Here is a 144,179-nt window from a genome sequence, read left to right as displayed (position 1 = left end):
GAAGAGCAGCTTATGATCCTGCTCCATTCGCCTCCCCTCAGCTACCAGAGAGGCCTGGGCTCGGTGCACCACACAGGGCTGCTTCCCCTGAAGGGCTGTGCTGGGCAAGGCAGCCAATCCGAGTCCACACATGGCATGGGGTTTTGTTGAAATGCATATGTTTCTAGTCCTCCTGGTTGTGAAGAACACCTGGAAAACCTGACTTCCAAAACATCAAACACAAGAAGTCAAATAAAAGCAAACAAAATGCATAATTTAACTCAACAATTCATGATTTTTTTTTTAATCTTGGGATTTTGGTGGGGGGTGGGGCTCATGATTTTTGGATACTTTGGGTTAGCAGTGGAATTGCTAAACAGAGCTGAGAGGACTTTGGAGCTGAGCTGTCGATATAAAGAATCAGGGGGTAGGAATACAGAGTTTGGGTATTTTTCCCAATTTTATTCAGAAGAAACTTTTTTAAAAAAAAATGGAAAACAAGTAGCATTTGTCTTAGGAATATTCCAGTGTCCTACAGCACTTTGGGTCACTGTGCATGGTCTAGCTGTGACCCTAGAGAAGGTCTCCCATTTTCTTACTGCATGGTCCCTACAGTTGCAACTGGAGCATTAATGACACCTGCCCCACTGCAGAGTGATTGCTGCAGATGTCAGTGTCTCTCTCCCTGGGACGGTGGATGCTTTAAGATAAAAGACAGTAATGTTACTTTTCTGCTAAGCCATCTTAAAACCAGAGAAATGAAGCCAGAAAATGTCCATCTGACAGCACTGCTGTACATACATCAGGAGCAGTTTTAATGGGCATCTGGGCAGGGAAACACCATCGGCCTCACTTCCTATATTAACCTATCTGAGGCATGCAGTTCAGATTCCTTGTCTCTAGCCTTGGTCTGGTCCTTTTTTGGCTCCCCAGTTAGAAAGAGAGAGCTTTTGGGCAGAGTGCTGGCTGGAAAGAGACTTGGAGCTGGGATCAAAGAAAGTGCCTCCTGTTGCATTCAGGGAAACACGACTTTGTAGATGTTATGTAAATAAATGGGGTTATATCTATGATCATACCTTTCTCTGTCCTCACTTTCACCTCTCAATTTTTCTATGCACAAGACCTAACTTATTGGCTAACTGCTTGGGTCAAAGGAGAACCAATATGTATAATATTGAGAGGGTTAAAACAGCTTCGGAATTCAAGAGTCTCAAAAATCTTTGTAAGTAGTGCCCTGTCCTAGAGTTAATTACTAAAAGTTCTAAGGGATAAATCAGCATTTGTTAGCATAGAATCATAGAAGACTAGGGTTGGAAGAGACCTCAGGAGGTCATCCAGTCCAACCACCTGCTCAAAGTAGGCACAATCCCCAACTAAATCATCCCAGCCAGGGTTTTGTCAAGCTGGGCCTTAAAAACCTCAAAGGCTGGAGATTCCACCATCTCCCTAGGAAACTCATTCCAGTGCTTCACCATCCTCCTAGTGGAATAGTATTTCCTAATATCCAACCTAAACCTCCCTGACTGCAACTTGAGACCATTGCTCCTTGTTCTGTCACCTGTCACCACTGAGAACAGCCAAGCTCCATCCTCTTTGGAACCCCCGTTGAGGTAGCTGAAGGCTGCTATCAAATCCCCCCTCACTCTTCTCTTCTGCAGCCTAAATAACCCCAGTTCCCTCAGCCTCTCCTCATAAGTCATGGGCCCCAGCCCCCTAATCAGTTTTGTTGCCCTCTGCTGTACTCTCTTCAATTTGTCCCCATCCTTTCTGTAATGGGGGACAGGGTGGTGAAAACTGGACGTAATACTCCAGATGTGACCTTATCAGTGCCAAATAGAGGGGAATAATCACTTCCCTTGATCTGCTGGCAATGCTACTACTAATGAAGCCCAATATGCCGTTAGCCTTCTTGGTAACAAAAACACACTGCTGACTCATATCTAGCTTCTCATCCTTTTCTGCAGAACTGCGGCTTAGCCAGCTGGTCCCCAGTCTGTTGCAGTGCATAGGATTCTTCTGTCCTAAGTGCAGGACTCTGCTCTTGTCCTTGTTGAACCTCATCAAACTCCTTTTGGCCCAATCCTCCAATTTGTCTTGGTCCCTCTGGACCCTATCCCTACCCTCCAGCGTATCTCTCCCCACAACTTAGTGCCATGCACAAACTTGCTGAGGGTGCAATCCATCCCATCATCCAGATCATTAGTGCATAAGAACAGCCAAAGTAATTTTAGGAAAATCTCTGGAAAATGAATGAAACTCCCTCTCTCTGAGATCACTGGAGTTGTTTGCCCCAAACTTTCAGGAGAAGATCTACATCTTGTGCATAGTAAGATTGAGAGGTGAAAATAAGGACAGAGACAGGTATGTTCATAGATATAACCCCATTTATTTACATAACATCTACAAAGTCGTGTTTCCCTGAATGCAACAGGAGGCACTTTCTTTGATCCCAGCTCCAAGTCTCTTTCCAGCCAGCACTCTGCCCAAAAGCTCTCTCTTTCTAACTGGGGAGCCAAAAAAGGACCAGACCAAGGCTAGAGACAAGGCATCTGAACTGCATGCCTCAGATAGGTTAATATAGGAAGTGAGGCCGATGGTGTTTCCCTGCCCACCTTGTCGTTAATAAAAGTTGAGACTCACCCTGGTGCTTTCCACCCATTTCACGGAGGCATCTGGGGAGAGAATGATAGTTACACATGGTCACTTGGGTGTAAATGCCCTTAAGGGAAGGCATCTCACTGAGCACATACTATAACCCCCCAGCTCCTACCTCTCCCCCAGGCAGGGCAGGGCTCCCCCATGGGTAGCACTGAGCACAATGGAGCCTGAGCAGGGTCGCTAGGGGATACAGGAACAGAAGGATTTAATGCAGCTCTTGAAGATGTTCAATGGAAACTGTCTGGGTTTCCACAGAGCTATTTTGTCACAAACAGAGGTGGCTTTCGGCAGAAAATTTCAACATTTTGTTCAAAAAATGAGTACCACCAAATTGAAATATTTTGGCCAAAAGCAGAAATATTCTGGTTCAAATACCACCTGGGTGACGCATGGGACTCGTAGTTCCGTTGTCTCATGCTGATATTCTCCTCTATAGGTTGAGCTGGCTGGACGGACCTCATCTCCCATGATACACTGCAACCAGGGACTCCCATGATGTACTACATCCCTTCTCCAAGAGGAGGGAAAATGGTGCATCATGGGAGAGCCAGAGAGCCCAGCTCAAAGAGACCAGGAGCATGAGGCATCTGAACTACAGCTCCCATGAGGCACACTAGCACCTGGCTCCCAGGGAAGGGGGTGGAACACTTTCCAATAGGATCTTTCTCTGGAATGTGCCCTTTCCATGAAGGACGGTAAGTGGTGGCACTTTGGCTCAGTCCCCTCAGTCATGGCAATGCAGGACTGGGGATTACAGGCAAAGGGTGGGACAAAGGAGCCTAAGGGACTCAGAGGCATGAACCCTGGGGCCCTAAGAACTCTTTATCCTCAATCCACAAGCAGATTGTTGTTGTAACTCTCGGCCAGACAGTCTGATCTGGGATCTGTCCAGCCCCCATCCCCCCAACACATTTACCACCAACCCCCACCTTTCTCCCTCATGTGCACGTGACCCCGGTAACCCCAATATTCTACAAAAGCTCTTACATTCAATATGATCTTCAGGAGTGTTGCTGGTGTCATGCTGGACTCGTTCCCTGTGGAGAGTAATAAGGACAAGGGGGTATCAGTGATGCCGTGTGCTCTCTCTCTGTCACCTTGGTGACACTGAGTCTGCTTTCAGATGTCCAGCTGTGAGGCGATTTCTTCCTATAGCTCATTCGTATACTAGGACCTTATATCTCCATTCAGCTCACACTCAGGGGAAGGGCAGCAGGCCCTACTTCTGGGTAATCAGGAAACACGGTCGCTTCACCCTTTATGCAGGGAAAGTCTAATAAAGATGAGACTTGAGCATCCTGTTCTACTTCAGCAAAATGGCCGAGAAACTAACTAACCAAAACCCCACTAGGTCAGCTTGGGGGGGGAACCGAAAATCCCTGACATCTCAGGACAGAAGCTGAAGAGAACTCCATCGTTTTCACAAAGTTAGAATTGGTTGTCATTTTTCAACAGAATTTTTTTCCATGAATAATAGTTCAACCAAAATCAAATGTTGGCCAAAACCATCTTATTTAATGAAATTTTCAATAAAAGGACAAACAAAATGCTCATTTCATTTTCTTTTGAATGGACATTTTGTTTTGTTTTGTTTCATTTTCAATTATTTTGTCAGAAAAAACAACATTTTTGGTGAAAATGTTTGAACAAAATTGTTTATTTGAAATCTTTTCATTCAAATAAAACTGGAATTTTGGCCAGGTCTGCTCACAATGTAGAAAGACGGAATGTTTATTGTTAAGGCTCAACTCTGCACAGTGTGGAAATGCAGCTTCAGATCCCCACTTCTGGCCCAGTCGGCTAACCAGCTCCCACATACCAGGAGGGTGGAGGGAGGGAATATTTGGGGAGAGGCAGCTAAGGAGCCCTATAGATGGGGGGCAGGAGGCAGGCAGAGAACATACACTGCTGGGAGTCAGGGGAGACGACTCCTGGTGCTGAGGGTCTGTGTGTCGTGTTCCCCCTACCCCCCACCAGTTTTCTTGGCAGAGTCACTGCCCTGGGGACCCCAGGCGGGACCGGACACTGGCAGAATCTGGAAAATGCCTCTAGTCTCCCCATTCACCTTTCCCGTGGACTCCCTGGTCTCCCACCTGGCTCTCTCTGCCCCACCCCCAGGGCTGGCTTCTCCCCCTATCATATGTGGCTGGGCCAGGACCATATAAGGTCCTGGAGTCCCTCTCAGGGCCATGTGCAGCAGATGAATCAGCTCCGAGCTCTGGGCTGTGAGGCCGGCATGGGCCAGGCAGAGCTCAGAACAAGTGTATGGGCTCCGTGGCCCTCAGAAGGGCAGTAGTGGGCCCGGTGGGCTGCAGAAGGTCACTGGGAAGTCAGAGGGGGAGGGGAGCAGGAATCTGGGGGAGCTCTGAGTGGCAGGTTCTGGCTGCTGAGCAATCGGGAATGACCCTTAGACACTCTGCAGGGTCCCTGCAGAGTCTGTGTGTGGTGAGTGGGGGAGGGAGCCCTCAAACCCCCCTGACAGGGTGGTGGGCAGACAGCGAGCCAGCAGCACTTAGCAGCTCCAAGGAACTGGGGGCAGCCTGGGGTCCAATGAGCTGGTCCCCCTGGGCCGTGCTGCAGAGGCGATTGGCTGAGAGTCCCTTCTGCACAGTGTGTTGTTCACATGTATGGTGAGCTCTGAATCCCCATGGGCATCCCTGCTGCCCGGCTCTCCCCAGCAGGTGGGGGAGCGCTACAGCTGCCCCATGCACAGACCTGCACCGAAATCACAGCTGCTGTAAGGTAACCCACTGTGGCTGTTTTGGGGCGAGTCCGTGTGTGGACGCGCCGAGCCTGGCACTAAACCAGATGCAGCCAGTGGAGCAAACATTGGGTATTACTCACTGCAGCTGGATGGACTGGAGACCCTTGGTTCCCAGCCAGGCCTGGCCACTCCCAGCCCTGCCCCAGAAGAACAGACCCGGTTATAGGGAACTGGCTGCGTCAGTCGATGTTGCTTAGTGGCCGACCAGCCCCGACACCCCCTGAGTGTGAAGCAGGGTCACTTTCATTCTTTCAAACATCTCGGGGATGATTTTCAAACACGTTCACTCTGCTGCAGGTGAATTTGATGCGAACACATCGCTTTGGTAAACCCTTTCCTTAAAGTGTCTCCTCCTAATCCCCAGATCCCATCCCGACCAGGGAATCCATCCTTCCCTGGCCTTTTCAAAAATTCCTCCAGAACAGACTGACACCTCCTCCATCAGGAGAGCTGAGTTACTCAGCTGCCGGCCCTTCTGTGAGGCAGAGAGAAGGGACCCAGACAGAAAATGAGATAGGAGAGGAAATCTCCTCCTACCTTTGTTCCCTTGGTAGAGATGCAACTGGAAGCAGTGAGACAATGTGATCAGAGATGAGGACACGTTTTCTCGTGGGCAGAGAGAGAGAGAGAGAGAGAGAGAGAGAGATGGAAACTGAGCGACACGGCCCAAATTCATCATCATATTGATGCAGAGCCTGTTGCCGCTGTCTGATTCCTAGATTGTGACCATCTAGGGGGCAGGGGCTGTCCCTTTCATTACTGATCTGTGCAGCGCCTGGCACAGTGTAGGCCTGATTCCTGATTGGGGCTCCAGGGCATTACAGTGACATACCTAATAAATAATGTACAGCACCTAGCACAGTAGGGCTCTGATCCCTGACTGGGGCTCCAGGGTGCTACTGCAATAGAAATAATTAATCACAATGATAATCCCTTTCATCATCTCTTTGATCTTTCTTTCCAGCCAGCCTCCCAAAACCACAATTTTCACTGTTTCTTTGATCATCTCTCTTCCCCCATCTCAGCAGACACACTGGGTACAGGGGATCTAAGGGGTTGTCTCTGCCACGTCTGTCTGTACATTTACTAACAATTCTTGGCCTCACTCTCATACCCACCTTTCTTTCCAAGCAGATAAAGCACCACAGCCAGAACCACGACAGCAGGGATTGTAATTCCCAATAGCAGGTTTAGATCCAGCCCTAGGAAAAAAAATATCACTGTGAATGGCCTCTCCAAGCAGCCACCGGCAAGTCCCCAGTGGCTGGAGCTGGCTGAGTCCTGTGGTAAGTGACCCCTCATGTCCTCATGAACATACCCAGGGAACTCACCCCGCAGTTATCTGCAGGGTGACTTTATTCACTGTTCTTTTGTGAGTAAAGCTTGTTGAAGTTTTTCCACATTTTGTTTGCTAAACTTTTTTTTTTTAATCCAAACACAGTTTAACCGAAATCAAAATCTTTCTCACAAACAGTTCACGTGCATGGGCCTTCTTAGTCTTTCCACAAAAATAATTTTGAAATGAAAGAAAAGATTTTGTTTTATTTTGAATTGACAGTTTTGTTTCATATTGGTTTTCAAAATCTAGAAATGGAAGGAAAATGTCCATTATCTTTGAAAGTGAACAAAGCAAAGCTATTTGTGTTTCTGACATTTTTGTCACACTTTGGTCCTGAAAACCCCAAACAAATGAAAAAGTCTAGTTGAAACGAGGCCAATTGAATTTTTTTTGTTGTTTCATGAATATTTTTTCATGAAAACATTGAAATTTTCCATAACAAGTTTTGAATGAAATAGTTTTGTTCACAATTGTTTGTGGCAATAGCCCTGGTTTAGCAGAGGGGATCTGTGAGCTCCAGATGAAACTCTTTCCCATCAGATCCGTTTGGGATTCCCCCTTTGAAAGGGCCATTTTCCTGCCCTGTAAAGATGTTTCCAGACTCAGCAATACTGGTGAAAGCCTGGAAGAGCTTCAGGGAGAATGCGCCACATTGGACGAGCCTGTCACCCTCTTGTGTTGTTGTGTTTCCTCTACATCCATCGTCATGGCGATCACACTCAGACTGGGGGTTCCCCAGCCCAGAACCCACTTTTCCCTAAATACAGTTCCTAGAATAAAGAAACACTTCAGACGCATTTACCTTGTGGGGAGGAACCCCCGACACCATCGCTGCTGGAGTCGTCACCTAGGCAATAAATACACAAGAGATCAGCGCAGAGCATGGCCCCACTCCAGACCCATACACTGCCCTAGCACAACTGCACCATGGGCAGTAACTGGCTGGTGGCCGTGCTGCTGAAAGGGGCCTGGGGTTCGAGTGGGTCACACACTGAATCTGAGTCAGCAGTGCGAGGTAGTTGTGAAAAGGGCTAACGCTGTATGTAAGACACGGGAGGTCATTGTCCCGCTCTGCTCGGCACTGGTGAGGCCTCAGCTGGAGCAGTTCTGGGGGTGACACTTTAGGAAAGTTGTGTAGAAATTGGAGACTCCAGAGGAGAGCAACAAAAATGATCAAAGGTTTAGAAAACCTGACCTAGGAGGAAAGGCTAAAAACACTGGGTATGTTTTGTCTTGCGAAAAGAAGCCTGAGGTGGAACCTGATAACAGTCTCCAAATATGCTCATTTCAGTTATAAAGAGGATGGAGATCAATGGTTCTCAGTGCCCACTGAAGATAAGACAAGAAGCAATGGGCTTAATCTGCAGCAAGGGAGGATTAGGTCAGATAGTAGGAAAAGCTTTCTACCTACAGGTTGTGGAATTTCCATCATTGGAGATTTTTAAGAGCAGTTTGGACAAACACCTGTCAGGGATGGTCTAGATAATGCTTAGTCCTGCCTTGAGTGCAGGGCACTGGACCAGATGACCTCTTGAGGTCCCTTCCAGTCCTACGATTCTATGATTCTATAGGGCTAGTGAAGCTCTGGAATAGGCTTCCAAGGGAAGTGTGGAATCCATGTCATTGGAGGCTTTTCCTATCAGGGATGGTGCAGGTTTACTTGGTCCTGCATCAGTGCAGGGGGCTGGACTTCATGACATCTTGCGGTCTCTTCCAGCCCGACATTTCTATGATGTTCCCGTTCCCCAGCTGTCTGGCTTAGGCCGTCTGAGCTGAGATGGGTGAAAATCATGGGAGTTACTTGTGAAAAAATTTGAATAAAGATGTTTTGTTAGAAATTTTTCATTTCAGATTTTGATGAATTGCAGGATTTGGATTTTCAGGGGGTTGTTATTTAATTGTTCTCAGTCTGCCATTCATCCAACTGTTTGGTCTGATGCTGAGTTACTGGGCTGGGCTGAGCTGGAATATGGACACACGCACACACACACTTACCGGTGACTCTTAGGCGCTGGGCAGGGCTGAGCTGGGATCTTTTCACCCAGTTCTTACTGTCCTTGATCTCGTACCCACAGGAGTAATTCCCAGAGCTTCCCCCGGATACCACATGGCTATAGTCGTAGATGGCCTTCTGCTCCAAGCCCCTCTGGGACAAAACCTCTTCCCCGTCTTTGCAGAAGATGACGCCAGTGACCAAGAACTGGGACAACACAGAGCACTGGAGCTGCACGGAATCCCCTGGCCGGGCAGACGTCTGGCTCAGGTAGAGGGTGGGGGCAGGGAGAGCGCCTGGGAAGGGGAATGGGTCAGAGCTGTCAGTGGGACGTTGGTGGCGACCAGCCTGTTGATCGGGCAGGAGATAAATGGCGCATGGTCTGTGCCACGTCTCAAATGTAGGCTCTGATTCCAGTGCAGCTGGGCAGACGGGGGAAGAGCTCTGTCTGGTGAACAGAAGCCTTATTCCCTGGGATCATTTGGGTTATGGAAGAGCCTGGAGACTCAGCTGGGCTGGGTGCCCATTGTCTGGCGCTGCACACTCTCCTAGTATAAGGAGTCCCGATGCAGGCACTCAGCTGCCCCAGCTGGGGCAGTATGGCCAGGAGAGAGGCGACCCCTCAGAGAGGCTGGCCCTGGCCACTGGGGCTGTCTAGGGCATGGCCAAAACCTTGGCCTGTCCCCTCAGCCAGGGCAATGGGATCCAGTTGTGAACTCACAGGGGAATTGTTGCTGCCACTGGGCAGGTCTATATCTGCCCAACACCTTCCCTGCCCCAGCAGTACCCCTTGCTGCTCTCTTGCCCATGCAGCCAGCAAAGAAATGGCTCTGCCACCCCCTGATGGGTGTGGCTCCCTTCCCTGGGTCATACGGGTGCTCAGCCTGGGTTATATAATGGTCCCTTCTGGCTGTACCCTCTCGAGCGCCGCCTGCCCACCCAGGGCGGACTATTAATAGTGCTGCTGACATTTAAGGACGAGGTGCAGGCTGACTCTATATGGGGGGTGAGCTATAGGGGAGAGACCTGTGCCCGGAAGGGGAGCCAGTGCATAGGAAGGTAAATTCCATGAGGTCAGAGCTGTGGTGTTCTCTGCTTCTCAGGGCCAGTGCCCCGGGGGTGAGACGGGCTGTGAATGTGACTCTCTCACCCGTATGTCACAGTGGCAGGGCCGGCGCTTCCATTTAGGCGACCTAGGCGGTCGCCTAGGGCACCAGGATTTGGGGGGGCGGCATTTTGCCACCCTCGGCAGCAATTCTGCAGTGGGGGGTCCTTCCACGCTACAGGTCTTCAGCGGCAATTCTGCGGCAGGTCCTTCACTCACTCAGGGACCCACCGCCGAAGTGCCCTGAAGACCAGGAGCGTGGAAGGACCGCCCCGCCGCAGAATTGCCGCCAATGACCGGGAGCGCTGAAGGACCCCCGCCTAGGGTGCCAAAAACCCTGGTGCTGCTCCTGCACAGTGGCCCCGGGTCAGAGCAGAGCTTAGAGGTAGCAGGACAGGGAGGGGTTGATCAGGAGATCCACTCACCCTGGTCAGATCCCACAAAGCCCCATCTGCCTTCCTGAGCGATTTCCGCTGACACCACAGTGAGCAGCCCAATGGGTGGTGGCTGGACACTTGGACAGGGAGAGGTAAATGCAATGGGCAGATTGGGGACAGACAGACAGACGGACTCACCAGGAGCTGAGCAGATCTCCTGGCTGCTGGGACTCAGCGCTGGGAACAGAAAGGTGCCGTGTGGTTAGTGCTGGAGATAAAACCTTCCTCTTTTCTGAGGTCCCTCTGCAGGGACAAAAACTGCCTTTAATAGAAGAAAAATGTTGATTTCTGTTTTGGTGAAGAAGCAAACCAGGCAGGATGTTAGATCTGGGGCACGGCAGGTTCCTCACACACACAGACCTTGGCTGAGCTGGGGCCGCCTTTCTCTTTAGCTCTCTAGAGGGCCAGATCCTCAGCTGGCATAAACCAGCATTGACTCCAATGGAGCAACACTGATTTACACCAACTGGGGATCTGGCCCAGTAGCTCTCACACTCAGTGTTTACACTGGTTCCCATTTCTCTCCCACTAAATAGGATTTGCCAACAGTCTGGGCCAGGGGCTGCTCTCAGTTCTGTTTCCCACCAATCAGCTATGAATTAGAACTGGATTCCTGCATACTCACCAGGAAGCAAAAGGCACAGAGACAGGATCATCAGGGCAGTGGTGGAAATGGATCAGGATGGAAACAGCCCAGCAGCTTCTGCTTCTGATGGGGTCGGGAGGAGACAGTCCATAGTCACTCCCTGCTCCCACCTGCCCCCTCTGCCCTGTCTGATTTCAGCAGAAGGGAAGCTCCAGTCTCTCTCTCTGCTCTGATCTGCCCCCGTCTGCTCCCCAGGGTTGGATGGTCCAGCCAGCACCTCTCCCTACTCCCAGGCCTCTAGGGTCTGCAGGGCTCAGACAGCAGAGACACTGCAGCTTCTCTGACCTACTCTTTCTCCTTCTTGGGTCTGATATTCATCATCGCTCCCCGTTTTCTGCCCCACGGCCACAGCGTCTCTATTTAGGGCTGCAAATCTGAGAACCGAAGGGGCCTGGTTTGCTTATTTGAGTATAAACATATCAGTGAGGAAACGCCTCCCATCCCATCTCACTGTGTGGAGACTGAGACAGCCCCCTGGCTAAAGGCACAGCTGGGCCGGGCTGAAAGGTCACTGGGTGATTGGTGGTTGGGGGAGCTGGGATGTTGGATGAGCCTGGATCTTTTGCTTCTACCCTCCAGTCCCTGGTGAGAAGGACTCAGCTCCCCCAGGGACAAATTCATCCTCTGGGTTTAAGGGACCATAAATGGGGTCTGGGTCTTGGGCGGGATCCTCTGCACAGGGGTGAATTTCATCCCCAGAGAACACTGAACGTGGGATTGCACTGGCTTCCCCACCTGCTTCCTCTCCACCTACCTCGTCCTACCAGCTCCAGCCACTTCTGCACGTCCTACCCTGACTGCCCCGGCTCCTCATTTTGGGCTGCTGAGGAGTCTGCTGTCCCTGCTGAGAGACCGGCACTAGGTCCCATCCCCCTATCCTGGTTCCCTCTCGAGTCACACCACACTGCGGGGGCGGGGCAGGGGCGGAGGAGGGAGGAGAGAACATAAGGCAGTTGAGAAAGAGCATCCAGAAGGGAGCTGTGAGCAGGTGAGGAGCTGGAATCAGTGTAACTAAGGAAGGGGAGGACCAGGGAAAAAGCCAAAGAAACGTGTGGGATAGAAATGTAAGGGGACTGTTGGCTCCTTACTAAAACTTAGTGTGGGTTTTTGGTTGGGTAGCTCCCAGTACCAAGGGGAAGGGTCAATCGAAAATGAGGACTCTGAGATTGACAGTCCCCAGGAGCAAATGGAGAGCAGCCAATGCTCCAGGTCAGCCTGATTGACAGGGCAGGCAGGCATATGAGGGAGTCAGGAGGCCAGGAGGGGTCTTGTCCTCCATGTGAGCTGGAATTGCCCTGGGTCAGAGTGGGGCAGAGCTAAGGAGAGAGCAGGAGCCCGAGCTGAGCTGGGAGTGGAGCCTCACCAACTGGAGCCAGAGAGAAGCAGCTGAGGGGCAGACCTGTGCTGAGAGGACAACTGCAGCAACCAGAGCCAGAAAGGCCAGAGGAGGTAGAGGAGCAGCAGTGCTGGAGATAGACTTGGGGCTGGGGCAGTCCGTAGCCGGGTGTGGTGAGCAGCTGGGGAGTGTGACGGGGACCCTTGGGCCCAGTGCAGGGAGATGCCACCAGTCAAGAGGCCTTGAAGGCCAGACTTGGGGGGGAATCATATAACCCTGACAGGAGTGCTGACACTGGGGAGAAGAGTCCTGCCACCTAGAGCCTGAGGGAGTGAGGCCACCTCCAGAGCAAATGTCCTATCCATGCCATCCCTGCAGAATAGCCAGGGCCTGGGCAGGAGCTACCCAGGAATCCTGGGCCCAGCCTTGTCGGGTAATGGAAGTGGGAGCAAGGACTCAGATCCTTTCGGTAGCCAATTCCATTGGGGTAGTGAATAATTCAGGAAATTTCCCCACAATAGTGGGACCATTCCCCCACCTACATAAAGAAAGTCTTGTAAACAGACGTTAACACCTCTGCGGGAAGCCAAGTAGCAGAGGGCCTTCAAGGGAAATCTGTCAGCAGCACAAGGCAGAGCAGTTTTGCAGATCAACTTTTCACAGTAATTGATGCAGAAACAGATTGTCGTGGGGTGGTGGCTGGGCACATTTCACCACTGGGATGGAATCAGCTCTGCAGAGCAGCTGCACAGGGATGTGTGTGGGGAGCTCAGGTGCTCAGGAGATGGTCAGTGCTGCTCAAGTGAGGGTCAGAGGAGCAGAGTTTGATGCTACCTGTCATAAGCAGTGCCCAGAAAACGCCAGTGTGAAAAGGGTAAATATTTGTGGCAAGTTTTTTAAAATGATTGTTTCAATACCTTTTGTGAAAAATGTTTTTTTCCATCTCTTGGTGGCAAAATGGTAAAAATGGAGGGAGGGGAAACCAAACCTGAAAAAGTTTTAAAAGTTCCCTGAAGAAGTGTGTTATTTAAATGTAATTTTTTATTTTTTTCTTTGAATTTTCCAGTTTTGTTTTTACAACCCTCCCAAAAAGTTTTAACTTTGTCTTTGAAAAAAATAGAAACTTTGGAAAAAATGAAAATATTTGATAAAATCTGCCATTTTCAAAAATCTGTCATTTTCAGATCACAGTATTGTGGTGGCTCTGCTCAGAGTGATCCCTGGGGCTGTGGGTCAGGCTGAGCTGCTGGCACTGTTGGGTGGTAGCTGGGCCCTGCTTGTAGCTCAGACAATGCTGCCCAGAAAGGGTCTGATCCAAAGCCCCTTGGTGTCAATGGAAAGACAGCACTGATTTTACTGGTCTGGGGATCAGGTCCCTGTGTAAGAGGGTCAGTTCTATTGTGACAGAGTGTGATGAAGTAGGAATGTTCATTATGTTTTCTCTGAATATTACGTGGCTGCCTCAGTTTCCTCTATGCAGTTCTTAAGTATCTAGGTGCTAGGAGAAGGGGGTGTGATTGTTGCAGAGCCCTAGAGGGCAGATGTGATACTGTCTGGACAGAGAATGGCCGACACGCTGTCTCCTGGCAACTAATGGCCTGGGCCCCTCCTCTACAAAGGTACCAGCTGAAGGTGTTGGAGACAAAGAGATCAGGTGACCTCCTATCTCGGGGGGAAAGGGAGAAAGGGAGAGGAGGGGCTGGAGAGTTTCAGTTTGGAGCTGGCTGGGGACGTTGTGGGAGACGCAGAGATAGTCTGGCCTCCATGCCCCCCAAGATGGACCTAACTGAGAGGGTCCTGTTGTCTGTACCTGCAAGATGTGTCTTGGACTGTGCTCTTGTCGCCTAAATAAACCTTCTGTTTTACTGGCTGGCTGAAAGTCATGGTGAATCGCAGGAAGCCGGGGGTGCAGGGCCTTGTCTCCCCAAAATGCTGTGACACAGAGAAATGGTTCTTCTTGAGCTTTCACTTGGAGTGACCCCAGCCCAGAGCATTTGCAGGAAGAAGAATAGGGGAAGTCTCCACCATGGGAGGGTGAAGGGGAAGTTGATGACGGGATCATGAACAGTGCAAAATGGGATGTGAAGAAGGGGAACACACCCCTCCCACCCAGACAGAGCTGCAAATGCAGTTAATAAATAAAGCAAGAGCATCCTCAGAGTGAGTTCCTGCTGCACAGACCCTGCAGCTGCCTCACTGCACAGACCCTGGAAGGAGAAGAGATACGGGTTCTCCTCTCTATGCTTGTGTTTTAACAGACACTTGAAAGGAATCAGCTGCACAGATCCTGCAATAGAGAGAGAGTTTGATAGAGAGATTGATGGATAGAGAGACAGAGGATGTATATGGGGATAGATACAATATTATTGTTAAATACCGTGCTTGGTTTATCTCATCGTTAAGCACAGAGACCAAGACTTTCAAAAACAATTTGGGGGCCCCATTTAAGATACCTTAAAGGGGCTGATTTCCAGCAGGTGGGGGCTCAGTACAGTCTGTCACCCCATAAGCTATCGCACTTTGGACTCCTGAAATCTGGCCATTTTGGAAGGTTTGGCCAGAAGTGCTTGTGCCAATTATGCATGTGCTGAATCTGTATATGAGACCAGCTGTAGGGGTATGAGGGGCTGTGTCTCCAAGGCCCATTCTATCCTAGGCCCTCAGGCAGACTGCAGTCAAGGGTGATCAGTGCCAGTTGTGACGGGGATTTTGTGATAAAGCTCCTCTGGCACAAGCACACTTTGTGGATGCTGAGCGGCCAGTCAAGTTCTCAGCTACCCCAGCATTCCCGGCAGGGTGAACATTGATCATTTTCTGCTGAGGCAAGAGCGGCAGCTGTGTGAAAGCTGTGGGCACCCTGACATGTTCCCAAAGCACTTGGCTTGACCCAGTATCTGCCAATGAAATGCAACCCCTTCCACTATAGCAGGGGTTCTCAAATTGGGGGTTGGGAGCCCTCAGGGAGTCACGAGGTTATTACATGGAGAGTTGCCAGCTGTCGGCCTCCACCCAAAACCCAGCTTTGCATCCAGCATTTATAATGGTGTTAAATACATTACAAGGTGTTTTTAATTTATAAGGGGGGGGCACACTCATAGGCTTGTGAAAGGGTCACCAGTACAAAAGTTTGAGAACCACTGCGCTATAGTATTTCATGGGAAGTTATCTGGTATCAGCTAACCAGTCCCTGTGCACATCTGGGTTCTGGTCTAAGAGAGCCTTTTTCTGATTTATCTTATCTTGTTTTGAAAGCAATATTAACAATAAGCCAAACATTTTTAGGTACCAGAGATGGTGATCCAGAGTCTGACCAAGAAAGGGAAGAAGATGCTCAATCTGGGATGGTTGAACCACTGTCGGAGAAAAACTCAGTTCTCGCTTTTTCTTTGGGTGCAGCAAAATCAAATACTTTATTATTTCTCCAGTAATTAGAGTGGAGGGAGAGAGTGTCCTAGGACACAGGGTCGCCCCAGTCCCGGACAGGTCTCTCAACTGGTAAACAATTACAGCAAGCATTTATACCTTTGTTACAAACAATAACTAGCAATAATACAGACAATAATGAGCAACAACTGCATTTTGTTTATACATAAGCTATCCTGCTATCTTATTTTTCTCACTCCTAGAAGACACCAGTCTGCATATTTGGTTACAAGTTGCAAGGTCGTAATAACTTTTTACACAGTTCTTTGCCTCTCGCCTCACACCATCCTCGCTTCTGCAAGTCTCAGGTCATTAGGGTTACAGTGTGGCCTGACTCTTGCTAACTGACTGACATGCATTAAGATCCCCTTCAAATCCTTGTTAATTCTTTCCCTGCTTCCACACCACCTAACAGTGAATGGGAAGAGGGATGAGGTGGAGCTGTTAATCTTGGCAGATATTTCAGGAAGCTCAGTGGAACATGCAGATCCAGTGTGTGCTGAAGGCCCGACACTGACAGACTGACTGGGAAGTTAGGCCAGGCCACAGATTCATAGATTCTAGGACTGGAAGGGCCCTCGAGAGGTCATCGAGTCCAGTCCCCTGGCCTCATGGCAAGACCAAATATGTCTAGACCATCCCTGATAGACATTTATCTAACCTACTCTTAAATATCTCCAGAAATGGAGATTCCACAACCTCCCTAGGCAATTTATTCCAGTGTTTAACCACCCTGACAGTTAGGAACTTTTTCCTAATGTCCAACCTAAACCTCCCTTGCTGCAGTTTAAGCCCATTGCTTCTTGTTCTATCCTTAGAGGCTAAGATGAACAAGTGTTCTCCCTCCTCCTGCTGACTCCCTTTTAGATACCTGAAAACTGCTATCATGTCCCCTCTCAGTCTTCTCTTTTCCAAACCAAACAAACCCAGTTCTTTCAGCCTTCCTTCATAGGTCATGTTCTCTAGACCTTTAATCATTCTTGTTGCTCTTCTCTGGACCCTCTCCAGTTTCTCCGCATACACAATACCCCAGTTGAGGCCTAACCAGAGCAGAGTAGAGTGGAAGAATGACTTCTCGTGTCTTGCTCACAACACACCTGTTAATGCATCCCAGAATCACGTTTGCTTTTTTTGCAACAGCATCACACTGTTGACTCATATTTAGCTTGTGGTCCACTATAACCCCTAGATCCCTTTCTGCTGTACTCCTTCCTAGACAGTCTCTTCCTATTCTGTATGTGTGAAACTGATAGTTCGTTCCTAAGTGGAGCACTTTGCATTTGTCTTTGTTAAACTTCATCCTGTTTACCTCAGACCATTTCTCCAATTTGTCCAGATCATTTTGAATTATGACCCTATCCTCAAAAGCAGTTGCAATCCCTCTCAGTTTGGTATCATCTGCAAACTTAATAAGCGTACTTTCTATGCCAATATCTAAGTCGTTGATGAAGATATTGAACAGAGCCGGTCCCAAAACAGAGACCTGCAGAACCCCACTCGTTATACCTTTCCTGCAGGATTGGGAACCATTAATAACTACTCTGTGAGGGTACATCATCTAGACGCGATATATCGAACTCCGAACGTGCTCCCGTCGACTCCGGAACTCCACCGGAGCGAGTGGCGGTAGCGGAGTTGACGGGGGAGCCGCGGACGTCGATCCCGTGCCGTGAGGACAGGTAAGTAATTCGAGCTAAGGTACTTCGACTTCAGCTACGCTATTCACGTAGCTGAAGTTGTGTACCTTAGATCGACCCTCCCCCAGTGTAGACCAGGCCTAAGTATGGTTATCCAGCCACCCACCTTGTAGTAGTCCCATCTAAATTGTATTTGCCTAGTTTATCGATAAGAATATCATGCGAGACCGTATCAAATGCCTTACTAAAGTCTAGGTATAGCTCATTCACCGCTTCTCCCTTATCCACAAGACTCGTTATCCTATCAAAGAAAGCTATCAGATTGGTTTGACATGATTTGTTCTTTCCAAATCCATGCTGGCTATTCCCTATCACCTTACCACCTTCCAAGTGTTTGCAGATAATTTCCTTAATTACTTGCTCCATTATCTTCCCTGGCACAGAAGTTAAACTAACTGGTCTGTAGTTTCCTGGGTTGTTTTTATTTCCCTTTTTATAGATGGGCATTATATTTGCCCTTTTCCAGTCTTCTGGAATCTCTCCCATCTCCCATGATTTTCCAAAGATAATAGCTAGAGCAGGGGTTGGCAACCTTTCAGAAGTGGTGTGCCGAGTCTTCATTAATTCACTCTAATTTAAGGTTTTGCATGCCGATAATACATTTTAACGTTTTTTTAGAAGGTCTCTTTCTGTAAGTCTATATTATATAACTAAACTATTGTATATAAAGTAAACAAAGTTTTCCAAATGTTTAAGAAGCGTCATTTAAAATTAAATTAAAATGCTGATCTTACGTCGCCAGCCTGCTCAGCTCGCTGCCAGCCTGGGGTTCTTTTCGCCTAGGCCAGCAGCGGGCTGAGCAGAGCCTGCAGCCTGGACCGCAGACCTGGGGGGGGGATGGGTTTCAGGGTTCAGGGCAGAGGGCTGAGGGAGGGGGTTCAGGGCAGAAGGCTGGGGTGGGGGGCATTCAGGGATCAGGACAGAGGGCTGGGGTGTGTGGGGAGCGTAGTGCAGAAAGCTGCATGTGTGGGGGGGTCAAGAGTCAGGGCAGAGGGATGGGACTGTGGGGGTGCAGGGCAGAAGGCTGGGTGTGTGTTCGGGTGGGAGGGTTCAGGGCAGAGGGCTGGAGGGTGTGGGGGTGCAGGGCAGAAGGCTGTGTGCGGGGGCGGTTCAAGGGTCATGGCAGAGGACTGGGGGTATGAGGGGTGCAGGGCAGAAGGCTGAGTGTGTGGGCGGGGTCAGGGCAGAGGGATGGGGCTGTTGGGGGTCAGGGCAGAGGGATGGGGGTATGGGGGCTGCAGGGCAGAAAGCTGAGTGTGTGGGGGGTCAGGGCAGAGGGCTGGGGGTTTGGGAGGTGCAGGGCAGAGGAATGGGGCTGTGGGGGGTGCAGGTCAGAAAGCTGAGTGTATGGGGGGGTGCAGGGCAGAGGGCTCGGGTGCTCGGGTCGTAGGGGTGCTCCCAGCCCCCTGCCCTGAGCGGCTCATGGCAGGGGGCTGGAAGGGATGTGCCCTGTTCCACCCCCTTCCCCCAGGCTCCGTCCCTACCTCTCTCTGCGTCCTCTACCAGGCTGCGTACACGCTGCCGCTCTTCCCACACACCCTCGCTAGGGCCATCAACTGGTTGACGCAGGGACGGAGAGGGGGCAGGGTAGGAAAGCACCACACTGGGGGAAGAAGTGGGGGAGGGGGAAGCTTGGCTGCCGCAGAACCAAGTTTCTGCCCCCTGCCCCCACAGGGGAGAGCGGTGGGTGGGGAGGCTGAGTGGGCCTGGGGGCCGGAACTGCGGCAGAAAGCTGCGTGCCGCACAAAATTGGCTCGTGTGGTATGTTTGGCACACATGCCGCAGGGTGCCCACTCCTGAGCTAGGGGCTCAGATATCTCCTCTATTAGCTCCTTGAGTATTCTAGGATGCGTTTCATCAGGCCTTGGTGACTTGCAGGCATCTAACTTTTCTAAGTGATTTTTAACTTGTTCTTTTTTTATTTTGTCTTCTAAACCTACCCCCTTCCCATTAGCACTCACTGTGTTAGGCATTCCTACAGACTTCTTGGTGAAGACCGAAACAAAGAAGTCATTAAGCATCTCTGCCATTTCCAAGTTTCCTGTTACTGTTTCTCCCTCCTCACTGAGCAGTGGGCCTACCCTGTCCTTGGTCTTCCTCTTGCTTCTAATGTATTGATAAAAAGTCTTGTTTCCCTTTATTCCCATAGCTAGTTTGAGCTCATTTTGTGCCTTTTCCTTTCTAATCTTGCCCCTGCATTCCTGTGTTGTTTGCCTATATTCATCCTTTGTAATCTGTCCTAGTTTCCATTTTTTATATGACTCCTTTTTATTTTTTAGATCATGCAAGATCTCGTGGTTAAGCCAAGGTGGTCTTTTGCCACATTTTCTATCTTTCCTACCCAGTGGAATAGCTTGCTTATGAGCCCTTAATAGTGTCCCTTTGAACAACTGCCAACTCTCCTCAGTTGTTTTTCCACTCAGTTTTGATTTCCAGAGGACCTTACCTATCAGCTCTCTGAGCTTACCAAAATCCACCTTCCTGAAATCCATTGTCTCTATTTTGCTGTACTCCCTTCTACCCTTCCTTAGAATTGCAAACTCTATGATTTCACGATCACTTTCACCTAAACTGCCTTCTACTTTCAAATTCTCAATGAGTTCCTCCCTATTTGTTAAAATCAAGTCTGGAACAGCTTCCCCCCTAGTAGCTTTTTCAACCTTCTGAAATAAAAAGTTGTCTGCAATGCAGTCCAAGAACTTATTGGATAGTCTGTGCCCCATGGTGTTATTTTCCCATCATATATCTGGATAGTTGAAGTCCCCCATCACCACCAAATCTTGGGTTTTGGATGATTATGCCCAGGATAGACTGTAACAAAGGATATTAGGAAGTTTAACTCTGCAGAGTACAAGCCATGGCACATTTTCAGGGCAGGGCCCATGCTATATGATACCTAACTGTACAGGATCAGCACACCAATGGCACTGAGAAAAGACAACATTCAGTGACGACTGCACCAGGCCCAGCTGAGAATTTTGCATCAAGATTTTTTTTTTATAGAAAACTAGATTTTGACTAAATTATTTGTTTTATTTTGCTTTTTTATTTGTGGAATTCTCTCCTCTCTTTGAACATTTTTTATTTTTGTTGGAAAACCAAAAGCTCAATATATTTTGGAAGTAGCAAAAACCTATTCCCTGCCCTTCACAGAATAGTAACACACTGGGTATTGGCTAACCAAGTAAGATCATTCCTGACCTGAGAGGATGGTACAGAGACACACAAATTTTAAAGTAATTCCATAATTACAGGCTTAAGCAGTGGTACAGGAACACACCTACCATCCTTAAAGATAAAGAGGGATGAAAAGATAAAGGATAAGGATGTTTGAACTTGTAGGAACAAGGATAAGGGTGATGATAACGGTAGTAACTGACAGGATCTAAAGTGGAATACATGACTTCTTTATATCAGTGTATAAAAGGAGAAGTCGTAGGAGAGGCATCTTTGTACTAGTCTAGACACAGCTCTCTGGTGTGCTGATTGAACTGGTACCTTGTCGCAGACATACATGTGTTAGTGGATCTGTAGTTCTTATACAGCCACTAAGACTGTGCTTTGTCGACAGCAAACCTAGCCGAGCACCTTCGCCACTGAACCGAGCCTGTGCTCGTTCTTCCAACATCAAAGATGAATCAACAGACTGCACCATCGGCTAATGCTGCTGATGTTGGAGCTGTGAGAACAACATTAGTAACATTACCATTGCTGCAGCACCAGCAGCACTAAGCAACATGAACAACAATTGTTAATTGTACAAACATAGACATGTCAGGCTGGAAAGGACCTTAAGATGTCATCAAATCGATCCCTCTTCATTGAGGCAGGATCAAGTAAACCTAGACCATCCCTGACAGGGGGTTTCTCCAACCTGTTCTTAATAACCTCCAACAATGGGGATTCCACAACCTGCCTTGAAAGCCTGTTCCTGAGCTTAACTTCCCTGATCATTAGAAAGTTTTTCCTACTATCAAATCTAAACCGCCATTGCAGCAGATTTAGCCATTTACTTCCTGTACTACCTGCAGTGGGCACTGAGAGCAATTGATTACTGTCCTCTTTATGACAGCATTACACTGGTATCATGTCTCCCCCCAGTCTTCTTTTCTCAAGACTAAACATGCCCAGTATTTTCAGCCTTTCCTCCTAGGTCAGGTTTTCTAAACCTTTCATCATTTTTGTTTCTCTCCTCTGGATTCTCTCTAATTTGCCCACATCTTTGATAGGATACCCAGAATTGCATATAGTCCTCTAGCTCACACCTCACCAATTCCCAGAAGAATGGGACAATGACCTCCCATATGTCACATATGACACTCATGTTAATACTTCCCAGAATGACATTAGCCTTTTTTGTGACCGCGTCTAATTGTTGACTCACATTCAGTTTTTGATCCTCTGTGATGCTCTTGGCACCCTTTGAACCGAGACATGAAGAGCACAAGAGATTGGCAATCCAGCACCTTACCGGTCATTTTATCAGCCAAACAGCCCCTTCCCCACCAGCTGTTCCTTGGTTAGCCAAGACCATGCACCCAAGCCAGGGTAGAGCAGACATAGCAGGGGAGGCCTGCAAGCAGACCAGTGGTGTAGAGACTTCATGCTTGATTCTCATTATTGTAAGCAAAGTTTGAGTCCTACCTGGTGTAGGAAGTGTTGCGGCACCCAATTTGTGGGGAGCTTTTAGTGTTCTTTTGGTGACCATACGGCTTAGCTGGGTGAAGAGATGCAGAAGAGCAACCCAGCAGTTGCCTCCACAAAATGAAGAAGTGACAGCCCACAACCAACGGGGACAGTAGGGCACAACAGATTAGTAGCCTAGGGCCTTAACCACTCAGCCATCCTGCATGATGTAGCTATGGGCTTGGTATGCCTGCAGGCTAGATTATGTTTCCTTCTCTACATTCACTTGTGTGTGTGATCCCATTGAATGAAATAACAGCTCATGTGAAAGAGGTCCCACTGGGTAAAATGGTGGCTGAGGAGTTAAGGCTGATCCTTTGTATTTGTCATTGGTGGGTTTGAATCCCACCTATGCTGATAGGCAGCCTTTCCTTTGGCTGTGGTGGACACTGGCTCTCGCTTCTTGAGGTCCTCGCTACCCCAGCATGTCTTACCATAAAAATAAAAATGGTTGTAGCCATGTTTATCCCAAGATAACAGAGCTGTGTAACTCAAAAGCATCTTTCTCACCAGGAGAAGTTGGTCCGATAGAAGGTTTGAGCTCACCCGTCTTGTATGGCTAATAAAAACCAAACGCATCCAACAAAATGGGGCCCCCAGCAGGCCCTGGGCCAGCTGGACTCCAGGCCGACTCTCCAGCACTGGCACCTCAGCAGACAGAGCCCGTGTCTTCCCCACGCTCGCTCGGGCGTCTGGCCGTGGCTGAGCAATGCCGGCGTAACCCCCGTGTTTGCATTTCAGGGTGCGGTGATGTCACTAGGGGAGCAAACAGTCCTGGCACCACCTGGAACACGCTGAATCATTAAGGTAGGTCCCTCCCCGATGTTACCCGCTTTCCTTCACTCTCATGGGTGCTCACACTCCTGCCCCCTGGAGCACGTCCCCCCTGCCATGGCCTGTTCCTGTAAATGGAAGATGCCTCCCTGGTTGTTATTATTTTTGTATTACAGTGGCACCTAGAGGCCCCAGCTGAGATCTGGGCCCCCCATTGTGCCAGATGCTTCACAGACCATGATTGAGATGAGCGTCCCATTGTGCCAGGTGCTGCACGTACAAACATTGGGAGACCGTCCCTGCCCCAAAGAGCTCTGTCTGGCAAGAGCTTTGTCAGTGTGCTGGGCTCAGACCTTTTCAAGTTTTGTCTCCATGGGACATTATGTTGTGTTAGAACATGTGTTAATCCAGCACAGGACACTGAACACACAGGCCTGGTCAATGCTGGAGGTATGTGTGGTGTTAGATAACGTATTAACTGTCAGACCTAGTAGTTCATGAAGCCCTCAGCTCACACTCGGCCAACAATGGCAGCCTTGATTATCGACCTGTCCCCTCGAGTACCTCCGCACTTTCTCCCACGCTGCCGTCATGCAAGGGAACAGCTCTCTGCCAATGTTCCCAAAGCCACCACCTTGCCCTCCTTGAAATCCCTCCTTGGAGCTACCTCTGCCATGGGGCCTATTGAGCGCTGCCACCTGGCGCTGGCTAGGCTAGCGGCCAGCTGGGACTCTGTTTCCCTGCTACACTCCCTCTTCTGTCTTGTTATCTCATCCTCCCAGCCCCTCACCACCGAGGGGTTTGTCTGTTTCACCCACTGGCTGTGTCCTGACATTTAGAATCAGATGGTGAGTACTCCGGGGCAGGGACTGTCATTGTTACATGTCTATACAGCACTGGGCACAGCGGGGCCCTGACCCAGCTGGGGTTCCTTCTCAATACCGTAATGCAAATCATAGACAACAGTGTAATGATACCTCCCATAAGGCTTTATGGAAATATGCTTAGAATGTGTTTTATGCTACATATGCCTTGTAACATATCTCCGTAAAGGTTATGATTTACTGAATGCATTAATCCTATTTATATGCATGTATCTTTTTTGTATTCGAAGTTATGAATGTTATGAATGTTGGCTGTGTACTGGCTTGATTTCTAAATAACCTTAGTAGAGCATTTGGTAAGTTCCTGGAGAAAGGAATGTTGAAATTAAAGATCTAATCAAGAAACACTTAAAGGATAATGGATCTTAGAATCCTCCAATCCACATAGGAAGTCTACTTGAGGATGTTCAAGGTACCATGTAAACAATGGATGTTACCTGTAAAAACTGAGTCATGCATGGACATGTGACTTGCCCAGGTGACTCCTAAACTCTATCTTGGAGCTGGACTTTGCATAGGAGTGAGGAGGGGGTCTCCACCCACAAGAGAAAGTCTATTTAAACCCCTGGGAGACCCCTCCATTTTGTCTTCAGCTGGCTAAAGAGAGAGCCTCTCCACTTCCCAGGATACTTGAAAGAAACTGGAACAAAGGACAGTGTGCAAGGGGTGTGAGTGATTGCTGGACCCAGGCTAAAAGGATATTAGCCAGTAAAAGGGAGCAGTCTGGAACTGGTGAGGATCTTATCTGTATTCAGTTTGATTAGACATAGATTTGCGCATTTTATTTTATTTTGCTTGGTGACTTACTTTGTTCTGTCTGTTATTGCTTGGAACCACTTAAATCCGACTTTCTGTATTTAATAAAATCACTTTTTACTTATTAACTCAGAGTATGTATTAATACCTGGGGGAGCAAACAGCTGTGCATCTCTCTCTATCAGTGTTACAGAGAGTGAACAATTTATGAGTTTACCCTGCATAAGCTTTATACAGGGTATAACAGATTTATTTGGGTTTAGACCCCATTGGGAGTTGGGTATCTGAGTATTAAAAACAAGCACACTTCTGTGAGCTGTATTCAGGTAAACCTGCGGCTTTAGGGCAAGTTATTCAGACCCTGGGTCTTTGTTGGAGCAGACAGGAATGTCTGGCTCAGCAAGACAGAGTGCTGGGGCCCTGAGCTGGCAGGGAAGGCAGGGGTAAAAGTAGTCTTGGCACATTGGGTGGCAGCTCCCAGAGGGGGTTCTGTGATCCAACCCATCACAAACAGCAATAACTAGCCTGGTGTGATGAGCACTGTGCTGAACACAGTTTTTCTCTTGGTGTGGAAAAGGACGTCTGTGGTCAGCATTGTGTCAACTGGCCACGGTGACCCCTGGGAGTCACTCTAGTGTTATTATTGTGGTGGTACCTGGGGCCTAGTCCTGGAGCAAGGGACCCAGAGTGCTGGGTGCTGCACAGACACAGAACAGAGACAGTCTCTGCCCCAAAGAGCTCACAGCCTAGGGGAAAGACTCTAGGGTTATCCACAACCAACTGACACCATGTTACACACAATACGTCATGTCTACACTGAGGATGAAGTCTTGTCCCTGTAGAGGCCAATGGAACACGCCCATTGATTTCAGTATGGTCAGGGGTTTCACCCTGGGTGGTTAGTGCTGTTAACACACGCTCTAGCACCAGGCAATTGTCCTGTGCAGAGAGGTCACAAGGGCCCTGGCTGGGCTACACTCATCTGGGGAGAGCTGGATTTGCTGATCAGAAGCCAGGAAGCTCTGGGGGTTGCTGTGTGTTAGTTTCTATTCTGAGTCTGGAGCTCACAGACTGTTCATCTGCAGGAAGATTATGCTGGCTGGTGGGTAACATCTTCATAGCCACTCAAGTGATTTAGGAGCTTTGGGCTGGAGTCACAGCATTGCAGGGGCTGACTCCCAGGTGCCCTGTCACCTAGTGGACTTCACAGCCCCAAGTTGGCAAGCAAGTTCCCCGTACAATGTCTAGGCAGAGCTGGGCACCTACCAAAGGGCCCCTCAGAAGCCAGCACGCTGAAGAACATCCAGGTCACTGACAAAGGGAAATATGCCTGCCAGGTCGATGTCTCAGACTGGCATGGAGAAGCCTACATTGAACTGGACATTACAGGTCAGTGAAACAGCTTCTTGGTTTACACCAAGGTAATCATGAATCTTCTACTGTCTGGAAATTGGAGACTGAGAGACGCCAAATCCATCCCAGGGCCAACTCCAGTGAAGTCAGTAGGATTGTAACAGGGGTGATTTTGGAGCTGGGTGTCCCAGTGATTAAAGCAGCAGGGTTTTTTACTGAGTCAAATCCCCATAGGAAATGACTCAGTAAATGAGCCCAGACCTGCCACAGAACAAGAATAAATGTGTCACTCATTCCTGAGGGCCTGTTCTACAGCTGGGGCCTGGATCAAGTGAAATCTGGCAGGCGATTCCACCTCTCTCTTAAATGATTCCGTCTCTGAAAGAAACTCCCCACAGAGCCACCTTCTGGGGTGATGGTGTTTGTCCCGGCCCTCTATTTGAGTGGGCCCCCAAACTAAGTGGCATGCACACTTGTGCACAGGGTCGCAATGCCGCTCCCATTTGGCCCAGCCTCCCCTCCCTCATGATAGGGCGGGCGACTAGGCCAGTTGTGTTGTGACCTCGCACATGGGGTTGCTGCGCTGTTCACTCAGGTTTGGCCCAGCTGCCCCTCCATCATGAGGGATGACTGCACCAAACCAGACTGGCACTACTAGCCCGCACACCACTTCACACAGCCTGGAGTCAGGATCCAGCCTCAGCCCCACGGGACAGGAACCAGCAGTAATGGGGGGTGGAATCACTCTCCAAACCCCACCACCACTGCGGCCTCCCCTCAGGGTGTTTTTGCACCCTGGGTAATTTGTTTGGAATGGGGAGTGGTTCAAATTCATGTTTAGTTCCAGGCCCCAAAAAATCTCTGTGCAGCCCTGTCCCCTCCTTATGCCATCTACTACCTCCTGCTGTTCCTTGAGCCCTTGGGAATCAAGAACCTCCCTCTCACTCCCCTGCTGCCCTCTGGCTCCATGTATGGGTCGCCAGGTTGTGAGGATACTCTGCCACATTTCCTTCTGCCTCCCCATAAGCCCCTGCCAGCATCAGAAAGTTAATCAGTTCTCCACTGTGAGTCTGGGGATGCTCATCAGTGTCCCCGTTTAGGAATTGTGTATGTCGCTGCCTATTATGAGCCTTGTGGGGCTCTTTGAGAACATATCAAATTCACCCCCCTGTGAGCCTTGGTAGGAGCAATTCAGAGTCCCCCCATCTCACCCTCTTTAGCCTCCAGAGTGTTAAGAGACGCCTAAGAGTATGGAGAGAAAAGAGCACTGCATGCATTGAATGAATCCTGTGGGAAACACAGTATATAGTTGTTTAATTAATTATGCGTATGCACCAGGGGGCAGAGTTAGGGGTACACGGGCAACCTTAATTATTGTATTTCCTAACTTTTGCATGCTTGACTTTGTACCCTGAGCATTCTTTAAACATAGGTTGTTTTTTTCCCCACGTTTATGTATTTCTAGCTTAATATAGAATTTTCTACAGTGCAGAGTCGGAAGTGTACCCCTAGGGGCATTTTATAGGCAACTATCTGACACACAGAATATGTGTATTGCTCTCTCCTGACAGCTCCCTATAGAATCCTTCCTAGCAAGCCTGTTATTGGAGTCATTGGAGCAGGTTATCCTTCCATGCCAGCTCTCAGTCACTAAGTTACCTGGAAGCTTCAAAGTGTAGTGGAAGCTGTTTAGACCATCAGTATTAATCCATGAGATCTCCTATAATGGAGGGATCCAGACAGAAACTCAAGGCGATAGACATCAGGGTCGAACGGAGCTGTCCATCACTGAAATGACTCAGGGAAACTTGTCACTGAAACTGAAGCATGTCTAGGTCTCTGACAAAGCAGAATATGTCTGCAGCCTGGATTCTGGGAGCTGGTATGATGAGACGGTAATTGAACTGGATGTGATCGGGTAGTGAACCTGCTTCTTGGTTTATGACAAATAAATGCTAAATTTTCTAATGCCTGCTAGATATGTCAATGTCTGGAAAAAGCCCTGAAACTTCTAGGAAGAAAGGATTCTTTTTCCATTTTTTTTCTGAGACCCAGTATGGGAAAACTGGAAATCTCTGGCGGAAATGAAAAGAAACTGTTATAGGAAATATTTTCTCTCCAAATGAACAGTGAAAGAGAAAGGAAAAAAGGAAAAACTTGAGCTACGCTACCATTTCCAAGTATATATTAGTAACTAAGTTATATTTTACTGGTTCATGTAGTTTTGTCTACAGTTATGACAGTTTCTGTATGTATGATGATAATGCACTATTGGTATTACTCTGAAGTTTGGATACATAGACAAATTTACTGCTGGGTATTAAAAATTGTGCTCTCATTACATAAGAACAATATTCATTTTCTAAGCTTTTTCTCTAGAAACTTTTTCTGACGTACCTACATGGTAATGTCAGGTCAGGTCTATTTACATACCATATTTTAGACCAATGGAACAAACCTTCTGTTTGTTTACAAGAATATTGATTCTTTTTATTTGCAATATTTTATATTTTTTCTATTTGCCAAAAGGCAAAAAAAAAAAAAAAGACACAATAGAACCTTAGTATGGAATGGCAGCTCCATCCCTAATACTAGGTATATTTCACATTCTGATTTGTATCAAAGCTAAAGAATTTTTACTTATTTATTTCATACATATGTCACAAAATCATAGAAACATAGAATATCAGGGTTGGAAGGGACCTCAGGAGGTCATCTAGTCCAACCCCCTGCTCAAAGCAGGACCAGTTCCCAACTAAATCATCCCAGCCAGGGCTATGTCAAGACAGGCCTTGAAAACCTCTAAGGAAGGAGATTCCACCACCTCCCTAGGTAACCCATTCCAGTGCTTCACCACCATGCTAGTGAAATAGGGTTTCCTAATATCCAACCTAGTCATCCCCCACTGCAACTTGAGACCATTGCTTCTTGTTCTGTCATCTGCCACTACTGAAAATAGCTGAGCTCCATCCTCTTTGGAACCCCCTTTCAGGTAGCTGAAAGCAGCTATCAAATCCCCCCTCACTCTTCTCTTCTTCAGACTAAATAACCCCAGTCAGGGCCAGCTCTACTGTTTTTGCCACCCCAAGCAGCTTGCCAAATTGCCTCCACGGACAGTCGGGGCAGTCTGTGTGCCGTTAGGGCAACATGCATGTTTCCGCGACAGTGGCAATTCGGCGGTAGCTTCTGTCTTCAGCCGGAAGACAGAAGGCGCCAAATTGCCGCCACGGGCAGCTGAACATAGAAGCTGCCATTGAATTGCCATCGCCGCAGAAACGCGTGTGCCGCCCTAACTGCACATGGACTGTCCCCACCGTCTGCGGCAGCAATTCGGCACGCTGCTTGGAGCCGCAAAAACACAGAGACTGCTACCCCTTGCAGATTGCCACCCCAAGCACCTGCTTGGAATGCCCTGACCCCAGTTCCCTCAGCCTCTCCTCAGAAATCATGTGCCCCAGTACCCTAATCATTTTCATTGCCTTCCACTGGAGTCTCTCCAGTTTGTCCACATCCCTTCTGTAGTGGGGGGACCAAAACTGTACGAAGTACTTCAGGTGTGGCCTCACCAATGCCTAATGGAGGGGAATAATCACTTCCCTCGATCTGGTGGCAATGCCCCTATTAATACAGCCCAATATGTAATTAGCCTTCTTGACAACAAGGGCACACTGCTCACTCATATCCAACTTCTCATCCACTGTAATCCCCAGGTCCTTTTCTGCAGAACTGCTTCTCAGCCAGTCAGTCCCCAGCCTGTAGCAGCACATGGGATTCTTCCGTCCTAAGTGCAGGACTCTGCATTTGTCCTTGTTGAACCTCATCAAATTTCTTTTGGTCCAAACCTCCTATTTGTCTCTTGGTGTTTCTCTTTACCGTGTTTAACACACTAAGAGATGGAGGCAGTGGTGACAGGTCCAGAGGCCAAGTTACATGTCTGAAGTTGGGTCTAAGTGGTTCTGAGTGGGTCAAAGGACATCTAGCTGGTGTCACTGCCATGGCTAGAGTGGGGACGAGTGGTCAAAAATTTCCCATCAAAACTTTTGTTTCTGACAAACAATATCTGTGTAATAACAAGATTTTGTCAGAAAACAAAACAGTTTCATTTTTCAGGTGAAAATTGGAGGAGATTGGGGTTTTTTCTTTTTTTTTTCAATTAAACCTGAAATTTTCTGCTGAAAACCCCACCAAAACAGAACTATTTTCCAATCAGCTGTATGGATGGACCCTGAATGAGGATGTAAGTTACAGAGGGATCATTTTAAAGGTTCATTGTGCTATTAGACCAATTGTTCTTATTTGTATCACCATAGCGCTTACATGGGGATCACTGCAGCAGCCGGATGTATCTCTCGAACCTGAATTAACTTTGTAGCTGCATCCATGCTCTATTCATCTAAACTCCCTGGTGCATGTGGTCCAAGTGCTTGTCTCTGACATGGCCAGTTTCTTAGGCTTTTGGAACCTACGTTCAACCTTTCTGACCAAGGACAAGGAGGATTTTAAAGACATTTTTCTGATTTTGTGTTATTGAGTTTGTGCAAAGACCCGCACATCAGTGGTTCTGAGGAGCAGGTGCCTTTTGTTTGTCACACTGGCAGGTGGCCGGTTGATTTCATTCTTTCCCATTCCAGAGATGACGGCCCTGATTCTGTGCAAGCTGAATTTTCTAAGCTGAAAGCCAGCTGTGTCCCCTTCTGGAACACAAAGACCATCCTAGGGTGGTTATCTCATGGGTTTGATGGATTCCTGTTGCATCGCAGGCGTATATGAACAAAGCTCAACCATCTGTGTGATTGGCAGCAAAGTCATTTATTTCTCTCCAGCATGCTCTTATATACAATTAAGGTCAAGCAATCAAGCAATTGCTAATTGGTTAACAAGGTACAAACAAGCACAGCTGTGACTTCATAGGGTAATTGTCATCCCGTCCCACTTTCTAATTTATTATCCTGTTTACTGCCTACCAGCAGATAAGAACTAGCCTCATCCTAGAAACTTGCATGTCAGTTTCTCACACTCCCTAACGCCAAGTTAGCAACATATTCCCACACCTCCCCACTTCACTCATAATAATAAAAAAAAAAGGCACAGCAAAACATTCTCAGCTCATAGCATCACATTACTACAATCTATACAAAACAAAACTAAAAAGCAAATCTAAACACCAGCTGCCTAACTAAACCGTAACAAAATCTTCCGCAATGCCCTACTTTTACCTATACATCCCTCCTCCAGGTAACGCAAGTGGCCCAAGGGGCCAGGAGGGTTCTGCCTGCTGTCGCACCCGAGGACGCAGCCAAGGCCGGACCCACTTCGCCGGAATCCACCTGGGACCTTGAAAACAATCTCAGCTAGGCCACCTGGCATTCCCCTATTTTCTCATAACAACTTTATCTCATCCCTCTATTCTTGTAACCACGCTGCTGTAATTTTCCATCAAGGCAGCATAGGGAAGATGCAACCGAACATCTCCCCCCTATTCTTAAACACAAAAAAAAATTAAAAACATCCAAGAAACTACTCCAAACTGTATAGCAAAGGGCATGCAAAACAAACAAACAACAACAAAAAAAAATACATCAATAACAGGGCTCATCTGTAACCATGCAATTCATAACATACAACACCAACAACATCAAACAAAACAAACATAAATCAACAAAAATAAAACAAATAAATGGTGTAAATTCTGCAGGGTTCCCCCCTTCTCTATTGCTCACCAAATTGTGACAAATTTCTATTACCAATTCATCCCTCATGTGTCAGGTGATCAAACTGACACTGGGGGGGGGGGGGTTCACAGCAGAAAACACAACAATTCTGGCCAGAAAACACATATCACAAACAAACATAAAACATAAAACATAAATGTAAACTCTATAAATAAATGCATGGTACATTAAATACTATACAGCTAACATCAATTTTCTATAATAATCTAAAAAGCAAAAGCAAATCTACCCCTACTGGGCAAGCAATCATTACATACAATATACAAATACCCTTATTACTATCAGGCAAAAAAAAAGGAAAATTACATCATCAATTAAATCATTTACAATAATACAATTGCTTCCGAGCTTACTTCTAAAATCCAAAGCTAATCACAGCTTAAAAATTCTTACTATTAACTTCTACTTTTAAACACTAAAAAAAAAAAAAAGACATCACCACTTATATGCCCATAAAACCTAATACAATCTCAATTACATAGCACTATATACATTCTTCAGCTAATGCAACAAAATTATTTATGGCCAAACAATTGCAAACTAATTTCTTTGCCTAAATTTATTACAAACATTTAAAAACACCAAAAACTTTTCTTTTAGCATTTTACAAAATTCAGCTAATATTCCCTTCAGCAACCACAAAATTAACCTTTTACTCTGCCTTCAATTACTTGCTTGTACTTTAACAACAACCTTTCTCAACTTAAATCACCATTCCAAGTATCCCCCTGAATATTTGAAATTCCCAAGCTTTTGTCTGTAGCCTGGCCGCCTGGGCCCGATCCTTTTTCCTCTTCAGATTCTCTGTCTGTTGCCTACCTGCCTGGGCCCGATCCTTTTTTCCTCTTCAGATTCTCTGTCTGTTGCCTACCCGCCTGGGCCCGATCCTTTTTTCCTCTTCAGATTCTCTGTCTGTTGCCTACCCGCCTGGGCCCGATCCTTTTTTCCTCTTCAGATTCTCTGTCTGTTGCCTACCCGCCTGGGCCCGATCCTTTTTTCCTCTTCAGATTCTCTGTCTGTTGCCTACCCGCCTGGGCCCGATCCTTTTTTCCTCTTGCTAAACCATTCCTTACATAAACACTAACTTATCCCACTATCAATTTAGCTAGAAGGGTGTACTTCTTAACTAGCCCCCACCCTTCTAATCTCTACTGCAAGCAATTATCTGTACTTTCCCACCGTGGGGGCTACATTTTATGCATAAAACTTTAATTACAACATCTGCAATCAGCCTATCTATTTTAAATATAGGCTACATCTAGTATCAAGCAATCTACAACAACCAATAATCAGCACATAACACAAAATTAACAAAATCTAATAAGGCTAACAAAAGCACTTTACATAAAGGTACTTTGGGTCACATAAATTCAAAGCCATTCTCCCAAATTACCTAAATTCATGCCTAATAACACCATAAACTCCCCGCCCCTTGAGAATACTCAAGAAACCTTTTGGCTGAGTCTTCTCAAACTTTAGAAACAAAAAACAATTAAACTCTAAAAAACCGGGGTAGTAATGGGGGGGGGGTAATATCATTACAATCCAATTAGGGAGGGCAATATATGCTAAAAATTTTATCCAAAACACAGGGCGCAGCCTGTAGAATAAATCCCAAAATCCAATTAACATCACATTTCTCAGCAGGAGTCCCAAATTTCTTCCTGCCAGTGTACAATTCTTTATTTATTCACCAGGGTCAGTTCTCAATGTCTTTTTAGTCAGGAATTTCTGGTCTTTGGCAATATCAACAACGTGAGTGTTTTTTCTTCTTTTCCACCACCGTCGTGGTTCAGCTTCTACGGGGGAAATAATCAGGACGTGGGGGCTGCAGCGGACGAGGGAGAGATTAGCCAGCATGTTACCTTGTCCTTTTCTTTCCCTGCTTGGCTTCTTTTAAACTGTAAATCCTGTGTCAGAACACCCAGCTGTTGCTGCTCATACCGGAGAAGCATAACGGTATTCCCGGCACTGTCCCCGGCTCAGACCAGCCAGCGTGGGACGCCTTCTCCGGGCTCCTGCCAAAACAACTTGCTTGCTTGTAGGTCCGAACGACCTCTGGGGCCACGGCACGAGCCTCTGCCTGCGCCATGCACTCCAAAGTTTTCCCGTCCAGGGCTCGCTTGCAGCGGAGCACCTCCTCACGTGCCTCTGCCTGCTCACGAGCCTCTGCCTGTGCCATGCACTCCAAAACTTTCCCGTCCAGGGCTCGCTTCCAGCAGAGCACCTCCTCACGAGCCTCTGCCTGCTCCCCCTCTTTCCACAATGATCCAGCTGGAAGACCTTGCATTTGATTTAACTTATTATAAATGGCCTGCAGCTGTTGACCCTGGCGCTCCATTTTCTTATAAAAGACATTAAACTGGGTAAACTGAATAGGCATAGTCAAATTGGGATAGACTTGTGATGGCACGTGTCTCACCCGAGCCTCCTTTATTTCCCCGCATTCGTGACACCCCCAGGTCCCGTGGACACGGCATGGCTTGGGAGGGGGTGCATACGGCAAAGCTGTTTTCATAGGCTCGGGCGTATTGGAGAGTGGTGGAACCATAACAGGGGCAACATTATCCAGGTCGGAAGCCAAAGGTATGACCGTGTCCTTGCCACCGAAAAACTCCCTGGCTCCAACCGACAACACAGACGGCATTTCGGGCGTTGGGCGGAAAAGCTTAAAAAGGGCCGCCTGCACTCCTGCCTCGGCCACGAGAGTTTGTACTATCTTCTTTGTCTTATTCCATACTGGACTCAGGGAAAAGGCTTCCTTATCGCCCTGAGCCACCGACTTCCAAAGCTTGGAGCCTAGCCGCTCCCACACAGTTTTATTAAAAATTGTACTCGGCTTAACAAAAGGTTCCCTTCTCTGTCCCCACCGCAGCAGACGGGACAACATATCAGAGGGGAGCTTCTCTCCCTCTCTTCTTAATAAATGAATCAGTGCAGCAGGGGAAATCTTTTCCCCCTGTCGGTTCATAATGTGCAAATAAAGCTTCTGTGTTATCTTTTCTTCAGTTGATACAGCGGTACTCACATTAGCTGCTCTGCCCTTCTCCACCGCGGCTTATAGCCACCCTTCTCCTCCGCGGCTTATAGCCGCTCTCCTCAGGGCTCAGGTGCGCCTCTCTTTTCGGACGCCCGGGGGCTTCTCCAGCACTCCCCGCCACAGCTCCTCCGCTCGCCTCTGGGCTCAGGCTCCTGGCCGTTCGCCTCTGGGCTCAGGCTCCCGACACTATCATCATTCGATATGAGTCACGTCAGGGTCCGGGGGCTTCTCAAGCACTCCCCGCCGCGGCTCCCAGCTGCCCGCCTCTGGGCTCAGGCTCCTGGCCGTTCGCCTCTGGGCTCAGGCTCCCGACACTATCATCAGTCGATACGAGTCACGTCAGGGTCCGGGGGCTTCTCAAGCACTCCCCGCCGCGGCTCCCAGCTGCCCGCCTCTGGGCTCAGGCTCCTGGCCGTTCGCCTCTGGGCTCAGGCTCCCGACACTATCATCACTCGATACGAGTCACGTCGGATAAGCACTCCCCGCCTCTGGGCTCAGGCTCCTGGCCGTTCGCCTCTGGGCTCAGGCTTCTCCGCCTGGGTCAGGCCATCGACACTTTCATTCGATACGAATCATGTCGGGGTCACCATTTGTTGCATCGCAGGCGTATATGAACAAAGCTCAACCATCTGTGTGATTGGCAGCAAAGTCATTTATTTCTCTCCAGCATGCTCTTATATACAATTAAGGTCAAGCAATCAAGCAATTGCTAATTGGTTAACAAGGTACAAACAAGCACAGCTGTGACTTCATAGGGTAATTGTCATCCCGTCCCACTTTCTAATTTATTATCCTGTTTACTGCCTACCAGCAGATAAGAACTAGCCTCATCCTAGAAACTTGCATGTCAGTTTCTCACACTCTCTAACGCCAAGTTAGCAACATATTCCCACAGATTCCTTCTATTGAGTTTTGGTCTGGGGTTAATTTCCCCACCGAAGACCCAGTTTTGCATCTGCTACAGATTTGGGGCCGGATTTTTAAAGGTATTTAGTGGGATGTTCAAAAGCACTGGGGTGCCTAAAACCCACTGAAATTGGGTCCTTGGCTTAAGGCTGGGCTCAGTCACTATGGCCCAGATCCTGCCCTGCTGGGTTCCAGGCCAGCAGCACAGAGCTCCTCTAAAGCCAGCGGATCTGGCCACTGGAGGATTCCATCTCTCTAGTGGAACCTGCATGCAGGGGCAGCTCTAGACATTTTGCCACCCCAAGTAGGGCGGCATGCTGCGGGGTACGCTCTGCCGGTCGCCAGGAGGGCGGCAGGTGGCTCCGGTGGACCTCCCGCAGGCGTGCCTGCGGAGGGTCCACTGGTTCGGCGGCTTTGGTAGACCACCAGAGCTGCGGGACCAGCGGACCCTCCGCAGACATGCCTGTGGGAGGTCCACCGGAACCACGGGACCAATGGACCCTCCACAGGCATGACGCCAAAGGCAGCCTGCCTGCCGCCCTCCCGGCAGAGCGCCCCCCGCGGCATACCACCCTGCTTGGGATGGCAAAATGTCTAGAGCCGCCCCTGGCTGGGACATACTGGCCCACAGCTTTTATAGGCAAATGAGTTCAAACTGATGAACTGTTTCCTCTGCAGAATGAAATACAACAAAGAGTAATAGGCTAATCGGCATCTCGTTAGAACATCAGTGCTGTCTAATTAGGAATCTAATTAACCTAATCTCTGAACATAGGTTAAAAAATAACTAAACAATTCATATATTCAAAATAAGTGGGAAAACGTGTTTATAACATTTTTTTCTCTTGGGAACCTTTTTCATAGTGGAAGGATCAGTTGCATGATATTTTTTTCAAAAATAAAATGCATGTGCCAAACTCTACTAAGATTAACCCATGACTTGAGAGTGAATTCATTGGCTCATGGTCAGGGATTTTCCAACAATTTTTTTTTCCATCAGAAAATTCTGATTCATCCGACCCAAAACTTTTTACAGGAAAGGGCTGATTCGGGGGGGGGGGGAATCATTGGAATTTTTTTTCCAGGATATGTGTGTCCCAGTAACCACCTGGTCATGGCACTTGCCTGGGAAGAGAGCCAGGTCCAAAACCAGCAGAGCAAGGGCTTGAACCCACAACACTTTGACAGGTCTCAGATTCACCCCATTGTGGAACAAATTACAAAACCCCACCATTTTTTGTGGGTTGGAAATCTATTTTCCAGCCAGCTCTGCTCTTGGTGCACTGCTTGGGTATTTGTAGGCATGCAATATTCATTTTCAGATCATACCCAGATCACACACTAATAGGCCAATGGACGCACACATCATGTTTGTGGGAATGATTCCAATCTTCCCCTTATTTTTCTTTCCCTTTCATGTGTGGAATGAATTTTGTTATGTGCACTGATATCGAGGTAATGTGCGGATATGCACCACCAGTAGAAACAAAAAAACCTATATATAGTTTATATTATAAAAAGTTAACATCTGTGCCAGCTAGGACAGATTAGGCATTTTAGAACTCACTACTCAAATAATTAAATTTAAGCATAAGAGAGAAATAAAATGATGAAATGCACAGACCAGTCAAAAAACTAAAATAACAGCACCTTGAAAGAATAAAATTACAGAGAATATATGTGCATTGCAGGAAGTACCAAGAAGTAACAACAACAACACACGTATGTGTTGAGAGGTGAGTGTAAAAGAGACAGTGGGAGTGTGAAAGAGACAGAGTGAGAGACAGATTGTGTGTTTGTGTGTGTGTGTGCGTGTGAGAGACAGAGACAGACAGAGGCATTGTGTGAGACACAAAGACAGAGTGTGTGTGTGTGTGTGTGTGTGTGTGTGTGTGTGCTGGATGCAGGGGAACTGCATGAGAGACCCTGAGCTGTCTCTAAGCACAGTGGCACTCACCAGTCTGAAGGATCCTTCAGACCACAGCAGCTGCCAGCAGCTCCATATAACTCCAGAGCTCTGTCCCCCTCCCCTGCTCTACGGAGATGATGTGAGGGAGGCAGGGAGAGGGGACACCCTGACAATAGTGCCCCCTCCCCCCCGCCTGCTCTGCACAGCCAGCAGGAGGGTCCCAGGAGCAGCTGGCCAGGGGCAGGAGCATTGCGGCAGCAGAGCAGCAGGGCGAGAGGCACCTAAACACAAATTGAGTGTGCAGGACTTAATTGACTCTTGTGTGGCCATGCAGGCATGCAGCTTAGCGGGAACACTGATAATAACTCTGAAAATGAATAATAAAAACATCCATTTTAGCACAAACAGAGGCTGAGAGGAGTTAATGCAACACTGACCTTGAATTGTTTGTAGAAGTCATCATAGAATATCAGAGTTGGAAGGGACCTCAGGAGGTCATCTAGTCCAACCCCCTGCTCAAAGCAGGACCAATTCCCAACTAAAACATCCCAGACAGGGCTTTGTCAAGCCTGACCTTAAAAACCTCTAAGGAAGGAGATTCCACCACCTCCCTAGGTAACCCATTCCAGTGCTTCACCACCCTCCCAGTGAAAAAGTTTTTCCTTATATCCAACTTAAACCTCCCCCACTGCAACTTGAGACCATTACTCCTTGTTCCATCATCTGTTACAACTGAGAACAGTCTAGATCCATCCTTTTTGGAACCCCCTTTCAGGATAGTTGAAAGCAGCTATCAAATCCCCCCTCATTCTTCTCTTCTCTAGGACAACATCCTCCCACTGTTTGAACAAAGGTTAGACACGACGAAGCAGAGGCAGAGCAGTGCTGGGATGGAGCATTCCACCCAGCAGAGACAGGCACTGCGATTCTGTGACATTTTTTGTGAAAGTGATGAAGAGTTTAGGGATGAGGAAGATCATAATTAGCTCCAAGGCTGCAGCTGCTAACTCTGGCTTTCGAAGGAAAAAATCCACCCTGTGAATCTGGGAGCCAGCCCCATGTAGATGGGTTTAAGGCTAGAAAAAAAGAGGATAATCTGAGAGCAAATGGGGACAAATGCATAGAAAACCCTGGGAGTCTGTGATCAAATAACGGGGAAAAGTGAAGCCATCCCTAGTCCTGCTTTAAATTGGGCCACAGTTCCTAGTACACTCAGGCTGCTTCACACTACACCAGTGTCCCAAAGCAGCCGTAATTAACTAGCCAGTTAAGCTGGGTGCACAGCTGTTCGTCATCACAGAATGGTGCAAAGCAACTGAACAATACTGGTGAATCTGGCCCGTGGTGCTGCAGAAAAACATGACATGATGGTGGCTTTTCCCTAGTTTTGGGAGGTGTTTTATGGGAGCCCTTTACATTGCTGACCTGTATTTGGGCTCTTTTAGAAGTTAGTTTCTTTGTACCTTGCTTGTGAAAAGAAACAAGCCTACTACCTTAGAGTCAGTGATTTTGTATGAGGCACTAAGGGCTGGTCTACACTGGGAATTTACACTGGCAAAGCTGTGTCTCTCAAGGGGTGTGAAAATCCACACCCCCGGGAGACTATACTTGCTATACTGACCTAACCACCCTCAGTGTAGCCAGTGGTATGTCAATGGAAGATTCTTCCATCAACCTAGCTACCGCCTCTTGGGGAGGTGCATTATCTACTATGCCAATGGGTGAACCCCTCCTATCAGCAAGGTAGAGTCTACTCTGTAGCACTACAGTGGCGCTGCTCCAGCTCTGCAGATATATTGTTTCAAAATGTAGACATGCCCTAAAGATGTGAATTAAAAGTGGATTAGCTAAACTGCATTAAACCTCTGTGTGGACACTCTCGTTAAGGGTAGTTCAACATTTAAAACACTGAGGGCTTGGCTACACTTACAAATTTGCAGCGCTGCAGCAGGCTGTGAAAACACACCCTCTGCAGCACTGCAAATTGCGGCGCTACAAAGCGCCAGTGTGGTCAAAGCCCCAGCGCTGGGAGTCGCGCTCCCAGCGCTGTCCGTTATTCCCCACAGGGAGGTGGAGTACGGACAGCGCTGGGAGAGTTTTCTCCCAGCGCTGGCGCTTTGACTACACTTAGTGCTTTGAAGTTTAAGTGTAGCCATAGCCTGACAGGTGATAGCTATGTCAGTGGGACAAGCTCTCCCATCGACATAGCACTGTTTACAAATGGGGTGTTAAGGTCATTATAACTACATGGCTCCAGGGTATGGAATTTTCACACCTGAGCAACATAGTTGGACAGACCTAGGTCTGTTGTGTAGACCAGACCTCAGAATTAAATCAGTTTAGCTTAATTCACTTTGAGTGAATTCCCAGAAGAATTCTATCTTGGTGGGAAGTGTCAGGAAGATTGGATAACTTTATCCAGGAAGTGGGCGTGTAAAAATTGTGTCTATAGTGGAAATCTATCTTCAGTCTAAATTTTGTTCCAGCCACTGCAACTTCATAATACAGAATAATACCATCCCAAAATAAGGTTATTAGTGAGACATCCATGTTACATATCTTTTATTACAGAGGAAAATGCTGAAATTAGCAATGAGATTCTTGTTATTTTGCCTCCGAGGTGAAGCTGCCAATAAGGAAAGTGTTAGAGAGGATGGATGGTGTTTTCTTAACATCTGCATCAAATTCCCCAGAAACACTGTGCTAGTCAAATATTGTATTAGACAAAAGTGACAAGCAAAAAATAAATAAGAAATGAAAACATTTTATTGCAAAACATGTAATGAAGACAGCATGACAATGTACATTTAAAACAAACAGATTTTTTTACATCAAAATACATTCATGAAAACCTTGATTTCAGTTACATCAGTATAAAATCAGCATCAGTGTCATGTTATATTTATTCCTCTTTAACTGAACAAATTCTCATTGATGTTTCTTTGTGTGAATTTTTAAAGAATGGATAAATCTCTCCTGAGAATGAACATTCATTAAATGTGAACAACACAGACATGTCAGTTACATTGAAAAAAGTCACCTGCCCTTCTTGGTAACTAAGGTAAACTCCAATTTTCTTGGGCTTTTTCTGCACTATGACCCGGGTCCATGGGTCTGTTTTTGCCCAATAATCTCTCCCACTCAGACCCAGAGCCCAGAATCCCTCTTTATGAGACAAAGAAAGTTTTCCTTTTCTCTGTATTGACTTTCTGGCCACTCCCAGGTCCCAGTCAGTGCTGCTCACAACCTCCACCTCCCAGTAGTGCTTTCCAAAGGAGAATCCTTCAGAGCCCAACACACAGATGGTTGAATCGAATCTCTCTGGATTTGGTGGAACTTGTTGAGGTTGGGCTTCATGTTTAAAACTCTTCTCATCCCCAGAAATGGAGAGGTTGGGGTGGGCCGTGACTCCGTGGAGAGTGATATCATCTACAGGAAGAGAGTTTTCTTTTTGAGAATCACTCCTATAATGCCAGTATAAATTGGACTAGCAGGCAAATATACACTATGAGCCTTCTCCTGCCTCCTCTCCTCATGCAAAGCTCCCACTGATTTCAATGGGAGTTTTGGCTGAGTAAGGACTGCAGGACTTGACCAGTGCTGCACACTTGCCAATTCAATGTTGCACTGAACTCTGTCGGAAATGAGACTTGTGTGATATTTGCACAAAAATAAAAGTGATCCAGAATTGTTTATCACATGAGTACTCAAATTGGGCCAGATTCTGAGCTCAGTTATACAAGTGTGAATCCAGAGTAACTCCACTTCAACTAATGGCCAGCAAAGTGCACCATCACCATCAGAACTGAGAGCTGAATCAGGCCACTATGTGTCCAGCATTATGGGATGTTTTGTGTGGGACAAATGGCAAAAATATGTTTCCTATGTCAGCTAACTATGATGAGAAGTTCATCATGAAACACAGAATTGGATTATGGAGATATCAAACACTGGTCATGTCAACATACCTCTAGTACCACATTGTAAATAAATACAATGCACATAAGTAATAAAACATTATAATTATTCATTAAAATAAAGTTTTACCTAATAATTAGACCTGGAATCAGGAGCCCTAGGTTCTGTTACCAGCTTTGCTGCTGTGTGACATTGGTCAGGTTACATAAGCTCTCTGATAGTTGGTTTACTCCTCAGTAAGCTCAATATAGTGCCAACCTCATCAGGTATTTTATAATTGTTTGTAAAGAGCTCTGAGATGGTCAGCAGAAAAATACTATAAAAAGCAAATTATTATCTGCACTATCTTCACTGTCAGATCACCATCACCGTGTCCTTCCTCACCTCAGCACCATTTTAGTCTTCTCTCACTATAATTATTATAATCAGCAACATCACAGTCAGTCTCCGTTATCACCAGAGCCAATGATCCCACCACTGTCTTCATCATGGTGCCCTCATAAACCTCATCAACTCGCTCCTGACCATGCCTGTCACCACTGCAGTCCCCTTCGTGGTCCCACCACCACTGCATTATGATTCTCATCACAGTCCCCATTCCTGCCACTACATCATCTGTGCCTTCATTGTGGCCAAAATCCCAAAGTTCTTCCGTAGGCACTTTTTAAAATCCTGCTCCAAGTAAACACTGAGGCTCAGCTCCTCAAAGGTATTTAGGTGCCTAACTCCCATTTGGATCATTACCTTGGAGGAGCTGGGTCGAAGTGACTTGGGAACGCAGGTCTGTCAGAGGGTAGCTAGCCCTCTGAAGGGGTCAGTGGCCCAGCCTTCTGCTGACAGGCTCCACAAGGGGACAGGAGGAAGCTCAAGTTCACCTGGGAGTAGTTACCTCAGTGAGTAACTGGGGGAAGGGAATTAGGCGGGGAAGAACTGGGTATTGAGAAAAAGTTAAGGGCCTCACTGAGAGGGGGAGCTCGTGGGGAGAAAGGCAGTAGCCAGAGATGCAGAGGAATTGCAGAGAGAGGATCCCTCCAGCACACAAGGTACGTCTTCACTACCCGCCATATCGGCGGGTAGCGATCGATTTTTCGGGGATCGATATATCGCGTCTCATCTAGACGCGATATATCGATCCCCGAACGCGCTCCTGTCGACTCCGGAACTCCACCACCGCGAACGGCGGTGGCGGAGTCGACATGGGGAGCCCCAGACATTGATCCCGCGCCGTGAGGACGGGTAAGTGATTCGATATAAGATAATTCGACTTCAGCTACGTTATTCACATAGCTGAAGTTGCGTATCTTATATCGATTTTCCCCCTTAGTGTAGACCTAAGAAGCCAACATGCCAAAGAGAGAGAAGCAGAGCAAGAGGCCAGGGAAGCCTCCAGAGCAGGAGCAATAGGAGGCAGCTCAGGGAGCCGCAAGGGAGAGACAAGAACTGGTTCTGGCTGTTCCAAACAAAGACCCTGAGATGGAACCCAGTGGAGTGAATGGGCCCGGGTTCCCCTACCTACTCCAGCCAAGGAGTTTTTGAGAAGAAAACTCCAAAACATGGAGATCTAGGGCTCTCTACCCCAGTAGAGTCAAGGAATTTCCAATTCCCCATGATCCTGAAGGGGACTGAGTCTATTAAGGACCCAGCGAAAGGGCTAGAGAATGAACTTGACAAATACACAATTGAGGGTGGAGGCATAAGGGGAATAGAGTCAGGTGCTGAAACTCTCCATCCTGCCACAGTGGGGTGTTAACAGATATAGGACACATATACAAGGCCCCATTGAGTTGCAATGAGATTTGTGCTCTGCAATCACTTAGATTTTTTGAATATCGCACCATCAGTCATCACTCAGGAAAATCCGTCACTGGAGGCTGATTCTGAACTAATTCAGCAGTAACTCCATGCAGGTCAGTGGAGTTACAAAGGTGTAAAATTGATGTAAATAAAGTCAGAATTAGGCCTTGAAATTAGTTTAGGAGCTGGGAAGGACCTTTAGGAGCTGTCTCTCTGATAAGAACAGGTGGTGTTTCTTGTTTGATTATAGCATCAAACCTGCTGATTTCCTTAATAATGGAATAGATTCTAATGTATTGAGGTTCTCACGCAGCATCTATCACCATAGTATCAGCACCTCTATCCATGTGCTCTGTATTCTCTTACCTGAATTGTTCCGAGCCCTTCTCCATTCTGAAATGAAAGTAAGACAACAACAGACATTGAATTAAGAGAGGCATTGACTGAAAATTTCCTCCCTCCAGCAGCAGGGAAGTTCCAGACTGAGGGCAAGTGAGGATGCCAGACGCATTAGGGGGTGATTCCTTTTGCAAGAGTTAATATAGACAAAAATGGCACATGAATGGTCATTCTCTCTCTCTCTCTCTCTCTGTCACACACACGTGGGCTGTTCTGAGCTAAGATTAGAATCCAGGGCAGGGGTCAGGGGCAGCTCTAGGAATTCCGCCGCCTCAAGCAGGGCGGCGCGCCGCAGGTGGTGTGCTGCCGGTCGCCGGTCCCACGGCTCCGGGGGACCTCTTGCAGATGTGCTTGCGGAGGGTGCGCTGGTCCCGCGGCTCCGGTGGAGCATCCACAGGCAAGTCTGCGGGAGGTCCACCGGAGCCGTGGACCAGCGGACCCTCCACAGGCATGACTGCGGGAGGCCCGCCGGAGCCACCTGCTGCCCTGCGGGCAAAATGCCGCCCCAAGCGCGTGCTTGGCGCACTGGGGTCTGGAGCCAGCCCTGGCAGGGGTCATGCTCTGGCTAAGATCTGCTCTGTCAGTTCTGCACCTCCAGCCAGTGCGTCACCTCCCCATGTTACCTGATCTCTCTGGCTTTGATCTAACTCCCTCTTACAGTTCCCCTCTCACTTGAACAAAAAATGAATCTTCCCATTAACACACACAGTGTTTCCAAGCACCAGGGGCTGTATTCACAGCAACCCAGCTTCTACTAGGCAGGACATAGAAGGACAATTCCCTCCAATGTGTGTCTCCTTTGCAGCGGGGAGGTGTAATACCCAGCATGGGTAGACAAACACGTGCCAGCTCTGTTTGAGCTAGTGCACTAACAATAGCAGAGTGACCACACTGACTAGGGTTAGCTGCATGAGTTCAATCCACCTGACCCCTGGGTACATGTTCAGACAGCTAGTCTCTCTGCACTTACACTGCTATTTTTAGCATGCTAGCTCGAGGAGAGCTGGCAGGTGTCTGTCTGCTTGCACTGGGAATTACACACCCCAGCTGCTGTGCAGACATACTCTAAATCAGTGACACTCCAGCTGTGGCTACTGAGGTGTTTTACACCCCATATGTGGCTGTCAAGGAGACAGTGGGTCTGTCCCACTCCTCAGGCTGAGACAGACAACAGGGATCAGGCCACATCTCCCATGCTGCCTGGTAAGTGTGAGCAGTATGGGGAGCTTCAATGTGTCTGCCTGGAGCTGCTGTATTCCCTGCTATGGATGAGGAAGAACATGGACTGTCAGGATCCCCTTCTCCATCAGGAGCAGCCAGGGAGATGGAAGAGAGACACGAGAAATGGCCCCTCTCTCCAAATACCCAAGCAATGGGAGTGGGGACACCAGCAATAGTGCACCATAGGTCTTCACTCACCTAATTCCTTCTTCATTTCATCTGGAAAAAAAATTATTATAGCCTTTTAAACTCTTGTTCAGTGTTTCCCTTGGTACCATGCATCAAAGATTACCCAGTAAATGAATTAAATTGTTCAAAACCCATGATGACTTAAATTTAAAAAGAGCTAGAGAAATTTATAGCCAGACAGCTGGAAGAATTTACTGTGATGATGGTTTATGGTTTGGATGATTAATCTCACAGATATTTATGTCAAATGGGGAAAAAGTGTGGAGTTCAAGGGGTTTTGAGATTCAGGTAAGGGACTGCAGCTCTGCAGAGCTATCTGAGCCCTTCTTCCACATAGAAAGAGAGTAAACTCGGGTGCTCTGCAGAGGATATGGATGCCCCATTCTTTTTTATAGAATCATAGAATATCAGGGTTGGAAGGGACCTCAGGAGGTCATCTAGTCCAACCCCACACTCAAAGCAGGACCAATCCCCAACTAAATCATCCCAGCCAGGGCTTTGTCACGCCTGACCTTAAAAACCTCAAAGGAAGGAGAGTCCACCCCCTCCCTAGGTAACCCATTCCAGTGCTTCACCACCCTCCTAGTGAAAGAGTTTTTCCTAATATTCAACCTAAACCTCTCCCTATCCCTGTGCTGAAGATATTCTCTGTTTCATCACCAGTACCAAGGGTGTTGATGGCATCCACATTGGCCCCAATGCTGAAGAAGTTGAAGGGCCTGGAATAGCAGATGGTTTCGATAGTCCTGCTGATTCCTGAGATGTGCTGAGGTTGGCATGACAAACAAAACAAGTCCATTGCTGCCACACCTGTACCTGTAGGTACTGGATTTCACAGCCATCCCTAGATGGATCCAGAGTCAACAGTATTGTACAAGAAAACTCCTGTCCCAGTACAACCCTGGTTACCATCTGGACATCTCAAGGCTGTCTTTGAGGAGGAAGATGATGAATCCTTCCTTTCCCCAATCTGTCTTATGGGTTCTCTTTCAAGGCGGTTCTGGAGACATAGAGCAACTTCCCTCTTTGAGGGAGAATCAGAGTCCCAGGGTCTGTCCTCTGCCACTTCAGGGGTGGAAGGCAGCTGAGGGTGGTTAGACCCACAGGCAGTTGAGGGTATTGATACCAATACAGGCCTTATGGCTTGCTCCACCAACTGCTGCTCCAGATAAAGTTTCCTTGACATCTGTGTTCTCTATTTAAAAGAACAACAACTCTCTGAAATGTGACCCACCCCAGGGTGGAGCAAACAGCAAGTGTGTAAGTCACTGATGTAGACAGAGACCCCACATGACAGGCAATGCTGAAGCCCGGAGAATGCTGCATAACCCTTGTTGCTGGGCAACACAAAACATTAAAAATGACTAACCGTAAAAACTACACTAAATCTAATTAGACTTTAGGTTTTACCATGAACAACTATTTAAAACTATTTTGAAAGTGAAAAACTCAGCAAAACAGTATGATGTAGAGCGAAAAAAACAAAGAGAAAAATGTGCACGGGGAACTCCAACTATAGCCCCTGGCATCAAGAAGGAACTGAGGGGGGTCGGGGCGGTGCTGCCCTTGTATAGCCTCTGTTGGGACCAAAAGAAGGTGTTAAGCACATGCGCTGCCCTGATGGGTACTGCTAGGGGGAAAATCTCCAGCCCCAGTACACTGAGCACAAACTCACCTGAGTGGAATAAACGTCTCCAACCACTCCAAGTAGAACTAATAGTTATAAAACTAAAGATTTTGTGAACAGGATTGTGTTTTATGGAGATTCTCTCTTTTGGTGAAGGAGAAAAGGTGCATTATCCTCACACATATCCAGCCCAGTCCCCGGCTCACTCTTTCTCTACATAAAGTTCCATGGCTCTGAAGAAGGAGCTTTGAATACCAAGAAAAGGGGCAACAGAAGAGCAGAGTGTGTTGAACCCTCCTTCCATGTAGGGGGAGGGGGTCACAACTCTCCCCCCCACACACACACACTTTTGTTCTGGCACAGAAGCTCCTGTAAGACACTCTTAGGAGGGAGAAGGTCTGAAAATATTGCACAAAAGAAATTGCACCAGTTTCCATGCTATAGCGTCTGAGAGACCACCTGCCAGTGGAAAATACTCTACAACACTGAATCTCAACTTTAAAACTTACCCACCTTCCTCTCAATGCAAAAGCAGAAAGATCCTGATTAGTGCGGGTTGGAGAGCCCTGGAGCTGGATCCTGGGCTTCCCACAACCCAGTCCCACAAGCACTGAAGCTTTGAGCAGGGGGTTGGACTAGATGACCTCCTGAGATCTTTTCCAATCTTGATCTTTTATGATTCATGACAAGCACCTTTTGACTTCAGTGGGAGCAAGATTGAGTCCAGACTGTTTATTAAAAACACCCCTCTGGAGCTTATCATATTCAGACTGAAATATATGAACCATTGCTCTGATCTGTGTATTTCATCAGTTAAAAAAAGGGAAAACCAAACCAGCCAACCAAAACCAATAACCAAATAAGGCAAGGTGTCATAGCTAGGGAGAAAGACAAAGCAACTTTGATATGTTTACTATTAGAAATTGCAATGTGTTCAGAACCCATGGAGATGAGCACAGAATAAATAACAGAGAAATCAGAGTAGGTAGAAAAATGAACAAGTGTTGGACCAGATTTCATTCACAAGGCTTCGTAATGACAGTTCACTTAAAATTCATATTGATTTCAATGGAAATTTAGAGTTATGGAAACAGACATCACACACTGAGGTACAGATATAAAAAATGGTCCTATAAGAAAGAGGCTGAAAACATGGTTTAGTTAAAGCTGGGCAGAAACTAGAATTTCCATTTCATGGGAAATTCTATTATTGTAAAATTAGTTTTTTCTTCTAAAAAGAATGAAAACAAAGAATTTTGAAATTTCCTCCAAAATATTCAGGTCAACCAGAACATTCTGTTTTGATAAAATTGAAACATTTTGTTCCCTTTTTTAAATGAAAAAAAATATATAAAAAAATCCATTTCAATGCAGTCAAAAAGGAAAGTTTTTACCTTACTGAAATGTTTTGTTTTTATTTCCCCCAAACAATTTTCTTTTTTTGAAACACACACGTTTCGATGGAAAGTTTTTAACAGCTCTTGGTCCAGTAGTGAATACACTGGGTTGGAAGCCAGAATATCTGGGTTGTAATTCCTGCTCTAGCAAACATTCCTGTGAGAATGTGCAGGAGAATTTTCAAAAGTTTCCTCTGGGTGTTCTGCATAGGGCATGGGTTTCCAGCTGGGGGAAGCTATTTTGGAAAGACTATTCTCCTCCCAAACCAGCTTCCTGCTTTTGATGTACTTAACTTTTCTTTGTTTAGTTTTTAAACCTTCAGCTAGCTGCCCTTCAAAATATTTTTGGCCTGCTTAATTGTACTTTAACACTTGTCAGAGTTTATGCTCCTTTCTATGTTCCTGTCATAAATATAAAGGGAAGGGTAATAACCTTTATGTATGCAGTAACATAAATCCCTCCTGACCAGAAGGACCAATGGGGAAAGAAGATCCTTTGAAATACTGGGTGGGGGAAGGTTTTGTTTGTGCTCTCTTTAATGGTTCCCTCTCGGGACAGAGAGCGAGACCAAGCAGGTAAACCAGCTTCTGAAAAAGTATCTGAAATGATACATCTAAAGTTACAAAAAATGTAAGTAAAGGCAAGGAAATGCATTAGATTATCTTTTGTTTTAGCTTGTAAATTTTCCCTATGCTAAGAGGTAATTTTATTCCTTTTTTGTAACTGGGAAGTAGAGTCAGAGGGGAATCCTCTGTGTTTTAAATCTTTTTATTTAGCCTGTAAAGTTATCTTACATCCTGAATTTGCAGGTGTGATTCTTTTATTTGTTTTTAAATAAAATTCTTCTTTTAAGAACCTGATTGATTTTCAGTGTCCTAAAAAAACCAGGGATTTGGTCTTTGTTAACCTACTGATTGGTATATTATTCTCAAGCCTCCCCAGGAAAAGGGGTGAAGAGGCTTGAGGGGATATTGTGGGGGGGAATAGGGCTCTAAGTGGTGCCTCCCTGAATGTTTGTTTAAATCACTTGGTGGTGGCAGCAATACTGTCCAAGGATAAGGAAAAGAATTTGTGCTTTGGGGAAGTTTTTAACCTAAACTGGTGGAATATAAGGTTAGGGGGTCTTTCATGCCAATCCCCACATCTGTACCCCAGAGTTCCTCAGTAGGATTTTACTTCTAATTTTTAATGGATGCCTTTTTGCCTCTAACTGCTTCTTTTACTTTGTTTTTTAGCCTTGGTGGTATTTTCTTGGTCCTCTTAATATGATTTTTTTTAATTTGAGGTATACATTTTACTTGAGCCTGTATTATGGTGTATTTAAAAAGTTTCTACAGCTTGCAGACATAACACTTTTGGGACTGTACCTTTAAATTTCTGTTAAACCAGTCCAATGATTAACTCATCTTTATCAGTCTTAGTTCTCTCAAGGTAGAACACTACTGCATGTCTGATGTCCAGAGTATATAGTATTTAGACCTGTTTGCTCCCATGAGGTTAAGGGAATAATGAAGGAAGATGAGTTGGTTGGTTCAATTGGAAAGAGGAGGGTATAGTGGGTAAAAATTTAGTTTGATGTCAAATATTTGTTCCTCGTGTATTTAATTATAGAGTGTGATCGAGTCATCCCTTTTCTTTATTTAGCAAAAAAGATTGAGCTCCTGGAGTGTATCACTATAAAATATGTTTTCTAATCCTTTAATAATTTCTCTTCTTCTTCTCTGAACCCTCTCCTATTTATCAACTTCCTTCCTCAATTGGGGACACCAGAAATGGACACAGTATTCCAATGGCAGAGCCAAAGACAGAGGAAATATAACCTTCATAGTCCTACTTAATACCATCCCCATGTCCTCTGGCCCACTGCCTACCAAAACCATTCCTACTGAAGGGGTTTTGTGAGCTTCAAGGAAAAGGGTACAGTCCTGCTGAGAAAGAAATTGCACCTGTTCAGATTACAGACAATGTGTGTCTGACTGACCCAGTCATGGGACAGGAATGGTGAGCGGGTTCTTTGATATCACCCTGGGGAACAGTAGGTGGGATTGTATAGAAAGGGGTTAATGGCTCTTCCTGGAGATCTCAGGTTTGCAGGGGGACAGCACCCTCAGCATCCTGCTGCCAGAGGCAGAGGCATCCAGGAAACTCTTCTGGCAGAAAGACACAAGACCTCTGAGCATGAGACCTGGCATGTGTCAGAGTCTTGGGCTTTGTGGTTATTCCACATGCTCTGCACTCTGCTGTGTGAGGGGAGAACCCCCCACCCTGATGCAAGATGCAATTAAAGGCCCTGAAGTTTCCAGCAGAAGTTTCCCATCCAAGGGGATGCTCTCGCCTTTCAATATCAAGAGTTCCCCCTCGGAGCACTGTATAAAACCCCACAGAGATGTTTAAGACTTACCATGATTTTCTGGGTGCAATCTAGAGCTGGCTGCTAAATATTTCCCTGATAAAATCCCACTCTGTGTGATCACCTCAGAAATCAAAGCAAAGTCATTCTTCCTGTCCTACCATTGTTTGCAAAATGAGATACAGGCTCATACCACCTATTTGTCTTTTTTTCTGAAAATTGCGTTAATGAACTTTTCTTTCCTCTCAACAGCCTCCCTGGCGCCAACTTCATCAGTGCTCCAGGAATGGAGCAACCATGGAAAAAAAGACAAGGTGTTCAGCACTCACCGGCAGGCCCTGCCAATCAGCTCCTCCCCCTCCACCCCAGCACCTCATATCTGCCACAGATCAGCTTTTTTGCAGAGGGCAGGAGGTACTGAGGGGAGGAGCTGAGGAAGGAAGAGGCGGAATGAGGGTGGGGCTCCATTGGAAGAGTGGGTGGAACAGGGCAGGAAGAGGCAGAATGGAGCAGGATGATGTGGAGCAGGGGTGGGGCCTGGGGCAGAGAGGACCCAAGAGGAAATGAAAAAGTTGGCGCCTCTGCCTACACTGCCCCCACATTATTTCATAACTGAATCAAACCTTAACAATGTCTCATTCATTTTGAAGTGAATAATCAGAATGTTCCTCCTTAATATGGAGGAAATAGAAACTTTTGACTCTACTGAGATACTTTTGCTTCTTTCTTGTTCTTTTTTCATCCATACATTTTTTCCATCTGAAATAGAAACATTCCCATGGAAAGTTTCTGCCAACGCCTTCCTCTCATACTGAGTACACAGGATGGGAGGACAGAACAGCTATGTTCTATTTCGTGCTCTAGCAAACATTCCTGTGTGACTATCAGCACTTCCTTTGCAGAGGGATTGTGAAAGAGCCAACACTGGGTGCTCTGCACAGGATGTGGGTTCCCAGTTTGGGGAAAGCTCTTTGGGGAAGACATTTCTCCCTCCAACCCTGAGGCACAGGGTGGAGTGTCCGCATGGCCTCAGTTACTACAAGGTCAGGCACAGCACTAGCAACTCGGTCCTGCCACACTCCCCAGCCAGAGCCTTTTCGTTGAGTGGAAATGTTCGATTCCTGTAGCATGTGGATTTTTTTTCTCATACCCGACTGCCCTTAAACCCCTGACCCACTGACTTTCTTTGCAAAGTGATGTCTCAGCTCGATGACATACCACAATTCCACAGTAATCTACACAGACTCTCCACTTCCTAGATCCACAGGGAATGTGTCCCTTCTGCAGTTCAATGTACGTCCATTGTCTTATGAATTGAAGAAGGTGAATGAGATCCTTTCTTTGTTGATTAGCATAAATATTGGTCATGGGGAGTGAATTAGCTATTCAATCCATGGGCTAGCCCCATTCCTATCCCACCAAGTAGTAGATAGAGGAGATTATATTCTTGCTTTATTCAATTTAAGAAGAAGCGTCATGGTCACAAGTAATTAACAAAAGGTGAATACGTTCCTCTGCTAATATGGGTTCTGCTATGAAAGGAGCAGTAACACCATTTACATAGTGTGCTGCATTCCATTTGCTTATTTCAATGCAGAGTCCTTTCAATGTGTACATTGCCTTTAAGAGTGTGTCTCTGCAAGAGTGTTACCGTTCTTGGAGTATACAAACAAGTAGTGGGTGAGTCTATTTAAATTTCAACAATGTATGAGCAGCACTACTCAGAACCAGCAAGTGCCCTTACATGTTATTGACAAAATTAGCCAAGTCATCCGCTCTATCAAAAAGAGGAGTAGAGCACATGGAAGAAAAAGGCCACAGACTTACTTATTGTTTTTTCCATTTCTCCTAAAAAAGAGAAAAAATATATTTAAAGATAACAATAGCACCTTTTGTAATATATGACCAAGAATAAAGGTAACTACTAATTAAAATATCAAAAGCTGTATTTATTGGAGAATAGCTCTGAGGGAGCAAGTGACACAGTGAACATCATACTGTCTAAGGCCGGAAGGAAACACTCTCAAAATCTATTACATGCGCCAGAGAACATCCCCGAAACATTTCATTTTTGCAGTAGAGCAGTTCCTTTAGAAAAAAATGTCAAGTGATGAAGGATGCACCACAACCTCTCACCAATTGTAACAATGGCTAATCACCCTCACTCTTAAAAATGTATACCTTATTGCTAGTCTGACTTTCCTAGTTTCAGTTTCCAGCCACTGGATTTTGCTAGACCATTCTCTACTAGGCTAAAGAGCCTATTATCACATATATGTTCTCTGTCTACATATGGCTAGAGTGTATCCAAGCCGCCCCTTTTCTTTGGCGAACTAAATAGATTGAGCTCTTTGAGTCTATCACTATAACACATGTTATCTAATCCTTTAATCATTCTGGTGCTCTTCCTTCTTCAGTTGGGGAAAACAGAACTGCACTCAGTATTCCAGCAACCGAGCCATATATTGAGCTAATATAATGCCTATAGTCCTAATTAACATCATCCCCATGCCATCTTGTTTCGGGCCTAGTGAACACTTTCCTCCTGAAGGGCTTGTGTGAGCTCCAGTGAATGGGGTACAGTTTTTCTCAGACAGAAATTGCACTCACCAGCAGACACCATCAATCAGTTCCTCCCCCTCCACCCTAGCGTCTCCTTCCCACCGCTGATCAGCTCTTCTGCAGAGGGCAGGAGGCGCTGAGGGGGAGGAGCCAAAGAAGGAAGAGGTGGAATGAGGGCGGGGCACTCTTGGGAGAGGGGGTAGAGCAGCCTCAGAAGAGGAAGAGTGGGAGCAGGAACAGGTGGGGCAGGGGTGGGGCCTTCAGGGAAGGGGTATAATAGGGGTAGGGCCTGGGGCAGAGAGGTGGTCAAGTACCCATGAGGAAATCAAAAAGTTGGCACCTGTGCCAACACTGCCCACACATTATTTCATAACTGAATCAAACCTTAACAATGTCTCTTTCATTTTGAAGTGAAAAATCAGAATATTCCTTTTCAATATGTAGGAAATAGAAACTTTTTACTCTAATGAGATGCTCTTCCATCTTCCTTGTTCTTTTTTTAATTACAAACAGTAGTTTTTGGCCTGAAATAAACATATTCCCATGGAAAGGTTTTGTCAACACCTTGCTTTCATAGAGCATACATGGGACCCGAAGACAGAATATCCAGGTTCTATTTCCTACTCTAGCAAACATTCCTTTGTGACTAATTAACATCCTAATTAACATCATCCCCATGCCCTCTGGTTTGGGGCCTAGCGAACACTTTCCTACTGAAGGGCTTATGTGAGCTCCAGTGAAAGGGGAACCCTTTTTCTTAGACAGAAATTGCACTCACAGGCACGACCCATCAATCAGCTCCTCCCCCTCCACCGCAGCGCCTCCTGCTCACCGCTGATCATTTCTTTCTGGAGAGGGCAGAAGGCTCTGGAGGTGGGACAGGGGAGGAGCTGAGGAAGGAAGAGGTTGAAAGAGGGTAGGGCTCTCTTGGGAGGGGAGGAAAAGGGCAGGAAGAGGCAGAGTGAGATCAGGTAAGGGTGGGGCCTTAAATGAAGGAGGTTAGGAAAGGCAGGGCCTGGGGCAGAGAGGTTGTCAAGGACCCCTGTGGAAATCAAAAAGTTGGTGCCTGTGCCTACACTTCCCCTATGTGTTTGGGTAACTGAATCAAAACTTAACAATGTCTCCTTCATTTTGAAGTGAAAAATCAGAATATTCCTTTTTAACTCGGAGGAAATAGAAACTTTTGCCTCTACTGAGAAACTTTTGCTTCTTTCTTGTGCTTTTTTTCACCCAAAATGTTTGTTTCCACCTGAAATAGACATATTCCCATGGAAAGTCTCTGCCAAAATCTTCCTCTCATAGTGAATACACCAGTCCAGAAGACAGAGTATCTAGGTTCTATTTCCTGCTCTAGCACACATTCCTGTGTCAATATTAGCCCTTCCTTTGCAGGGAAATTGTCCAAGAGTCTACACGGGGTGCTCTCCACGGGATGTGGTTTCCCAGTTTCAGGGAGGCTCTTTAGGAAGGACAATTCTCCCTCCTTCCGTGAGACACAGGGTGGAATGTCTGCATGGCCTTAGTAACTACAAGGTCAGGCACAGAACTAGCAACTCGGTACTGCCACACTCCCCAGCCAGAGCTTCTTCATTTAATGGATATGTTCAGTTCCTGTAGCGCGTGGATGTTTTTCCTATCGTACCCGACTGCCCTTGAACCTCTGCCCCTCTGACTTTCTTTGCCAAGTGATGTCACAGCTTGATGACATTCCACAATTCCAGAGTAATCTACACAGAACTTCCCATATCCATGGGGCATGCAATGATAGCGTCCCTTCCGCAGTTGAAATTGTTCTAACCATTAAGGCCACACTTAGTTTGGTCAGTCAACTGTAACTATTGAGTAAAGTAGGCAAACTCACCCTTTTCCTCCTGGAGTTGTTCTGCAAAAAAAAAAAAAAAAACATTGGGGAGGAGAAGAAAACAGTTCAGTGTATGTCCATTTACTTATGAATTGAAAAGGGTGAATGAGATCATTTCTTTCTTGATTAGCATAAATATTGGCCATGGATAGTCAATTAGCTCTTCAATCCATGGGCTAGCCCCATTCCTATCCACTATGTAGTAGATAGAGGAGAATATATTTTTGCTTTAATCAATTTAAGAAGAAGCTTCATGGCCACAAATAATTAGCAAAAGGTGAATATGAAACACTACGCTCCTCTGCTAATATGGGTTCTGCTATGACAGGAGCAATTATACCATTTACATCATAAGCTGAATTTTATTTACTTATTTCAATGTAGAGTCCTTTCAGTGTGTACATTGCCTTTCATAGTGTGTCTCTGCAAGGGTGTTATGGTTCTTGGAGAATACAAACAAGTAGTGGGTGAGTCTATTTAAATTTCAACAATGTATGAGCAGCACTGCTCAGAACCAGCAAGTCCTCATATACAGTATTGACAAAATCAGCCAAGTCATCCGCTCTATCAAAAAGAGGAGACGAGCACATGGAAGAAAAAGGCTACAGACTTACTTATTGTTTTTTCCATTTCTCCTAAAAATTAGAAAAATATTTAATGATAACAATAGCACCTTTTGTAATATATGGCCAAGAACAAAGGTAACTATTAGTTAAAATATCAAAAGCTGTATTTATTGGAGAATAGCTGTGAGGGAGCTAGTGACACAGTGAACATCATACTGTCTAAGGCCGGAAGGAAACACTCTCAAAATCTATTACATGCGCCAGAGAACATCCCCAAAACATTTCATTTTTGCAGTAGAGCAGTACCGCCCCCCCCCTCAAAATGTCCAGTGATAGAGGATGCACCTTAACCCCTTGTCAATTGTAACAATGGCTAATCACCCTCACTCTTAAAAATTTAACCCTTATTTCTAGTCTGACTTTCCTAGTTTCAGCTTCCAGCCATGGGATTTTGCAAGTCCATTCTGTGTTAGATTAAAGAGCCCATTATCACATATATGTTCTCTGTCTACATATGGCTAGAGTGTAACCAAGCCACCCCTTTTCTTTGGTGAGCTAAATAGATTGAGCTCTTTCAGTCTATCACTATAATACATGTTATCTAATCCTTTAATCATTTTGCTGATTTTCTATGAACCCTCTCCAGTTTGACAACTTCCTTTTTCAGCTGGGGACACCAGAACTGCACTCAGTATTCCAGGAACTGAGCCATATATTGAGCTAATATAACCCCTATAGTCCTATTTAACATCATCCCCATGCCCTCTGGTTTGGGGCCTAGTGAACACTTTCCTACTGAAGGGCTTGTGTGAGCGCCAGTGAAAGGGGTACCCTTTTTTCTGAGACAGATATCGTACTCACAGGCAGACCTAACCAAACAGCTCCTCCTCCACCACAGCGCCTCCTGCTCACCACTGATCAGTTCTTTCTGGAGAGGGTAGAAGGCACTGGGGGTGGGGCAGGGGAGGAGCTGAGGAAGGAAGCAGTAGAACGAGGGTGGGGCACTCTTGGGAGTGGGGGAACAGGCAGGGCTGGCTCAAGGTTTTTTGCTGCCTGAAGCAAAAATATTTTTGGCTGCCCCCTACCATGTCCTGGGCTCTCCCCCACCCCAGCTACCTACCCTGGGTGGGGAGAGGACAATTCTTCTTCCATCCCTGAGGTACAGGGTGGAGTGTCTGCATGGCCTCAGTGTGGAAATAGAGCAAGAACTAACAGGGATTTCAATGCATGACAGTCTCTGTTAGCAAGAGTCAGGCTCATAGGTGGCAGGTTTGTATAATTTTTGGTGGGGCCCAAAATGGTGGTGCCCCCCCGCTCCCGCCCTGTAAGCCGATATAAAATGAAGCTACAACGCGTCAGTGCCACAAGATTACAAGGGTCAGTCAAAAGTGGAAAGTCAGAAGCAGCACTTGCCTACTTCAATATACAGTATTATATTTTGTTGCACCTGTTGTGATGAAGTGGGAATGTTCTTAATATTTTCTCTGAATACTGTGTGGGTGCCTCAGTTTCCCCTGCAAGATGCCAACTGAAGGTGTTGGGGACAAAGAGATCAGGTGGCCTCCTTGTCCGGAAGAGACACAGAGGCCAGAGGAGGGAGTGTCAGTTTGGAGCTGGCTGGGGAAATGGGGAGAGACCCAGAACTTGGTTCTGGGCTCCCCACCCCCCAAGATGGACCTGACAGAGGGGTTCTGTTTTCTGTACCAACAAGCTCTGTTTAAACTGTGTTCCCATCATCTAATAAACCTTCTGTTTTACTGTCTGGCTGAGAGTCACATCTGACTGCGGAGTTGGGGTGCAGGGACCTCTGGTTGCCCCAGGACCAGCCTGGGCAGACTAACTTTGGAAAGTGCATGACGTGGAAGGGCATGCTGAATGCTCCGAGGTCAGACTCAGGAAGGTGTAAGCTTCTTGCCCTGGAGACAGTATGCTCCAAGAGAGGAGGTTCCCCCAGAGTCCTGACTGGTTTTGTATGGAGTTGTTCCAAAGCATCACAGCATCCCCTTCCACACCGTGCACTTCCCAGAAGTCCGCACAGGCACTGACACTCCCTCCTCCGGCCTTTGTCTCTTTTCCAGGCATTAGGAGGCCACCCGATCTCTCTGTTCTCCAACACCTTCAGTTGGCACCTTGCAGGGGAAACTGATTTGGGAGAAATGAAGTAAAAGCTGCCCAAACCGAGCTTGAGCACTCCTGAATTTTGAGGTGTTCAAATCTGAAAGGCAGGTGCTGGGGGTGGGAGAGGGCTGTGGGCTCCATGGGGGAGCACGGCAGCAACTGTCTGGAGCTGCATGGAGCCAGATACGCTAGTCTGAGTGGCACAGTAAGCAGTTTGGGGGTTGGAGAAGAGGTAGGGAGTTCCGGGGGGCAGTCAAGGGACAAGGAGCAGGGGGGGTTGGATGGGGCAGAGGTTCGAAGGGGCAGTCAGGGGACAGGCAGCAATTGGATAGGCATGGGAGTCTAGGAGGTTTATCAGGGGACAGGTAGGGAGTGCGGTCCTGGGGGGGAAGTTGGGTGGGGTCTCAGGAGGGGGCAGTTGGGGACAAGGAGAAGGGAGGCTTAGATAGGGGCTGAGGTCCCAAGGGGCAGTTAGGGGCAGGGGTCTCGGGAGGGGGTAATCGGGGAACAAGGACCAGTGGTGCTTAGATAGGGGGTGGAGGTCCTGGGGGGCAGTTGGGGCAGGGGTCTGGGGAGGGGGCAATCAGTGGCCAGGGGCTGGGATTCAAAGGGCTCTGGGCTGCTGGCAGCCGCGGGGATCCCAGAGCCCTTTAAATCCCAGCCCCGGCTGGGAGTCAGAGGGCTCTGGGCTGCCTGCAACCGTGGGGAGCTCAGAGACTTTTAAATCCCATCCGCGGCCGGGAATCAGAGGGCTCTGGGCCATAGGCGGCAGGTTCGTATAATTTTTGGTGGGGCCCAAAATGGTGGTCCCCCCACCCCGCTCTCACCCTGTAAGCTGATATAAAATGAAGCTACAATGCGTCAGCACCACAAGATTACAAGGGTCAATTAAAAGTGGAAAGTCAGAAGCAGCACTTGCCTATTAATACCTAATATACGGTATTAAATTTTGTTGCACCTGTTGTGACAAAGTGGGAATGTTCTTAATGTTTTCTCTGAATACTGTGTGGGTGCCTCAGTTTCCCCTGCAAAGTGCCAACTGACGGTGTTGGGGACAAAGAGATCAGGTGGCCTCCTTGTCCGGAAGAGACACAAAGGTCAGATGAGGGAGTGTCAGTTTGGAGCTGGCTGGGGAAATCGGGAGAGGCCCAGAACTTGGGTCTGGGCTCCCCACCCCCCAAGATGGACCTGACTGAGGGGTCCTGTTTTCTGTACTTACAAGCTCTGTTTTAGACTGTATCCCTGTCATCTAATAAACCTTCTGTTTTACTGTCTGGCTGAGAGTCACATTTGACTGCGGAGTTGGGGTGCAGGGACCTCTGGTTGCCCCAGGACCTGCCTGGGCAGACTCGCTGCGGAAAGTGCATGGTGTGGAAGGGCATGCTGAATGCTCGGAGGTCAGACCCAGGAAGGTGTAAGCTTCTTGCCCTGGAGACAGTATGCTCAGAGATGCTCCCCCAGAGTCCTGACTGGCTTTGTATGGAGCTGTTCCAAAGCATCCCAGCATCCCCTTCCACACCATGCGCTTCCCGGAAGTCTGCACAGGCACTGACACTCCCTCCTCTGGCCTTTGTCTCTTTTCCAAGCATTAGGAGGCCACCTGATCTCTTTGTTCTCCAACACCTTCAGTTGGCACCTTGCAGGAGAGTGGCCCAGGCCATCAGTTGCCTGGAGACAGGGTGTCAGCCATTCTCTGTGCAGACAGCATCACACTGGCCCTCTAGGGCTTTACAACAATCACACCCCCTTATCCCACCATCTAGAGCCTTAAGAAATGCATTGGGGAAACTGAGGCAAACAGACAGTATTCAGAGAAAACACCTGTATACGACCAGTTACATACTTTGAAGGGTGTAAAGTAATCAAATATTGTGCTAAATACAATGATACTCCAAACACCTTCAGTTGGCACCTTGCAGGAGAGTGGCCCAGGCCATCAGTTGCCTGGAGACAGGGTGTCAGCCATTCTCTGTGCAGACAGCATCACACTGGCCCTCTAGGGCTTTACAACAATCACACCCCCTTATCCCACCATCTAGAGCCTTAAGAAATGCATTGGGGAAACTGAGGCACACAGACAGTATTCAGAGAAAACACCTGTATACGACCAGTTACATACTTTGAAGGGTGTAAAATAATCAAATATTGTGCTAAATACAATGATACTCAAAACTGACCACCAAATTTAAGTTGCATGTTTTTCCCCTCAGGTGAGGGTTCTGGGGTGGGGCTGGGGATGAGGGGTTCACAGTGCAGGAGCATGCTCGGTGCTGGGGGTGCAGGCTTTGGGGTGAGGCAGGGCTGAGGATGAGGAACTTGGGGTGCAGACAGGCTGCCCCAGGGCTAGGGCCAGAGAGGACTCCCCATCACCACCACTGGCAGCAGCAAGCTCCAGGGGAGGGTCCCCTCCTGCCCCCCATGGCACACACACTCTGCACATGCTCCTAGAGCCCCTCTCAGGTCCAGAAAGCTCACTCCCCTCCCCTATGATGGGTACTGGGGGGGGGGCACAGGTGGCCTTCCATGTTGCTGCCCCTCACCATAACTTCACTGTGGAGGGGGGATGGGGCTGCCCCTTGCCCAGCATGGGGCAGAAGTGGGGTAGGCAGGGTGGTGGCTGGCTTTGGGGTGGGGGAGCAGGGTGTCATAAAATTCACCCAAGCCCCAGCTGCTCAGGTCTAGGAAGCCTCCCTCTCCCATCCCTCCTGTGGTGGGTGGGTTGGTGGGTGCTGGGGGAGGGGGCATTGCCTTCACATGTGGCTTCCTGCCTCCCCTGTGCAGCCTGCTGCGCCTCACTGGGGGTAGGAGTAGGGGCTGGGACTGGGGCTGGGGCTGGGGGGGAATCATAGGGTTAAACACTCAAACATAATAAAAAATCATAGGGTCAAACACTCACGGAAGCCGCAACTTCTGCTAAGGTGAATGATGTCTGTCTCCTGGCCCGTTTGTGTCTCCTCCAGGTAAGGGGAGGGGAGGGGAGGGCCCCTCCCCTCCCCCTCCTGAGTGCTTCAGCAGTCGTTAGCACATTCCTCTTACGCCCGTCTCCGCCACTCCGGATTCGGGGATCTGAACCCGACTCCCTTTTGATCAGTCGTTAGCACATTCCTCTTATGCTAATGCTGCAGCCCTTAGGCTACCGGCAGCAGCAGCAAAGGAGAGCTAGAGAGACGTGCTGTGTGCTCTCTTTACATTCAGGCAGGAAAACTCTGGGGAGGGGGAAAAATCTAATATTTCCAAATATTGGTGGAGCAGAGCCCCTGATTATGAATATTCCTGGGGCTTTAGCTCCAAGAGCCCATATAAGTTGGCGCCCATGCTCTGGGCTGCCTGCTGCAGCGGGGAACCCAGAGCCCTTTAAATCCCAGCCGCGGATGGGATTTAAAGCGCTCTGGGCTGCCTGCAACCGTGGGGAGCCCAGAGCCTTTTAAATCTCAGCCGCGGCCGGGAATCAGAGGGCTCTGGGCTGCCCGCTGCGGCGGGGAGCCCAGAGCCCTTTAAATCTCAGCCGCGGCTGGGATTTAAAGGGCTCTGGGCTGCCTGCACCCGCGGGGAGCCCAGAGCCTTTTAAATCCCAGCCGTGGACGGGAATCAGAGGGCTCTGGGCTCCCCGCTGAGCCCTATGATTCCCGGCCGCAGCTGGGATTTAAAAGGCTCTGAGCTCCCCGCGGTTGCAGGCAGCCCAGAGCCCTCTGACTCCCGGCCGTGGCTGGGATTTAAAGGGCTCTGGGCTGCTGGCAGCGCAGAGCAGGGGAGAAACCTAGCTCCAAATATTGCTGGAGCAGAGCCCCTGTCTGTGAATATTCCTGGGGCTAAAGCCCCAGGAGCCCATATAAGTTGGCGCCCATGGTCAGGCTAGCTGTAACCCTAATAACGTGAGATTTGTAGAAGCAAGGATTGTGTGAAGTGAGTGGGAAAGAACTGTGGGAGAAGTAATTGCGACCTTGTTTCGATAATAAGGAATGTAAATTGGCATCTGAATAGAACTGAGAAAAATAAGATAACAAAATAGCCTATGTATAAACAAAATGCAGCTGTTGCTCATTATTGTAGGTAACAAAATTATAAATGATTGCTGTAATTGTTTACTTGGAGAGAGACCTGCCTAGGAATGGGGCAACCCTGTGTCCTAGGGCACTCCCTCCCTCTATACAATCGTAAAGAGAAAATAAAGTATGTGATTCTGCTGAACCCAACCAAAAAGTGGGAAAAAGTTTTTCTCCAACATCAGTTACTAAAAGGTCAGGCACAGCACTAGCAACTCGGGTCTGCTGCACTCCCCAGCCAGAGCTTCTTCATTGAATGAATATGTTCGGTTCCTGTAGCATGTGGATTTTCTTCCTGTCATACCCGACTGCCCTTGAATCCCTGCACCTATGACTTTCTTAGCAAAGAGCTGGTGAGGTCTTGGCTTGATTACATACCACGATTCTACACAGTAATCTACACAGACCCCCTCAATTCCCAGATCCATGGGGCATGCGATGATAGTTTCCCTACTGTCCCTGAAGTTGTTGCAACCAATACAGGGCATACGAAGTTTGGTTAGTCAACTGTAACTACTGAGTAAAGTAGGAAAACTCACGCTTTTCCTCCTGGAGTTGTTCTGCAAAAAAACAGTGGGGAGGAGAAAAAAACAGTTCAGTGTATGTCCATTGACTTATGAATAGAAAAGGGTGAATGAGATCGTTTCTTTGTTGATTAGCATAAATATTGGCTATGGATAGACAATTAGCTCTTCAATCCGTGGGCTAGCCCCATTCCTATCTCACTACGTAGTAGATAGAGGAGAGTATATTCTTGCTTTAATTAAAATTTAAAAAGAAGTTTCTTGGCCACAAGTAACTAGCAAAAGGTGAATATGAAACACTGCACTCCTCTGCTAATATGGGTTCTGCTATGAAAGGAGCAGTAACACCATTTACATCATGAGCTGAATTCCATTTGCTTATTTCAATGCAAAGTCCTTTCAATGTGTACATTGCCTTTCATAGTGTGTCTCTGCAAGGGCGTTATGGTTCTTGTCAGATACAAACAGGTAGTGGGTGAGTCTATTTAAATTTCAACAATGTATGAGCAGCACTGCTCAGGACCAGGAAGTGCTCATGTACGTTATTGACAAAATTAGCCGAGTAATCTGCTCTATCAAAATGAGGAGTAGAGCACATGGAATAAAAAGGCCACAGACTTACTTATTGTCTTTTCCATTTCTCCAAAAAAGAACAAAAATATATTTAAAGATAACAATAGCTCCTTTTGTAATATTTGGATAAGAACAAAGGTAACTAATAGATAAAATATCAAAAGCTCTATTTATGGAGAATAGCTGTGAGGGAGCAATTGACACAATGAACATCACACTGTCTAAGGCCGTAAGGAAGCACTTTCATCATCTATTGAATGCGTCAGAGAACTTCCCCCAAACAATTCATGTTTGCAGTACAGCAGTACCTTTAGAAAAATTGTACAGTGATGGAGGATCCACCACAACCCCCTGTAAATTGTTAGAAAGGCTATTCACCTTCACTCTGAAAAATGTATACTTTGTTTCTAGTCTGACTTTCCTAGTTTCACTTTCCAGCCATTGGATTTTGCTAGACTAAAGAGTCCATTATCACATATATGTTCTCTATCAATATACGTCTAGATTGTAATCAAGTCAACCTTTTTCTTTGCTGACTTAAATAGATTGAGCTCTTTGAGTCTATCACTATAACACATGCTATCTAATCCTTTAATCATTCTGGTGCTCTTCTATGAACCCTCTCCAGTTTCACAACTTCTTTCTTCAGTTGGGGACACCGGAACTCCACTCAGTATTCCAGCAACAGAGCCAAATACTAAGCTAATATAACCCCTATAGTCCTAATTAACTTCATCCCCATGCCCTCTGGTTTGGGGCTTAGCGAACACTTTCCTACTGAAGAGCTTGTGTGAGCTCCAGTGAAAGGGGTACCCTTTTTCTGAGACAGAAATTGCACTCACAGGAAGGCCACACCAATCAGCTCCTCCCTCTCCACCGCAGCGCCTCCTACTCAGCACTGATCACCTCTTCTGGAGAGGGCAGAAGGCGCTGAGGGGGGAGGAGCTCAGTAAGGAAGTGGTGGAATGAGGGTGGGGCACTCTAGGAGGGGGAAGAACAGGGCAGGAAGAGGCAGAGTTAGAGCGGGTAAAGACGGGGCCTTGAGGGAAGGGGTATAGTAGTGGCAGAGCCTGGGGTAGAGAGGTTGTCAAGTACCCGTGAGAAAATAAAAAAGTTGGCACCTGTGCCTATACTGACCCCACAATATTTCGTAACTGAATTGAATCTTAACAATGTCTCAGTTCCTGCTCTATTAAAACAGGAACGTGGGGTGAGGTCTAATAACTCAATGATTCCTCTTTTCATTCTACAAGACTCCTACACAGCAGTAGAGCACAGGGAAGAAAAAGGACAAAGACTTACTCATTCTCTTTTCCAAATCTCCTGAAAAAGAAAAAATAAATAAAGATAACAATAGCACCTTTTGCAATAATATGGCCAAGAAGAAAGATAACATAGTTAAAATTTCAAAAGCTGTATTTATTGGAGAACAGCTGTGAGGGAGCAAATGACACAATGAAAATGATGGTGTCTAAGGCCGGAAGGAAGCACCCTCATCATCTACAACATGATCCAGAGAACTTCCACCAAACAATTCATGTTTGCAGTAGAGCAGTACCTTTATAAAAAAATGTCCAATGATGGAGGATGCACCACAATCTCTCGTCAATTGTAACAATGATTAATCACCCTCACTTTTAAAAATTTAAATGTTATTTCTAGTCTGAATTTCCTAGTTTCACTTTCCAGCCATTGGATTTTGCTAGACCATTCTCTGCTAGACTAAAGAGCCCATTATCACATATATATGATCTCTAGCTACATATGTTTAGGGTGTAATCAATTCACCTCTTTTCTTTGGTGAGCTAAATAGATTGAGCTCTTTGAGTTTATCACTATAACACATGTTATTTAATCCTTTAATCATTCTGATGCTCTTCTATGAATCCTCTCCAGTTTGACAACTTCTTTCTTCAGTTGGGGACACAGGAACTGCACTCAGTATTCCAGCAACAGAGCCTAATACTGAGTTATTGTAACCACTAGAGTACTAATTAACATTATCCCCATGCCCTCTGGTTTGGGGCCTAATGAACACTTTCCTACTGAAAGGCTTGTGTGAGCTCCCTTTTTCTGAGACAGAAATTGCACTCACAGGCAGGGCCCACCAATCAGCTTCTCCCCCTCCATCGCAGTGCCTCTTGCTCACCACTGATCAGCTCTTGTGGAGAGGGCAGGTAGCACTGGTGGGGGAGGAGACGTGGAAGGAAGATGTGGAATGATGGTGGGGCACACTTGGCAGGGAGAACAGGGCAGGAAGAGGCAGAGTTAGAGCGGGCAAGTTTGGGGCCTGTTCCCAGGGCCCGCTCTATGCACCAGCGCGACAAGCTTGTGCTTTGGACGGCACTTTCCAAGGGGCTGCAATCCCGCTTCTGCTCCCCCCCATTTTTATTTCCCTTGGGGAGCAAAAAGCCGGGAACCAGTCCTGAACCAACATGTTACCTGTCAGCTGAGGCTTTCAGGCTGAGCTGGAACTGACAATGCAGTTCTGGCTTCAGTTGCTACATGGCACTCATGACAGCCTGAGTTGCACAGGCTGCACTGCAGTTTAGGCTGCCCTGCCGTTGGAGAGCCGGAGCATCATCCCCCGGAGCTGAGCCCAGGCTGCAGAGGCGAGAGGGACTCAGATCCGGGGGATGATGCTCTGGCTCTCCAGCAGCAGGGCAGCCTGAACTCCAGTCCAGCCTGCGTGTGAGGAGCCGGGGAGGGAGGGAAGTGGGGCCCGGGATGCAGGGAGGGAGGAGGGGTCCTGCTGCCGCTGTTGCTTTGCTCTGAGTCTCCCCATGGCGGCGCAGTGTTTCCCTGCTCGAGTGGGTTGTGCATGGCGCCGCCGAGCTGGGCAGGGAGCGCAGATCCAGGCTGACACGCTGACAGGGAGAGTGGCTGGACAGCCCAAGCTGCCAGGGAGCTGCCGCCTCCTGCCCCTGGACGTAGCCCGCCACCCACCTCCCCCACCACAGCCCTGCGCTGCCTGCCCTGGGCAGGGAGAGGCAGAGCCCGGCTCCGAGCGGGGCAGCGGGGGATACTGCCCTGCCAGGGGACCCCCGCGGCTCAGGCACCTGGGGGGTCAGTGTCTGTCCTCTCGGCTCTGCCTGTAGGGGGCTGGGGAAGCAGCTGTCAGCAGCTGCCCCTCTCAGCCCTTGCACCCCCCATCCCGCTCACAGCCTCTTTGCTTGTACCTCCCCCCATCGCTCCTTCACTGCACCCCTTCCCCTTGTACTCTCCCTTCTCCCGCACCTCTCCCCTTGAACCCTTCCCCAGCCCTCTCCTCCTGCACTTCCCCCTTCCCCTGTACTTCTTATCCCGCAATCCTCTTGATACCCCCTCTCCTCCTCCACCCTCCTCTGCGAGTACATCACACCCTGTTTCTCTGCCAGTGTAGAGCCCCCAAGCACCCGCACACCCGCTTCTCTGCCTGAACCCTCTTTACTAGATCCCCATCCATTTCTGGGTACAAGGTTTGAGGGTTAGTCCCTATGCCTCCCATGTTCATTTGGAGCACTAAAGATGGGGTTGTGGGGAGGGGGCGAGATTTATACTAAAGTGAAATAAAAATAGGAGAAACGGTTTGATCCCCACTGAAGGTATAAATGGGAATTGCTGTGATGAATGAGGAGGTCATGTCTGGAGGTGAGGAGCCCAGGGCTAGGGTAGCAGAGTGTGCGGGTGGGGGAGGGCACTGGTTGGGGGGAGGAGGCCATAGCTCAGGTGGGGGGCAGCCAGAATATTTTTGCTTGGGTCAGCAAAAAAGCTAGATCCAGCCTTGCTTGAAGGAAGGGGTATAGTAGTGGCAGGGCCTGGAGCAGAGAGGTGGACGAATACCCACGAGGAAATTAAAAAGTTGGCACCTGTGTCTACACTGACCCCACATTATTTTGTAACTGAATCAAATCTTAACTATGTCTCAGTTCCTGCTCTATCAAAACAGGAAAGTGGGGTGAGGTCTAATAACTCAATGATTTTTCTTTTCATTCTACAAGACTCCTACACAGAAGTAGAGCACACGGAAGAAAAAGGACACAGACTTACTCATTCTCTTTTCCAAGTCTCCTAAAAAGAAAAAAATATATTTAAAGATAATAATAGCACCTTTTGTAATATGCTGGCCAAGTAGAAAGATAACTAATAGTTGAAATATCAAAAGCTGTATTTATTGGAGAATAGTTGAGAGGGAGTAAGTGACACAATTAACATCATGGTGTCTAAGGCTGGAAGGAAGCACTCCCATCATCTATAACATGGTCCAGAGAACTTCCCCCAAACAATTAATGTTTGCAGTAGAGCAGTACCTTTAGAAAAAAAATTCCAGTGATGGAGGATGCAGCACAAACCCTCGTAAATTGTAACATTGGCTAATCACCCTCACTCTTAAAAATTTATACCGTATTTCTAGTCTGACTTTCGTAGCATCAGTTTCCAGCCATTGGATTTTGCTAGACCATTATCTGCTAGACTAAAGAGCCAATTATCACATATATGTTCTCTATCTACATACGTCTAGAGTGTAACCAAGTCACCCCTTTTCTTTGGTGAACTAAATAGATTGAGCTCTTTGAGTCTATCACTATAACACATGATATCTAATCCTTTTATCATTCCTGTGCTCTTCTCTGAACCCTCTCCAGTTTGACAACTTCTTTCTCCTGTTGGGGATTACAGAACTGCCCTCAGTATTTGAGCAAAAGAGCCAAATGCAGAGCTAATATAACCACTATAGTCCTAAATAAGATCATCCCCATACCCTCTGGTTTGGGGCCTAGCAAACACTTACCTTCTGAAGGGCTTGTGTGAGCTCCAGTGAATGGAGTATATTTTTTGAGACCACTCACAATCAGATACCATCAGTGATGAGCTGCTAAAATCTTAACAACCGGTTCCCTATTAAAAAGTTCTGATTTAAGGGATTTGCCAGAGCATGTATTTTTTGTACCAATAGGGTTACCATACATCTGTATTTTCCCAGGAGGAATTTTTAAAATTTAAAAATTTTAAAAATTCTGCCCAGACAGCGATTTAAGAACCAAAAAGCCTGACATGTCCAGGAAAATACAGATGTATGTTAACCCTTCCTAAAGTTCTTTTTTAAAAAAGATGGGCCTGAACTAGAAATGAGCTCCGTTTCACATGTGTGGGTCCCTGCCACTCCCTTGGGGTGTGCTAAGGTGACCAGATGTCCCAATTTTATAGGGACAGTCTCAATTTTGGGGTATTTTTCTTATATAGGCACCTATTACCCCTCACCCCCTGTCCCGATTTTTCACTCTTGCTGTCTGGTCACCCTAGGGTGTGCACATGTGTGGGTCCCAGCTGCTCCCTGCCCCCCTCATTGAAGCAGGTGTGTAGGGTTACTGCCCTAAGAACTGCAGGGCACCAGTGGACATGGGGCTGGCTGGAGGCAGGGAGTGTGACACGGGCTGGCTGTGGGCAGGTGATGCAGACAGGGGCTGGCTGCAGACAGGGGCTGGCTGCGGCAGGGGTTGTGGGTAGCTGCCAGCAGGGGGTGGCTGCCGGTGGCTGCAGGCAGGGGGTGGCTGCGGGCAGGGGGTGGCTGCGGGTAGCTGCGGGCAGGGGGTGGCTGCGGGTAGCTGCAGGCAGGGGGTGGCTGTTGCAGGGACTGGCTGCGGGCAGGGGGTGGCTGCAGGTGGCTGTGGGCAGGGGCTGGCTGTGGCAGGCTGTGGCAGGGGGTGGCTACGGGTAACTGCCGGCAGGGGATGGCTGCAGGTGGCTGCGGGCAGAGGGTGGCTGTGGGCAGGGGCTGGCTGCGGACAGGGGCTGTGGGTAGCTGCCAGCAGGGGGTGGCTGCAGGCAGGGGGTGGCTGTGGGTAGCTGCGGGAAGGTGGTGGCTGCGGGCAGGGGCTGGCTGTGGCAGAGGGTGGCTGTGAGTAGCTGCCGACAGGGGGTGGCTGCAGGTGGCTGTGGGCAGGGGGTGGCTGTGGGCAGCTGCGGGCAGGGGCTGGCTGCAGGTGGCTGCGGGCGGAGGGTGGCTGTTGCAGGGGCCGGCTGTGGGCAGAGGGTGGCTGTGGGCAGGGGCTGGCTGTGGGTAGCTGCAGGTGGCTGCGGGCGGAGGGTGGCTGTTGCAGGGGCTGGCTGCGGGCAGGGGCTGGCTGTGGGCAGGGGCTGGCTGTGGGTAGCTGCAGGTGGCTGCGGGCAGAGGGTGGCTGTGGCAGGGGCTGGCTGTGGCAGGGGGTGGCTGCGGGTGGCTGTGGGCAGGGGCTGGCTGCGGACAGGGACTGGCTGCAGCAGGGGGTGTGGGTAGCTGCCAGCAGGGGGTGGCTGCCGGTGGCTGCGGGTAGCTGCCGGCAGGGGGTGGCTGTGGCTGCCGGTGGCTGTGGGCAGGGGGTGGCTGCGGGCAGGGGGTGGCTGCGGGTAGCTGCCGGCAGGGGGTGGCTGTGGCTGCAGGTGGCTGCGGGCAGAGGGTGGCTGTTGCAGGGGCTGGCTGGGGGTGGCTGCGGGCTGTGGGTGGCTGCGGGCAGGGGGTGAAGACAGGGGCTGTGGCTGGGTACAGGGGGGAGCGGTAGTCACACAGGGGGAGTGGCTGGGAGCAACCCGAGCAGCAGGACTCAGCCGGGGACTCACCCGGCAGCAGCGGGAGCCCCATGGCCAGAAGTACAAGGAGCAGCAGCAACAGGGCCAGGACGCAGCCCACATGGCTCCTGCAATGCAACGCAATGCAACGCAGCGCCCCCTGGTGGCCGGGAGGAGGAATTACAGGCTTCCCAGCCCAAGTCCATCAAAGCTTCCCTTGCAGGGAAGCCAGTTAACAAGCGGTTCTAAAACCGCTTCTAAATTTAACAACCGGTTGGTGCGAACCGGTGCGAACCGGCTCCAGCTCACCCCGGATACCATCAGTCAGCTCCTCCCCCTCCACCCTAGCATCTCCTGCCACCACTGATCAGCTCTTCTGCACAAGGCAGGAGGAGCTGGGCGGGAGAAGCCAAGGAGGAAGAGGCGGAAGCAGGGCGGGGCATTCTTGGGAGAGGGGTTGGAGCAGGACAGGAAGAGGCAGAGTGGGAGCGGGAAGTGATGGGGCAGGGGTAGGTCCTTGAGGGAAGGGGTACAGTTGGGAAAGGGCGTTGGGCAGAGAGGTGGTCAAGTACTCGCCAGGATATCAAGAAGTTGGCACCTGTGCCTAAACTGCCCCCACATGATTGGGTAACTGAATCGAAGCTTAACAATGTCTCCTTCATTTTTAATTGAAAAATCAGAATATTCCTTTTTAATATGGAAGAAATAGAAACTTTTGATTCTACTGAGATGCTTTTGCTTCTTTCTTGTTATTTTTTTCATCCAAAAAGTTTTTTTCCACCTGAAATGGAGACATTCCCATGGAAAGTTTCTGACAATACCTTGCTCTCATAGTGAGTACACGGGATCAGAAGACAGAGTATCTAGGTTCCATTTCCTGCTCTAGCACACATTCCTGTCTCAATATGAGCACTTCCTTTGCAGGGAAATTGTCAAAGAGCCTCACTGGGTGCTCTGCACAGGATGTGGTTTCCCAGTTTGGGGGAAGGTCTTTGGGGAGGACAACTCTCCCTCTATCCCTGAGGCACATGCATGGTCTCAGTTACTACAATGTGAGGTACAAGACTGGCAAATCAGTCCTACCACACTCCCCATCCAGAGCTTTTTCACTGAATGGATATGTTCAGTTCCTTTAGCACGTGGCTATTTTTTCTCTCATACCCGACTGCCCTTGAACGCCCGCCCCTCTGACTTTCTTTGAAAAGTGAGGTCTCATCTCGATGACATACCACAATTCTAGAGTAATCTATATAGACCCTCCACTTCCCTTTAATTTGGTTAGTTGACGGTAACTATTCATTAAAATAGGCAAACTCACCCATTTCCTCCAGGGGTTCCTCTGCAAAAGAACAATGGTGAGGAGAAGAAAACAGTTCAGTGTATGTCCATTGATTTATGAATTGAAGAAGGTGAATGAGATTGTTTCTTTCTTGAATAGCATAAATATTGGCCATGGGTAGTGAACTACCTGTTCAATCCATGGGCTAGCCCCATTCCTATCCCACTATGTAGTAGATAGAGGAGAGTATATTCTTGCTTTAATCAATTTAAGAAGAAGCTTCATGGCCACAAGTAAACAGCAAAAGGTGAATATGAAACATGACGCTCCTCTGCAGATATGGATTCTGCTATGACAGGAGCAGTAACACCATTTACATCATGTGCTGTATTCCATTTGCTTATTTCAATGCAGAGTCCTTGTAACGTGTGCATTGCCTTTCATAGTGTGTCTCTGCAATGGTGTTATGGGTCTTGGAGGATATAAACAACTAGTGGCTGAGTCTATTTAAATTTCAACAATGTATGAGCAGCACTGCTCAGAACCTGCAAGTGTTCACATACATTATTGACAAAATTAGCCAGGCAATCTGCTCTATCAAAAAGAGGGGTAGAGTACATGGAAGAAAAAGGCCACAGACTTACTTATTGTCTCTTCCATTTCTCCTAAAAAAGAGAAAAATATATTTAAAGATAACAATAGCACCTTTTATAGTATATAGCCAAGAAAAAAGGTAACTAATAGTTAAAATATCGAAAGCTGCATTTATTGGAGAATAGCTCTGAGGGAGCAATTGACACAATGAACATCATACTGTCTAAGGCCGGAAGGACACACTCCCATAACCTATTATATGCATCAGAGAACTTCCCCCTAACAATTCATGTTTGCATTAGAACAGTTCATTTAGAAAAAATGTGCAGTGATGGAGGATTCACCACAGCGCCCTGTAAATTGTTAGAAAGGGTAAAGATTCTCACTTTTAAAAATTTATACCTTATTTCTAATCTGACTTTCCTAGTTTCCGTTTCCAGCCATTGGATTTTGCTAGACTAAAGAGCTGATTATCACATATATGTTCTCTGTCTACATATGTCTAGAGTGTAATCAAATCACCCCTTTTCTTTGGTGAGCTAAACAGATTGAGCTCTTTGAATCTATGACTATAACACGTTATCAAATCCTTTAATCATTCTGGTGCTCTTCTATGAACCTTCTGCAGTTTGGCAACTTCTTTCTTCTGTTGGGGACACCGGAACTGCACTCAGTATTCCAGCAACAGAGCCAAATACTCAGCTAATATAACTCCTAGAGTCCTAATTAACATCCTTCCCATGCCCTCTGGTTTGGGGCCTAGTGAACACTTTCCTACTGAAGGGCTTGTGTGAGCTCCAGTGAAAGCGGTGTCCTTTTTCTGAGACACAAATTGCACTCAGAAGCAGACCTCACCAATCAGCTCCTCCCCCTCCACAGCAGTGTCTCCTGCTCACCACTGATCAGCTCTTCTGGAGAGGACAGAAGGCGCTGGATGGGGGCGGAGCTGAGTAAGAAAGTGCGGTACTCTTGGGGGGCAGGGAGAACAGGGCAGGAAGAGGCAGAGTTAGAGCATGCAAGGCTGTGGCCTTGAGGGAAGGGGCATAGTAGGGGCAGGGCCTGGGGCAGAGAGGGTGTCAAATACCCACAAGAAAATAAAAAATTTGGTACCTATGCCTACACTGACCCCACATTATTTCGTAACTGAATCGAATCTTAACAATGTCTCAGTTCCTGCTCTATCAAAACAGGAAAGTGGGATAACTCAATGATTTTTCTTTTCATTCTACAAGACTCCTACACAGCAGTAGAGCGCATGGAAGAAAAAGGACAAAGACTTACTCATTCTCTTTTTCAAGTCTCCTGAAAAATAAAAAAAATATTTAAAGATAACAGTAGCACCTTTTGTAATAATATGGCCAAGAAGAAAGATAACAGTTAAAATATCAAAAGTGGTTGTGGCAGAGCTCTGACCTTGCTCCCATGGGTCCTGCGCTTCTAGGTGGTTTATGCTAGCCTCAGTGGCTCACTGTGACCCTCCATGTAGCCCTACTCTCTCTAGGGCCAGGGTTACAGTCTACTGAGCCCTTTTCATCATAGGCCTGCAAGGAGGTTGGTGAGAGAACTCCCACAGTTTCTGTTCAGCCTCCTGTCCTGACAGGGACCCGACTTCCCCTTCCAGGAGATGTTCCTGTAGTGGTGGGTTGAGGGGAACCCGGGCCCGCCCTCTACTCCGGGTTCCAGCCCAGGGACCCTAATGGTAGCAGTTGTTGGCAGCCAACCTTTCACTGCCAGAGTTGCTACGTTTCCCTGGGCCACTTTCCCACAGCTCTCCTGCTTCTCCCTTCTTCACCCTTACCTTAGGGCTCCTTTAACGATGTTTTAGGGTGTCTTCAGTAACCAGCCTTTCAGCCACACTTCCTCTCCTCTGGCTCCCTGACTCCCCTGCCCGACTGGAGTGAGCCCTTTTTATAGTATCAGCAGGGCCTTAATTAGAGTTAGGTGGTCACATTAACTGAATGGCCTCACCTGACTCTTTACAGCTTAATTAAAGTCAGGTGTTCTCATTATCCTGGAGCAGCCCCTGCTCTGGTCAGTCAGGTAACAGAAAACTGTTAATCCAGTGGCCAGAATATCTGCCTTCTGCTATTCTACTGTCATAAACAGATAGTTAAGGATTAAGGTATCTTTTACCTATAAAGGGTTAACAAGCTCAGTAACCTGACGGACACCTGACCAGAGGACCAATCAAGGGACAAGATAATTTCAAATCTCTGTGGAGGGAAGTCTTTGTTTGTGTTCTTTGTTTGGTGGTTGTTCTCTCTTTGGATCTAAGCGGGGCCAGACGTATATCCAGGCTCTCCAAGCTTCCTGAAGTATTTTCTTCTATTCAGTATAGTGAGTATTAGAAAGGCGGATTAGTCTTATAATTAATTTCTGTATTTGCAAATGTGTGTTTGCTGGAGAAATCTCTTTATTTCTGTTTGCTGTTACTTTTGATTATTCTGAGAAGGGCGGGGGGAGCCCCTCTAGGTTTATAAGCTAGACCCTGTGATATTTTTCTTCCTGTTGTTACAGATATAGTGTTACTTTCTTTCTTTCTTTTAATAAAATCTTTTCTTTTTAGAACCTGATTGATTTCTTCCCTTGTTTGGAATCTCAGGGGAAGAGGAGGGGGGGGGGGGAAAGGGAATCCCTCTTTGTTTGATTCAAGGAGTTTGAATCAAGGTGATCTCTCCCAACGGCTAAGGGAGGGGGAGGTGGGTGAATGGGCTATTTCCCTTTGTGTTAAGATCCAAGGAGTTTGGATCGGTGTTCCCCAGAGAAAGTTTTGCGGGAGCAGGGAGTGTGCTAGACACTGGAATTTCTAGCTGGTGGCAGCATTACCAGATCTGAACTAGGATTTAAGTTTAGAGGACCCCATGCAGGTCCCCATCTTGTGGACGCTAAAGTTCAAAGTGGGGAATAAACCTATGACACTGCTGTACCCAACTGGCCTGGGTCTATCACACTGTATTTACTGGAGAATAGCTGCGACGGAGCAAGTGAAACAATGGACATCATGGTGTCTAAAGCTGGAAGGAAGCACTCTCATCGTCTATAGCATGGTCCAGAGAACTTTCCCCAAACAATTCATGTTTGCAGTAGAGAAGTACCTTTAGAAAAAAAATTCCAGTGATGGAGGATGCACCACAAAATCTCGTAAATTGTAACAATGGCTAATAACCCTCATTCCTAAAAATTTACACTTTATTTCTAGACTGACTTTCCTAGTTTCACTTTCCAGCCATTTGATTTTGACAGACCATTCTCTGCTAGAGTAAAGAGCCCTTTATAGATTCATAGACGTTAGGACTGGAAGGGACCTCGAGAGGTCATCGAGTCCAGTCACCTGTCCTCATGGCAGGACCAAATACTGTCTAGACCATCCCTGATAGACATTTATCTAACCTACTCTTAAATATCTCCAGAGATGGAGAGTCCACAACCTCCCTAGGCAGTTTATTCCAATGTTTAACCACCCTGACAGTTAGGAACTTTTTCCTCATGTCCAACCTAAACCTCCCTTGCTGCAGTTTAAGCCCATTGCTTCTTCTACTATCCTTAGAGGCTAAGAGGAACAAGTTTTCTCCCATCTCTTTATGACACCCTTTTAGATACCTGAAAACTGCTATAATCTTCCCTCTCAGTCTTCTCTTTTCCAAACTAAACAAACCCAATTCTTTCAGCCTTCCTTCATAGGTTGTTTTCTCTAGACCTTTAATCATTCATGTTGCTCTTCTCTGGACCCACTCCAATTTCTCCACATCTTTCTTGTAATGCAGTGCCCAGATCTGGACGCAATACTCCAACTGAGGCCTGACCAGTGCAGAGTAGAGGGGAAGAATGACTTCTCATGTCTTGCTCACAAAACACCTGTTAATGCATCCCAGAATCACATTTGCTTTTTTTTGCAACAGCATCACACTGTTGACACATATTTAGCTTGTGGTCCACTATAACCCCTAGATCCCTCTCTGCTGTACTCCTTCCTAGACAGTCTCTTCCCATTCTGTACGTGTGAAACTGATTGTTCCTTCTTAAGTGGAACACTTTGTATTTGTCTTTATCAAACTTCATCCTGTTTACCTCAGACCATTTCTCCAATTTGTCCAGATCATTTTGAATTATGACCCTGTCCTCCAATCCAGTTGCAATCCCTCCAAGTTTGGTATCATCTGCAAACTTGATAAGCGTACTTTCTATGCCAATATCTATGTCATTGATGAAGATATTGAACAGAGTCGGTCCCAAAACAGACCCCTGCGGAACCCCATTCGTTATACCTTTACAGCAGGATTGGTGGGTGAGTCTATTTCAATTTCAACAATGTATGAGCAGCACAGCACAGAACAAGCAAGCCCTCATATACGTTATCGACAAAATTAGCCAAGTAATCTGCTCTATGAAAAGGAGAAGTAGAGCACAAGGCAGAAAAAGGCCACAGACTTACTTATTATCTTTTCCATTTCTCATAAAAAAGAGAAAAATATATTTAAAGATAACAATAGCACCTTTTGCAATATATGGCCAAGAACAAAGGTAACTAATAGTTAAAATATCAAAAGCTGTATTTATTGGAGAATAGCTGTGAGAGAGCAAGTGACACAATGAATATCATACTGTCTAAGGCTGGAAGGAAACACTCTCAAAATCTATTACATGCGCCAGAGTAAATCCACCAAACAATTAAGGTTTGCAGTAGAGCAGTACCTTTAGAAAAAAATGTCCATTGATAAAGGATCCACCACTATCCACTGTAAATTATTAGAAAAGCTAATCATCCTCACTCTCTAAAATTTATACCTTATTTCTAGTCTGACTTTCCTAGTTTCAGTTTCCAGCCATTGGATTTTGCTGGACCATTCTCTGCTAGACTAAAGAGCCCATTATCACATATATGTTCTCTGTCTACATTCAGCTAGAGTGTAACCAAGTCACCCTTTTTCTTTGGTGAGCTAAATAGATTGAGGTCTTTGAGTCTATCACTATAAGACATGTTATCTAATCCTTTAATCATTCTGGTGCTCTTCTATGAACCCTCTCCAGTTTGACAACTTCTTTCTTCTGTTGCGGACACCTGAACTGCACTCAGTATTTCAGCAACAGAGCAAAATACTGAGCTAATAAAAGCCCTAGAGTCCTGATTAAGATCATCCCCATGCCCTCTGGTTTGGGGCCTAGCGAACACTTTCCTACTGAAGGGCTTGTGTGAGCTCCAGTGAAGCGGTACCCTTTTTCTGAGACAGAAGTTGCACTCACAGGCAGGACCCACCAATCAGCTCCTCCTACACCGCAGCGCCTCCTACTCACCACTGATCACCTCTTCTGAAGAGGGCAGAAGGCGCTGGTGGAGGAGGAGAGGAGGAAGAAAGAGGTGGAATGAGGGTGGGGCACTCTTGGGAGGAGGGGAACAGGGCAGGAAGAGGCAGAGTGGGAGCGGGCAAGGATGGGGCCTTAAGTGAAGGGGTTAGGAAAGGCAGGGCCTGGGGCAGAGAGGTTGTCAAGCAGCCATGCGGAAATCAAAAAGTTGGTGCCTGTGCCTACACTACCCCCACATGATTGGGTAACTGAATCAAAACTTAGCTATGTCACCTTCATTTTGAAGTAAAAAAACAGAATATTCCTTTTCAACTCGGAGGAAATAGAAACTTTTGCCTCTACTGAGATGCTTTTGACTCTTTCTTGTCCTTTTTTTCATCCAAAATGTTTATTTCCACCTGAAATGGACACATTCCCATCGAAAGTTTCTGCCAACACCTTCCTCTCATAGTGAATACACCGGTCCAGAAGACCAGAGTATCTAGGTTCTATTTCCTGCTCTAGCACAGATTCCTGTGTCAATATTAGCACTTCCTTTGCAGGGAAATTGTCCAAGTGTCTACACTGGGTGCTCTACACAGGATGTGGTTTCCCAGTTTTGGGGAGGCTCTTTGGGGAGGTCAATTCTCTCTCCGTCCCTGAGGCACAGGGTGGAATGTCTGCATGGCCTCAGTTTCTACAAGGTCAGGCACCGCACTAGCAACTCGGTCCTGCCTCACTACCCAGCCAGAGCTTCTTGATTGAATAAATATGTTCAGTTCCTGTAGCACGTGGATCTTTTTCCTATCGTACCCGACTGCCCTTGAACCTCTGGCCCTCTGATTTTCTTTGCAAAGTGAGGTCTCAGCTTGATGACATTCCACGATTCCAGTGTAATCTACACAGACCCCCCCCCCCACTTCCCAGATCCATGGGGCATGCAATGATAGCATCCCTTCTGCAGCTGAAATTGTTGGAATCATTAAGGGCACACATAGTTTGGTCAGTCAACTGTAACCAATGAGTAAAGTCTGCAAACTCACCCTTTTCCTCCTGGAGTTGTTCTGCAAAAAAACAATGGGGAGGAGAAAAAAACAGTTCAGTGTATGTCCATTGACTTATGAATTGAAAAGTGTGAATGAGATCTTTTCTTACTTGATTAGCATAAATATTGGCCATGGGTAGTGAACTAGCCATTCAATCCGTGGGCTTGCCCCATTCCTATCCCACTATGTAGTAGATAGAGGAGAGCATATTTTTACTTTAATCAATTTTAGAAGAAGCTTCATGGCCACAAGTAATTAGCAAAAGGTGAATATGAAACACTACGCTCCTCTGCTAATATGGGTTCTGCTATGACAGGAGCAGTAACGCCATTTACATCATGAGCTGAATAACATTTACTTATTTCAATTCAACGTCCTTTCAGTGTGTACATTGCCTTTCCTAATGTGTCTCTACAGGAGTCTTATTGTTCTTAGAGAATACAAACAAGTAGTGGGTGAGTCTATTTACATTTCAAAAATGTATGAGCAGCACTGCTCAGAACCAGCAAGTCCTCATATAAGTTATTGACAAAATTAGCAAAGTAATCTGCTCTATCAAAAAGATCATCCACATGCTCTCTGGTTTTGGGCCTAGCGAACACTTTCCTACTGAAGGGCTTGTGTGAGCTCCAGTGAAAGGGGAACCCTTTTCCTGAGACAGAAATTGCACGCACAGGCAGGCCTCACCAATCAGCTCCTCCCCCTCCACCGCAGCATCTTCGGCCCACCACTGATCACCTCTTCTGGAGAGGGCAGAAGGCACTGGTGGGGGAGGAGACGAGGAAGGAAGAGGTGGACTGAGGGTGGGGCACTCTTGGCGGGGAGAAAATGGCAGGAAGAGGCAGAGTTAGAGCAGGCAAGGTTGGGGCCTTGAGGGAAGGGGCATAGTAGGGGCAGGGCCTGGGGCAGAGAGGTTGTCAAGCACCCCTGTGGAAATCAAAAAGTTGGTGCCTGTGCCTTCACTACCCCCACGTGATTAGGTAACTGAATCGAAACTTAACAATGTCTCCTTCATTTTGAAGTAAAAAATCAGAATATTCCTTTTCAACTTGAGGAAATAAAAACTTTTGCCTCTACTGAGATGCTTTGGCTTCTTTCTTGTCTTTTTTTCCATCCAAAATGTTTGTTTCCACCTGAAATGGACACATTCCCATGGAAAGACTCTGCCAACACCTTCCTCTCATAGTGAATACACCGGTCCAGAAGACAGAGTATCTAGGTTCTATTTCCTGCTCTAGCACACATTCCTGTGTCAATATTAGCACTTCCTTTGCAGGGAAATTGTCAAAGAGCTTATTCTGGGTGCTCTGCACAGGATGTGTTTTCCCAGTTTGGGGGAAGCTCTTTGGGGAGGACAATTCTCCCTCCATCCCTGAGGCACAGGGTGGAGTGTTTGCATGGCCTCAGTTACTACAAGGTGACTAGCAGCTCGGCCCTGACACACTCCCCAGCCAGAGCTTCTTCATTGAATGGATATGTTCAGTTCCTCATAGACTCACAGAATTTAAGGTCAGAAGGGACCATTATGATCATCTAGTCTGACCTCCTGCACAATGCAGGCCACAGAATCTCACCCATCCACTTCTATAACAACCCTCTAACCTATGTCTGAGTTATTGAAGTCCTCAAATTGTGGTTTGAAGACCTCAAGCTGCAGAGAATCCTCCAGAAAGTGACCCGTGCCCCATGCTGCAGAGGAAGGTGAAAAACCTCCAGGGCCTCTGCCAATCTGCCCTGGAGGAAAATTCTTTCCCGACACCAAATATGGCAATCATTTAAACCCTGAGCATTTGGGTAAGACTCACCAGCGAGCATCCAGGAAAGAATTCTCTACAGTAACTCCATATAAGATCCCATCACTGACCACTGGGCATACTTTCCTGCTGATAACCCATGATCAATTGCTAAATTAATTGCCAAAATTAGGCTATGCCATCATACCATACCCTCCATAAACTCATCAAGCTTAGTGTTAAAGCCAGATATGTCTTTTGCCCTCACTACTCCCCTTGGAAGGCTGTTCCAGAACTTCACTCCTCTAATGGTTAGAAACCTTCATCTAATTTCAAGACTAAACTTCCTAGTTTCCAGTTTATACCCATTTGTTCTTGTGTCCACATTGGTACTAAGGTTAAATAATTTCTCTCCCTCCCTGATATTAATACCTCTGATATATTTATAAAGAGGAATCATAACCTCCCTCAACCTTCTTTTGGTTAGGCTAAACAAGCCAAGCTCTTTGAGTTTCCTTTCATAAGACAGGTTTTCCATTCCTCGGATCATCCTAGTAGCCCATCTCTGAACCTGTTCCACTTTGAATTCATCCTTCTTAATCATTGGAGACCAGAACTGTACACAGTATTCCAGATGAGGTCTCACCAGTGCCTTGTACAACGGCACTAACACCTCCTTATCTTTCCAGGAAATACCTCGCCTGATGCATCCTAAAACTGCATTAGCTTTTTTAACGGCCATATCACATTGGTGTCTCATAGTCATCCTGTGATCAACAAATACTCCGAGGTCCTTCTCCTCCCCCGTTACTTCCAACTGATATGTCACCAATTTATAACTAAAATTCTTGTTATTAGTCGCTAAATGCATGACCTTGCACTTTTCACTATTAAATTTCATCCTATTACTACTACTCCAGTTTACAAGGTCATCTGGATCTTCCTGTATGATATCCCGGTCCTTCTCTGTGTTAGCAATACCTCCCAGCTTTGTGTCATCCGCAAACTTTATTAGCACATTCCCGCTTTTTGTGCCAAGGTCAGTAATAAAAAGGTTAAATAAGATTGGGCCCAAAACTGATCCCTGAGGAACTCCACTAGTAACCTCCTTCCAGCCTGACAGTTCACTTTTCAGTACAACCCGCTGTAGTCTTCCCTTTAACCAGTTCCTTATACACCTTTCAATTTTCACACTGATCCCCATATTTTCCAATTTAACTAATAATTCCCCATGTGGAACCGTGTCAAATGCTTTACTGAAATCGAGGTAAATTAGATCCACCGCATTTCCTTTGTCTAAAAAAATTGTTACCTTCTCAAAGAAGGAGATCAGGTTGGTTTCGCACGATCTACCTTATGTAAAACCATATTGTATTTTGTCCCAGTTACCATTGACCTCAATGTCCTTAACTACTTTATCTTTCAAAAATTTTTCCAAGACCTTACATACTACAGATGTCAAACTAACAGGCCTATAGTTACTCGGATCACCTTTTTTCCCCTTTCTTAAATATAGGAACTATGCTAGCAATTCTCCAGTTGTACGGTACAACCCCTGAGTTTACTGATTCATTAAAAATTCTTGCTAATGGGCTTGCAATTTCATGTGCCAGTTCCTTTAATATTCTTGGATGAAGATTATCTGGGCAATCTGATTTTGTCCCATTAAGCTGTTCGAGTTTGGCTTCTACCTCGGATGTGGTAATATCTACCTCCATATCCTCATTCCCATTTGTCATTCTGCCATTATCTCTAAGCTCCTCATTAGCCTTATTAAAGACTGAAGTATTTATTTAGATATTGGGCCACGCCTAGATAATCCTTAACCTCCTGTAGCACGTGGATGTTTTTCCTATCATACCCGAATGCTCTTGAACCTCTGCCCCTCTGACTTTCTTTGCAAAGTGAGGTCTCAGCTTGATGGAATTCCATGATTCCAGAGTAATCTACACAGACCCCCCAACTTCCCAGATCCATGGGGCATGCAATGATAGCATCTCTACTGCCATTGAAGTTGTTGCAATCAACATAGGGCAGACAAAGTTTGGTTACTTGACTGTAACTATTCATTAAAATAGGCAAACTCACCCATTTGCTCCTGGGGTTCCTCTGCAAAAGAACAATAGGGAGGAGAAGAAAACAGTTCAGTGTATGTCCAATGACTTATAAATTGAAGAAGGTGAATGAGATCCTTTCTTTGTTGATTAGCATAAATATTGGCAATGGATAGTGAACTAGCTGTTTAATCCGTGGGCTAGACCCATTCCTATTTCCCTACATAGTAGATTGAGGAGATTATATTCTTGCTTTAATCAATTTAAGAAGAAGCTTCATGATGACAAGTAATTAGCAAAAGGTGAATATGAAACACTATGCTCCTCTGCTAATAAGGGTTCTGCTATGAAAGGAGTGGTAACACGATTTACACAATGAGCTGAATTCCATTTGCTTATTTCAATGCAGAGTCCTTTCACTGTGTACATTGCCTTTCATAGTGGGTCTCTGCAAGAGTGTAATGGTTCTTGGAGAATACAAACAGGTAGTGGGCGAGTCTATTTAAATTTCAACAATGTATGAGCAGACTACTCAGAACCAGCAAGTGCCCTGACATGTTATTGACAAAATTAGCCAAGTCATCCGCTCTATCAAAAAGAGGAGTAGAGCACATGGACGAAAAGGCAACAGACTTATTTATTGTCTTTTCCATTTCTCCTAAAAAAGAGAAAAAAATATTTACAGATAACAAAAGCATCTTTTGTAATATATGGCCAAGAACAAAGATAAATAATAGTTACAATAACAAAAGCTGTATTTATTGGTGAATAGCTGTGAGGGAGCAAGTGACACAATGAATGTCATACTGCCTAAGGCCAAAAGGAGACACTCTCATCATCTATTGAATGCATCAGAGAACTTCCCCCAAACAATTCATGTTTGCAGTAAAGCAGTACCTTTAGAAAAATTGTCCAGTGATGGAGGATGCACCACAAATCCTCGTCTATTGTGACAATGGTTAGTCACCCTCACTCTTAACAATTTATACCTTATTTCTAGTCTGACTTTCCTAGTATCAGTTTCCAGCCATTGGATTTTGCTAGACCATTCTCTGCTGGACTAAAGAGCTCATTATCACATATAAGTTCTCTGTCTACATATGGCTAGAGTGTAATCAAGTCACCCCGTTTCTTTAGGGAGCTAAATAGATTGAGCTCTTTGAGTCTATCACTATAACACATGTTATCTAATCCTTTAATCATTCTGGTGCTCTCCAGTTTGACAACTTCTTTCTTCTGTTGGAGACACCGGAACTCCATTAAGTATTCCAGAAACCGAGCCAAATACTGAGCTAATATAACTCCTACAGTCCTAATTAACATCATCCCCATGCCCTCTGGTTTGGGGCCTAGCACACACTTTCCTACTGAAGGGCTTCTGTGAGCTACAGTGAACAAGGTACCCTTTTTCTTAGACAGAAATTGCACTCACAGGCAGGCCCCACCAATCAGCTCCTCCCCCTCCGTTGCAGCGTCTCCTGCTCACCACTGATCTGTTCTTCTGGAGAGGGCAGAGGGCACTTGGGGGCGGGGAGGAGCTGACGAAAGAAGAAGTGGAACAAGGGTGGGGCATTCTTGGAGAGGGGAAACAGGGCAGGAACAGGCAGAGAGGGATTGGGCAAGGGTGGGGTGTTAAGTGAAGGAGATTAGGAGAGGCAGGGCCTGGGGCAGAGAGGTTTTCAAGCCCCCCTGTGGAAATCAAAAAGTTGGCGCCTGTGCCTACACTACCCCCAACATGATTGTCTGACTGAATCGAAACTTAACAATCTCTCCTTCATTTTGAAATTAAAAAAACAGAATATTCCTTTTCAGCTCGGAGGAAATAAAAACTTCTGACTCTACTGAGATGGTTTTGCTTCTTTCTTGTTCTTTTTCCATTCAAAACGTTTTTTTTTCCCACCTGAAATACACACATTCCCATGGAAAGTTTCTGCCAACACCTTCCTCTCATAGTGAATACAACGGTCGAGAAGACAAAGTATCTAGGTTCTATTTCCTGCTCCAGCACACATTCCTCTGTCAATATTAGCACTTCATTTGCAGGGAAATTGTCAAATAGCCTATACTGGGTGCTCTGCACAGAATGTGGGTTCCCAGCTTGGGGGAAGCTCTTTGGGGAGGACAATTCTCCCTCCATACCTGAGGCAGACGGTGGAGTGGCTGCATGGCCTCAGTTACTAGAAGGTCAGACACAGCACTAGCAACTCGGTCCTGCCACATTCCCCAGCCAGAGCTTCTACATTGAATGGATGTGTTTGGTTCCTGTAGTGCGTGGATTTTCTTCCTGTCATACCCGACTGCCCTTGAATCCCTGCACCTATGACTTTCTTGGCAAAGAGCTGGTGAGGTCTCGGCTTGATTACTTACCACGATTCAATAGTAATCTACACAGACCTGCCCCCCACTTCCCAGATCCACGGGACATGCAATGATAGCGTCCCTACTGTCGTTGAAGTTGTTGCAACCAATACAGGGCACACGAAGTTTGATTAGTCAACTGTAACAACTGAGTAAAGTAGGAAAACTCACCCTTTTTCTCCTGGAGTTCCTCTGCAAAAGAACAATGGGGAGGAGAAGAAAACAGTTTAGTGTATGTCCATTGACTTATGAATTGAAGAGGGTGAATGAGATACTTTCTTTGTTGATTAGCATAAATATTGGCCATGGATAGTCAATTAGCTCCTCAATCCATGGGCTAGCCCCATTCCTATCTCACCACGTAGTAAATAGAGGAGTTAATATTCTTGTTTTAGTTAATTTAAAAAGAAGTTTCTTGGCCACAAGTAACTAGCAAAAGGTGAATATGAAACACTACGCTGCTCTGCTAATATGGGTTCTGCTATGAAAGGAGCAGTAACACCATTAACATCATGAGCTGAATTCCATTTGCTTATTTAAATGCAGAGTCCTTTCAATGTGTACATTGCATTTCATAGTGTGTCTCTGCAAGGGCGTTATGGTTCTTGGCAGATACAAACAGGTAGTGGGTGAGTCTATTTAAATTTTAACAATGTATGAGCAGCACTGCTCAGGACCAGGAAGTGCTCATGTACGTTATTGACAAAATTAGCAGAGTAATCTGCTCTATCAAAATGAGGAGTAGAGCACATGGAAGAAAAAGGCCACAGACTTACTTATTGTCTTTTCCATTTCTCCAAAAAAGAACAAAAATATATTTAAAGATAACAATAGCTCCTTTTGTAATATTTGGATAAGAACAAAGGTAACTAATAGTTAAAATATCAAAAGCTCTATTTATGGAGAATAGCTGTGAGGTGAACAAGTGAGGCCGTAAGGAAGCACTCTCATCATCTATTGAATGCGTCAGAGAACTTCCCCCAAACAATTCATGTTTGCAGTAGAGCAGTACCTTTAGAAAAATTGTCCAGTGATGGAGGATCCACCACAACCCCCTGTAAATTGTTAGAAAGGCTATTGACTTCCTCTCAGAAAAAATTATACCTTATTTCTAGTCTGACTTTCCTAGTTTCAGTTTCCAGCCATTGGATTTTGCTAGACTAAAGAGTCCATTATCACATATATGATCTCTATCTGCTTACATCTAGATTGTAATCAAGTCACCTTTTTTCTTTGCTGCGTTAAATAGATTGAACTCTTTGAGTCTATCCCTATAACACATGCAATCTAATCCTTTAATCATTCTGGTGCTCTTCTATGAACCCTCTCCAGTTTGACAACTTCTTTCTTCAATTGGGGACACCAGAACTGCACACAGTATTCCAGCAACAGAGCCAAATACTGAGCTAATATAACCCCTATAGTCCTAATTAACGTCATCCCCATGCCCTCTGGTTTGGGGCCTAGTGAACACTTTCCTACTGAAGGGCTTTTGTGGGCTCCAGTGAAAGGGGTACCCTTTTTCTGAGACAGAAATTGCACTCACAGGCAGGCCAAACCAATCAGCTCCTCCCTCTCCACCACAGTGCCTCCTACTCACCATTGACTACCTCTTCTGGAGAGGGCAGAAGGCGCTGAGGGGGGAGGAGCTCAGTAAGGAAGTGGTGGAACGAGGGTGGGGCACTATTGGGAGGGGAAAGAACAGGGCAAGAAGAGGCAGAGTTAAAGCGGGCAAGGATGTGGCCTTGAGAGAAGGGGTATAGTAGTGGCAGGGCCTGGGGTAGAGAGGTTGTCAAATACCCGTGAGAAAATAAAAAAGTTGGCACCTGTGCCTTCCCTGACCGCTCAATATTTCGTAACTGAATCGAATCTTAACAATGTCTCAGTTCCTGCTCTATTAAAACAGGAACGTGGGGTGAGGTCTAATAACTCAATGATTTCTCTTTTCATTCTACAAGACTCCTACACAGCAGTAGAGCACATGGAAGAAAAAGGACAAAGACTTACTCATTCTCTTTTCCAAATCTCCTGAAAAAGAAAAAATAAATAATAGCACCTTTTGTAATAATATGGCCAAGAAGAAAGATAACATAGTTAAAATTTCAAAAGCTGTTTTTATAGGAGAATAGCTGCGAGGGAGCAAGTGACACAATGAACTCCATGGTGTCTAAGGCTGGAAGGAAGCACTCTCATCATCTACAACATGGTCCAGAGAACTTCCCCCAAACAATTAATGTTTGCAGTAGAGCAGTACCTTCATAAAAAAATGTCAAGTGATGGAGGATGCACCACAATCCCTCGTCAATTGTAACAATGGTTAATCACCCTCACTTTTAAAAATGTATACGTTATTTCTAGTCTGAATTTCATAGTTTCACTTTCCAGCCATTGGATTTTGCTAGACCATTCTCTGCTAGACTAAAGAGCCCATTATCACATACATGTTCTCTATCTACATATGTCTAGAGTGTAATCAAATCACTCCTTTTCTTTGGCAAGCTAAAGAGATTCAGCTCTTTCAGTCTATCACTAGAACACATGTTATCTAATCCTTTATCATTCCTGTGCTTTTCTATGAACCCTCTCTAGTTTGACAACTTCTTTCTTCAGTTGGGGACATGGGAACTGCACTCAGTATAACAGCAACAGAGTCAAATACTGAGTTATTGTAATCCCTAGAGTCCTAATTAACATCATCCCCATGCCCTCTGGTTTGGGGCATAGCGAACACTTTCCTACTGAAGGGCTTGTGTGAACTCCAGTGAAAGGGGTACCCTTTTTCTGAGACAGATATTGCACTCACAGGCAGGCCCCACCAATCAGCTTCTCCCCCTCCACTGCAGCGCCTCCTGCTCATCACTGATCAGCTTTTGTGGAGAGGGCAGGTTGCGCTGGTGGGGGAGGAGACGTGGAAGGAAGATTTGGAATGATGGTGGGGCACACTTGGCGGGGAGAAAAGGGCAGGAAGAGGCAGAATTAAAGCGGGCGAAGTTGGGACCCTGTTCCCAGGGCCCGCTTTAGGCAATAGCGCGGCAAGTATTCCCGCCTCCGCCCCCCCCTTTTTTTTCTTTTTCCCTTTGGGAGTAAAAAGCTGGGAACCGGCCCTGAACCAACATGTTCCCTGTCAGCTGAGGCTTTCAGGCAGAGCTGGAACTGACACTGCAGTTCTGGCTTCAGTTGCTACATGGTGCTCATGACAGCCTGAGTTGCACAGGCTGCACTGCAGTTCAGGCTGCCCTGCCGTTGGAGAGCCGGAGCATCATCCCCCAGAGCTGAGCCCGGGCTGCGGCGGTGAGAGGGGCTCAGATCCGGGGGATGATGCTCTGGCTCTCCAGCAGCAGGGCAGCCTGAACTCCAGTCCAGCCTGCGTGTGAGGAGCCGGGGAGGGAGGGAAGTGGGGCCCGGGATTCAGTGAGGGAGGAGGGGTCCTGCTGCTACTGCTGCTTTGCTCTGAGTCTCCCCAGGGCCGCCATGCAAAACCCTGCTCGAGTGGGTTTTGCATGGCGCCGCCGGGATGGGCAGGGAGCGCAGATCTGGGCTGACACGCTGACAGGGAGAGTGGCTGGACAGCCCAAGCTGCCAGGGAGCTGCCGCCTCCTGCCCCCGGACCCAGCCCGCCTCCCACCTCCCCCACCACAGCCCTGCGCTGCCTGCCCTGGGCAGGGAGAGGCAGAGCCCGGCTCTGAGCGGGGCAGCAGGGGATACTGCCCTGCCGGGGGACTCCCGCAGCTCGGGCACCTGGGGGGTCAGTGTCTGTCCTCTCGGCTCTGCCTGTAGGGGGCTGGGGAAGCAGCTGTCAGCACCTGCCCCTCTCAGCCCTTGCACCCCCCATCCCGCTCACAGCCTCTTTGCTTGTACCTCCCCCCATCGCTCCTTCACTACACCCCTTCCCCTTGTACTCTCCCTTCTCCCGCACCTCTCCCCTTGAACCCTTCCCCAGCCCTCTCCTCCTGCACTTCCCCCTTCCCCTGCACTTCTTATCCCGCAACCCTCTTGATACTTCCTCTCCTCCTCCACCCTCCTCTGCGAGTACATCACACCCTGCTTCTCTGCCAGTGTAGAGCCCCAAGCACCCCCACCCCCACTCCTCTGCCTGAACTCTCTTTAATAGATCCCCATCCATTTCTGGGTACAAGGTTTGAGGGTTAGTCCCTATGCCTCCCATGTGCATTTGGAGCACTAAAGATGGGGTTGGGGGGGGCGAGATTTATACTAAAGTGAAATAAAAATAGGAGAAACGGTTTGATCCCCACTGCAAGTGTAAATGGGAATTGCTGTAATGAACGAGGAGGTCATGTTTGGAGGTGAGGAGCCCAGGGCTAGGGTAGCAGAGTGTGCGGGTGGGGGAGGGCACTGGTTGGGGGGAGGAGGCCATAGCTCAGGTGGGGGGCAGCCAGAATATTTTTGCTTGGGTCAGCAAAAAAGCTAGATCCAGCCTTGCTTGAAGGAAGGGGTATAGTAGTGGCAGGGCCTGGAGCAGAGAGGTGGACGAATACCCACGAGGAAATCAAAAAGTTGGCACCTGTGTCTACATTGACCCCACATTATTTTGTAACTGAATCAAATCTTAACTATGTCTCAGTTCCTGCTCTATCAAAACAGGAAAGTGGGGTGAGGTCTAATAACTCAATGATTTTTCTTTTCATTCTACAAGACTCCTACACAGAAGTAGAGCACACGGAAGAAAAAGGACCACAGACTTACTCATTCTCTTTTCCAAGTCTCCTAAAAAGAAAAACAATATATTTAAAGATAATAATAGCACCTTTTGTAATATGATGGCCAAGTAGAAAGATAACTAATAGTTGAAATATCAAAAGCTGTATTTATTGGAGAATAGTTGTGAGGGAGTAAGTGACACAATTAACAGTCTAAGGCTGGAAGGAAGCACTCCCATCATCTATAACATGGTCCAGAGAACTTCCCCCAAACAATTAATGTTTGCAGTAGAGCAGTACCTTTAGAAAAAAATTCCAGTGATGGAGGATGCAGCACAAACCCTCGTAAATTGTAACATTGGCTAATCATCCTCACTCTCCAAAATTTATACCTTATTTCTAGTCTGACTTTCGTAGCATCAGTTTCCAGCCATTGGATTTTGCTAGACCATTATCTGCTAGACTAAAGAGCCAATTATCACATATATGTTCTCTATCTACATACGTCTAGAGTGTAACCAAGTCACCCCTTTTCTTTGGTGAACTAAATAGATTGAGCTCTTTGAGTCTATCACTATAACACATGATATCTAATCCTTTAATCATTCCTGTGCTCTTCTATGAACCCTCTCCAGTTTGACAACTTCTTTCTTCAGTTGGGGACACCGGAACTGCACTCAGTATTCCAGCAACAGAGCCAAATACTGAGCTAATATAACCCCTATAGTCTTAATTAACATCATCCCCACGTCCTCTGGTTTCAGGCCTAGCGAACGCTTTCCTACTGAAGGGCTTGTGTGAGCTCCAGTGAAAGGGGTACCCTTTTTCTGAGACAGAAATTGCACTCACAGGCACGACCCACCAATCAGGTCCTCCTCCACTGCAGCGCCTCCTACTCACCACTGATCACCACTTCTGGAGGGGGTAGAGGGCATTGGTGGGGGAGGAGATAAGGAAGGAAGAGGTGGAACGAGGGTGGGGCACTCGTGGGAGGGGGGGAACAGGGCAGGAAGAGGCAGAGAGGGAGCGGGCAAGGATGGGGCCTTAAGTGAAGGAGTTAGGAAAGGCAGGGCCTGGGCCAGAGAGGTTGTCAAGCACCCCTGTGGAAATCAAAAAGTTGGTGCCTATGCCTACACTGCCCCCACATGATTGGGTAACTGAATCAAAACTTAACTATGTCACCTTCATTTTGAAGTATACAAACAGAATATTCCTTTTCAACTCGGAGGAAATAGAAACTTTTGCCTCTACTGAGATGCTTTGGCTTTTTTCTTGTCCTTTTTTTCATCCAACATTTTTTTCCCACCTGAAATAGACACTTTCCCAATGGAAAGTCTCTGCTAACACCTTCCTCTCATAGTGAATACACCGGTTCAGAAGACCAGAGTATCTCGGTTCTATTTCCTGCTCTAGCACACATTCCTGTGTCAATATTAGCCGTTCCTTTGCAGGGAAATTATCCAAGAGTCTACTCTGGGTGCTCTACACAGGATGTGGTTTCCCAGTTTCGGGGAGGCTGTTTGGGGGGGACAATTATCCCTCCCTCCGTGAGACACAGGGTGGAGTGTCTGCATGGCCTCAGTTACTATAAGGTCAGGCACAGCACTAGCAACTTGATCCTGCCACACTTCTCATCCAGAGCTTTTCATTCAATGGATATGTTCAGTTCTGTCATAAACAGATAGTTAAGGGTTAATGCCTCTTTTACCTGTAAAGGGTTAAGAAGTTCACCTAGCCTAGCTGAAACCTGACCAGAGGAACCAGTGGGGGAACAAGATTTTTCAAAAGGAAGGAGGGAAGTTTCCTTTGTTTAGTCAGTTTCTTTTTCAGTGAGAGTAAAAAAGATCAAGGAACCAGCCTCTTATCGGAGTAGTTTTAGAAAGGGCCTGGGGCAGAGAGGTTGTCAAGCACCCCTGTGGAAATCAAAAAGTAAATTCCTATAACAGAAAAAGTGACGGTGGTGTGGAAGAGGTGAACCTCTCTGCGACCCTTGGACATCTGCAGCTACAGCAGATCAAGGAGTTGTGCACTCGCTTCGCACCAATGCTCTCAGCCACCCCAGGACGGCCTGAACGGGCATACCACTCCATTGACACAGGTAATGCTCACCCCACCCTAGCGGGTGTCTCCTCATGCCCAAACTGCTATAAAACGGGAGATCCAGGACATGCTACAGATGAGTATAATCCGCCCCTCTAACAGTGCATGGGTATCTCCAGTGGTTCTAGTTCCCAAACCAGATGGGGAAATATGCTGTAACTCATCCCGACAACTATCCAATGCCACGCACTGATGAGCTATTGGAGAAATTGGGATATGCCCAGTTCATCTCTACCTTAGACATAACCAAGGGGTACTGGCAAGTACCACTAGAAGAACCTGCCAAGGAAAGGCCAGCCTTTGTCACCCATGCAAGGGTGTATAATTTAATGTGCTCCCTTTCGGACTGCAAAATGCACCCGCCACCTTCCAAAGAATTATAGATGGTCTCCTAGTGGGATTGGGAGAATCTGCAGTTGCATACCTCGATGGCCATTTTTTCTGATTCATGGGCAGAACACCTGGAGCACCTGGAAAAAGTCTTCAAGCGCATCAGGCAGGCAGGACTAACTGTTAAGGCTAAAAAGTGTCAAATAGGCCAAAACAGAGTGACTTACCTTGGACACCAGATGGGTCAAGGAACTATAAACCCCCTACAGGCCAAAGTGGATGCTATCCAAAAATGGCTTATCCCCAAGACCAAGAAACAGGTCCAATCGTTCTTAGGCTTGGCCGGATATTACAGGCGATTTGTACCACACTACAGCCAAATCGCTGCCCCACTAACTGATCTAACCAAAAAAACACAGCCAAATGCAGTTAAGTGGACTGATGAGTGTCAGAAGGCCTTTAACCAGCTTAAGGCGACGCTCATGTCTGACCCTGTGCTAAGGGCCCCGGACTTTGACAAACCATTCCTAGTAACCACAGATGCATCTGAGTGTAGTGTAGGAACAGTTTTAATGCAGGAAGGACCGGATCAAAACTTCCATCCTGTCGTGTTTCTCAGCAAGAAACTGTCTGAGAGGGAAAGCCACTGGTCAATCAGTGAAAAAGAATGCTACGCCATTGTGTATGCCCTGGAAAAGCTATGCCCATACGTTTGGGGATGGCGTTTCCAGCTACAAACCAACCATGCTGCGCTAAAGTGGCTTTATACTGCCAAGGGAAACAACAAAAAACTTCTTCGATGGAGTTTAGCTCTCCAAGATTTTGATTTTGAAATCAACACATTTCAGGAGCTTCTAACAAAGTACCTGATGCACTCTCCCGTGAAAGTTTCCCGGAGTTAACTGGTAAAAATTGTCCTTGAAATGTGAAAAATCTTATAGTTTTTACATAATTAGTAGTATATGTAAAGGTGCATGTGTTTTTTTAATCTGTTTATTCTAAAGTTGCAGGAAAAAATCACTGCCAGTGTGGTTCAACAATGTATGAGATTTGGGGGGCCTGTCATAAACAGATAGTTAAGGCGTAATGCCTCTTTTACCTGTAGAGGGTTAAGAAGTTCACCTAGCCTAGCTGACACCTGACCAGAGGAACCAATGGGGGAACAAGATGTTTCAAAAGGAAGGAGGGAAGTTTCCTTTGTTTAGTCAGTTTTTAGTTTCAGCCGGAGTAAAGAAGATCAAGGAACCAGCCTCTTATCAGAGTAATAAATTTTAGAAAGGAATAAATACGTTTATGTTTATTTTCTTTTGTAACTTGTCTTTGTGCAATTAAGGGAATTATCAAATTGGGTATTCTTGTGTGTTTAAGGTTTTTGCCCAGGGGAACACCCTTTGTTTTAAATCTGTTGTCTCTGAGATTAGCTGGTATGCTGTCTCTCAGAGTTTTGTTTTTTTTTCTTTTTCCTTTCTTTTCTTTAATTAAAAGCCTTCTTTTTAAGAACCTGATTAATTTTTTCCCTGTTTTTTAGATTCAAGGGAATTGGATCTAGACTCACCAGGGATTGGTAGGGAGAAAAAGGGAGGAGGAAGGTGTAATTCTTCCTTGTTTTTGAGATCCAAGGGAATTGGATCTGAACTCACCAGGGAATTGGTGGAGGAGTCTCTCAAGGCTACCCAGGGAGTGGAAGGTTTTTTGGGGGAAGAGTTTTCCAGGTACTCAGAAATCTGGATGGTGGCAGCGAGACCAAATCTAAGCTGCTAGTTAAGCTTAGAGGTGTTCATGCAGGTCTCCACATCTGTACCCTAAAGTTCAGAGTGGGGATGAAACCTATGACAAGTTCCTATGGGCATAGATGGTTTTTCTCACATGCCCGACTGCCCTTCAACGTCTACCCCTCTGACTTTCTTTGCAAAGCACTGGTGAGGTCTCAGCTCAATGATATACCATGATTCCAGAGGAATCTACAAAGACCCTCCACTTCCCAGATACATGGGGAATGCAATGATAGAAACCCTTCTGAAGTTGAAATTGTTAGAACTAATACAGGGCACACAAAATTTGGTCAGTGGTCAGTAAGAATTGCATAAAGTAGGCAAACTCACCCGTTTGCTCCTTGGGTTCCTCTGCAAAAGAAAAATGGGGAGGAGAAGAAAACAGTTCAGAATATGTCCATTGTCTTATGAATTGAAGAGGGTGAATGTGAACCTTTCTTTGTTGATTAGCATAAATATTGGCCATGCGTAGTCGGGTAGTTCTTCTATCCATGGGCTAGCTCCATTCCTACCCCGCTACATAGTAGATAGAGAAGATTATACTCTTACTTTAACCAATTTAAGAAACAGCTCCATGGCTCCAACTAATTAGCAAAAGGTGAGTATGACACACTATGCTACTCTGCTAATATGGGTTCCACTATGAAAGGAGCAGTAACACCATTTCCATCATGTGCTGCATTCCATTTGCTATTTCAAGGCAGAGTTCTTTCAATATGTACATTGCCTTTCATACTTTGTCTCAGCAAGAGTGTTATGGTTCTTGGAGAATAGAGACCAATAGTAGGTGAGCCTATTTAAATGTCAACAACGTATAAGCAGTATTGCTCAGAAGCAGCAAGTGCTCATATTTATTATTGACAACATTAGTCAAGGAATCTTCTCTATCAAAAACAGCACACGGAAGAAAAAGGACACAGACTTACTTATTCTCTTGTCCAAGTCTCCTAAAAATAAGAAAAAAAAGATTTAAAGATAACAATAGCAATAACCTTTTGTAATAATACGTCCAAGAACAAAGGTAACTAATAGTTAAAATATCAAAAGCTGTATTGACTGGAGAATAGCTGTGAGGCAGCAAGTGACACAATGAAAATCATACTGTCTAAGGACTCTCATCATCTTTAACATGGGCCTGAGAACTTCTACAAATAATTCATGTTTGCATTAGAGCAGATCCTTTACAATAAGCATTCCATCTTGATTTCATACATTTACAGTGCTGGAGGATCCACCACAACCCCTGATAAATTGTTACAAAGGCTAATCACCCTCACTCATAAAAAAAAAAGTACATCTTATTTCTAGTCTGGCTTTCCTACTCTCAATTTCCAGCCATTGGATTTTGCTAGCTCTTTCTCTGCTAGACAAAGAGCCCATTATCAACTCTTTGTTCTTGATCTACATACATATGGAGTGTAATTAAGTCACCCCTTCTCTTTGGTAAGCTAAATAGATTGTGCTCTTTGAATCGATCACTATAATACATGTTATCTAATCCTCTAATCATTCTGGTTCTCTTCTCTGAACCCTCTCCAGTTTGACAACTTCTTTCTTCAGTTGTGGACATCAGAACTGCCCACCCTATTCCAGCAATAGAGCCAAATATAGAGCTAATATAACTTCTATAGTCCTCACTAAGATCATCATCATGCCATCTGACCTTGGGCCCAGCGAAAACTTACCTACTGAAGGGCTTGTGTGAGCTTCAGTGAAAGGGGAACAGCTTTGCTGAGACAGAAATTGCACTCGCCACAAGGCCCTGCCAATGAGCTTCTCCCACCCCAACAAAGCGCCTGCTGCCCGCCACTGATCAGCTCTTCTGCAGAGAGCAGGAGGCGCTGTGGGGGAGGAGTGGGAGAAAGAAGAGGCAGAACGAAAGCCGGGTGCTCTTGGGAGAGGGGGTGCAATGGCGGGGGGGAGAAGCGGAGTGGAAGTGGGAAGAGGTGGGGCAGGGGTGGGGCCTTGAGGGAAGGGGTACACTAGGGGCATGGCCTGTGGCAGAGAGGCGGTCAAGCACCCCAGAGCAAATCAAAAAGTTCTTGCCTGTGCCTACTCTGCCCCCACATGATTGGGTAACTGAATCAAATCTTAACAATGTCTCCTTCCTTTTGAAGTGAAAAATCAGAATATTCCTTTTTAATACAGAGGGAATAGAAATTTTTGACTCTACCGAGATGCCTTTGCTTCGTTCTTGATCTTTTTTTTTCATCCAAAACCTTTTTCTCCTCATGAAATAGACACAGTCCCATAGACAGTTTCTGCCAACACCTTGTTCTCACAGTGAATGCATGAGACCAGAAGTCAGAATATCTAGGTTCTATTTCCTGCTCTAGCAAACATTCCTGTGTGACTATCAGCACTTCCTTTGAGGGGGTTTGTCAAAGAGCCTGCACTGGGTGCTCTGCACAGGATGTGGGTTCCCAGTTTGGGGGAAGCTCTTTGCGGAGGACAATTCTCCCTCCATCCTTGAGGTACAGGGTGGAGTGTCCACATGGCCTCAGTTACTACAAGGTCAGGCACAGAACTAGCAACTCGGTCCTGCCACACTCCCCATCCAGAGCTTTTCATTCAAGGGATATGTTCAGTTCCTATGGGCATGGATGTTTTTTCTCACATGCCCGACTGCCCTTCAACCCCTACCCCTCTGACTTTCTTTGTAAAGCGCTGGTGAAGTCTCAGCTCGATGACATACCACGATTCCGGAGGAATCTACACAGACCCTCCACTTCCCAGATACATGGGGAATGCAATGAGAGCATCCCTTCTGAAGTTGAAATTGTTAGAACTAATACAGGGCACACAAAGTTTGGTCAGTAGTTAGTAAGAATTGCATAAAGTAGGCAAACTCACCCGTTTGCTCCTGGGGTTCCTCTGCAAAAGAAAAATGGGGAGGAGAAGAAAACAGTTCAGAATATGTCCATTGTCTTATGAATTAAAGAGGTGAATGTGATTCTTTCTTTGTTGATTAGCATAAATATTGGCCATGCTTAGTCGGATGGCTCTTCAATCTTGTGTGAATTCCAGTGAAAGGGGAACAGCTTTGCTGAGACAGAAATTGCACTCGCCAAGAGGCTCCTCCCACTCAAACAAAGCGCCTGCTGCCCACACTGATCAGCTCTTTTGCAGAGGGCAGGAGGTGCTGTGGGGGAGGTGCAGGGGAAAGAAGTGGCAGAACAGAGACCGGGCACTCTTGGGAGAAGGGTGCAATGGGGAGGGGAGAAGTGGAGTGGAAGCGGGAAGAGGTGGGGCAAGGGTGGGGCCTTGAGAGAAGGGGTACAGTAGGGGCAGGGCCTGTGGCAGAGAGTTGGTCAAGCACTCCAGAGCAAAAAGTTCTTGCCTGTGCCTACTCTGCCCCCACGATTGGTTGCTGGTGGGGAGTAGTGGGGAAAGGAAGGTGTGGAACGAGGGTGGGGTATTCTTTGTAGAGGTTGTGTAGTCGGGTAGGAGGACACAGAGTGAGAATGGGAAGAGGCGGGGCAGGGGTGGGGCCTTGGAGGAACGTGTATAGTAGGGGCAACTTGTTGATAAACAATGTTGTGAAGGCCAAAAATATAATGGGGATCCAAAAAAAATAAAAGAGAAGTTCATGGAGGATAGCTCCTTCAATGGTATTAACAAACATGGTGAGGGACCAAGCCAGTGCTCTGGGTGACCCTAAGCGTCTTACTATCAGAAGCTGGGATTGGATGTCAGGGAATGGATCATTAGGTAAATTGACCTGTTCTATTTATTCCCTCTGATGCATCAGGCACCGGCTACTATCAGGAGATAGGATACTGGGCTGGATGCAGTATTGGTTTGACATAGTATGGCTGTTATTATGTTGCTTCCCTAAAGCCTTTGTTCCCTGTCCCCAGTAAAGTTGTTATACTGTGTTTTACTGTTATAAATGAGTGTGGCCTTTCATTTGTTGGGACTTATATTAGTGTATTGTGTTGTTCATGTGCTGGGTTATATTTCTTATAAATAGATAAGTAGCATTAGTCATTTTCCCAAGAGACAGAACCCCTGTCTCCCAAGCACAGACAGGAGTCACCTTGGGTAAAGGCACCAGACACTGAAATAAAGAACCCAGGACCCAATGCATGTCAGGAGGGGAGACAAGCCACTTTGATTAGCAAGCAGCAGGGAGGAGGCTTAAGGCACAAGGGGGGTGGGGAAGGGAAGGATAATACATGAAATACAATGTTGGCAATTCCCTCAGAGAGCTGTCTCTGCTGCAGGGAGGGCTGAAGGAGCCTCTGACACCTGTGAGACACAACAAAATTGACAGTGAGTCAGGGACTGCAGGGGAAGGGAATTCCCCTGCTGCCAGTGACAGGATTGATTCTGAACCCAGGCTGCAATCAGGCAGAGGTAGCCTTCCCTTTTAAGGGAGCTGGGAGCCTAGTAAAATGAAGAAACACCCACTATTCATACTTTTATAAAAAACGGAAGGCCTCAGATCTCACTCGTTCCAGAGCAATTCGAGCTTTCCCAGCCACACCACAGAGAAAGAAGAGACAAGGAGGAAAAAAGAAAGAGCTAGAGCAGGTACATGGCTGTTGCCGATAGCTTTGTGTGTCACTGCCTGCTTCTGTGAGGTACTGAGCATCCTCAATTCATATTTGGACAAATCCATAAATCTTATTCAGGTTCAAGTCAGGTAAAAGTTTCAAAAGCATAGAGAGTTCTCAGAAACCATCTGCTCAATGTGCATCAGCAGTCAAAAACGCTAACAGAATGTTACGAACCATTCGGAAAGAGATAGATAAAAAGACAGAAAATAATATAATGCCACTATATGAATCCCTGGTACGCCCACACCTTGAATACCGTGTGCAGTCCTGGACACCCCATCTAAAAAAACAATGTATGTTAGAATTGGGAAAAGTACAGAGAAGGGAAAAAAAATTATTAAGGGTATGGAACAGCTCCCATTTGAGAAGAGATTTAAAAGACTACGACTGTTTAAAAAAAAAGATGACAAAGGGGGAATATGACAGAAATATATGAAATCATGAATGCTGTGGAGGAAGACAAAAGAGAAATATTATTTACACATTCACATAACACAAGAACTAGGGGTTAAACAAACAAGCAAAAGGAAGTACTTTTCATGCAACACACAGTCAACCTGTGGAATTCATTGCTAGGGGATATTAAAATTCATTAATTGTATTTTAAACATCTTGAACATCATAAATTAGCCACCTTCAGTAAGGTTCATGTGGACAAATATTTGGATCCACTACTTTTGCTATCAGTAAATTTGACCAGCATTGAGTTCTCTCTGCTGCTGTCAGTCAGCTTCTCCATTGTTTCTTTCAAGCAAAATTAACCTCATTCACTTGCAATACGACATTGATTCCAAGGCCAAAAGGGACCATTGTGATCATCTAGTCTGATCACCTCTAGAACACAGGCCAGAGGAACCCCCGCCCCCAAATAATTCCTAGAGCAGAGTTTTTAAAACAAAAACAACATCCAATTTTGATTTAGAAATTGCCAGGGCTGGAGACACCATCACAACCCATGGTACATTATTCCAATGGTTAATCAACCTCACTATTAAAAATTTACACCTTACGCGAATAAAACAAAAAAAAATTAAGTTAACTGACTTTTGCATTTTCCTGGAAAAGGGAAGATGGTCACAGCAATACACAGCAATAAACAGAGTAAGGCACCTATGGAAAGATAGAACATGTTACTATCACCACCAAGTAGCCTCAAACATGGGAGGTATTTCTATGAGTTACAGTTTTGGACGTAAACAATGATGAACTTTTGATGGGGTATGAACAATGACGGGATATGAACAGATGTCCCTGCCAGGAAGTGTGGACTCTACCTAAGGGTCCTCAGTCTGGTTTTATCTGTTCCCCCCCACCATTCAAAGACAGAGCATAATAGGCTCCATTAGGAGTCTTTTGTTATTTAAATGCTCAATAAGAGCTGAAATCACATGTGGTGGGGCAGCGTTTCTGCCCAGCCTGCTAAGAGCTAAAAGTCACTAAGAGTTGAGTGGACTCTCAAGAGATTGACCTGCAGAGATGCAGGTGCAGAAGGTGACTGGCGAGTGGAAGAAGTGGGTGAGGAATAACGACTGGTAGGGCGGCCAGCAGGGAAGAAACCGCAGCTGGCAGGGAGGGCAGTAGGGAGGAACAGGGACTGGTGGGGCAGCCAGCCAGAGCAGGCGCTCAGATGGCGGAGCAAGCAAGGTGCCTTCTTCTCTAAATGGGAGGGGAACTCACACAGATGCACCTCTGAACTCTGGGTCCTCACCAAGGGACTGTGAGTGGAGTGTGGTGAAGGAACAGAGAGGGGCACAGAAAAGAAAGCTTTGGTTGTAGAACTCAAGAACAGGAGGCAGAAGACTCTACGCTACACAGTCTGGGGTGGGTGTCCTGCTCACAGCTTTATCTTTACCAATCCTGCTTGTGGCATTTTCCCCAATTAATGTTGGGTGACTTCCCGCCTTTCATTAAAAGATTCTTTCCTACACTCAGACTCTGCTTGCGAATGGGGAAGTATTGTCTCTCATGCACCCCGGGGTGTAATTTTCCCAGGTTACTGCATGCGGACTCAAGCCAGTTGTGTGTTGTATTGTTGAAAATAAACCTCTAGATATTGAACCCAGCCCTGGCTGCTGCCAGCTCCACCTGGCAGAAGGATTACAATAGAATAAATATTAGCCATGTTGGTGATCTCCTTCCTACTGCAGCTGAAGTTGTTGGAACCAATACAGGGCACACGAAGTTGAGTTAATGGACTAAGTATTGAGTAAAATAGGCAAACTCACCAATCTGCTCCTTGGATTCCTCTGCAAAAGAAAAAAGGGGAGGACAAGAAAACAGTTTAGTGTATGTCCATCGACTTATGAATTGAAGAGGGTGAATGAGATCCTTTCTTTGTTGATTAGCATAAATATTGGCCATGGGTAGTGAGCAAGCTATTCAATCCGTGGGTTAGCCCCATTCCTATAACAGTTCGTAGTAGATAAAGAATATTATATTATTGCTTTAATAAATTTAAGAAGAAGCTTCATGGCCACAGCTAATTAGCAAAAGGTGAATATGTCACACTACGCTCCTCTGCTAATAGGGGTTCAGCTATGAAAGGAGCAGTAACACCATTTACACCATGAGCTGCATTCCATTTTCTGTTTCAATGCAGAGTCCTTTCAATTTGTACATTGTCTTTCATACTGTATCTCTGCAAACGTGTTATGGTTCTTGGAGAATACAAACCAGTATTGGGTGAGTGTATTTAAATGTCAACAATGTATAAGCAGCACTGCTCAGAACCAGCAAGTGCTCATATATGTTATTAACAAAATTAGCCAAGTAATCTGCTTTATCAAAAAGAGGAGCAGAGCACACAGAAGAAAATAGACACAGACTTACTTATTGTCTATTCCAAGTCTCATAAAAAAGAAAAAAAACGTATTTAAAGATAACAGTGGCACCTTTTATAATAATATGGCCAGGAACAAGGGTAACTAATAGTTAAAATGACAAAAGCTGTATTTATTGAAGAATATCTCTGAGGGAGCAAGTGACACAATTAACATCATACTGTCTAAAGCGAGAAGGAAGAACTCTCATCATCTATAACAGGGGTAGGCAACCTATGGCACGGGTGCCGAAGGCGGCACGTGAGCTGATTTTCATTGACATTCACACTGCCCGGGTCCTGGCCACCAGTCCAGGGGGCTCTGCATTTTAATTTAATTTTAAATGAAGCTTCTTTAACATTATGAAACCTTATTTACTTTACATACAACAATAGTTTAGTTATATATTTTAGACTTATAGAAAAAGACCTTCTAAAAAGGTTAAAATATATTACTGGCATGCAAAACCTTAAATTAGAGTGAATAAATGAAGACTCGGCACACCACTTCTGAAAGGTTGCCGATCTCTGATCTATAACATGGGCCAGAGAACTTCCCCTGAACAATTCATGTTTGCATTAGTGCAGATCCTTTAGAAAAAACACATACAATCTTGATATGAAAAATTTCCAGTGATGGAGGATCCACCACAACCCCTGGTAAATTGTTACAATGGCTAATCACCCTCACTCTTAAAAATGTATACCTTATTTCTAGTCTGACTTTCCTAGGTTCAATTTCTAGCCATTGGATTTTGCTAGATCATTCTCTGCTAGACTAAAGAGCCCATTATGACATATATATTCTCTATCTACATATGTATAGAGTGTAATCAAGTCACCCCTTTTCTTTGGTTAGATAAATAGATTGAGTTATTTGAATCTATCACTATAACCAGGGTTGGCTCCAGGCCCCAGCACGCAAAGCGTGTGCTTGGGGTGGCAAGCCACGAGGGGCGCTCTGCCGGTCGCCGCGAGGATGACAGGCAGGTTGCCTTTGGCAGCTTGCCTGCGAAGTGTCCGCTGGTCCCGCGGCTTCGGTGGATCTCCTGCAGGAGTGCCTGCGGAGGGTCTGCTTTTTCCGCGGCTTCGGCGGACCTCGACTGCAGGAGGTCCGCTGAAGCCACGGGACCAGCGGACCCTCCGCAGGCAAGCTGCCGAAGGCAGCCTGCCTGCCATGCTTCGGGCGGCAAAATGCCTAGAGCCGCCCCTGACTATAACACATGTTATCTAATCCTTTAATCATTCTGGTGCTCTTCTGTGAACCCTCTGCAGTTTGAAAAGTTCCTTCTTCAGTTGGGGACACCGGAACTGCACTCAGTATTGCAGCAATAGAGTCAAATACAGAGCTAATATAACTTCTGTAGTCCTCATTAAGATCATCCCCATGCCCTCCGGTTTGGGGCCTAGCAAACACTTTCCTGTTGAAGGGGGTGTGGGAGCTCAAAACAAGGGGGTACAGCTTTGCTGAGACAGAAATTGCACCTATTCCCATCACAGACCATGTTTGTGGGATTGGCCTAGCTTTGTGTAAGGATAGGTGAGTGGGTTGCTAAACTGCACCAGACTGTGGAGCTCTGGGTGGGATTGTGCCTCAAGAGATTAACAGCTCCTCCTGGAGATTCCAGGCATGGAGAGGAACAGCACCCTGATGCCAGGGGCAGGGAAGGCACAGGATCACTGAGCATTATGTCTGGCTTTCAGCAGACTTTTTAGCTTTGCTGTGATTCCAGGATGCTCTGCACTCTGCTGTGTGAGGAGAGAGTCCTCCTCATCAGGAGAGGTTACAGTGAAGTACAGTGAAGGCCCATGAAGATCCCAGCAGTAATTTCCCATCTAAGGGGATGCTCTTGCACTTCACTATGAAGATTTCCCCCTTGGGGCAGGGTATTAAACCCCTCAGAGTGGTTTATGTCCTACAGAAAGTTGTTTGGTGCAATCTAGAACAAGCTGTTAAACATTTCCCTGATAAAACCCCACCATGTTTAATCATCTGAGAAATCAAATCAAAGTCACTATTGTCATCCAGCTATTGCTTTGCAAAATTGTATTAGTAGGAGCATTGCCAACAGATTGAGGGAAATTATTATTCTCCTCTACTCAGCACTGGTGAGGTCACACCTGGAGTATTGTGTCCAGTTTTGGGCCCCACACTAGAAGAAGGATGTGGAAAAATTGGTAAGAGTCCAGTGGAGGGCAATTAAAATGATTAGAGTACTGGATCACATAATTTATGAGGAGAGGATGAGGGAACTGGGATTATTTAGTCTGCATAAGGGAAGAGTGAGGGGGGATTTGATAGCAGCCTTCAACTATCTGAATGGGGGTTCCAAAGAGGATTGAGCTAGGCTGTTCTCAATGGTAGCAGATGACAGAACAAGAAGCAATAGTCTCAAGTTGCTATTATTCCCTCCATAAACTTTTCTTGAAGTCAGTTAGGGTTTTGCTCCCAGTGCTCCCCTTGGGAGGCTGGTCCAGAACTTCACTCCTCTGATGGTTAGAAACTGTTTAATTTCAAGCCTAAACTTGTTGATAGACAGTTTCTATTCATTTGTTCTTGTGTCCACATGGGCCCTTAAGTTAAATAACTCCTCCCTCCTCAGTGGTTAGTGGGCCCACTTCTTCTTTCCATTTATTTATATGGCTATAGAACCTTTCACTATTGGCTTTAATTCTCTTTGCAAGATCCAACTTCGCTAGGCTTTTGGCAGTTCTCACTGTATTCCTACACTTTCTGACCTTTCCTTGCTCATCCCTCCTATCTTCCATTCCTTTTAGGCGTTCTCCAATCACCTGTTTGAGATGCTTGCTCATTCAGCTTGGTCTGCAACCCTTCCCTACGAATCTTTCCCCCTTGCTTGGGACGTAGGCTTCAGAGAGCTTCTGCAGCTTTGATTTAAAGTAATTCCGAGCCACCTCCACCTTCAGATCCTTGAGTTCTTCAGTCCAGTCTGCTTGGCGCTTCCCTAATTCCCTTCATTTTTTAAAGTTTGCCCCTTTGAAATTAAGGCCTCTAGTTGCAGAGCTCTTTTTGTTTATCCTTCCATTTAATTTAAACAGAATTAGCTCATGATCCCTCGAGCCAAGGTTGTCCCCTACAACCAGCTCTTCTCTGAGGTCCTCACTGCTCACCAAAGCCAAATCTAAATGGCTCCACCTCTTGTTGGTTCAGCACCTATTTGGTAAAGAAAGCTGTGGCATCCAGGAAAATCTGGGCCCTTCTATTATTAGTAGAACTTGTCCTCCACTCTGTATCTGGGAAGTTAAAGTCTCCCACAATCACACAATTCTGAGCAGTATTTTATTTTATTAAAAGCATTTCAAAGGTTTCTCTCCCTCTCCATATCCAGATCAGGGGCTTTAGCACATGCCAGTCACTAGCCCAGGGGAACCCCCTCTGGTAACTTTCTTCCCCCAACTGATTTTGGCTCATACTCTGTCTTATCCATTCCATTACTTTTCATTTCTGTACAGTCTGCCTCCTCATCAATACACATTGCTACTCCAGTGCATAATTCTCATCTTCGCCCCTTCTTTCACAAACAGCCCCTTGGCCTCGGCGCTGCCTCACTCGTTTGCAGCTCCCCCACCTTCCACTCCTCCCTGTCCAGGCTGTTTCTGTGAAGCCTTCCAGCAATGACTTTGGTTCTGCTCCACCTCAGGCTTGGATCAGCCTCTCTGGCTGAACTCAAAGGGCATGATTCCCAGGCTGAGCAGACGGACTCACGCTCGCTTAGCTTGTGCTAACGAGTGCAGACATTTGGCGTGGGCAGCAATTCAGGCTAGCGTGCCTTTTTGTCCACTGGGATCCAAGCTCAGGTGGCTAGGCAGAGCTACACCATCCACAGAACTGTTCTTAATGCTAGATCAGCTTGAGCTAACACGAGTCTCCCTGCTGCAGTGGCTAGATGCCCCCTACACTTCAGGGGGCAGAGACCTGCCTCTAGCCCTCCAGCTTTGTTGGTTACAAAGAGGTTGGGTGTTCAGTGTGTCCCCCTCCAAGTATTTAGCTCAAGGCTTGATGCTGCTAACTGGCAAATGTCACAAGAATTGTCACATACAACTCAATTTGTATGATTTTTTTTTAAATTTCAACAGATAAATTGATTTAAAAAAAGCTTAAAAATACGTTTTCATAGTTGTGCAAATGATAGGGGGAAAATGCTTAAAACAATTTTTATCTTCACAGTTGCAGGATATTGCGTGGGGGTCAGGTAATATTTATTTAACAGTCAGTGCTGACATTCAACAAGTGAAAGCTTCATAAACCATTAAAATACCCATTGGCAACATCACCTGTCAAAGTATACAAAATGCCAAGAGCCTTAAATCAAACTCTGAGAAGTTATCAAGCTACATTGCCTGTCAGTTTCAGTTATCAGCAAGGGCGGGGGGGGTCAGTTTGTGCATGTGTGATGAAATCTACTATTACTGACATTTACCGATTTGAGAAAAAAAAATCTTTTTTCCAAACCTCCTCATGAGCAAGAGCCTAGAAGCATCATGGACAAACATCTCTAGGAAGCTTGTTTTCCTACTGGCCAGAAAGCCAGAGTCCAGCCCAGCCCAAAGACCAGGTTGAAAATTACTGCTGGGAGAAAACGTGTCTGCAACATTTTAAACAGTAGAGTGCCACCTCCCTCCCTGGGCTGTGGCTGCTACAAACTCTCACAGGTCCTCCTGCAGCACTGATAAGTAGAGCCGTTGGTGAGCAGCATGAGCAGAGGCAGAAATAGCCTGTGTGATGGATAAGGTCAGAGAAACTAGGGGAAGGAGAGAGAAGGCTGTTGCTTTGCAGCAAGGTTTATTGCAAGGTGTGGGTGAACACAGAGCTGTGAGTGATGGATTGAGACTAGGTTCTAAGCTCAGAGCCCTAGGAAGACTGTAGGAAAGTTTGTCTAATGCCTAGGGTTAAGAGGATCTGCCGGGAGCCTCCAGGATCTGCTGGGAGCCTCCTCCTCCCCGGGGAGCCCAGCAACCAGCCAACACTGCCTGCTGCAGCCCCGGAGCAAGCGAGCAGGGCTAGGGATGCAGGGGGGCAGTGCGGAGCCCAGAGCAAGCTGGCGGCTGCACGCAAAACCTGGCTCCGGACTCCTAGTCCGGAGCCCAGTGCTGGCTGTGCAGAAAGACGCACCTTTTGGAAAATATCCTCAGGGGAAGCAGCTGCTCCCTCTGCTCCCCCCCCAGGTATGCTACTGCCTGGGGTATACCACTGTTTATCTCTCTCCATTCTGAAAACTATTTATTCCTACCCTTTATTTCCTATCTTTTAACCAGTTACCAATCCATGAGAGAACCTTCCCTCTTATACCATGACTACTTGCTTTGCTTAAAGCCTGTGGTGTGGGACCTTGTCAAAGGCTTTCTGAAAATCTAAATGTACTATAACCACTGGATCCCCCTTGTCCACATGCTTGTTGACCCCTTCAAAAAATTCTAGGAGATTGGTGAGGTATGATTTTCCTTTATATAAAACATGTTGACTATTTCCTAACAAATTATGCTCATCTATGTGTCTATGTGCTCTTTACTATAGTTTCAACCAGTTTGCCCAGTACTGAAGTCAGGCTTGTAATTGGCAAGGTCACCTCGGGAGCCCTTTTTTAAAAATTGGCATCACATTAGCTATCCTCCAGTCATTTGGTACAGAAATTGATTTAAATGATAGGCTACAGATGACAGTTAGTAGTCCTGCAATTTCACGTTTGAGTTCCTTCAGAACTCTTGGGTGAATACCATCAGGTCATGGAGACTTATTACTGTTTAGTTTATCAATTTGTTCCAAAACTTCCTCTAATGATACCTCAGTTTGGAACAGTTCCTCAGATCTGTCACCCAAAAAGAATGGCTCAGGTTTGGGAACCTCCCTCACATCCTCAGCCACGAAGACCGATGCAAAGAACTCATTTAGTTTCCCCACGGTGGCTTTATTGTCCTTGAGTGCTCCTTTAGCATCTCGGTCGTCCAGTGGCCCCACTGATTGTTTAGCAGCTTTCTGCTTCTGATGTATTTTTTAAAAAAAAATTGCTATTATTTTTGGAGTCTTTGGCTAACTGTTCCTCAGATTCTTTTTTGGCCTTCCTAATTATATTTGTACACTTCATTTGCCAAAGTTTATACTTTTAACTTCCACTTTTTAAAAGATGCCTTTTTGCCTCTCACTGCTTCTTTTACTTTGCTGTTTAGTCATGGTGGCTCTTTTTTGGTTCTCTTAATATGTCTTTTAAATTAGGGCATACATTTAAGTTGAGCCTCTATTATGATTTCTTTAAAAAATTTCCACGCAGTTTGCAGGGATTTTACTTTTGGTGCTGTACCTTTTAATTTCTGTTTCATTAACAGCCTCATTTTTGTTAGTTCCCCTTTCTGAAATTAAATGCTACAGTGTTGGGCTGCTGTGGTGTTTTCCTTGCCACAGGGATGTTAAATTTAATTATGGTATGGTCACTATTACCAAGCAGTCCAGCTATATTCATCTCTTGGACCTGATCCTGTGCTTCACTTTGGACTCAGTCAAGAATTGCCTCTCCTCTGGTGGGTTTCAGGACTAGCTGCTCCCAGAAGCAGTCATTTAAGATGTCAAGAAACTTTATCTCAGCATCCCTTCCTGAAGTGACATGTACCCAGTCAATATGGGGATAGTTGAAATCCCCCATTATTATTGAGGGTTTTTTTTATTTTAACAGCCATTCTAATCTCCCTGAGCTTTTCACAGTCACTATCACCATCCTGGTCAGGTGGTCGATAATATATCCCTACTTCTATATTCTTATTATTAAAGCATGGAATTACTATCCATAGAGATTCTATGGTACAGTTTGGTTTATTTAAGATTTTTACTTCATTTGATTCTGCGCTTTCTTTCACATATAATGCCACTCCCCCACCAGCATGACCTGTTCTGTCCTTCTGATATATTTTATACCCTAGTATTACTGTGTCCCATTGATTATCCTCATTCCATCAAGTTTCTATGATGCCTATTATATCAATATCCTCATTTAATATGAGGCAGTCATCTTTGCTGTTGCTTAACATTGGGTGAATTTCTTTCCTCTGATCAGCCCCAGTCTGACACCGCAGCCCTGATCAGCCAGTTATACAACCTGCCAGTAAAAAATACCCATATTCTTCTCATTCACAATTGCAAAACTCACTCACCTCCCACTCACTGCAAAAGGAGAAAGGTCCTGACCTCCACTTCTCTGAATGGGGAAATCACTGACCCTTCCCCTTACAAACTGCAGAAGCCAACTTACCCTTTTCCTCCTTGAGTTGGGCTGCAAAAGAAAACCAAAAGGAACACTTTTCAATATATGTACTTTATTGCTTTCAAATTAGGGGCCCAGTATGGTTCCCAGTGTAGCCAATTGAAAATGACACTGAATTCAATGAAGGAAGGTTCATGTCTTGGAATAAGTGATGCTCATTTTTTCTGACACCACCACTCTGCCCCCACGTGATTGTGTACTTAAATGGAACCTTAACAATTTCTTCATGAATTTGTTCTGTGCAAGAGGCACAGGGTCAGCACATGTTACATGAAGGGGTTACATTTTTCTCATGTATCTGAGTGTAAAGGACATAAAGTCGGTTCAGACTTATTCATTTGCTTCTGAACATGAAGTGTAACATGACCTCAAAAGGCTTATTTTTCAAACCAAGAAAAAAATTGTACTTTATTTTTTCTGTTAAAACTTTCATGACATTATCAGATACATCACACTAAATATGCAGGGGTTGGGAGCAATTGGGAAAAGTAGAATCAAAGAAGTGGGTTTTGAATGTATCTGGGAAACATGAGAGGTTTGGACCATTCTGGTTTTGTGCAGGATTGAGATCTGTAGTCTGAATCCAGCTTCTATACAGTTTAACAATCTATCTGACAAGCATCTCCCTATTGGCTCACAATGTTCAGGCTCCAGTGGAGCATAAGTATCTGTGAGGGTCATTGTCTCAAAAAATAAATAAACAGTCATTTAAAAATGAAAAAAATTGAAATATTCCATTTTAACAAGATGGAAACAAAAAGTTTTGACTTCAATGAAACGCATTTCTTTTTTTTTCTCCCCGCTCTACTCCTTCTCCCACCCTGTAGTAGAGAGAGAGCCTGGAGCATGGGGCTTAGTGCCAGATCTGAGGCCTGAACCAGAGACTGTGACCCAAGTCAGGCCATGTATTAAAGTAGATGTTTACAAGTTCACTGTCCAGTACATGAACTTGTCAAAGTTGTTGCTCGTGTCCTAGGCACAAAATATTTCTGTAAATACATTCCACCCACTACAGACACATCCCAATTTAATATATGATAAGATGGCTTCAGACAACAATGAATGGGGATGTTTTGTTCAAGATACCAGGAAGAAGGGGAGGTAAAAATCAGATGTTACGAAACATGTAAGTTGTTTGTCCCAATTGCTTGTCCCAGTCTATTAGTGTCGGGGTACCTCACCTTAACCCTTTGTGTGGCCTGGGGAACAGTAGAAAGTCTCGCTGTTGACTGAGCTGCTCCTTGCCACTGGGCACTCATGTGTTAGTGAACAAGGAACCATTGACCCAGGGTGCTAAGACTGTGCCTTCAGGGCAATAAACCTGGCTGAGTGCCTTTGTCACTGAACGCTGCCTGTGATCTTTCTTTATGGTTAACACTGAGGTATGCTGAATTAGCAGGCTACATTATCTGCTAGTGCTCCTAACACCAGAGATCCATGGACAGAAGCACTGAGCAGCCTGAACAGCTTTACTAAGGCAACAACATTACACCCTTCAACACTTAACAACAACCCTCTAAATATTTTTTTTGTTATCAAAATACACATGTTCCCATGGAAAGTTTCTGAAAATCCCTTCATCTGGTACTGAATACACTGGGCCAGAGAACAGACTATCTGGGTTTTATGTCCTGCTCTAGCAAATATTCCTGTGTGACTATCATCACTTCCTTTGCAGGGGGATTGTCAAAGAGCCTCCTCTGTGTTCTACACAGGATGTGGGTTACCAGTTTGGAGGACTCTTTCTGGGGAAGACTATTCTCTTCCCATCCTTGAGGCAGCAGATGTGGTGTCAGCCTGGCCTCAGCTACAGCTCAGGCCCAGCTTTAGGAACTCTGTTCTGCTGCACTCTACATTGAGAGCTTTGTCCTATAGGAGATATGTTCAATTCCTGGAGCTCATACATATTTTTGCTCATTCCTGACTCCTTCAACCTCTCCTGTTTGGACCTTCTTTGAAAAGTGCTGGCGAAGTCTCAGCTCTATGAGATAGTCTATGGGCAGGTCTACACTAAGGGTGGGGGTCGAACTAGGGTACGCAAGTTCAGCTACGTGAATAGTGTAGCTGAACTCGAAGTACCCTAGTTCGAACTACTCACCCATCCAGACGCCGCGGGATCAAAGTCCGCGGCTCCAAGGTCGACTCCGCCACCGCCGTTTGCAGTGGTGGAGTACCGGAGTCGACCGGAGCGCGCGGGGAGTTCGAACTATCGCGTCCAGATTAGACGCGATAGTTCGAACTCCGAGAAGTCGAACTCACCGCGTCGACCCGGCAGGTAAGTGTAGACTAGCCCTATGATTGCAGAGCCTATGATTCCAGAGTCCCCTATATGAACCCTCCTCTTCCCAGATCCAAGAACCATACCATGTGGGAATCCCTGCTGCAGTCAGAGCTGTTAGAACCCATAAAGGGCATGCAAAGTTGGGTCTGTGGAGTGTAAGTATTCATTAAAATAGGCAAACTCACCTGTTTCCTCCTGGAGTTCCTCTGCAAAAGAAAAGTAGGGATAAAAAGAAAACAGTTCAGCACATGTCCATGGAGTTAAAAATTGAAGAGCGTGAATGAGATCATTTCTCTCTCCTTTCTGAGTAGCATAAATATCAGCCATAGTTAATGAAGGGCATAGACTATTCATAAATTAGTCAATCTGTGGGCTGGTCCCATGCTCTTCCCCCTAGGTAGTAGAAAGACAAGATTCCCTCAAGGATCTGTACTGGGACCAGGGGATCTGTAAAAAGTGGTAAACTTGGTAAAAGGGTACAGTGAGGTGGTAAACTTTGCAGACGATATTAAATTGGTCATAATAGTTAAGTCCAAAGCAGATTATGAAGAGTTACAAAGGGGGAAGAACAGCAGCTGGTAGGGAGGTCAGCCGGGGAGGAACAGTGGCTGGCAGGGAGGCCAGTAGGGAGGAACAGCATGGGGCAGCCAGCCAGAGCAAGTGCTCAGATGGTGGCGCAAGCAAGGTGCCTAGTTTATCAATTAATTCCAAAACCTCCTCTAGAGACACTTCAATCTGTGACATTTCCTGAGATTTGTCACATACAAAGGACAGCTCAGGTTTGGGAATCTCCCTAACTTCCTCAGACGTGAAGACTGAAGCAAAGAATTCATTTAGTTTCTCTCCAATGACTTTATCATCTTTAAACGCTCCTTTCGTATCTCGATCATCCAGGGCCCCCACTGGTTGTTTAGCAGGCTTCCTGCTTCTGATATACTTAAAAAAAACATTTTGTTATTACCTTTTGAGTTTTTAGCTAGCCATTCTTAGAACTCCTCTTTGGTTTTTCTTATTACATTTTTACACTTAATTTGGCAGTGTTTATGCTCCTTTCTATTTACCTCACTAGGATTTGACTTCCACTTTTTAAAAGATGCCTTTTTATCTCTCACTGCTTCTTTAACATGGTTGTTAAGTCACGGTGACTCATTTTTAGTTATTTTTCTATGTTTTTTTAATTTGGGGTATACATTTAAGTTGGACCTCTATTATGGTGTCTTTGAAAAGTGTCCATGCAGCTTGCAGGGATTTCACTGTATCTTTTAATTTCTGTTTAACTAACTTCCTCATTTTTGAACAGTTCCCCTTTTTGAAATTAAATGCCACAGTGTTGGGCTGTTGAGGTGTTCTTCTCACCACAGGAATGTTAAATGTTATTATATTGTGGTCACTATTTCCAAGCGGTCCTGCTATAGTTACCTCTTGGACCAGATCCAGCGCTCCACTCAGGAATAAATCGAGAATTGCCTCTCCCCTTGTGGGTTCCTGTACCAGCTGCTCCAAGAAGCAGGCATTTAAAGTATCGAGAAATGTCTCTGCATTTTGTCCTGAGGTGACATGTACCCAGTTAATATGGGGATAATTGAAATCCCCCTCTATTATTAGGTTCTTAATTTTGATAGCCTCTCTAATCTCCCTTAGCATTTCATCGTCACTATCACTGTCCTGGTCAGGTGGTTGATAATAAATCCCTATTGTTATATTTTTATTAGAGCATAGAATTATTATCTATAGAGATTCTATGGAACATGTGGATTCATTTAAGATTTTTACTTCATTTGATACTACATTTTCTTTCACATATAGTGCCACTCCCCACCCTGCATGACCTGTGCTGTCCTTCTGATATATTTTGTACCCCGGAATGATTGTGTCCCATTGATTGTCCTCACTCCACCAGATTTCTGTGATGTCTATTATATCAATATCCTCCTTTAACATGAGGCACTCTAGTTCACCCATCTTATTATTTAAACTTCTAATATTTGTGTACAAGCACTTTAAAAACTTGTCACTGTTTATTTGTCTGCCCTTTTCTGATGTGTCAGATTCTTTTTTATGTGAATGTTTCTTGTCTGCTGTGAAAAGTTTCCTAATATCCAACCTAAACCTCCCGCACTGCAACTTGAGCCATTGAGGAGGCCTTCTGTCTCTAGGTGAATTACGGCAAACTTCTGGTGTTGTTACCCGAGAGTGTTTTGGGCGTGGGCCTGACAATGGGATCAGGGATCGTAGGGCGAAGGGGTGAGGATGGGGTATCAGCTTGTGCCGGGCAGAGAGGTATCTCTGCCGCTGGCAGTAATGGGGGGGAAAAGTCAGGAACAGGTGACTCCTGATTCCATGTCTCACTGGAGGTGGTGAAGTCAGGCAACTCAACTGACGATGTGTCCTGAGGACTGGTATGACCTGGCAGCAGCTGATCTACATGTCGCCGCCAGGTCAGATCCTCTGCAGTCCGGACTGTGTAGGAAACAGGTCCCGTTTGAGCAATGACAGTGGCAGGGACCCATTAAGCTCCAGAAGTATAATTCCGAGCCAAAACCAGCTGTCCCGGGCTAAAGGTTCGGTCTTTTGCTCTGGGGGCCTGATGACTTGATCTTGCTGCTGACGTTGCACAATTTGTCGGGGTTCAGAAGGTTTCAGCAGATCAAAGCAAGTGCGCAGCTGTCATCCCATCATTAGAAAGGCCGGAGATGCCTTGGTCGTAGCATGAGGTGTGTTTCTGTAGGATAGTAGTTTTGAATGGAGTGTTGTCCCCTTGCTGATTTCAAAGCTTGTTTCATTATCTGCACAAATCTTTCAGCTAACCCATTAGTGGATGGATGATATGGTGCTGAAGTGATGTGGTGTATCCCATTTGCCTTCATAAACTTTTGAAACTCCTGAGAGACGAACTGCGGTCCGTAGTCACTCACAAGTGGTTCTGGCAGACCAAAACGACTAAAGAGTCCTCGTAGTTTTTGGATAGTACTCTCTGCAGTAGTGGACTGCATTATAGAGACTTCTGGCCATTTAGAATGGGCATCTACCACCACCAAGAACATGCTTCCTTCAAGGGGGCCAGCGAAGTCAATGTGAATGGCTTTTCAGGCCAGTCCCATGGATGTAGGGGTGCCCACTGGGGTGCATTCCTCACACTCTGACATGACATACAAGCTCTTGCCTTCTCTTCAATAGCACTGTCAACCCAGGCCACCAAAAATAGCTTCGTGCAATTTCCTTCATGCGCACTATTCCACAGTGACCAGAATGGAGCTGTTTTAACATCTGTGATCTCAGTGGTGGTGGGATAATGACATATATCCCCCCCAACAAACAATCAGATTGGATTGATAACTCCATCCTCCTGGACATGTAGGCAGCAAAGTCAGGTGAGACCAGAGAGGTTCACCGAGATGTTCCATGAATCACCAGGTCCATAACTTGGGACAATATTGGGTAAACTCGAGTTGCGTTCTTTACCTGAATAGCGGTGATGGGTGTATTCTCTACTTGTTCAAAGTAAAAGATTTCCTTCTGGGCAATATCTTGACGGCTGACAGGCAACGGCAGCCTTGAGAGACCATCCGCATTGCCGTGCAGAGTGGATTTCCTATATTTGATTTCATATGTGTGCGCGGAAAGCAACAATGCCCACCGTTGCATACGACTAGCGGCTAATGGAGGAATGCCTGTGTGGGGTCCAAAAATTTAAGTCAGGGGTCGATGGTCAGTGAGAAGAGTAAACTTTTATCTGAACAGGTACTGATGAAACTTCCAAATTCCAAAAATGATTCCCAATGCCTCACGTTCGATATGGGCATAGTTAGTTTCTGCTTTGCTTAGAGAGCGTGAAGCAAAAGCAATAGGTCTCTCTTCTCCCGAAGGCATAATGTGTGACACGACTGCTCCCACTCTATAAGGGGAGGCATTGCAGGCCAACTGTAGGGGTAAGGATGGATCAAAGTGCGTCAGAACTTCAGAATTTAGCAATGCATCCTTAGCTTTGTTAAATGCAACATCACAGGCTTCAGTCCACTTCCAGGCCTTGTTCTGCCCAAGGAGTTCATGAAGTGGTTTTAGCAGTGTGGCTAGCTCTGAGATAAACTTTCCATAATAGTTCAATAGTCCTAGAAACGAGTGAAGCTGGCTAACATTTTGAGGAGTGGGCGCCTCCACAATAGCCTTAACCTTGGCAGGGGCCTTACGAAGACGTGTAGCATCAATGATGTGTCCCAAATATTCAGCAGAGGGCGGGAAGAATTCACACTTGTCTTTGCGGAATCGCAGTCCATACTCTTCCAGTCTTTTTAGGGTAGCCTCTAAATTCCTTAAGTGATCCTCCTCATTCCTTCCAGTGACCAGGATATCATCCAGATAGCACTGGACTCCTGGCAAGCCACACAAGATCTGGTCCATAGCCCTCTGGAACAGTGCAGGAACAGATGTTATTCCGAAGGGTAGGCGACAGTATCGATAAAGCCCCTTATGCATCACAATAGTCAAGAGCTCTTGGGACTTTTCATCAACGTGCATCTGTAAATATGCTTGACTCAGATCAATCTTCCTGAACTTTTGTCCCCCAGCCAGGCCTGCGAAGAGATCATCGATGCGGAGAAGCGGGTATTGCTCTGCACATAACACTGCGTTGACAGTGACTTTAAAATCACTGCAAATCCAGAGGGAGCCATCTTTCTTCACTATTGGAACGATAGGAGTTGCCCATGGGCTATGGGTAACTGGTATTCGGACGCCATTTGTGACCAGGTGCTCCAGACCCGCTTCGACTTTTGGCCTGATGGCATCTGGCACAGTTCTGGCTTTCAGATATTTTGGTTGACTGTCAGGTTTAATGTTCAATGTCACAGTGATTCCCTTCATACTTCCCAGATCCTCTCCAAAACAGCAGCATGTTTCCTTAGTATAGTGGTCAGACTGGTTTCTTCTTTAGTCACTCGGTGCACTTCTGCTCAGTTCAGCTGGATCTTCCTAAGCCAAGACCAACCATTAAGGCTGGGTAATTACCTCTCACCACAAACAGTGGCAATTTAGCAGCCTGTCCATTGAGCTCCACCTTAACATCAGTAGTGCCCAACATAGGCACAGCTTCTCCCGTATATGTCTTCAGCACTTTTTTTGTTGCTTTAAGTGGAAGATGCTGTAGCTTTTCTTTATACACAGTCTCTGAGACCAGTGAGACAGCTACACTGGTGTCCAGTTCCATGCGTATAGGTTTGCCGTCCAACAACGGGCTTACCCGGTATTCATGTGAGCCCACTGCCAAAGACAAAACGTGCAGTGGCTCTTCTTCTTGTGAGGAGGTATCTCCTTGGTCATCCTGGGTCTGCTCTAGGGTACGCAGCTTTCCCTTTTTGGTCAGCCAGACCACAGGCCTCTTTTTCTTTTGTTTACAGGCATACTCAATGTGTCCCTTTTTGCCACAGTGTCAACACACCAGGTCCTTACACCAGCATTCTAATGCATGATAACCCGGCTTACCACAGCGGTAACATTCCTGATTCCCCACAGTTTTGTAGGTAGGTTCTTGTGACTCCTTATGCACCCTAGGGGATGCATTGATGGATTGTGCCTCTTTGTAGCCAATTCCATGGAGACAGCAATATCAATGGCCTTCTGTAAGGTAAGCTGAGCCTCTGTCAATAGGCGCTGCCGTATAGCTTCACTGTACAGGCCACACACTAACCTGTCACGTAGGGCCTCATTTAATATTTCCTTAAATTCACAGTGTTCTGCCAGCTTTCTCAAAGTTGCTACAAATTGTACAACTGTTTCGTCTCCTTTCTGGTCTCTTTTGTGGAACCTATATCTTTCAGCAATTACCAGTGGTTTGGGATTAAAATGGGACCCCAGGATTTCCACAATGTCACTGTAAGATTTGGTCTCTGGCTTAATAGGGTGTAGTAAGCTGCGTAGCAGGGAGTAGGTTTTAGCCCCTACAACACTTAGGAATATTGGCACCTTCTTTGCTTCTGTAATGTCATTTGCAATAACAAAAAGCTCAAAACACTCAGTATACACATGCCACTGCTCTATAGTCTCCACAAAAGGTTCCAGTGGCCCTGTAAGTGTAGCCAGTTTCAGTTTCACAGTCAGTGCAAACAAGCCAGTTCTCTCCCCCTTCCAGCAGCAAACAAGGTTTGTTTGTTGGTTTTTATACCTTAACTTCTACTTCCTTCTGTTGCTGGGGCAGCACAGAAATCCCACCTTTGTAGCCACGTTGTTATATCCTTGGGGGCAGCAACTTTAGGAAGAAATCACTGGAGACACAGAGAGCTGTAAACCTTGGAGCAGCCATTTATTGCTACACACAGAGCTAACCAACAGCCAGCCAAACAGGCTGGGCTATCCCCTAATAAATCTGACTCAGTTGCCATAGCAACACCAGATTCTATTACCAACACAACATCCAGGACGTCTCTCCTACCCTTCCCTATTTCATTGGTACCTACATATACCACGACCACCAGCTCCACCCCAGCACTACACATAAGTCTATCTAGATGCCTCGACAAAGCCGCAAACTTTGCACCAGGCAGGCAAGTCACCATACGGTTCTGCCAGTGATCACAAACCCAGCTATCTATGTTTCTAATGACTGAATCTCCCATTACTAACACCTGCCTTTTCCAAATGACTGGAGTTACCTCCCACAGAGAGGTAACCTCAGTATGAGAGGATACCCCAACATCATCAGGAAGGAGGGTCCCAACTATGGGAAGGTTTCCCTCTGCTTCCATTGACTACTCTGCTTCCCTGGGCCTTTTATCCTCTTCAACAGCGCATGGGGTTGTCCGACCAGAGGTAGGACAAATCTACGATGTCCCGGAAAGCCTCATCAACATACCTCTCTGCCTCTCTTAGCTCCTCCAGTTCCACCACCCTGGCCTCCAAAGCCAGTAGGGTACTACTGGCAGGGCCGCCGACAGAAGGCAGGGGACGGGGGGATCCTCAAAGCACTGCCACAGCAAAGGACTGCTTTAACGTCAGCGGTCCATACCAGCAGGGCTGCCGACAGGGAAGGCAAAAGGGGCAGGCACATTAAAGTATGGTGTTGTTTGTGTGCTGGGTTATATTTCTTGTAAATAGATAAATAGTATTAGTCATTTTCGAAAGAGACAGCATCTGTATGTCCCAAGCACAGGGCGCTGAAATAAAGAACCCATGCCAGAAGGGAAGACAAGCCACTCGATTAGCAAGCAGCACATAGGAGGCTTAAGCCAGAAGGTGAGTGGAGGGAGGGGAAGGGGGCTACATGAAATACAATGTTGGCATTTCCCTCAGAGAACTGTCTCTGCAGCAGAGGGAACTGAAGGAGCCTCTAACTCCTGTGTGGAACAACAAAATTGGCCGGGAGTCAGGGGCTGCGGGGGATGGGGAATTCCCAGGGCTGGTGCAACCACTAGGGAAACTAGGCAGCTGCCTAGGGCACCGAGTGATTGAAGGCAGACAAAAGCGTGCTCTGGGGCGGTGGTGGAGTGGAGGTGAGCTGGGGTGGGGGGACACGGGGAGGGCCGCCTGCAGCAAGTAAGGGGGGGGCGGCATACAGGGGAACCGCTCCTCGCCCCAACTTCACCTCTGCTCCGCCTCCTCCCCGATCATGCCGCCTCGCTCTGCTTCTCTCCCTCCCAGGCTTGTGGCACCAAACAGCTTATTGGCGCTGCAAGCCTGGGAGGTGGGAGAAGTGGAGCGGCGACGGCATGCTCGGGGAGGAGGCGGAGCAGAGGTGAGCTAGGTTGGGGAGCTGCCGCATGGCTCCCTGGGCCGGGGTGGGGTGCTGCCGCAGGAGGGGCGCCTCAGGGCGGAGGGGGGGGTGGGAAGCTGCCATGGGGGAGGCGCCTCAGGGCAGAGGGTGCGTGGGGAGCTGCTGTGGGGGGGCGCTTCAGGGTGGGGGGGAGCTGCTGCAGGGGGGGTGCCTCAGGGCAGAGAGGGGGTGGGGAGGTGCCACGGGGGGCACCTCAGGGTGAAGGGGGGGGGGAGCTGCCACAGGGGGGATGCCTTGGGGGGGGCGGGGAGCTGCTGAAGGGCTCAGAGTGGGGGAGGGCACAAGGTGGAAGTTTCACCTAGGGCGCGAAACATCCTTGCACCGGCCCTGGGAATTCCCCTGCTGCCAGTGACAGGGCTGATTCTGAACCCAGGCTGCAATCAGGCAGAGGTACCCCTCCCTTTTAAGGGAGCTGGGAACCCTAGCAAAATGAAGAAACATCCACATATCACTTTCTACACTAGGTGTTAGGTCAGTATAACTACATCACTCAGGGGTGTGGATTTTCAATACCCCCGTGTGACATTGTTATACTGACGTAGATCTGTAGTGTAGACCTAATCTAACTTTCTTGGAAAGTTAATGGGACTTAGTCTTCAAAGTATCTAAGGACTTGTTTGTGTGGGGACACTCAAGAAAGTTAATCTGGATCAACTTTTAAAATGGATTAGTTAAACCACAGCAAACACATGTGGACATTCTTATTCAGAATTAAAACGGCCTTAATTTGATTAGCTTAGTTCACAAATCAAATTCAGGCTACTTAAAATCTGAATAAGGATGTCCACACAGGGGGTTAATGAAATATAACTAATCCACTTTACATTCAAACTTCAATTAATTCGAATTAATTTTCCAGAGTTTTTCTGTATAGACAACAACTCAGTAACTTTTGAAAATGGTAGTCAAGATCCTAAATCATTTTGCCACTTTTGAAAAATTTATCCTTATGGAATAAAATGTATTTTTTTCAACCTGAGTTTGTAAAGAAAAACATCTGTTCTCTTTTGTAAACAAACTGTTGCCATAATAACTCTCACAAAGTTCTTGAGGTCCCTTCCAGCCACACATTTCTTTGATTCTATGTCGTTATGGCTGAAGGTTCTCCTGTTCTTAGGATGCTAACAAACTCTGTTGTAAAATTAACAATGCTTCAGAAGAGCTTATTAAAAAGTAGTTTAAATTACATTCTAACATCACTTTAATGTTTAGAAGATAGATTTAATAATACATCTCCAAGAATTGGTATTTTAAAAGCAAATGAAGGGGAGAGTGATTATTACTGATATCTCCTCTAACAGCAGACAGTCTGAAATCACTTCTGAAATCAGGAAACTGATCTCATAGTGACATGCATTAGACCATCTAATAGCTGCCCAAAGGAAGAAGTGGAGATTCCATCGTTTGGGAGTTTTAAAACAATAATAGACAAAGCAATAAAATGTGCTGTGGAGAAGAGATAAGCCTGTGCTGGCTCCTGGGGAGACACAATAATAGTGTTTGATAAATATGTTTTCTCCAATTCTAGACCTTTCTTACCTATAACCAAGACATCCGTGATGATCTCTCTGTGAAATGAGTTGGCTGTGGCAGAACATACATATTTCCCTGCATCTTCCACCTGAATATTGTTCAGTTTCAGAGAAATATTTCCTTTCCCAAACTCCTTTCCTTTAAAAACTTCTGCCTTTTTTTCATATTTCTTCCTGAGCCATTCTCTGCTGTTGACTCCATTTGGAGACAAATAACCATTTGAGCATTTGTCATCCTGTGGATAAGAATTAACCCGGGGGCTGCTTTCATCATAGAAGTAGAGATAGATTGTCTTAACCTCCCCAGGTCCAACTTTCCTCCATTGCAGCTCCATGCTAGGGGGCAGATGTTTCGTAATCAGCCGGCAGGGAAGAATGGCATTTTCTCCAATTACAGCTGTAATGATGTCATGTTCTGCCTCCACATCAAAGAAACCTGAAAAATGTTCAGGGGGTTATAATTGCACCAGCAGCACATAATGATTCATGTTAATGTGTAAGAGAGAGCGAGTGAAAAAAAGGACAGCCATAATTCTGCTCTTAGTTATATTCTTTTTATAATAGTGTAAATTCAATAGCTTCGGGGGATTCCCTACTAATATAAACACAGATAAGTAAAATGCTGCACCAAAGGCTTGTCTACACTGTGGGGTTATGCGCACTATGGAAGAGTGATTAATAAAATGCACCAATGTGTTGTGCATTAATTGGTCTGTGTAGACCTTGATGATGCACACTAAAAGTTCCCTAGTGTGCTTTCCTGAATTACTGTTAATATAAGAACATAAGAATGGCCTTACTGGGTCAGACCAAAGGACCATGAAGCCCAGTATCCTGTCTACCGACAGTGGCCAATGCCAGGTGCCCCAAATGGAACGAACAGACAGATTCTCATCAAATAATCCATATCCTGTCACCCAAACCCAGCTTCTGGAAAACAGGCTAGGGACTCCATTCCTGCCCATCCTAGCTAATAGCCATTGATGGACCTATCTTCTGTGAATCTATCTAGCTCCCTTTTGAACCCCATTATAGTATTGGACTTCACAACACCCTCTGGCAAGGAGTTCCAGAGGTTGACAGTGTGTTGCATGAAAAAATACTTTCTTGTGTTCGTTTTAAACGTGCTACCTATTAATTTCATTTGGTAGCCCCTTGTTTTTGTATTATGAGAAGGAGTAAATAATACTTCCTTATTTACTTTCCTTATACCAGTCATAATTTTACAGACCTCTATCATATTCCCCCTTACTCGCCTCTTTTCCAAGCTGAAAAGTCCCAGTCCCATTAATCTCTGCTCATATGGAAGTCGTCCTATACCCCTAATAATTTTTGCTGCCCTTTCCTGAACCTTTTCCAATTCCAATATATCTTTTTTGAGAAGGGGTGACCACATATGCATGCAGTATTCAAGGTGTGGGCATACCATGGATTTATATAGAGGCAATATGATATTTTCTGTCTTATTATGTATCCCTTTCTTGATGATTCCCAACATTTTGTTAGCATTTTTGACTGCCGCTGCACATTGGATGATTTCAGAGAACTATCCACAATGAAAAGGGGAAAGCAGTGGACATGTTATTCCTTGACTTTAGCAAAGCTTCTGATACAGTTTCCCACAGTATTCTTGCCAGCAAGTTAAAGAAGTATGGGCTGGATGAATGCACTATAAGGTGGAAAGAAAGCTGGCTAGATCATTGGGCACAATGGGTAGTGATCAATGGCTCCATGTGTAGTTGGCAGCCGGTATCAAGCGGAGTTTTGTTCAATATCTTCATTAATGATCTGGAGGATGGCGTGGGTTGCACCCTCAGCAAGTTTGCAGATGACACTAAACTGGGAGGGGTGGTAGATACGCTGGAGGGTAGGGATAGGATACAGAAGGACCTAGACAAATTAGAGGATTGGGACAAAAGAAATCTGATGAGATTCAACAAGGACAAGTACGGAGTCCTGCACTTAGGACGGAAGAATCCCATGAACTGCTACAGACTAGGGACAAAATGGCTAGGCAGCAGTTCTGCAGAGAAGGACCTAGGAGTTACAGTGGATGAGAAGCTGAATATGAGTCAACAGTGTGCCCTTGTTGCCAAAAAGGTTAACAGCATTTTGGGCTATATAAGAAGAAGCATTGCCAGCAGATTAAGAGATGTGATCATTCCCCTCTATTAGACATTGGTGAGGCCTCATCTGGAGTACTGTGTCCTGTTTTGGGCCCCACACTACAAGAAGGATGTGGAAAAATTAGAAAGAATCTAGTGGAAGGAAACAAAAATGATTAGGGGGCTGGAGCACATGATTTATGAGGAGAGGCTGAGGGAACTGGGATTATTTAATTTGCAGAAGAGAAGAATGAGGGGGGATTTGATAGCTGCTTTCAACTATCTGAAAGGGGGTTCCAAAGAGGATGGATCTAGACTGTTCTCAGTGGTAGCAGATAGCAGAACAAAGAGTAATGGTCTGAAGTTCCAGTGGGGGAGGTTTAGGCTAGATATTAGGAAAAACTTTTTCACTAGGAGGGTGGTGAAGCATTGGAATGGGTTACCTAGGGAGGTGGTGGAATCACCTTCCTTAGAGGTTTTTAACGTCAGGCTTGACAAAGGCATGGCTGGGATGATTTAGTTGGGGATTGGTCCTGCTTTGAGCACGGGGTTGGACTAGATCTCCTCCTGAGGTCCCTTCCAAACCTGATATTCTATGATTCTATGAATGACTCCAAGATCTCTTTCTTGAGTAGTAACAGCTAATTTAGACCCCATCATTGTATATGTATAGCTAGGATTATGTTTTCCAATGTGCATTACTTTGCATTTATCATCATTAAATTTCATCTGCCATTTTGTTGCCCAGTCACCCAGTTTAGAGAGATGCTTTTGTAGCTCTTCACAGTCTGCCTGGGACTTACTATCTTGAGTAGTTTTGTATCATCTGCAAATTTTGCCACCTCCCTGTTTACTGCTTTTTCCAGATCATTTATGCATATATTAAATAGGACTGGGCCCAGTACAAATCCCTGGGGGACACCACTATTTACCGCTTTCCTTTCTGAAAACTGACCATTTATTCCTGCTCTTTGTTTCCTATCTTTTAACCAGTTACCAGTCCATGAGACAACCTTCCCTCTTATACCATGACTGATTATTTTGCTTGAGAGCCTTTGGTGAGGGACCTTGTCAAAGGCTTTCTGAAAATCTAAATACGCTATATCAAGTGAATCTCCTTTGTTTGCTTGTTGACCCCTTCAGAGAATTCAGGTAGATTGGTGAGGCAAGATTTCCCTTTATAAAAACCATGTTGACTATTTCCCAACAAATTATGTTCATCTATCTGTCTGACAATTTTGTTCTTTATGATTGTTTCAACCAATTTGCCTGGTACTGAAGTGAGGCTTACTGGCCTGTAATTGCCAGGGTCACCTCTGGAGTCCTTTTTAAAAATTGGCGTCACATTAGCTATCCTGCAGTCATTTGGTACAGAAGCTGATTTAAATGATAGGTTACAGATGTCAGGTAGTAGTCCTGCAATTTCACATTTGAGTTCCTTCAGAACTCTTGGGTGAATGCCATCAGGTCATGGAGACTTATTACTGTTTCGTTTATAAATTTGTTCCAAAACCTCCTCTAATGACACCTCAGTCTGGGACAGTTTCTTAGATCTGTCACCCAAACAGAATAGTTCAGGTTTGGGAATCTCCATCACATCCTCAGCCATGAAGAGCGATGCAAACAATTCATTTAATTTCTCCGCAATAGCCTTATCGTCTTTGATTGCTCCTTTAGCATCTCAATCATCCATTGGCCCCACTGGCTGTTTAGCAAGCTTTTTTGTTTGTTTGTTTAATTGCTATTACATTTGAGTCTTTGGCTAACTGTTCTTCAAATTCTTTTTTGATCTTTCTAATTATATTTTTATACTTCGTTTTCCAGAGATTATGCTCCTTTCTATTTTCCTTATTGGGATTAGGATTTATCTTCCACTTTTTAAATTATTCCTTTTTGCCTCTCACTGCTTCTTTTACTTTGTTGTTTAGCCATGGTGGCTCTTTTTTGTTTCTCTTACTATATGTTTTAAATTAAGGTATACATTTAAGTTGAGCTTCTATTATGGTGTCTTTAAAAAGTTTCCATGCAGCTTGAAGGGACTTCACTTTTGGTGCTGTACCTTTTAATTTCTGTTTCACTAACCTCCTCATTTTTGCATAGTTCCCCCTTTTCTGAAATTAAATGCTACAGTGTTGGGCCGCTGTGGAGTTTTCCCTGCCACAGGGATGTTAAATTTAATTATATTATGGTCACTATTACCAAGCAGTCCAGCTATATTCACCTATTGCACCTGATCCTGTGCTCCACTTCAGACTCAATCAAGAATTGCCTCTGCTTTGGTGGGTTTCAGGACTAGCTGCTCCCAGAAGCAGTCATTTAAGGTGTCAAGAAACTTTATCTCAGCATCCCTTCCTGAGGTGACGTACCCAGTCAATATGGGGATAGTTGAAATCCCCCATTATTATTATTTAGTTTTTTATTTTAATAGCTTCTCTAATCTCCCTGAGCATTTCACAGTCACTAACACCATCCTGGTCAGGTGATCTGTAATATAACCCTACTGCCATATTCTTATTTTTCAAGCATGGAATTACTATCCATAGAAATTCTATAGTCCATTTTAGTTCATTTAAGATTTTTTTACTTCATTTGATTCTACACTTTCTTTTACATATAGTGCCACGCCCCTGTTAGGATATAGATATTCAGGCCTGTCTGCAAAGGCCTATACTTTAAGAATTTAGGTGCATTCTTATCACTTAGCTAGTTATAGAGATATAAAAGAAAGAATCAAAATCACTGTCTGTCTGTGTAATGGCCTTCTCTTACTGTGACAGTCTGAGGCCTGGTTCTTCGGCTAAGCAACAGAGGCCAGCCATAAACTGGGAAGTGCATGGTCACATCCACACATTCCAAACTAATCACATTGAAATAAGGCAATCTGGGGCTGTTAGGAAGGTGATTTGATCTATCACCTCAAGAGAAAGGAAAGAGCCTAGAAGATGTAAAATGAAACTTAGTTTGATAGCATCCTGTCTGGCAAGAACTCACTTATCAATAGACACAGCTGGAAAACCCTTATGTCTGTATAGATGTAGTTGTGAAATTCTCACTTCTGTATTGTTTTGTATGTTTATTTGCATGGTCTCTGTTTGGTTCTGTAATTGTTTCTGTCTGCTGTATAATTAATTTTGTTGGATGTAAACCAAAAACCAATGAAGGTGGTGGGTATTGCTTAAATAACCATGTTACAATATGTTAGGATTGTTTAGTTAAACTTCAGTAAAATGATTGGTTAAGGTATAGCTAAGCTGAACTCAACTCTTACTATATAGTCTGCAATGAATCAGGAAGTAAGGGGGGGTTGGGAACAGGGACTGGGGATGGGGGAATTGGGATCATGGTTTTGCTAAAGGGGGAAATGGGAACAGGGGATGGGAACAGGAACAGGGACACAGGCTCTGTGGTGTCAGAGCTGGGAAGAGGGACACTAAGGAAGGAAACTGGAATTATGCTTGCTGGAAGTTCACACCAATAAACATCGAATTGTTTGCACCTTTGGACTTCTGGTATTGTTGCTCTCTGTTCATGCGAGAAAAACCAGGGTTACGGTGGACGAAAAGCTGAATATGAGTCAACAGTGTGCCCTTGTTGCCAAGAAGGCTAATGGCATTTTGGGTTGTATAAGTAGGGGCATTTCCAGCAGATCGAGGGATGTGATCATTCCCCTCTATTCAGCACTGGTGAGGCCTCATTTGGAGTACTGTGTCCAGTTTTGGGCCCCACACTACAAGAAGGATGTGGATAAATTGGAGAGAGTCCAGCGGAGGGCAACAAAAATGATTAGGGGGCTGGAGCACATGACTTATGAGGAGAGGCTGAGGGAACTGGGATTGTTTAGTCTGCAGAAGAGAAGAATGAGGGGGGATTTGATAGCTGCTTTCAACTACCTGAAAGGGGGTTCCAAAGAGGATCGATCTAGACTGTTCTCAGTGGTAGAAGATGACAGAACAAGGAGTAATGGTCTCAAGTTGCAGAGGGGGAGGTTTAGGTTGGACATTAGGAAAGACTTTTTCACTAGTAGGGTGATGAAGCACTGGAATGGGTTACCTAGGGAGGTAGTGGAATCTCCTTCCTTAGAGGTTTTTAAGGTCAGGCTTGACAAAGCCCTGGCTGGGATGATTTAGTTGGGTTTGGTCCTGCTTTGAGCAGGGGGTTGGACTAGATGACCTCCTGAGGTCCCTTCCAACCCTAAGATTCTATGATAAGTGAGAGGGTGAAGGAATAAGCCCCCTAACAGCCCCCACCAGCACGACCTGTTCTGTCCTTCTGATATATTATATACCCCGGTATTACTGTGTCCCATTGATTTTCCTCATTATATCAGGTTTCTGTGATGCCTATTATATCAATATTCTCATTTTAAACTAGGTGATCTTGTTCACCCATCTTATTATTTAGACTTCTAGCATTGGTATCTAATCATTTTAAAAACTTGTCACTTTTTAGCTGTCCCCTATTTCATTACATAATTATATGGGACTTTTTTTTTCATTTGACTCTTTCTCATCAGATCCTCCCTGTATTTTATCATTTTCCATCCTCTCCTCCTTATTAGGACTTAGGGAATCTCCATTTATAGATCCTCCCCTAAGGTATGTCTGAACCACATGTTCCTCCGCACTTATCGGCTTTCCCCAGCCCTTAGTTTAAAAACTGTTCTATGAACTTTATAATTTTAAGTTCCAGCAATCTGGTTCCATTTTGGTTAGGTTCTGGTTTGGTTTTGATTTACCATATTATCGTTTCAAACAATAATATGGTAAAGGACACCTGGGAATCTTTAGTGAGCACCAGTTGGGGTCTACATAGACTAATTAATGTGCAACCCTTTAATGCGCTTTAGAAATCACACCCCAATAATGCATGTTGGTGCTCTGTGTAGGCAAGCCTTGAATGACATGGTTGGGCACAAGACAGGTGCGTTTAGTCCTATTTTCTAAGTAAGAGCAGGAATATTTGTTTTGAAAGTACATCTCCTCTTACCAGAAATTGCAATAACTTTTTCATGGTGCCTCTTCAGCAAGGGGTTTATTATAGTGCATGAGATGGTGTCAGAAGCAGTATCTGCTACCCTGAGCGTACTGTGGATTTGATACAGATCTGTCACATCTTTCTGGATTCTTGTTTCAGCCATAGCAGTTATTTTTTGTCCTGTGCTGTCAGTCCAGCGTACTTCAGGTTGTGGGTACCACCCTTGGGATGTACATCTCAGAGTGATTGAATTATTCTGCTGATGTTCTATAGTTAGGCGAGGTGCTGATCCAAAACCTAGAGTGAAAACCAATTTTTTTAAAAATGTTAAACAGGCTGAAGAACTATCTAACAAACCAAACAAAGAGTGCTAATGATGATCACCACTATCATTAGAGTCTCCATGTCCTATTGACTCTACACTGAACTATAATCTTGCATTTCCAAGTATCTTAAATCCATAGAGAGATTTCCACCTCAAAAGATCACCAAACACTTCACTAGCTGATCCCAAACTGTATGTAGACATGACTTCGTCGTATGCATGTGACAGCTTCCCTTTTGGGATGGCAGCAGGTTAGTCAGCAAACAGTATTTTCAGAAAAGAGGAGATCCACCTTTGTGTGGTCCATATTTTGGGCACATTCAGGGGCCCTTCTAGGTCCCATTGTAAGTCAGAGCAGCATTAGGGCTATTCTAACTTACACTTTGTTTCCCATTGTCCCCTATGAGGCGTTGAAAGCAGAGTATAGCCAAAGCACAGTGTGCTCCAGGCATACCCTTACCAGCCCTTAGCCTGCTCCCTCTCCCACAACCCTGACATGCCCCTTACATCATGTCTGGAAGCAAGGCCACTACAGAGCCCTTACATCAGCTCTACACTGGCCAAGGAGAACCTTCTCTGTACAAGGGGTAATGTCAGCGGTTCATTTCCATGTAAAAGGGCCTTAGTGTAACTGAGAATCAGGCGCAGTGTGTACAAACCATAGGTGGGCAGTGACCCCACAGTTCTGCAGGACTCTAATGTACTGCCTGGGTGTATGTGTGTGTGAGACGGGAGGAAATGGCCCAGCTTTGCCCCTGCGCTTCAGTCATTTTATTGCTGTTGTACAACAGCAGCACACACAAGGCAGGGGAATGATGATTGCACATGCCACCAGCAAAAAGCCAGAGAAAAAGGTACATGAGGTATCCATGTTGTGTGCATACACTGTGTATAATTTGAATACACTATGTGAGATGGACACCAAACTGCTGATGCTTCTCTGACCCCCAGTCCAGCACTTCTCTCCTCTTACTTCCCTGCCCATCACTTCCTCTGCCCACCTCCCATAACATTGCACACACGTGGGTGTTTCTCCTTCCCCTGCCAGCTGGTGAACCCTCGCTGTTGGGAGAAAAGGATTAAATGGAAATACAGCTGCTACACACAGGGCAGGCAATGGAGAATCAGCACCACTGTGATCAGTGCGGCATTGTTCCCTGCCAGCAACACTTTTGTATCAACATCTCCATGCTTACCTGCAACAATCACCTGGGCGATAGTTTCTTGATAGACACCATCGCTTGTCACCGCACACACATACTGCCCACTATCTTCTACTTGCGCTGGAAAGAGCTTCACCCTAACGACTCCATTCCCATATCGTCCTTTGATCCTCTGCCGGTTCCCAGCCTGGCCCACCTCAGTCCCTTTTTCTGTGCTATTGTAAAAATATAATGTCGTATTTTTGTTCCTTTCCATTTTGTAACAATGCACTTGAATGTTAGCAGGGACCTGGCCTATCAGATGGCAGGACAATGTCACAGCTTGTCCAACCAAGACAACTGCAGGAGCAACATGCACAGTGACAGTAAAATCATCTGCAAGAAAGGAAATAAATCATGATCACTGATTTTCTTCAAAAGCTTGAAAATGGTGTCGCCTGAACAAAAGAAAAACTAGATGCAATTTCTGACACACAACAACAGTGCTATGTTTCCTGGGAGAAACTCACCCCATCTAACCTAATTACCCCCCTTCAGAATGGAGAGAGTGTTTGAGCTCCTTACTGATAGCTCAGCTATACACATATTTGAGCACGAGGTGGTGCAGACTGAACTTCTCAGGGGTCGTTGCAGGAAGTTCTAGGCAGAGAAGGAGCCTGTACCATCATTAAAGGTGTTAAAATGTGTTCCCCTCTCAGTGGCTGGCCTGCATGGTGAGGTGGACAGCAGAGCTAAGGCTAGACTTGGCTGAATTCAATCTTTAAAAAAAAATAATTTTGGTGGATAATATCAATTTATTTTTAATCATTTTTCTGTTTTTAATCTACTGAAAATTTCAAGAGTTTGCAGACTTACAGGGTTTAATAATTTTTTTATTTGTATCAATTTAAATGTTCACAGTTGCAGGAAATTATGGAGGGGCACACAATGGGGGCGTGTAGCAGCGTGGTCACCCGCTCCTGGCCTGAAAGGGGTTAAAAGCCAGCCCTTGGAGAGGGCTGGGGCTGGGAACCTTAGACTGGGCTGATTGAGGAAGCAGCCTCAGCTGTGGCCACACCCCAAACAGACCCAGCTGGCCCTATAAAGGCCAAAGAAGCCAGGAGCAGACACAGTCTCTCTCTGCCTTCAGAGACAGAGGGACCTGGCTGCTGGGAAGCTCAGGTGCCCTAGAGTGAGGCAGGGCTGGCAACTCCCCAGGCTGCAGGGCCTTGTCCAAGGCCCCATAGAGGCAGTGGGTTGCAGAGAGAGGCAGTAGGTCCAGACCCAACCTTGCCTATGATGAATGGCTGACGCTGCAGTCTGCTCCAGGGTACGGGAGCAAGTTGGTGACTGGCAGTAGCCTACAAATGAGGCGAGGTGGGGAGAGGGGATGGGGGCTCCCTGGGGAGGGGAGACCCTGAGACTGAGGGGTGTACTGCCAGGGGAGATAATGGGGCACCAGAGTCCTAGAAGGGACAGGGGGCCAAGTGGCAGTGGGACACTGGCCTGCAGAGGGTGCTCCAAGGCTGGAAATGAGCTAATTCCCAAGACACCCTTGTGGCGCCGCCTGCTGGTGAGTCCCACATCACCACAGGGTGGATAAGACAATTAAAATTTATAAGCATTAAAACACAAACTGTCAACTGCATAAATAAAAATTTTAGCATTAAGTCAAACAAATTTCTTACTTTACATCTCTGAATATTTTAATTAGCAGTGATGGAAATATTTTTCATCAGTTTGTGTGCGTACAGTGAAATTGACATTTTTTCAACATTTACTGATAAAAATCTAAGCCTAGTTATGATCCTGCTTTCTGCCCAACCCTTTTGGGTGGCTTGTGCCTCTGTAAGAAGTAGGAAGGAGAAGTCCCTGCGCATAGGAAAAGTAATTGTCGTCTTCAAGGTGACACCCAGCCCGTAGAGTTGAGTTGTTTGGGCAGCACTGAACCCAGTTAGCTAAACTGTTTGCTGCTGCACAGAAGATATTGTGGTCACTGGTCATCAAGGGCTCCTACAAAGTACACATACTAAGAGGACACTACATTTTGTTTGCTATATTGGGTCATGTGATTGGGGAAATTCATTGGTATTATCTGTGTGTGCACCGGTGACCCTAAGAGTAGGGTTTTACCCTGTTATGTAATTTGTGTTATTTCTTGGGAGTCTGCAATTCTCTGCCATGCAGGTGAGGGTTAGCCTGTGGTTAGAATGTCCATTTGGCAAATAATTCCAAATGTTAGATATATATGAGAATTTTACTTTATGCTTGGGGAAATGTGTGGGCAGATAATGAGAGAGCAATCATTAAATATAGTGAAATATGCACGCAGCCCATTATCAATCTTAGAAAGAAATTCTAATTCATAAAAGTAATGTAACATTAGCATATGTAATGCAGTATAATAATGGTTGGAAAATTTTTTCCCTTCCATGGAGAGTTTTCATTTGTTGTTGTTGTTGTTGATAAACCAAAACCCAATTTTTTTAACAAAAGTCAGCAGGGTTTTTGTTTTTGTTTTGTTTTTTTTTGAAAAAAATGGAGTTTTGGGGTTTCTAATGAAACATCAGAAAAATCTGAGGGAGGCAGACACTTTCTACACAAAAAATAATTCAGTCAAAACCCCAATCTTCTACTCAGCCCTCGTAAATTGTGAGTGATTTGGAGCTTTTGGCCAAAATATTCAAAATAGGGACCTAAAGAGAGACTCTTAAATAGACGTCAGATAGTCTTATTTAGGTATATAAATATAGCTGAAATTCATCCAAGTTATAACAATTGGAGTCTGTGATGAGCTCTTCGGGTTTTGAGGGTGGTACGTGTGTGTGTGAGAGAGAGAGGGTGGTGGGGGGGAGAGAAGAGAGAGAAAAATACAATGGTGGTGGCAACAGTGGTTGTAGCCATTCTCTGATCTGATCGTACACATGTATATACCATGCCAGTAGCTCCTTTCCTAGATCACTGATAAAACCATTGGCAGATAGCTACCCCTCCTTCATGTGCAGGTGATACAAAAGCCTTGCTAAGCAATCTCTCATCCTGAGTGACTCCCATCATTAATGATCTGGATGATGGGATGGATTGTACCCTCAGCAAGTTTGCAGATGACATTAAGCTGTGGGGAGAGTTAGATACACTGGAGGGTAGCAATAGGGTCCAGAGTGACCTAGACAAATTAGAGGACTGGGCCCTAAGAAATCTGATGAGGTTCAACAAGGACAAGTGCAGAGTCCTGCATTTAGGATGGAAGAATCCCATGCATTACTACAGGCAAAGGACCAACTGGCTAAGCAGCAGTTATTCAAAAAAAAAAAGACCTAAGTATTACAGTGGACAAGAAGCTGGATATGAGTCAACAGTGTGCCCTTGTTGCCAAGAAGGCTAACGGCATATTGGGCTGCATTAGTAGGAGCATTGCCAGCAGATCGAGGGGAGTGATTATTCCCTTCTGTTCGGCACTGGTGAGGCCACATCTGGAGTACTGTGTCCAGTTTTGGGCCCCCCACTACAGAAAGGATGTGGACAAACTGGAGAGAGTCCAGCAGAGGGCAACAAAAATGACTAGGGGGCTGGGGCACATGACTTATGAGGAGAGGCTGAGGGAACTGGGCTTATTTAGTCTGCAGAAGAGAAGAATGTGGGGCGGGGATTTGATAGCAGCCTTCAACTACCTGAAGGGGGGTATGTTTTGATGAATGTGATTTAAGATAAAAGCCAGTGGAAACAATGGGAAATAATCTTCCTCTTTCCAGCAGCAGATGTGCTTCACTCTGCCTGAACAAAGATGAAGGTTCAAGTGTTAAAGATAATAATTGGAGATATACCAATCTCCTAAAACTGGAAGGGACCTTAAAAGGTCATTGAGTCCAGCCCCCTGCCTTCACTAGCAGGACCAATTTTTGCCCCAGACCCCCAAGTGGCCCCCCTCAAGGATTGAACTCACAATCCTGGGTTTAGCAGGCCAATGCTCAAACCACTGATTTATCCCTCTCCCCTCATTTACACCTGTACAACCTCAGTGAAGCTAATAAGGGGCTAATGGGGTTAGCAGAGGGCAGAATTTTCCCTGAATATTTTCACTGCGCTGAATGTGCTCCACAAAGAGAAAGACTGAGCTCCAGCCAAAGCCCCAATCACTGCACCTTTACAGAGTGTGTCTCAGCCTGAATAATCCATCACTCTTCATAACCTTTATAGAAAAAAAAATCAACCAAAATATGGACAAATATCACTGTTCTTTGTCGTTAATAGATGGCTGCCATACTACTGGTGGCATGGTTCAGCAAAAGGGCACATGAAGGACTCATTTTGTGTAGCAACTAACGGGTGCAACTGCCCCATCTGCTCAGCGATAAATACGTTATATTAATAAGATGGCAAGAAAAGAAAGAAAATATCTGGAATTGCCACAGGACTGTATTTGCAGGACAATGACAGTAACCAGCTGCACATGTCAATATAGTACACTAGGGTTATAGGGTCCTCTACCTGTTCCAGTCCTCTCCTGGAGCTGTCCCTCTCCTGGGCCCAAAAGAGCCAGTGCATCTCATGTATCTCTTTATTGTGAATTTTAAGTTCACACATGAAGAGAAAACTACAATTCCATCAGAACTCATTTGCTACTCTCAGCTTTTGGTTTTCTGTATTTGTTTTAAGAACAGGAGTACTTGTGGTACCTTAAAGACTTAATTAAATAAATTTGTTAGTCTTTAAGGTGCCACAAGTACTCCTGTTCTTTTTGCGGATACAGACTAACACGGCTGCTACTCTGAAACCTGTATTTGTTTTGTGTCTCTTAAATAATATCCAGAAGACGCGCTGGTACCAGAGTCTCATCCGGTGAGGGAGAGGAGGGAGGCAAGGACATAAAATGACACTAACTGACAACAACTACTAATTATAACAGCACATTCAAAGAGGGAACAAGCTGAGAGCAAGGTCCCACCATCGAGCCTGCACAGTAAGAAGGAGCTGAAGGATGCGTGGAGTGACTTTACCCTTTATCCCGCTGGCTCAGAGCATGAGGGACACCAGGGCACAGGCGAGGTCCCCTCTACTGGTACCATTAGCAAAAACTCTCTGGAACTGGCACATGAGAAACACACCTAATGTAATGGGCATAGGCAATTACTCAAAGAAGAACAAAGATGGTTTATCATGATGGAATCAAGTCCGACAGTCCAAAAAGATGAGAGAAAGAGGAAGCAAAAATACCTCCTTTTTCAGCTGATGCTTTTTGTTTATTTCTGTTTCGGCCACAAAATATTGGTAATTAAATTTACAACAAAAATTGAAATTTTCTGTGGAAACAATTGAGTACATTCGTGAATGAGTTATTCTAACCAGGTTTAACTCTGTTTAGCTTAGTAGCTCTGAAAGTTAACAGGGCACTGTGGAGGGGAGTCTCTGCCAACAGTTAAAACTCCCCTTTAGACTGTGATGTGGGAAACACAGGAGCCTACCCTCTACATTATTATGAAACTCCCCTGTGCCGTATTCCCTATTTATAGCAAAATTGCCTTTCTGCTTTTGCCTGGACACCTGGGCTGCTCCAAGCCAGAGCAGAAAAGTCTCCTCATGGAAGGCAGCCTCAGAACATTTCATGGTGACAACTGAAACCTCAGCAGGTAAGGAGCAAACAATTCTCACTGAGAATGATGCTGCATGGTGGGATGGACAGCAGAGCTAGGATTAGACACACACACATACATCAATGTTTATTTTTAAGCATTTTTCTATGTTTATCTATTGAAATGTTCAGAGTTTTGCAGAATTATGGTATTTAGACTTCTTTTTTAAATGTATTAATTTAAAATTTCAGAGTTTTGTGAAATTTGAGGGGAGAAACACACAGACAATTATTTAATGACTGTAGATTCTGGGATTCAAAAAGTGAAAGCATCTAACCATTAAAACAGAAACTGTCACCAGCGTATGTTGAAATGTTAGCCTTAAATCAAACTCTAAGAAATCCTTAGACCGGGCTGCAGTTCGACGGCGGGTCCCGCTTCGGCGGTAATTCGGCGGCGGGGGGGCTCCCGCCGCGGGTCTTCGGGGCACTTTGGTGGCGGGTCCCGGAACGGAAGGGCCCCCCGCCGCCGAAGACTGGGCTGCGCTTCCGCGGCGGGTCCCGCTTCCCCCCGGCCCCGGCCCCAGACTCTTACCCCCGGCTCCCTCCTCAGCCGGAGTCTCAGAGCCTCGCCGGAACAGCCGCAGCGTGTGGCCGGCGGGGCCTGAGCTCCGTCCCGCTCAGAGCCGCGTGGTGAGGGGGCGGGACTGGGAGCTCCACGCCGAGCAGAGGGAGCTGAGCTCAGCCTGGAGCTCCCAGCCCCACCCCTCACCACGCAGCTCTGAGCGGGGCAGGGCTCAGGGGCCCCGGCGGAGACACAGCGCTTGATGCGCTGAGGCTCCAGGAGAGTGGCGGAGGCGGGAGCCTCCGCTGTTCTCTTGGGGGCCCCTGCGGAGCCCGGGGCAAATTGCCCCCTTTGCCCCCCCCTCTGAGTGGCCCTGGGTAAATGTCCCATCTAAGCAGGAGTGTCACTGTGTTTTCATCCTGAAACACGGCTCTCTGTAACTTTCAGCAGCTTGAGGATGGTGACTAATGACTTGTGTTCAGACAAGGAGCTTATGTGCTCATTCCCCTCTCCCCCGGTTAATGAAGCAAGATCACTGAGATTTTATAATAATAATATAGAGAGATATACCTATCTTATAGAACTAGAAGGGACCCTAAAAGGTCATTGAATCCAGCCCCCTGCCTTCAATAGCAAGACTAAATACTGATTTTGCCCCAGATCTCTAAGTGGCCTCCTCAAGGATTAAACTTACAACCCTGGGTTTAGTAGGCCAATGCTCATACCACTGAGCAATCCCTCCCCACACAACTGAGATTATGTAAAAACAGCTGAAGAGATAGACAGGCTCCAGAATAGAGTGATGTTATTCCCACCACAATGCCATTAGATCTATCAAATTTTGTTTGGATTTCCCTCTTTATATTGCATCATGGTTTCCTTACACAGTATTTAGATAGGCAGCAATGGATATGTACATCTTTATTATCTAATCAGTAGTAATTAAAAATGGTGTTCTTACCCCAAAGCCATTTCATCACAAAAATCAATGGGCAGCCGATGGCGGAGAATACTTTGATTCCTATGTGCATTGTGAAGTGATTGCAATATAATTCTTCCAACTCTCTGCCAATGGAAATAGAAAACATCACAAACTGTAGCATGAGGTATACACACAACTAGAGCTGGTCAAGAATTCTTCTACAATGTGACTGCATCTGAAAATGCTTATTCATCAAAACCAAACAGCACGCCTGGCCAGGGGAGTCTGGACTCCTGTATCAGAGGACTCCCCAAACTTTGGGGGACTCCCCATACAGCTAAGGGAGACTCTAGGACTTGGGGCAGCCAGCTGTTCTATTTCATTTTGGGAATGAATCAAAACCATTTGATTTTAAATAAATATTTTTTCAGAATTTCCTTTATGTGAGAAATTTCAAACTTTCCACTTTTTGTTCTGAATCAAAATTAAAACTTTCAGAATTTCAGAATTTACAACAGAATGGACATTTTGAATTTTGACCAGCTCTATACAAAACTGCATTCATTTTACATGGCAATTTCTACTTTCCTGAAAAACAAAACACTAAGAAAAAATGATCCTTTGTGGAAGTAGGCTGAGGGAAGACAAGGTAATTCCTGTGATATTTAATTAACCCTAGACACTTTCACCTGTCAGTGGCTGCACGGATAAAATGCAGACCAAGCTGTGGGGGATAGAATCACTGAATATGTGAAATGTGCTGATTTTTAGACAAGTTTCCAATAGCAAAATGTTCTCACTAAAAAGTGAAACAAAACACACACAAAGCAAACCAATTAGTACTAATCTCCTCCTTTGCTGGATGGGGCTTGTGTAGCGTAGACAAGACATGACATTCACCATTGTGGTCTGTAGAAGAAGACTGGGGAATTTGCCCTTTTTTTATTATTATTATTTCTGCGGCAGATGTTATGAAGGAATTTATCCTCCACTGATCTTACGTAAGAACTTTTCACTAACACAACAATTATTTAAAAGAAAAAATTCAAATTCTAACTCACAATGTATTGTCGTGTAAATTCACTGTATTTCTGTTTCCAGCGATGCTGATTCAACTGCTACTCAGGTGACAGTCCTACACCCTGTAAAGTAGAGACTAACACAGGGCTGCTCAGAGGATTCAAGGGGCCTGGGGCAAAGCATTTTCAGGGGCCCCTTCCATAAAAAAAAGTTACTAAAGAATACTATATTCTCATGGGGGCCCCTGCGGGGCCCGGGGCAAATTGCTGCACTTGCCCCCCCCCCGTCGCCCCGGGGTGCCCCTGGACCAACATAGGAGAAGTAAGTACTTAATGTCTCCGTGAGTGAGCCTTGAAGAATCAGGCCATGTAGTAACAATTTCTCTACAGCTACTGCAGTTTTTTCTTTCCAGAGGGCTTCACAAACATAACAAACTCAAATATCAATTACTTCCTTGTACAAAGTACAAAGTACAATGCTGCTGGAACAGGAATTTAACACTTCATTCACCTGAGTGCTACCTTTAAAATCTGCCACTTTAAAATTGCTGCTAGTGAAGCCAGAGCGGTTATTTCCCAAAGTTATTTGTTAAGTGAGGAGTGAATAATGAAATCAGCTTTCTCAGTGGGTGGATGGGTGGAAAGGGATCAGGTGGGGCTGTGGATTTATTGCACTGTAAAATAGGAATTCTGAGCTGTGCCCTGAAAACAGAGGGTGAGAACACAACGTAGCTGTGTGCAGCAGTTCACCACAGATACTCACTGGTTTGTTGTTTAATGCACTCCAAGATCATTCCATGGTGTCATAAGTGCTGAATGAGAAAGAGACTGCAGCCATTGTGAGGTTAACTTCTGTGTTTGAAACTGAAAGCAGAGTCCCCAGGACCAGATGGTATTCACCGAAGAGTAATGCACCTTAGAAAACATATTCCCAACTATATGTCTAAAATGATGGGGTCTAAATTAGCTGTTACCACTCAAGAAAGAGCCCTTGGAGTCACCGTGGATAGGTCTCTGAAAACATCCACTGCCTCACAAGACTTTCTCATAAACAAACTAGGGAAATACAACCTAGACGGAGCTACTATAAGATGGGTGAAAAACAGGTTGGAAAACTGTTCCCAGAGAATAGGTAGCAGTGGCTCACAGTCATGACTGAAGGGCTTATCAAGTGGGGTCCCGCAGGGATCAGTTCTGGGTTTGGTTCTCTTCAATATATTCATCAATAATTTAGATAATGGCATAGAGAGCACACTTATAAAATTTGCAAACAATAACAAGCTGGGTGGGGTTGCAAGTCTTTTGGAGGGCAGGCTTAAAACTCAAAATGATCTGGGAGGGATAGCTCAGTGGTTTGAGCATTGGCCTATTAAACCCAGGGTTGTGAGTTCAGTCCTTAAGGGGGCCTTTTAGGGATCCAGGGCAAAATCAGTACTTGGTCCTGCTAGTGAAGGCAAGGGGCTGGACTCAATGACCTTTCAAGGAACCTTCCCCACTTCAAAGGGATAGGATAGAATAGGATAATGGACCTAACATCCATCTAGCTCAGTATCCTATCTTACGACAGTGGCCAATGCCAGGTGCCCCAGAGGGAATGAACAGGACAGATAATCAAGTGATCCATCCCATTGCTCATTCCCAACTGGCAAACAGAGGCTAAGGACACAATCCCTGCCCATCCTGGCTAATAGCCATTGATGCACCTATCCTCCATGAATTTATCTAGTTCTTTTTTTGAATCCTGTTATAGTCTCAGCCTTCACAACATCCTCTGGCAAGGAGTTCCACAGGTTGACTGTGTGTTGTGTGAAGAAATACTTCATTTTATTTATTTTAAACCTGCTGCCTATTAATTTAATTTGGTGACCCCTAGTTTTTGTGTTATGAGAAGTAGTAAACAACACTTCCTTATCTACTTTCTTTACACCAGTTATGATTTTATAGACCTCAATCATATCTCCCTTTAGCCATCTTTTTTCCAAGATGAAAAGCCTCAGTCTTATTAATCTTTCCTCATTTGGAAGCCGTTCCATACCTCTAATAATTGTTGTTGCCCTTTTCTGAACCTTTTCCAATTTGAATATATCTTTTTTTGTGATGGGGTGACTACATTGTCACACAGTAATCAAGATGTGGGTGTACCATGGATTTATATAGAGGCAAGATGATATTTTCTGTCATATTACCTACCCCTTTCTTAATTATTCCCAGCATTCTGTTCACTTTTTTGACTGCCACTCCACATTGAGTGGATGTTTTCAGAGAACTATCCACAATAACTCCAAGATCTCTTTCTTGAGTGGTAACTGCTAATTTAGACTCCACCGTTTTTTAGATATAGTTGGGATTATGCTTTCCAATGTGCATTACTTTCCATTTATCAACATTAAATTTAAAATAGGATGAAATTTAAAAAGGACATGTGCAAAGTACTCCATTTAGGAAGTAACAATCAGTTGCACACATACAAAATGGGAAATGGCTGCCTAGGAAGGAGTATTGCGGAAATGGCTCTGGAGGTTATAGCAGACCAAAAGCTAAACATGAGTGTAATGCTCTTGCAAAAAAAAAAAAAGAGCATTCTTCTGGGATGTATTAGCAGGAATGTTGAAAGCAAGACATGAAACATAATTCTTCTGCTCTACTACATGCTGATTAGGCCTCAACTGGAGTGTTGTATCCAGTTCTGGGAGACACATTTCAGGAAAGATGTGGACAAATTAGAGAAAGTCCAGAGAAGAGCAACAAAAATGACTAAAGGTCTAGGAAACTTGACCAATGAGGGAAGGGTTTGTTTAGTCTGGAAAACAGAAGACTGAGAGGAGACAGGATAATTGTTTTCAAGTATGTAAAAGGTTGTTACAAGGAGGAGGAAGAAAAATTGTTTTTCTTAACCTCTGAGTTTAGGACAAGAAGCAATGGGCCTAAATTGCAGCAAGGGAGGTTTAGCTTGGACATTAGGAAAAACTTCCGAACTGTCAGGGTGCTTAAGCACTGGAACAGGTTAGACAAACACCTGTCAGGAATAGTCTAGATAATATTTAGTCCTGCTGTGAATGAGGGGATTTGACTAGATGACCTCTCAAGGTCCCTTCCAGTTCTATGATTCTATTATTTGATTTTTCGAGGTTTTCCTATATCTTGTTTGAAGTTTATAAATGTGAGCTAATTAGCTTGTAGATGCCTAAATTCTGCTCCCGTCTCACAATGCTTCCTTACTGCATTCTATTGATTCACACATCAAAAGAGGATAATATCATTTAGATGGAACTTGTGGTGTAATAATATTATTATCCTCATTTCTCTTTGATACTTGTAACCCCACATAGTAAACTACCAGTGAACTGTTTAAACAGTTAATCACATTATGTTAATGAATACAACTAGTTACCTATGTATGCGTAGGAAACAGATTACATTCAAAGCAACAGTATACATTATCTATTCTACATCCCAGAAAGGATTTCCTGTGATGATGGCTTGCTGCAACTAGAAAGAAAGCTTTGGACCTGATCCTTTCTATCTCAGATTTGCTTAAACTTTGTCAGGGAAAGTCTAAGCCCACAAGACAGAGATCTCCAGGTTACTTTGGACTGCCCCTGGGATTCTCATGGAAGAATTTGAACAAACTCTGCACATGGGCTGCCAACTGAACTATAACCTTTTAAATTGTTAATAATAATTTGACCCTGAAAGGTCATCAAGTCCAGTCCCCTGCCTTCACTAGCAGGACCAAGTACTGATTTTGCCCCAGCTCCCTAAGTGGCCCTTTCAAGGATTGGGCTCACAACTCTGAGTTTAGCAGGCCAATGCTCAAACCACTGAGATATCCCTTTACAAATCAGCAGCCTCACTATCCCTGCTCTGAAACTGACCTAAGAACTTTATCTCCTATCTATATGCATGTCTTTAACCACAGTAACTTTTTTCATTTTTCTTTTATTAATAAATCTTAGATGTGGTTAATAAGGATTGGCTGTAAGCATGTATTTTGGAGAGATCTGAAATATTCATTGATCTGGTGAGCAATGTGTCCAGACTTCTGGGATTGGTAGAACTTTAGATATGGTGAATAAGATTTGTAGTAATCCCACACTGTACTAGACTTGGCTGTGTGGATGGGAGCCAGTAGCTGCAATGTTTAAAGGAGACTGTATTCTGTCTTGTTGATAACCAGTGTGATTATATAGAAGCTCTTTTGTTACTGGAATTTAAGTATAGAGTAAATCAGCAGTTTGGGGGATTGTCTGCCCTATTGCTTGCAGTTTGTCATGAGTATGCATTCTCAGTGTAGCTGCTCCAGTCACCGCGGTTGCATATAGAGTTCATAAACATGAGATTTTTCATGGGAAATATTGTTTTATATTATTATTTTTCAATGGAGCACTGTGAATGCTCCCTAAGGGCACAAATGAACAACCCAAGAACACACTAGGAGTGGCCTCCCAGAAGACAGCACTCTTAGAAACTGTGAGAATTTTAAGGAAGTCAAAGAATGAGTTCATATGGATATCTAAAATGCCAGAATTCTGCAGACTATTTAACAAAACTCTGGCCTACTAAACCTACACAGTTGGTTCATATTCAGGATTTATCGGTGATTCATATGTAAACATTTTTTACAGCAGTTTTCTTGTTTATATGTTAAAGGTCTTGTAAGTTCTGAAGGCTTTTTTCCCTTTCTTTTCTTTCTTTTTAAAATCCCCTTGATATAAATGGTGAGCGGGGATAGCTCAGTGGTTTGAGCATTAGCCTTCTAAACCTAGGGTTGATAGTTCAATTCTTTTGGGGGCCATTTAGGGATAAGGAACAGAAATCTGTCTGGGTGCCACTTTGAGCAGGGTCTTGGACATAAGAAAGGCCATATAGCATCAGACCAAAGGTCCATCTACCAACAGTGGCCCAATGCCAGGTGCCCCCAAGGGAGTGAACCTAACAGCTAATGATCAAGTGATCTCTCTTCTGCCATCCAGCTCTGCTCTCTGACAAACAGAGGCTAAAGACACCATTCCTTACCCATCATAGCTAATGGACTTAACCTCCATGAATGTATCCAGTTCTCTTTTATAGTCCTAGCCTTCACAACCTCCTCAGGGAAGGAGTTCCACACGTTGACTGTGCACTGTGTGAAGAAGAACTTCCTTTTATTTGTTTAAAACCTGCTGCCTATTAATTTCATTTGGTGACCCCTAGTTCTTGTATTATGGGAATAAATAAATAACTTTTCCTTATCTACTTTCTCCACATCACTCATAATTTTATATACCTCTATCATATCCCGCCTTAGTCTCCTCTTTTCCAAGCTGAAAAGTCCTAGCCTCTTTAATCTCTCCTCATATGGGATCCATTCCAAACCCCTAATCATTTTAGTTGCCCTTCTCTGAACCTTTTCTAATGCCAGTATATCTTTTTTTGAGATGAGGAGATCACATCTGTACGCAGTATTCAAGATGTGGGCGTACCATGGATTTATATAACGGCAATAATATATTCTCAGTCTTATTCTCTATCCCCTTTTTAATGATTCCTAACATCCTGTTTGCTTTTTTGACCACTTCTGCACACTGCATGGACATCTTCAGAGAACTATTCACGATGACTCCAAGATCTTTTTCCTGATTACTTGTAGCTAAATTAGCCCCCATTATATTCTATGTATAGTTGTGGGGTTTTTTTCCAGTGTGCATTACTTTACATTTATCCACATTAAATTTCATTTGCCATTTTGTTGCCCAATCACTTAGTTTTCTGAGAGCTTTTTGAAGTTCTTCACAATCTGCTTTGGTCTTAACTATCTTGAGCAGTTTAGTATCATCTACAAACTTTGTCACCTCACTGTTTACCCTTTTCTCCAAATAATTTATGAATAAGTTGAATAGGATTGGTCCTAGGACTGACCCTTGGGGAACATCACTAGTTACCCCTCTCCATTCTGAGAATTTACCATTAATTCCTACCCTTTGTTCCCTGTCTTTTAACCAGTTCTCAGTCCATGAAAGGACCTTCTCTTTTATCCCATGACAGCTTAATTTACTTAAGAGCCTTTGGTGAGGGACCTTGTCAAGGGGTTTCTGGAAATCTGTAGAAATCTAGATTTCTGAGGTCCCTTCCAATCCTGATATTCTATGACAATAATATGTTTTTGTTTTGTTTCATTTCAAATTGAAATCTTTTTCACCACTGATTAAATGATGTCCATGGTTTGTTTGTATTTTTTTTTCCCTCACACACTCTAGAACTTTACAAAACTTCTTCAATCTTGGAAAAAATACAGAGAAGAAAAAAGGAAAGAAATGAAAAGGAGAAAAAAGAGAAAAGGGTCAGGAAATGGGGAGAAACAAAAATTAAAAAAAACAAAAAGTAAAAACTGAATGTTGTGGTCCATGAAACCCCAAAATGAATATCAGTTTTCTATTAAAAGTGAAAAAAGTCATTTAATTTCATTCTGAAATTTTTCCATAAAAAAATCGAAACATTTCACATTAAATTTACTTGTTCAAAATTTCTCAAAAGAAAAATTTGGGGAGTTTCACCAGCTCTGATCTTCTGTCATTTTAAAAACTGTCTTATATACATTTTATAATCCACCTGGCCCCAAATAACAGATGGGGTTTTGTTTGTTTGCTTGCTTGTTTTCCTTTTTCATAGAATCATAGAATATCAGGGTTGGAAGGGACCTCAGGAGGTCATCTAGTCCAACCCCCTGCTCAGAGCAGGACCAACCCCAACTAAATCATCTCAGCCAGGGGTTTGTCAAGACTGACCTTAAAAACCTCTAAGGAAGGAGATGTCACTACTCCTTAGGTAACCCATTGCAGTGCTTCGCCACCTTCCTAGTGAAAAAGTTTTTCCTAATATCCAACCTAAACCTTCCCCACTGCAACTTGAGACCATTACTCCTTGTTCTGTCATCTGCTACCATTGAGAACAGTCTAGATCCATCCTTTTTGGAATCCCCTTTCAGGTAGTTGAAAGCAGCTATCAAATCCCCCCTCATTGTTCTCTTCTGCAGCCTCTCCTAATACGTCATGTGCTCTAGCCCCCTAATCATTTTTTCCACATCCTTCTTGTTGTGTGGGACCCAAAACTGGACACAGTACTCTAGATGAGGCCTCACCAATGTTGAATAGAAGGGAATGATCATGTTCCTCGATCTGCTGACAATGCCCCTAGTTATACAGCCCAAAATGTTGTTAGGCTTCTTGACAATAAGGATACACTATTGACTCATATCCAGCTTCTTATCCACCATAACCCCTAGTCCAGGGGTAGGTAACCTATGGCATGGGTGCCGAAGGCGGCATGCGAGCTGATTTTCAGCGGCACTCACACTGCCCGGGGCCTGGCCACAAGTCCGGGGCGCTCTGCATTTTAATTTAATTTTAAATGAAGCTTCTTAAACATTTTAAAAACCTTATTTACTTTACATACAACAATAGTTTAGTTATATATTATAGACTTATAGAAAGAGACCTTCTAAAAACGTTAAAATGTATGAGTGGCACGTGAAACCTTAAATTAGAGTGAATAAATGAAGACTCGGCACAGCACTTCTGAAAGGTTGCCGACCCCTGACCTAGTCTTTTCTGCAGAACTGCTGCCTAGCCATTTGGTCTCTAGTCTGTAGCAGTGCATGGGATTGTTCTGATCTAAGTGCAGGACTCTGCACTTGTCCTTGTTAAACCTCATCAGATTTGTTTTGGCCCAATCCTCTCATTTGTCTAGGTCCCTCTGTATCCTATCCCTACCCTCCAGTGTACTACCCCTTCTCCCAGTTTGGTTTTCTTCCCCCTTAAAGCTCCAAAGACAACTGCCAACTACCGGAAGAGCAATGCTATTAATCCTGTAAATTATAAATCTCCTCACTTGAAGCAACACCAGTTAAACAAATTATGCACAAACCCCTTTTTTCAGTCTCTCTCTTCTTTTCACCAAGTGACCCCAGTTGCCTACCCATCCCATGTACACATAGTACCCTAGTATATTTTACATCAAGATATACTTTCTCATATATTGCTCAGTGAAGAGGGAGAAACAATAGTGGGAAACTTGGAAATGGCATGGGTGCTTAATGACTTATTTGTTTCGGTCTTCACCAAGAAGTTTGATGGTGACGGGACACCTAACATAAGGAATTCTAGTGGAAATGGGGTAGGTTTAGAAGTTAAAATTAAAAAAAAAATACGTAGAAAAGTTAGATGTCTGCAAGTCACCAGGGCCTGATGAAATGCATCCTAGAATACTCAAAGAGGTGGTAGAGGAGGTATCTGAGCCTTTAGCTATCATCTTTGAAAAGTCAGGGAAGTCAGGAGAGATTCCAGAAGACTAGAAAAGGGCAAATATAGTGCCAACCTATAAAAAAGGAAATAAGAACAACCCAGGAAACTACAGACCAGTTAGTTTAACTTCTGTGCCAGGGAAGATAATGGAGCAAGTAATTAAGGAATTAATCTGCAAACATCTGGAAGATAATAAGGTGATAGGTAACAGCTAGCATGGATTTGTAAAGAACAAATCATTTCCAACCAATCTGATAGCTTTCTTTGATAGGATATCAAGCCTTGTGGGTAAGGGAGAAGGAGTGGACATAGTATACCTAGATTTTAGTAAAGCATTTGATACGGTTTCAAATTACCTTCTTATCAATAAACTTGGGAAATACAACATAGATGGGGATACTATAAGATAGGTGCATAACTGGCTGGATAAACATCTTCAGAAAGTAGTTATTAATGGTTCACAATCATGCTGGAAGGGCATAGCAAGTGGGATTCCACAGGGGTCTGTTTTGGGACCGGTTCTGTTCAATATCTTCATCAATGATTTAGATGTTGGCATATGATTATTAAGTTTGCCGATGATACCAAGCTGGGAGGGGTTGCAAGTGCTTTGGAGGATAGGGCCATAATTCAAAATGATCTGGAGAAACTAGAGAAATGGTCTGAGGTAAATAGGATGATGTTTAATAAGGACAAATGCAAAGTGCTCCACTTAGGAAGGAACAATCAGTTTCACACATACAGAATGGAAAGTGATTTGTCTA

General features: G+C 45.6%; 1 protein-coding gene across 1 annotated transcript; it reads right to left on the bottom strand.

Annotated features, from left to right (window-relative positions):
- Positions 1–40,165: 40,165 nt before the first annotated feature.
- On the bottom strand, positions 40,166–135,543 carry LOC123350280 (butyrophilin subfamily 1 member A1-like). Its single transcript, XM_044988777.1, has 29 exons — positions 135,467–135,543; positions 134,157–134,260; positions 127,116–127,457; positions 125,607–125,891; positions 118,523–118,951; positions 109,407–109,427; positions 106,929–106,949; positions 99,077–99,097; positions 97,896–97,961; positions 95,143–95,163; positions 93,216–93,236; positions 92,620–92,640; positions 88,134–88,154; positions 85,437–85,457; positions 83,601–83,621; positions 81,106–81,126; positions 77,282–77,302; positions 72,240–72,260; positions 71,009–71,029; positions 70,404–70,424; positions 66,590–66,610; positions 63,863–63,883; positions 62,003–62,023; positions 55,351–55,371; positions 54,737–54,757; positions 52,141–52,161; positions 44,948–44,968; positions 43,496–43,522; positions 40,166–40,846 (listed from the first exon to the last, which is right to left on the bottom strand). The coding sequence occupies exons 2-29, from the start codon at positions 134,224–134,226 to the stop codon at positions 40,320–40,322; spliced, it is 2,187 nt and encodes a 728-aa protein (XP_044844712.1). The 5' UTR covers positions 134,227–134,260; positions 135,467–135,543; the 3' UTR covers positions 40,166–40,319.
- Between the last annotated feature and the right edge of the window lie 8,636 nt (positions 135,544–144,179).

This window comes from Mauremys mutica, chromosome 15, assembly GCF_020497125.1.
Source record: "Mauremys mutica isolate MM-2020 ecotype Southern chromosome 15, ASM2049712v1, whole genome shotgun sequence".
Taxonomy (NCBI): domain Eukaryota; kingdom Metazoa; phylum Chordata; order Testudines; family Geoemydidae; genus Mauremys; species Mauremys mutica.
This window is presented reverse-complemented; position numbering and strand designations above follow the sequence as displayed.

What these genes read in the sequence shown, in the direction of transcription:
- LOC123350280 (XM_044988777.1), bottom strand. Translation starts at nt 134,226, where the DNA reads ATGCACATAGGAATCAAAGTATTCTCCGCCATCGGCTGCCCATTGATT. An exon ending in CGCCCAGGTGATTGTTGCAG is followed by an intron (nt 125,892 to 127,115) that starts GTAAGCATGGAG and finishes TTTTCACTCTAG; the next exon opens with GTTTTGGATCAGCACCTCGC. An exon ending in AGACTTGGAAAAGAGAATGA is followed by an intron (nt 85,458 to 88,133) that starts GTAAGTCTGTGG and finishes TTTCTTTTTCAG; the next exon opens with GAGATTTGGAAAAGAGAATG.